Consider the following 144,179-nt stretch of genomic DNA (forward strand, 5'->3'; position numbering starts at 1 on the left):
AGTGGCCAATAAAATTGCGGTCAAAGCGCGCCAAGCTGCACCTATTGGGCGGGGGTAGAAATTTCAATAATGATAATAATATTCGCTCCATTGTTTCTCGCTCCTCCTGGACCGGGCGGGTGGATTATTGTTTTTTTTTATGGAAGAAAATGAGACGCTAGCCAAGACGCGGGGGCCACTGAGAACAAAACTGAAACAAACACACGAAAAATCTCACCGATCTTTTCCCGTATCTCGTGTGGCTAGTGTTGAGGAGCGGGCAAGATCTCAGCTTCTCCATTGTGTTTTTGGTGCGGTGGTGATTTTACATCCCTTATCCTTATCTGTGTGCCGTATTATGGTGGAAAAATGGCAAACAAATAAACCGTAGACTATTGGTTGCTCCCAAGCCCAGTGCGGGTGGAAAATTAAGGAAGCATCTTTGTGTAATCACCTTCATCATGAGTTTGGCCATTGTCTTGGCGAGAAAGGATTATCAAAGCGACGGTACAGTATGGGCTAGCTGCATCGTGAGAGGGTTTGCAAGTGGCCGCAAATGCTTGTTGGGATTTAGTAGTGCAATGTACAACTATCTCGAAACAAACATGGATTGGTTGATTAAAATGTGCTGTTAAGTCAGATTGAAGTTTCGCATCGGTTTCAATTTGTGTTATTATGATTAGTTGTGTGCCTGGTAGCAAAAATGTTTTGAATCTGATTTTGGATTATGACAATTTTATTAGAAGCTGAAATAAGTTTAGGAATCAACAAATGCATCGGTTCGCCACATACATTATTATACATCATAGCAATGCATTTTCGTATTATATTATACAGTATTATACATCATAGCAATGCATTTTCCTTAAATTATGAATAAGAGACGGACCTCAGGGAGCCGGCATGAGGTTCCTCTATTATCCAGCTCTAGAGATTTAAATCTAGAGCTACAAAATGAACTGAAATACGGTACAATATTTTTTAATTTGTTCTTTCAAGTCTAAATATCACTCAGTAATAGCAAATTTGAGGTTGATACATCATACAACACATACCATTATGAATTTTCTATTTATCTGCTTGGTTCGTTTACAGTAAATCATAAACAGTATGAAATTTTATAAAACGCCTAAAAGCAAAAACTAGAAAATTCAAATAAAGCATTGCATGTTACTTTAAAACATCAATTCCCGTATGGTGTGTATCCTGCTTGTTGAACACAAAATTTAAGGAATAGAAAAAATCGATACGAAACAGTTGGAATCTGCCGCTCACGCATAGATAGATTTAATTTCTGCTTGATCGGAAAACAATTTAAAGAAATTTCCAAACCATGAAATAAAGAACTCGTGCAACAGATGCTGTTACAGTGAACGGCACTGCCTGCCAGCCCAGTGCTTGGCTTTAGCAGTGTTCTCCTTCCCCTTTTGTGCAAAGTCCCCTTATATGACAAGAATAATGGACTGAATAGGAATTTCCTCCGCCCACCAAGCTCTTATTTTCCCACTTTTCCGGAATTAGAATGTCGAAGCGAGCGAGCGACCGTACACCCGAAGCAAGCAGTCTTGGGTTGGTTATTAATTTTCTCATTCGCATTTTCAGAAGTACACGGCCGACAGGGAAAAGACGTCCATCAAGACGACGGGTTCGTCCTAGCAAGCGAAAGCAGCAGGAGCAAGCGCTGCGCCGCATGTTTGTGTAATATGGAGTAAAGGGATAAGAAAAATGACTGAGTTGCCATTTTTATCCGATTTCCTCCTTCCTTGTCTGCCGCTTTTTCTATGCTCTCCTCGAAGAGAAAGAAATTCCCCAACATCCGTTAAGACGAGAATAAATGGGAAAAAAAGCCACCGAGCACACGCAATGGAGCAAACAAGACAAAAAAAAAAACACACACAGGAAGACATTTCCTTTCAATCCCACGGAACGTTCGCTTTCCGGGAGCAAAAGAATGAAATGCGAACAAAACGTTACATTTGGTGGATTTCGTCTTGCAGGGTATCAGAGGGAATGGGCAAGAACGGGAAAGAAGAAAAGCGCAAAATGCATTGATAAGAAAAGAAAGAGCCTTCGAGCAGGGCGAAGCAAGCAGATTTCACATTGTTTGGGAAGCGCGAGCGGTATTACGCGCTGTTCCTTTCGTTGGAGCTTCCTGCGATGACGGAGTGTAGTTATGAAGACAATCCATTGCCGGCTGGTACACTGGTGCATGTAGACTGGAGCGAAGCATAAAGTTGTTGCCGGTGGTGGTGGAGTAATAACAACAAGCATCGCTCGCTCTCTCTCTCAAAGCTTCCGATACGATCGCTATCGCTTCTTCAAGATCGGACGCGTTGCTGCAGGGTAAGAAGAGTCCTCTCAGGATAAACTTTGAACGATGAGTTTAGCTTGCCCGAAACACGAAAAAGCTCCCCCCCTCCCCTTCTCTCCGTTACAGCGAGCAACTGGTAGCCACCGCCGACAAGTACGGGTAAATGGTCACGAGGAAATAAATTTTACTCCCGCAGACCCGCAAACCGTGAAAGTACACGCCTTCGGGTTGAAGATCTCCCGCACCCGGGGTGGCCCCCGCTAGTCGAGAGCAAACGAGGTTCAGCGTTTGCTGATAAGATTGTTCGATAAACGCAGCGCTTCGTCCCTGGGAGGGTTTTGGAGCATTCCAGAAGCAGCTACACTTGTCTTTTGGTCCAGCAGCAGAATGGAAGAAGCGACGGGATGATCTTGATCCTCCCGTCGGTTGTGGTTGTTTGGAGTGGCCGGAGGGCTTTCTCCAGATTGGATGTATGAAAATTTATTGAGAGATTTACCGAACCGTTGCCGTTGAAGGTTGTAATTTCACGTTGACCACAGCACGGGTACACTCGTTGAAGGATGGAATGTACGCCAGAAATTGTTGATGCCTCAGATAGATCGAAACTTTTGTTAAACTTTTACCCTTCCAGGTAGCTGCCGAAGGATTTGAGTTCTCCCAAAACATCTTTACAATGCTTTTACTTAAGTTCTCTTGACATTTTCAACTGTTAAACAATTTCTTTCCACTTATTGGACAGGCTAATTGAAAAATTCTCCCCGCCTGTAAGCAAATCTCTGCTACATGATTGACGGACTTCCGGAAGCACTTGCTCGTTAAAAGTTCGGTCCGCTCTAAAGAATTACAACTTCTTTACCCAAAAAAAACAGCTCCTTCAATCAAGTGTTGCAAGTTCATCACTCATGTCATCATGCTCTCCATCCTGGATCGAAGAAGCAAAGAACACCTGCCAATATGCGGGCGCATCGACTGTTCATTCCGAACGTTCATTTCCATCTCCAGCCGGTGTAATGAACTGTAAATGAGCGGCAGTTTTAATTAAACTCAACGTCAGAAAGTTAGCTCCTTTCGCAGTGTGGCTCCATCCCAACCAGTGTGTCGAAAAGTAAGAAACTGATGCCAAGCTGCCCAGGTCCGTCAATGTCACTATAGTGTTGCCGACCACCCACTCACGGTGCGGAGTTAATCATGCGAAAACTGATCCTCTGCCTTCTCGGGTGGTCGGTGCTTTGGGCGGGTGAAAATGTTGCCAAGGTAGTTTTCATTCTAGATTTCCCTTGTTCTTCTGACCAGCTGCAAAATAGGTCACCTTGCTTGGGAAGTAGCTCGTACCTGAGATGCAATAACTTTATCATTTTTTTCCACAAGAAGAATCCATAGAAGAAGTAGTAACAAAAAAAACCCCTCCATCAGCTATTTCGATAGGCAAAGCAAGAAGCACCCACCTGTCAGGGTGCAAACTTTGAAATGCCGACAGTTTGAAAGTGATTGAACTTTTACGCTTCCAAACATCCAAACGTCCCATCGCTCGAAACAGGCGGGCGGTTGTGTGTTGTGTTTGCTCTCGATAATAACCAAACAGGGATGTAGCAATAGCATAGAAGCAAAAACACAACACAACAATCTCTTCCTCATTCAATCGAAAATAAACAAATCTCGATGCGGAGGCAAACTTCCTTCCCAAACAAGCAGGAAGGTTTTTCCTTTCCAACTCGCTCTGTGTGTGTTTCGATAGAAAATGGCAGAAAACTAGTACGAAGTGTGCCCGAAGGCACCCTTTTCAACCAACGTATCGTATCCAATCCGTGCACGCCTTTGTGTGCAGGATGAAATCAAACTAAAGCCATCCTTTCTTTCTTACTTTTTTTCAGTAACCCTGTTTCTGGTTGATATGTTCGAAATACACCTAGAACTGTGATGTAAAAGCATTGCCAGATAATGGGACAACAACGTAGGGAAGAAAATGTATCACCAGCACAAAATCCCCCGTATGAAGTTTTCCAGTTTGGGAGGTGTTTTTACTTCCTCGCTTCTTTGCAATTCGTAGAACATCAGAAGTGTTTGTGTGTGTGTGTGTGTGTGTGTGTTGGAGTTGGATGAAAAATTACTTTCCTATTTGTTTCCTACCTGTTTCCTACCGCCCGGTGACGTTTTGGTTTGATAAATATCTTTGGGTTTGCTTTGCTTACGGGAAAGGTAGGGCAAAGTGCTCTGCTGGATTGAACAAGTACATTAACGTGTAAATAATAGGAAAAGTTCAATTAAATCTTTTTCATACAGCTTCACAAAATGCCTAAAAGTATGCCTCATAGCTCTTGACAATGAGTTAAAATAGGCGCAACAATTAATTCTGAACGTTACCATTTCATACCATTTTTGGTAAGGTACGCCTTATAGTGACAGGCGTAAAAAGAATAACTTCAGGCGTTTACAGTTCCCTACTTGTTACATTTTTTTTTGATGTTCCAAAATATGAACATTTTAAACTGTGGGGCATATAAAATATTTTATATAAGATCGGATGGCGTGGCAGTCAATTCTCCATTTTATGTCTTGAAAATGTCTCCAAAAATGACCAAATTGTTATAACATAAAACTTATTAACTTCAATGGACTAATCACAAAAAACTAATGGACATAAATAAGCAAAATTGACTAGTATTGTTCGCCGTTCCATAAGATTTATAGAATCCTAAGAAAATAATCAAATGAGTATTGGGAAAACACACGTTAAAGATTATGGCTGATCATTCCTGAAATTCCTCGATGCATTCCTCTGCTGACCATTTTGCTCCACATTCCCTTACGGGGGTTTGTATTCGAAAACGGAAAAATAAAATAAAACAAGTCAAAAGACTTTTGTTTTTATCAACATCACCATTCTGCACCAAGAGAGATGTACCGATTCGTCGAACACATCGCCAATTCCGGCAAATCATTGGGGCAAAATCAAAATTGAGACTTTTCTATTACACTGAGCCACCATAGAGCCGAGGAAAAAAAGAAAACTCCCAACCCAATCACCCCCCCCCCCCCCTCCTCTCATAATGTGTGGCCAAAAATAGAAAACACATTACTACCTTGTTTGCTGAATGTTTAGTTCTTGGAAGCTGTTCGAACTTCACACCCCGTCCGGAACACGACCACGAGGGCGAAAAGAAAACGATACATCGTTCAAGTCTCCGGTCCTTCGAGCCGGATTGTGTAATGGAAGTTTGTTGGGGGAAGGAAAAATCAATAGTTGATTACTTCATACACCAGGATGGGCTCATTTGGAAGCCCAAATTTTATGCCATTATGAAGTGATACGTACTCACCCGGCCATCAACATGTGCACTGCAAGGGTGGGTGGGTAATGGGATGGGAGTTATGATAACATTGAAAGTCACTCATGTCTCTGTAGTGAAAACGGCGCCTGGAGCCGCCTGCAGATGAAACAATGAAGCTCCTTGGGTTAAGGGTTGTTTGAACGAATCAGGCAAACAAAAGTACACACACCGTAAACTGCATCAACCAAACCGACCCGTACATGCAAAGTAAGTCATGTTTATCCCAAGCAACTGCTCCCTTTGGACGCTCCGTACAAGCGTGTGCATGTGTGAGGGGGAATAGGAGAGCTAAGGAAAATATCGGTCCGAAGTAACCTTCGGCCCCAAACGGTATGGGAATGGTTTTGATAAATTTCTTTCGATTGAAAGGAGCCCAACAAAAGCATGTCATATTTCGGAAACTGGAAAATGTGTTCTCCTCGTCGTAGTTTCAATACCAGTTTTTTTATTGTGTGTGTGTGTGTGTGTGTGTGTGTGTGTGTGTGTGTGTGTGTGTGTGTGTGTGTGTGTGTGTGTGTGTGTGTGTGTGTGTGCAGTCAGCACTGCTGGTATTTGTCTTCGGGGGGTTTTCTCGCTTAGGAAAAGCTTTCCATCCCTCCTGCCCAATAGAATCCAGCTTTGGCTATTCAAAAACCTTGCCACCGAACAATGACCGGAAAACAAATTTTCGCAACCAAGCAGAAGCGTCCAGATAAGGTGCGCCCTTTCTGTTATATTCCCGGGGTTTTGCATTTCTGTTCCTTTCGAGGAGGTTTTTGTTTGCGCCGTTTTTCTATCCATTTCCGGGCTTCCTAGTACCGGGCTTTGTTTTGTTTGTGCAGAGTGGGTCCGAAAACTCCCATTTATGGTCACGTGTGCGAGAGTTCAAGCATTCGGCGATTCGTCATGCCTGGTAGGTGGCAAAAAGTGAAAGAAAATAGCACGCTATTGTTGCGAAGACGTAAGTCCCTGGCAAGCAAGCAAGAAAGTTACCTTCGTTCCAATTAATCCCATAAATTGTACTCCAGCCAGCCAGTGGATGGAAATGCACGATAACACCTTCACACACAATGTGGATTTGATTGAACCACCAGAGGGAGCTTTTGTTTCTCATCAGCGGATGAAACAAAGGTAGAAGATGTACCAATGAAACCCATACTTGATATGCTGTATTGAAATAGTCAAATGGAAAGATGGAATTACACTTCTTCATTCTTATTTTTATTTTTTATTTTTTCAATTTCCAACCCCGGAAATGTATCCTGTAAAATCTCATCTCGTTATTTTTTCTTTCTGCAGAAAAGAGTTTTTCTCCTTTTTTACAGATCCAACGTTTCTCGCTCTGAATTTTTTTCTTTCTATCTGATGATGTGGAGACGTTTTAATCCAATTTAGCGGGATTTAGTGGGACGCTCCAAAAAAAAAAAGGGGAAGTCTACCGCACGGGCGGGAAAGATCGAAAAGCCTAAACATAATCCTCTCATTTTTGTGCGATGTTGTAATCCAGCATGTCAATACAACTTTACCGCAGGGCTTCAAAATGTATGCGAATGTGTGCGTGTGTGGGTGAGAATAGAACCATGCTCCAATCCTCCTGCTAGGATACAATCAATTTGACAAGATAATACTTACCTTGCATGAAGTTGTCGGGTGGGAGAAATAGAATAAAATGATAAAAGGATCCACCGATGGGTAGGATTTTTCACTTACATGCTAACGCTTGCAGATAGCGCTTTGCTGCGCTGGCACAAAGGTGCACAGGCGAGCAAAGAGGCGCGTTTGACAACAGTTCAAGATGTATCGTTACTAGGATTAATCAGATCTGCTTGGTCGCGGCCGTAGACAATCTTAAGCTCATTAGGTGAAATGGTGAACCTTCGGACGTCAGGTTTATTTTTTAGCTTTGGACATTCGGCAATGGTCTAGATAAGATTACGGCTGGATTTTTTTTTGTTTTGGTATGAAATTTCAACCAACTCTTTATCAAGTAAGCGATTATGCTAGGCGAAGGAAACTGATTGACTAAGCTTGAGCTATCGTATGATTCCGGTGCAAAATGTCAATGAATTTCGTAACCAAAAGTTTCGTGTAGATAACGTTGCAATTTTAATGCAGCTACCATTCATTACGATTCTGGCAGTAGATCCTGTCGGAATCTTATCATCTAAGGCTTTAGCATTGGAGTGAATGAACAAACACGTTATCTTTGCCTTAGATTGCAAGATATTTATCATAAAAAACGATGTATAAAATGCAAATCTTTCTTCACATTATCGTACTATTCCTTCTTTCAGTGCAGGCTTAAATTGATTTGGATATTTAGACAAGAATGATGTTAGGTTACTTACAAAAAATTAGAAGAAAATATAATGTAGAAAAAGAACGTCGTAGTTAATACAGACAGGTAGTTGATTGATACAGGCAGGCTTTGGCCGACAGCCGTTAAGCCAAAAGAAGAAGAAGAAGATGAAGTCACGTGTTGTTAAAATTAAATTATAAGAACCACTCTTTGCTACCCAATGGTTTAAATAAGCAATATGTCCTCGTTAAGATCTATTCATCAAACCAATAGAAGCTCTAACAAGCATCTATAGCTACATCAAACTACAAACCACACAATTGCAACATCGCTAATGAAGTTATAGTACTGCAACGGTAGTCCAATAACTATGCTTCATGTACAACATTTCAAGGACACATACACACACGTGACACGCACGCTACAGTATGCACCCCAAAAAATAGGAGGAACCCTCCCGTCGTCCTTTCGTTCCTACCATCCTCACAAAAAGATCATCATGCTCTGGAAATAACTTCCCGTCGACGTGTAACATCTGTCCTACCGCGAGCTTGCAGTCCACCGATTCTGTACATCCTGGCTGGAAACCCGACCTGACGAGCGTGAGCTGCAACAGTCAGCTCACCCGGCTGCGGTTGAACGAGTGCTGCTGCTGCTGCTGCTGCCACTAAAGAGCAATTAATTATCTCGCTCACGGCGTTCAGCTCCTCGGGGAAAAGGATTTCCACTCCCGAGCAGCCCGAGGTCATATACCATCTTGAAGCGTTTAGAGCCTGCCACAGTGTGGCTGGCTGGTATATAAATTATGAACTCCGAAATGTGGAATGTATCGCGCTTGGGAAAGAGTTGACAAAATACTCCCGAACAGAGTGTGGTGTAGGTTTAAAAATTTCATTTTCTTTTGGCATTTTTTGTCCATTGTATCTGCCTCATTGCTTCTCTTTGCTCGTCCTTTTTTTCAACTAGCGAAAAACTGCACCACACCGCAACAAAACCCGGTACAACAACAGTTGCTGCGACATGGGCCATAAACAACCTAACGGGTCATGAAGCAGGAACCTTTGCAAAGGGACGTTCGACCCGGGGCAGGCAGGAAAGTGGAATGCAGGCCACAGGGGGTAGCAGCATGACATTTAGGATGTTATTATTTCAACGCCCACAATTAATTATGCGTAACGACGAGACGAGCTACGACGACTGCTGACATGACATGGTACTAATGTTTTTCTTTTTTAATGTGTGTGTGTGAGTGGCTAGCTTTCATTTTTCGGCTTCTTTTCCCTTTTCGAAAAGATCCTTTTCTCTTTCCGGATTGCGGTCCTCCAATCCATTCCGTCCGCTTCAATGCGCTACTTGCTGATAAGGACTTTCACTTGAACAGGGACTCCCTGTACCTTCGAACATCTGCATACACTGACGCGAACCCCGGTAGGAGCAGCAATGGACGTTTCTCGTTCGGAAGATTAATCGTTACCAAATGACTTTAATGAGATGCAGAAATTCACGCGAATCAGGTTCGTATTTCTTGAGAGTTTTGGAAGGATAACACTTTCTCTGACTTTTATCTGAAGTCATCACGAAGACGTAATGACAGAGCAAGAAAGAAACACTCACTTGTAAGTAATGATGTACAAAAATAAGCAGAAACAATATTTATTACATTCTAAACAGGTAGCTAAGAGTCTTTCATTCCGCTCCACTCTATTGCATCTCCAGCTCTGCTTCCCGTCCCAGAATCGGACGGCAGCGATTCACATCACCGATCATGCACATGGAGAACCGCTCACTGAACACCTTGAACCGGTCACAGTCGCGCTCCGCCGGGATCCACAGCGTGCAGGTGACGTACTTGGTGCAGAACTGCGGATGCGGCAGCACACCGAACGCCACACTGTTCCGGCGGCAGATATCGCTCGGCAGCGGGCGAATGTCTTCCGGCGCGATGGTGGACGTCGTCGGCAGCAGCGTCACCGTGCAGGAGTTCAGATCGCCCGGCAGACACACGAACAGCCGCTCGGAGAACACGAACCCGGGCCGGCAGGAACGTTCGCGGGCCTGTCCGAGCAGACAGCTGACGTACTTGTTGCAGTCCTCCGGGTGGACCATCGTTCCCAGCACTATGCCCCGGCACATGTCGGTAGGGAGCGGGTAAGGGTCACCCTCCTTCCGACAGGTGCGCTGATTTCCCGGCACGCAGGTAATCTCGTCCAGATCGAAGATCGTATCGGGCGGGCAGGTTTCCTCGGTGGCCACCTCCTTGTAGCAGCTGATGTACTTGTAGCAACTGCTCGGATGCTCCAAAATACCGATCAGCAAGCCTTTGCAGGGGTTTACGTAGGCATCTTCCTTGGAGTCGCTGCTGTCGTCTTCACTCGAGTTTCCACTGTCCGGCGTAGGGGCTACTGGTGGAGGTGGACGACTGCCTCCGCCACTACTTCCACCGCCACCACCGCCCGGTCGGTTTCCGCCACTACCACCACCACCGCCGCCTCCACCACCAGGACGACTGAGAGGTTCCTCAATGTTCACATGCTCACTGACTGCCATCACGGCACTGGCCAGCACTGCTACGGTTACAATTACGGCAAATGTCTTCATCGTTGCAGTTGGAAGTTTGTACACTGTTTGTCGAATAAAAACCAAACTCAGTTGAAGGTGTCTAAGATGGGTATGATCCACGGTAAGCAAAGGCCACTGCTTTTATACAATATTCTCGAGACATCGATGATCCGCACGATTTAACGAAAATCATCCACAATACAATAAGCCCCGCGTAGATTACAGATTACAGTGGTTTGTTTTGAGCCAGGGCTGATAAGATCGCCCTACATCACCTCCCCCCAAAACGTGTGAATATCCGGAATTGCCCAGCTTAGGTGGACTTTGTGATTTTTATGACCCAGTCTAAAATCCGCTCTTCCTGCCGCCAATCGAAGGTTAAAAATAACTCTTTACAACACGCACCTGCTTGCGCGGAAAGAAATGGTGCCAAATCACGGTTTAGTCGGTGGAGAAAATTCGATTGTTTACTAGATTGTGGAGTTATCAGTGACAGACAGTTTGTTGTACAAATCATAACAATTGCGATTGTGGTGCGGTTCATCTGGTCCAAAGGTTGTGGGAAGCGAACAGTCAATACAGTGAGGTAAGCGCAAATGTAGCTTTTGCTGTGCTGAGCAATGCAGAACAATTGCTTTTATCAGTCATCGTTACGCCGTTAATCGATTTCAGTGTCCCGAAGTGACACATCCGCGGATGGATTTGTCAAGCTGAGCGGAGAGTTAAGCTGAAACGGCTTAGGTTAAGCCTGCGTGAACGTTTTTGAAATATTTCACACGCAAGCGCTCAGCGCCTGACAGTATGCAATTGGGGTGCGTGCGGTGCACAGTGGGAAAATGTTGTGGCATTTTGAGTTGTATGCACTTTTTTCAATAGGATCGTCGGAAGATAATGTTGGATAATACTTCAAGTTTTTACATTACTTACAAAATTTAGCTAATTGCTCTTTTTAAATCACTATAAAAATTATACTAAAATTCCTATATTATTTGCTACGCTAATTTCTAAGCTGCATGTGTACTGCCGTCTATGGTTTGGCGACTAGCAAAAGCAGTTACTCGAACGAAACGGGAACTATACGGTTCTAGTACCGGACCGAATTCGGAACAGGTACAGGTACAGATCCAGGAACAGAATAAAATCGGGAGTTATTTCAGAATGGTTCAATAGCGGTTCAAGAATCGGTATGGGTTTATGATCATCACATCCAGGACCGTTATGAGTTCATGAGCGGTTCCAGGACCAGTATGGGTTCATGATTGGTTCCTGGACCGGTAGGAGTTCATGGTCCCGAATGAAGTCATTATCATTTCCAGGACTGAAAAGGGTTCAAGAGCAATTCCAGGGCTAGGGTTAGGTGTATGATCAGTTCCATGATCCGTATGGATTCAGTAACAGTTCTTGGACTAACAGTAACAGTTCTTTTTGTATAGTTACAATATCAGCTCTAGAATATGTATGGGATCGTGATCGGGTCTTAGAATAATATGGGTTCACTATTGGTTCCAGAACCGGCATATGTTCTGCATCAGGTCCAGGACCAGCATAAAATGAAGATCATTTCTGAACCAGTACAGGCACTGCATTAGTTTCCGGACAAGTGTGGGTTTGTTGTTCTTTTAGTGCGTCGTCATAAGTTCCCTGCTTGAATTGTGTTTCGAAGCCAATAATTTCGGCGTAAACCTCAGAACTACTGCTGTAGCAAAGAAACGTTTCGATGCATCGCGGTGTATTTTATCGGGTATGATGGTTTAGTTATACATGTGAAGCTTACAATTGTTTGAAAGCATACATAAAACAACACGAGATGCAGTTGAGTTTGAAATGACTATTTAGATGTTTCCAAAGCTTACTGAAATAGATTCTGAAATAGACACTCCTTGCAAATATCTTAACTTTCTAAATTCTTACAAGCTATAACTAATATCATCTGCAATCTCCCAGCCCATCTATAAATAACACAATCTCAACAGATCTAATCAAGAACGGTACCCAACAACAACAGGCCCAGTGCGTCTCTATCTACTTTTATCACCCTGAAAGCCCTTTACTAAGCATTCCTGCGAAGCTAAGTGTAGATCGTTTCCCGGAAAACGTACACCAGACTAACACTGTATCCAATGTACCTATCTTAGATCGCTTATCACATCTGATGTCAGTTTAAAAGCAACTATCCTACTGCCTTATCTCCACACTAGTAGTTTACGTGTCGATACGATCGTGCAGCGAAAACCTGCTCTTCCCGCAATGACTCTTCAACAAGTCCTGGTCACTGCATTGCTGGTCGCCGCTACTCTTTGGAGTGTACCTGCCGAAGGAGTGGATTTTAACAAACTGTGTCAGGGTGTCCGGTTTGGCACCTTTGCACATCCCAACGATTGCCGACAGTACGTAATGTGCGTTCTCTGGAACCCGGTTGTGCTATCCTGTCCCGGCGGGTACGTCTTCCAACCGGAGGTACAGTTTTGTGTTCAAGAATCGCAGTACCAGTGCAATACTGAGGTAACATCCGGTCCAGAGGAGACAACTACTACCTCCACTACACCGGAACCAACCACTTCCGTGCCCGAGTGTGTGCACCGTCCATCGTGGGAATCATTCTTCTGTGACAATGCACGTCGTGCGCTCGTGGCAAACCCGATGAACTGTACCCAGTACATCCGCTGTCAGCTGCAGGTCCCGGCGAATCAACATTGCCCTGCCGGAACTGTTTTCAACGACCTCTATCAGGACTGTTTTCCTAGAGAGCACGAGACGTGCACGTTGGCCAGCGTTCGGGAGGATTTCTGTGTCAGCCGTGCCGACGGTAGCTATGCCCATCCGTTCCTGTGCAATCGCTTCGTCACGTGCGTCCAGCAGCAGCTACGGCTCGAATCGTGCCCACCGTTCTTCGTGTTCAGCCCAACGGTAGCGCACTGTGTGAAGGGAAGTGCCGTCGACTGCTCGAGTCTGTTGAATTAGTGATAAGTAAGCGTATTTAAAATAAAGTGCACGCGTTCAATGGCATGTGCTGTCGCAGAGAATGGAGGATGTATTATTTTTTATCATGAATTCAAATCCACTCACGTAGAAAGGCATTGTACGCTTAAAAAGGTGGTCACTATTGAAGGTTCTAATCAGTAATCAATTAGCCTTCGAGATGATTGCTTTCTACAGTCTTCTGCTGTTCGCGGCTTGTTCTTCTGTTGCTTCAAGCAGTCCGTTCGAGTCTTGCGTGGTAGAGAATGAACTCACCTCGAATCCCTCGACCTGCAATCAGTACTACCGCTGTCTGAGTGGAGAACGGATCCTGTTCAGCTGTACAGAGGGCAAAGTGTTCAATCCCTCCACCAAACGGTGCGTTACATCCGACCTCTACCCGTGCGATGAGACACAACCGGAGATCACAACAGCGGAACCATCGGTGCTCTGTCTTCACAACCCAAATGGGATCGTTCCACACCCGTCCGATTGTGATAAGTACATCGTTTGCAGTGGAGGTTTGCAAACAGTGCAGTCCTGTGGATATCGGGAGAATTTTTCATGGAAGAAGTTAGGTTGTGGCGAAGACGTCACTTGCAGTGAATACTTTAACGGTTACGCCAGAACGTTCGAATCAGTCGCGTGCAACCGACAATCACTCCCGCTGGCGGAACATCCTTACGAAGTTGGTACGTACATTGACTGTGGCGCTCAGGAGTCTGTCAGCTGTGCCGAAGGTACAATCTTTCGCTGGAACTATCAGCGCTGTCTTCCGGGGCTGGTGGCAACGAACGAGTTGCAGAGTGCCGCACCTAATTGTGGCGCCTTTGGCAAAAGCGCACATCCTTATCTCTGTGAGAAGTACTTCAAGTGCGTCTTCTGGATCTCTTCACTAGAAAATTGCCCCGCGGATATGATCTACAGCGCAGAGGGCAATGAGTGTGTTCCGGGTAACTTCCAAACGTGCACCGTCAATCAGTAGAGTTAACCTAACCAATAAAAGAAAGATGTGCATACACAACTAAGCTAACGTCATCGCAAGGGCGGGTTTGTTTATCGCATTCGTTACTACTGTTCCGATAAGATAACATCTTCCGAAACTGCAGCTGTACCTTATCGTGGCGTGGTTTCTAGTGCATATCACAAATACTATGAAAGTAGTTGTATTGTTATCAGAGAGTGTAGCAGAGTATGACCATTAGCAGAACTTTCAATGCCAGTGTCATATAGGGTGTAGTGGTCATAGTGCCAGTATAGGCTAAGACTTCAGAGGTACGGTTGTCACATTTGCTTGTCTCTTCACTGCTAGAAAAGGAAATTCACGAAGTTCAAAATGCTAGTTTGTTAAGCTTTTCTTACTTAATTACATTAATTTCATACTTCGATGACTCTATATTGATCGATCTTCGAAATCCAAACAGCTGCAACACGGCACCACGACGACCTTCTGGCACATTTAACCGTTCGATGTAGCTTTCTCCCAGTACTTTAAGCTGGAACAGACACAGCGAAACAGCAACGACGGTCAACCACGGTGACAGCTTCATTTCGCTTGACTTACTGAAGTATTTATTCAACCGGACGATCAAGCCGCGAATTCTCTCCGAACCGGCGTAAACGGATAAGCGGTTTATCAGTTTGTCGCAGTAACGATAAGAAGTGGAGGGACGCAACAAATGAGATAAGAATGCGTTTATTGATTTATGTTGCTTCAACCCCTTTACAGTGATGTGTATATTTTCTCACCACATGGTGCGGCGAATAATACCAAAATAATACACGGTGCGGCGAATAATTGTTTTGCTTGCGATTTGAAAGATTTTATTCTTGTATTTCCAAACTTCAGAATTAAGTTATTTCCGAAAATACAGCCCAAGCTGTAGTTATGTTGTTTTGAAATAAAAATCTCGTTCTTCTTTCCCTATTTACAGCGGAATGCACGATTCCTGATTGCCCGGCGCACAGCCTCGAATAGCACCGACAAAGATCTGATCCTTTGGACAGGAACGAATCTCTGTGGCTCCGTTTGTACAATGAATGAACAAATAGCACAGCAGTGGATGCGTGTAGTTTCCATCGGGACGACCCTCACAAACGGAAATGATCGATGGCTCAGTAGTGACCGGTGCCAACGAACAGTCATCAGCATTACCTGCCGCACAGACCAGGAACTCCGGATGCAAGATCTCACCCTCCGGACAGCGGAAAGCAGCCGTAAAGCCCGATGTGCACAGCAGGAACAGCGCACAACCCTCCGGATGAGGTATCACTCCATCGGGACGTCCTGCACACGAATAATCAAGGAACGTGCACGTATCACCATTGCCAGCGACGCAGGATTGTGTCGTTGCGCGGAAGATGGTTCCAGGACGACAAGTCTCGAGCATTGGTTGCGAATTTTGACAGCGCAAGTACTGTGTACAATTGTTTGGATGTGGATATACGCGTCCATCTGGCCGTCCCATACACATTTTCTCTACTGGATCAAACACACAAGAGGTAGGATTCCCCGGCACACATAACTGAGCTTCAGGGCGTAGAATCTCTCCACCAGGACACGAGTGAACTGATGCTACACCTTGCTGGCATTGAATGAAATGACCACAGAGACTTTGATGCTCGATCACCCATCCATCGGGGCGACCTTGACACACTCCGTCAAGAAACTGGCAGGTTGCTGTATTGCCCGGTCGACAAGTTCTAGATGAACCGTGTAGAATCTCCCCTGGAGGACAATCTTTTACGATACCCTGCCCATCGCTGCACTGCACAAACCGTGAGCAATCGTTCGGATGAGGATAAATTGCGTTGTTGAGCTTATTGTGGCACATCGTTTCAACGGGATTGAACTGGCAGGAGGTTACATTTCCCGGGGCACAGATCTGCGCCTGTTCGTTCAAAATTTCGCCTGGAGGGCAACGAAGAGGAGCTGCCTGCTGGGACACACATAAGATGTAAAGATCACACTCGTTGGGATGTGTAAGAATCGATCCATCGGACTGCCCAACACACATTCCATCATTCCGTGTGCATGTTTCTGTATTACCAACAACGCAACCTCCAAGGCTGGGCTCGAAAACGGTCCCTGGAGAACACTGCTGGTAGACTGCCAAGTTGGAGGAGCAATGGATGTAAGCTGTACAGGTATTCGGATGAGCAATCATGCTTTCCGGTCGTCCAACGCAAATATTTTCAAACCTCTCACAAGTGGCCTCATTGCCGGGCGTACAGGAGCGTGCTTTAGCACTGTACACACTGCCAGTTGGGCAACTCTGGACGACACCGTTCTGTCCCTGGCATGCTACGAACGACGAACATTCCGTTGGATGCGGGAAGCGAATGTGATCAGCCTGTCCCAAGCACATACGATCGATGGGTGCGTATTCACAAGTTGTTAGATTGCCAGGAACACAGAACTGTACATCCGGACGAAGAATTTCCCCAACGGGGCAAGGATTTATGGTTATAGCACCACTCTGACACCACACGAAATGTCCACAGAGACTTGGATGCTGCAGGATTACGCCATCGGTTTGATTTTGACACACGTTTTCCATCACCTCACAGGTGTTGGTGTCTCCCAGGCGACAGGACATACTTGAATGGTGCAGAACATGCCCAGCGGGACACACTTGGACGTTCGGCTGCTCGCCAGCACAGCGAACAAACTGTGTACAATCACTCGGATGAGGATAAACCGCTCCGTACGGCCGGTTTCTGCACATTGTTTCTACGGGATGTACCTGGCAGGTGTTCAGATCTCCCGGTATGCAAAGCAATGTAGTAGAGTTAAATATTTCCCCCGCTGGACAAGACCTCAAGGTTGGTTGTTGCATCATACACACCACGATAAGATTGCATTCGCTTGGATGACCCACAAGGGTATGATCCGCGTGATCGGTACAGATAGTTTTCGCCTCGGTGCAAGTTTCTGTGTTGCCCACCACACAACCACTGATCCCCTGCTTGAAGATCGTACCCGGGCCGCACTGCTCGAACACGGCCTGCCCGGACGTACAGTAAACGAACGCGTTACACGTTGTTGGGTGCGGTATGATACCATCGAGGCGCCCGGAACAGATGCTATCAAATCGCTCGCAAGTGTCATCGTTTCCCGGAACACAGGAACGTGTTGAAGCGTGATACACACTTCCTTTCGGACAGGTTTGCACAAGAGTTTCGCCTCTAAAACACGCTACAAACTGTGCACACTCGGTTGGATGCGGGAAGCTTACGGAATCAATCTGTCCCACACACATCCGATCGATGGGATCAAACTCACAGGTATGTTGATTGCCTGGAACACAGAACTGTGCATCGGGGCGCAGGATCTCTCCATTAGGACACGGTTGAACGGTTACGGTTTCACCTTGACACCAAATAAATAGTGAGCAAATACTCGGATGTTCCAGCACTGAGAAATCGGCTTGGCCTTCACACACGTCAACGATCAATTCGCAAGTATTGGTATTGCCCACTCGGCAAGATCCACTCGGTGCGTGAAAAATTTGCCCCGCCGGGCAGAAAGTCGTTACTCCTAGACTGGTGATGCAGCTTACAAACTGCGTACAGCTATTCGGATGAGGATAGATCGCACCTATGCTCGCGTTCTGGCACATCGTCTCGACTGGATGAAACTGGCAGGTGTCTGCATTGCCCGGGACACAGAACTGGGCCTGTACGTTTAATATTTCTCCCGATGGGCAAGAATTTGCCACTTCCTGTCCTCCTTGACAGAGCATGAAAAGATCACACTCATTTGGATGAGCCAATACCGTACCATCGGCCCTATCTCTACAGACGTTGTCAGCGCGAACGCAAGTTTCCGTATTGCCTGCAACACACCTTTCCAGCGTCTGGTCAAACACTTCTCCCCTTGAACACTCACTAATCGTTGTCTGGCCATTGTTACACTCTAAAAAGCTTGTACAGTCGGTTGGATGAGGCAACACTCCATCTGAACGGTTTTGACAGGATATCTCCAACTCCAACAGCTCACAAGTGTCCCAATTCCCGGGTAGGCAAGCCCCTTCTCTCTGTGACCATATCTCACCCATCGGGCACGAGTAGCGATTGGCATTGCCTAGCGAACAGAACACAAACTCCCAGCATACCGCTGGATGGGCGTAGAACGCGTACGAAACACCCGAACAGAACTGATCCCAATCGGGCTCGGTACGCTCCGGACACTGATCGCGATCGCCAGGAATGCAGCGAAGCATGGCACGATCAAACACAAACCCTTCCGCACACTGGTAAGCAGTCGATTGTTCGAATGTGCACGTAATGAAAACGTAGCACAGAGCAGGATCCGGATGCGGATGGATACCGGCATTCACACCAACACAAACCGATTCGATCGAATGATCATTTTTAGCGACGGAATAGGCTAGCTTTTCGTCCGGTTTTACTGGTAGTACGAACGCAAGCAGCACTAGAGCCACAACTTCAAAACTAGACTTTGTTCTCATTGCAACCGAGTGATGTCTTCACGCTACTGAAGCTTTTCAGTATGTGCAGTGGCAATTTAATGTAAATTGAGTTGCCATCTCATTGCGTTATCTGTCGCGCACTACCGGAATTGAATGCAGTGCATATCGGAACCATCGATCGTAGATCTCGTTGGTATGATTGAGATCGAACAGCGATGTAAAGTGATGATAGTACAGGTGGATAACAATCGGTACCATTGTAGTGCAGAGTAGTCTTGTAGCGTAGATAGGAAGCAATCAGGTGACTAATATTTTTATTTAAAATGTGAGGGACATTGTGGAACAAGGTAGTCGTGAAGCGTTTGAAAAGAAAATGGCATTTTTTCAATGCAATATTGCAATACAAAGTATTGACTTGGTGCTGAGGGTGTACGATAATAAAATTGATGAACTGGAGGTACAGATTATTATCAGGTATTATCAGGTATCAGGTTTTAGTGTCTCGTGATGCGGCCTTGTTAAAAAAATGTGTCGGTTCATCGGCCATTTGATCTTCTCAATGTAAAATGTACCGACTGTCTTCAGGCTATAGGACTCCCTTCCGCGTACGACCATACTTCTCAGTAGGTTATTGCAATACTTAGAGTACATTATTAACCTGAACATTTTCGATGCGACTCGTAGGTTATAGATAACCAAGTGATACTACGATGTTGATATTACAGTGCCTACTAGATTATAACCTTAAGATATATTGATAACGATGTATTGCTGTTTGCTGGGCATGGACGTTTGAAATGAGCCCAATAATCGCGATAGCAGATCTGGAATGAATTTTGTTTGAAGGTCTCCGATTGATGAATGTATCGCAAACAACAAGGGCTATCAAAGAGTTGATAACAAATATATTCTGTGAAATAGACGTAAGTAGACTTTATTGTAGGACTAATCTGGTTGATTTGTAAGCTGAACGTTAACGAATCTGTTAAAGATGTTTATTGTCTCTTAATCTATTTCGGCTTTACTTTCTCGATAAGAACCTGAAAAAATATGTTTCTCTTTTTTGTCATCCCTTCGCTAAATCCAGTTTATCAGCTATTCGCAATAATGATAACAAATTATTGCCAAAACTCGTCAACAATTAGCAGTCGTTTATGTTTTTATTTATGTATTTTAACAACATATGCCCTTGAACCCTCTAATTTACAGTGGAATGCACGTTTCCTGATTGCCCGGCGCACAGTCTCGAATAGCGCCGACAAAGATCTGGTTTGGTGGACAGGAAAGAATCTCCGTATCACCATTTGTGCAACGGATGAACAAATAGCACAGCAGTGGATGCGTGTAGTTTCCATCCGGACGACCCTCACATACTGAAATGATCGGTGGCTCAGTAGTGACCGGTGCCAACGAACAGTCATCCGCATTGCCTGCCGCACAGACCAGGAACTCCGGATGTAAGATCTCACCCTCCGGACAGCGGAAAGCGGCCGTAGTGCCCGATGTGCACAGCAGGAACAGCGCACAACCCTCGGGATGAGGTATCACTCCGTCGGGACGGCCAACGCATGTACCGTCAAGGAACGTGCACGTATCACCATTGCCAGCGACGCAGGATTGTGTCGTTGCGCGGAAGATGGTTCCAGGTCGGCAGGACGTTACAACTGCTTGCGAGTTTTGACAGCTAATGTACAACTGGCAGTTGGTCGGATGGGGATAGATGATGCCATCCGGTCGCCCAAGGCACATACGCTCCACGGGCTCGAAGCCGCAGGTTGACGGATCTCCCGGCACGCAGAACTGAGCATCGGGACGCAATATTTCACCAGGTGGGCAAGGATTAACCGACACCGTGCCTCCCTGACATATTATGAAATGACCGCAAAGGTTCGGATGCTCGATCACCCAGCCATCGGGACGGTTCGAGCACACTCCATCAAGAAACTCGCAGGTGGCTGTATTGCCCGGACGGCACGATTGGGTCGGTGCGTGAAGAATCTGCCCGGCCGGACAGTCTGCCACCGTTGCCTGCCCACCGTTGCACACGACAAAGCGGGAACACTCACTCGGATGTGGATAGATCGCACCGTCTGCCATGTTTTGGCACATTGTCTCGACGGGGTCGAACTGGCAGGTGTTTGCATTGCCCGGAGCACAGAACTGCGCCTGTACGTTCAAGATCTCGCCGGGTGGACAGCGAAGAGGAGCAGCCTGTTGCGATACGCATAAGATGTAAAGATCACATTCGTTGGGATGTGCAAGAATCGCTCCGTCCGGTTGTCCCACACAGAGACCGTCTACTCGAGTGCAAGTTTGCGTATTACCAACAACGCAACCACCGAGCTGTTCGATGAAGATGGTTCCGGGTCCACACTGTTCGAACGTTGGCTGACCTCCAACACAATTGATGTACGCCGTACAAATCGTTGGATGAGAGTACGTGCCATCAGGTCGACCAACACAGATATCGTTGAACCGCTCGCAGGTGTCCTGATTTCCTGGCACGCACGAGCGCGACGGAGCATTGTAGATGGTTCCAGCAGGGCACCTATTAACGACCGCGTTCTGTCCCTGGCATGCAATGAACAGTGCACACTGCGTTGGATGCGGGAAGCGAGTGCTGTCACCCTGACCAATGCACATCAGATCGATCGGCACAAACTCGCACGTGTCCGCACTTCCCGGCACACAAAACTGTACGTCTGGGCGAAGAATCTCTCCCACCGGGCACTGATTCACGGTTGGTCGTCCTTCAATACACCAGATAAAGAAGTCACAGCGATCGGGAAGGGGCAGTACCTGCCCATCTGGCTGATTGGCACACACCCCAGTGAGTGGTGTGCAGGTATTTGCATTTCCAGGGATGCAAGACTGTGCCGGTGCGCTGAAGATGTTGCCCGGCTCACACCCGTAATCGTTTGCCACGCCTGCCTGACACCAGATGAACCGCGCACAGTCGGTCGGGTGCGGTAAAAACAGACCTCCGTCACGTCCTTCACACATCGTTTCGATGGGGAAGCGTTCGCAGGTGTTCGGGTTGCCCGGCACGCAGAACTGTGCATCGACACGCAGGATCTCCCCCGGTGGGCATGGGTTTACCTCTGCATTGCCTCCCCGACAGATGATGAACATTCCACAGCGCAGCGGATGCTCCAGAATAGTGCCATCGGGTTGCAACGTACACAGGCCCTCAGTTACGAGACACGTGTCACGATCGCCCACACTGCAGACACCGGTTTGTGGATTGAAGATCGTACCCGCCGGACACGACATTACAGTGGATACGCCGTTCAGGCAGGAAAGGAACAGCTCGCAAGACGTTGGATGTGGCACAACACCGGGCGGTCGTCCAACGCAAGCCGTCTCGACCGGGCTGAACTCGCACGTATCACGATTACCCGGCACACAGAATCGAATGTCCGGGCGGAAGATCTCGTTCGGTGGGCAGATCAGTACCGACGCTTCGCCGAGTGAGCAAAACACGAACAGATGGCACTCGTTTGGATGCGGTCGAAGATCGTTTGCAACGCCACGGCACATGTCTCCTCTCGATTCACAAGTTTCGGTATTGCCTACAATACAGCGACCAACCGTCTGGTCGAATACTTCACCACGCAGACACTCCAGCATTGTCGTAACGCCACCCGTACACTGCAAGAACCGCGTACAGTCCGTCGGGTGAGGCACCAAACCATCGGGACGACCTTGGCAGACGTTCCCAATGTCATACACTTCACAGGTATCTCTATTACCGGATAGACACGCTCCGTCCTCCTGCGACCAGATCTCACCGGCCGGGCACGTGTAGCGATTGACCGTTCCGAGCGAACAGAACACAAACTCCCAGCACACGTTCGGATCAGCAAAGAATGCGTACGAATAGGCAGCACACTGCTCGTACCAGTTGGGATCATTCCGTTCCGCGCACTGCTCCCGGTCACCTGGAACGCAATGAAGCGAGGACGGATCAAACACCAGTCCAGCGGCACACTGGTACACTATCGGCTGCTCGAACGTGCACGAGACGTAAACGTGGCAAAGGGTCGGATCGGGATGCGGGAAGATCCCGGCGTTCACACCTGTACAAACCGATTCGACGGAGGCCGGGCTAGCAGGAAACTGGATGAGCTGACCGGCACTGCGACCAGGTAGTTGTACCAGTAGTAACAGGAGGAAGCCCACCCCGGCAAGGCCTCCCTTGAACGGTAATGTTTCTTTCATTGCAACAAACCACGATGCAGGTGTGTTGTCTTAGCGACACTGAAGTCGTGGTCTGCTGCGAGGTGGTCATTTATTTCTCTACCTGTGGTCTAGACGTCCAGTCTGACGCTCTGGCTATCTGCCGCCAATTGGTAATAATACGCCCTCCCCTCGTCCTCTTTAATGTCGTTGATAATGCTTACGTTTTACGAGCTTATCAATTCAACGCCGGAACTGAGATAAACACTGGGGGAGGAGGGATGGTTTTTAAAAGAAAAACAATCGTTTTTTGGCAGTTAGGTGAGAATGGGGTAATAAGGACAGTATAAATAAGGACAGTTGACTGGTTTTATAAATTAATTGAACGGTTCAGAAATATTTATCAAAAAAGTTTTAATGAAACGATTTATTGATAAGTATCCATAATACATCAAAAGCACTTCTGCAATATTTAAATGAGTTGATATTCTAAAAGCATTTAACACCATTACACTAAAACCCATACATTAAGAAGGATAGATATTGCTGCTGGAACAGAATGATTTGAAAATTTGAAGAGTTCCTCGAATATGTCAGCTATTCTGGCCTCTATTCTCGATGTTCTCCTCGCTATCCTCTCGAAAAATAACATGTGTTATAAGAAGTTGACTTGTTTCAATGATACATCAATGTCAATGTGTTTCCTTGTATACAATAGTGTCTTGTCGCAACTATATACATCACACTGCGAATAACTCTAATCTGATAATATTAAACATAATAACGTTTGCATTAAACAATGGACTTTTTTCGGTGGGCTGTAAAGCAAAAACACATTAAGCGAGATAATGAATATCCTTTCCATGATCATCCTTTGAAATAGAATTATTTTAGTTTACTTGCAAAATTTTATGTACGACTTTACGAGCTACCATTCGTTATCTGGAGTTATCCGGAATTTTCGCCATAGCGGATCTAGCTTGATATGAAATTATTCCTCCTCAGTTTTCACGATAAAACTTTTGAGGTAGAGCTTTTGCATCTTTTTGGTCCATACAATTCGGATAGGACGCAGCTGATGGATGTAGAGCCGGTTCGCGTACTTAGGTGTCATGCGCATGAAATGATCGGTTTGAGTTTGGCATCATAGCTTGCCGCTGCGAAGCCAGTGGATGCGATTTCTGCTTCCTGATATGTTTGTTCATGTTCCCCGGGTACGATTTCACTGTTTAGCCGGATGTTACGACCTCCCGGCCAAGCTAACGCATCGATGTAACGATTTTTCTCTCAGTCTTCATTTTCAACATTATTACGAGCTAGCTGGCGCTCAGGGACGTCGGCCATTAGGAACTGATTGTTATCTAATAGTTTCAAGATATTCTAGATGTCGGACCAGGTTAATAAAACGCCCACAAACTGTCATACATTGTCGGTTTTAGAAGCCACGGGTTGCAGTTGTTTGAACGCGCTCACTTCTAATCGAAGTAGCTTTACGTTTTTGGCCATCATGGTTATAGTTTGACTGATAGGGGTATCAAATCTTTTCTACTGAATTATGAGATACTATAATTGAATGGAATATAAAGTTAGTCATCAAAGTAAATAGCTATACCTACAAGAAAATTCTTTGCATTCTGAAGACATATCAGATTGGTAGAAAAGGTCTGATAACGAGAATAAATCACACGAATTGCCATGCATATAGGCAAAAGCAAACTCTCAAACCCAATCCTCCTACATCTGCTGCAACATCCAAGCACATATTACAACGCAACAACACGCTGAAGCACATTTTTGCACAGCCAGCGAAAAACCAAGAGAGGGGATAAGTCCTTTGCCATAAAGCTCAGGACGTGGTAAGCATTTTCCCTCGGCCGGACGACCATTTATAGCACGCAGTGTGTTCATTTTCCTGTCCTCATTTTTCTCGGCATGAACCCACGGCCAAATTCTCTCTCTCCCAACACGGCCAATCTGGGGTGGGATTCTGGAGTGCGAATCGTTCTCCCAAGGGGATGCTCGCTCGAGAGAGAGCACGCTCCGAGCGCAATGGGAAGCCGACGACACGTCCGAAATCTCCGAACCGGCCGACAACCGAACCGACCGAATGGCCAAAAATTTCGGTCTCAACAGCCACCGACCGGGAAAAACAGCCGGAACCCTCCACGTTCACGTCCGTGTGTATATATGTGTGTATGTGTGTTTATAGGGTTCGGCCAGAGAAAGAAAAAAAGCAGAGCATCCGCACTCGAACGTCTGCCGGAGAGGATTTAGTACGGTCGTGACGTTCGCTCGTGACGCGCTGTGTAAGTGCGCGAGTGCGTTACAACGGAGGAAAAGAAAAAGGGAAAAATTCGCGCCGCGATCTGGGTTGCATGAGTGCGTGTGTGTGTGTGCGAGTTTGGCTGTGTATGTGAGTGTATGTAAACTAAGGTACAGCCAAGGGGTGCGAGAGGATAGTTTTAGTAGGGATGATGTGTGGCACGTGAAATTATAAGGGTGATTTTAGAAAAGTGTTGATAGAACGAAAAATTGTGACTGCTGGCCAGTGTTTCGTGCGAACAAGAGTTTCTGGCACGAATTCTTGAATTAGGAAACGAGAATTTCCCAGCAGATTCTGAAGTATTTCGTCATTATTTAGACACCGTTTTCCGTGACATCCCAACCAACGCGAAAGGATAATCGGTAACTATTCGTGCTAGTGTGAGCGAGACAAAAGCCCAGTAACACACGTGAGAGGAATCAGAAATAAACATACACACCAACAAGAATCGCACAGCAGGGATTGCGTGCGCGGGAAGAAAATCGATAAATTTCACTCAAGGTTATTCACACTGGGCCGGGTGGATTGTTCGCTGTGTGTGTCGCGTCCGTGCCAGTGTGGTAATTCCGGGCACAACAATCGAAGCTCTAGGACGCTGAGCACTCCCAGTGACAGCGAAAGGGTGGCTCGCGCAGATTCTCGCCAGTTGTCTGTCCACCGTCCAAGGGAGGGTCGCTTCCGTGGCCTGGGGCTGCTCGCGGAAACAAAACCGGGACAATCCGGAATAAATTGAGCGTTCCGTTGCCGAATTGCATGCTCGTTTTGGGCTGTGTCTGCAACGGAAGAGACTTTGCGTGGCTGAGTGTGTATGTGGTTGTGTCTCCTTTTTGAAGCAGTATTTACGTAAAGTAAACAAAAGAAACAGACGAAAAGCTAGCTGAACGTTAAAGTGGAAAAAAGCCAACTCGGCAGAGACGCAAAAGCCGGAAAAGTAGCGGCCAAAAGCGACGAGACAAATGGTCAAACCCTTAGCGCACGGCCTTGGCTACCGCATCGTTGGACGTTGACAACACGACGCGCGAGTCGAAGGCGAGTCATGAAAAATGTAAATTTCATTTCGAACCATCCATGAAACGGACCGTTTCCGGTGCGACCAAAGGAGACAGCGAAGCAGAGCATTGGGATTGTGACAAACTGTGTCGGTCTGCGTGTGTGTGTGTGTGTTTGTGTGCTCTACCAGAAGAAAACCAGAAATCAGCAACCAAACCCAGCAGGCCATGAATCGGTGTGCCTCATTTGTTCGACGATGGTTTTCCAGCAGCGCTGGTGCAAGTAAGTTTTTTCCTCTTTTTGCTGTGAGTGTGTATGTGTACTATTATTCTCCTGTTCCCGTTTTTCTTTTGCATTTTGCGCGCCTCCAAGCGACGAAAAGGCGGAAGTTATTATTTTTCAGCTTTTGGGGAGGGAAATCATTGCTGACAGCTGAACTGTCAGGATTGCGGGGGTTTTTGGTTTTGGGCTGAAATGTGCTGCCATTGGGGAATGGCGCATGGAACGGTTAAATTTACGCCTCCTGGGAGCGTTGAGGGCTGACGTTACTTGAGGAATGTTTGCCTTCGTAACTTCGAGTGTTCGGTTGGTGTCCTATTTCAGTGGATTTTGAACCTGTGCCGTAGACACTTTTCGTCTGCAATCATTAAAGGGGAAAAGCTGTCACTTTTAAATAGGTCAGCATGGTAAAGGTTGGCAACTCTACCACAAAACATATTTGTCCTGCTAGTTGAGTTGAGGTGCTAGACATTTGTTATGGAAGTTGGGTGGCTCCAAAGTTGAAGTTCCTGGAATAGACATTTAGCTGAGGAGCTTTTTAAAGGAACAATGTCTGAATAGTTGCTGGACAATCAATTCCAGTTTGGAATTTATAATGTCAATTCTTTTGGACTTCTTAGAGCCTGTCGATAGATGTCACAGTGTCATCATATTGGAGGAAGTTTAGGGCATTCAAAGATCCCGTGGCCTTTGAGAATGAACTCATTGGGTGGAAAATTGATATACAATGGAAAGCTATGTATGATTTCACATTCAACAACTTGATATAAAATCAAGTCCAAGAACGAAAAAAAATCCAAAAATGTCCCCCAAGATATTTAATTATACAATGCTTTTGAATTGTGCTCCTAACCAAAGGAAAAAAGCGTGTAAAAGCAAGAATTATATGGTAACAAATCAGCAGAACTGCCACCTAGCAGCGGTTGTTCCACCATGAACCCCATAACACCCCGGGTGCTTTTGGCGCTTGGATCATTTTTCGTAAAATATGCAGACATCATTAAACATCAGCCAACGAAGAAGCGAAAGGACAGTGCGGCTACCATGGTAAGAGGGAGGGTTGTGGGGAGTGGGAGTGGGTATCTGCTCACCCACCTGGAACCAAAGTGTGACCTTTTGCTTGCAATGGCACAATATTGTCATCATGTGAAGCCTGCTCTTCACCCGCCCGCACATTCCGTGGCTGGTCGAGTTGGAAGGGAAATCCAGGTCGACAGCTTGATGACGCCTACCGGAAGGTTGGTAAAATGCCGACCGTCTCTCGCTCGCTCTTGCTCTCTCTCTCTCTCTCTCCCTCTCTCTCTCGATGGAGGCAGGTCCTTTACCGGGGTGTAAAGCTCGGATCGGATCCTCGTTATCTTCGTTATCTTTGCACCCCCTGTGTCAGTGTGTGTGTGTGCGTCTGGCTACGGTAAAGAGTGGAAGTGTTGGGAAGCTGCAGAAGGCGGCTCCAGTTTTTTTTACGGTTCGTTATGTAACCCGGCCACACCGAACCGTGACAATCAAGACAACCTTTGGCAAACTTACTGCTGCCGGAGTTGCTGCTGCCGCTGCTGCTAGGAAAATCGATAATCGATGAGCGGGTGAAGCGGCTTTTACAGAATGGCCCCTCCCATCCCCCGGAGGGAAGGTTGCCCTGATCGATGTCATCAGCGGAGTAGCAGCGGCGACGTGTCGATGGAAGTTGGAATTTTCCGGCCGACAAAACTTTGTCCTGTGTTTGAGTTTCGCCGGTGCCGTGACGTCGTTCCGTAACGAGGGAATCATTATTGAGGTCAGTACTGTTCCGTTGTTTTCGCGAGGTTTTTTTGTTTGTGTGTTTCTGTTCCCCTATTGCTTTCCTTTTGCGCGCGGAACAGACGGCGGGTTTTGACCCGCTCGTCATCAACCATTGCCAGGTTGGACCTGGTATTGGTTTCAATTATTCACCAGTCCATCAAAAACCTTGATTAAACTTTTCCTCCTCCTCCTCGCCACTTTCTGCTGCACGATTGCAGAACGGGTTTCGTCGAAAAGTACTGACACCGTCGCTTTTGCCCGGCAACAAACTTCCCGCAAGAGATCCCCCAAGAAAGGCATTAAAAGCTCCACCGGGGCAGTGCAGCGGGATGGACCGAGGGAGCTACGGGAGTTTTGGTTTGGTTCCCCGAGAGTTGTCTTTTTTATTTGCAGTCCCCACCCGCGGTCTGGAACCTGGTCACCTGCAATGATGTCCTGCGAGCGGGGCGCTTGTCCAGCCCGGTGTTTTTAGACGGTCGTATGTTGCTGCGGTCGTTCTAAATTTCCGTCGATTTAAAATTCATGAAAACAATGAACTATTCATTTGAGGGCTGAGCTACGGAATGTTTCGAACCCCCTGTGTGTGTGTGACGTTTTATTGCCTTTTTGGAACGCGAACGGGAGGGAGAAAGGGCAGCAGTGAAATTGATTTTTCGAGTGAAGAAAAGGTCAACCGACGGTCGCTTCCCAAAAAAACGAGAACACGAATAGGGCGGACCCGGGGCTTTGTTTTAGGGGGTAATAATTTTGGAACCTTCCCTGTAGGAACTCGTTCCCAGTGGCTGAAGTTTTTGGAGTTGGCAATAGTGCGCCCTCTGGTGGGTAACGCGCTAATGAATCGTGCGTATACGCTTGGAGCTGTACGCGGCCATACGTTTGACATTTGCTGCAACAACCGTGTTTGATTTTTGGTGATCCATTACGTGAACTCCAAAACGCCTGCCCTCCCCCCCACTCCCTTCCCACCCTTTCTTTTACACGACTCCTTCTTCGGTTCTGCTTTTAAAGGATCTTTATGGGTGTTTTTGAATGTGTTTGCAATGGGTAAACTTCTAACGTTGTCGTTGTTTGTCTTTCGGATCCTTCCGGCCGAATGGACGACCGAACACGCGCACATTCGGGGTTGCTTTATTTTTGCCCTCAGCTTCTAAGGGATGTGGAGGAGGAGTTGCAAAGCCCTCGCCGCACAGCAGCACGAAAAAGCACAACCAGCAGCAGCCGGATCGTTTCGCTGAATGCCGCCGTACCGTGGCGCTTTGGTCGTGGATGGGAAATCGATGTAAAATCAGTAGCCGAGACGTTGTTTTTCCTGCCCACCCCCCCCCCCCCTCCGTGGGCTCTCATACCGATGGGATGGGTTGCAAACACACACACACACAAAAGGGATAAAGCAGCAAAACTTCGGTTCGTCATCTGTGTTTGGCGAGCGATTTACAAGCGTGTGCGTCTTGTAAGCGATCAATCGAATTGAATTTGAAGGCAAACACATGCCGGCGAAGAAATGGATAACGATGTAGGCTTCGTTGCTTTTATGAGGCCTTTTCTTGTGTCATCCAGCCGGGTCGGCTTAAAGCTGTAATAAAGAGCTTAAAGTTTAGTTTAAAATGCTGTTACAGCTTGCAAATGGGTGTGATACGGTGAGAGAAGCAGATTTCTCTTGTAATGACAATGTATGTGTTATATTATTAATGTCAAACAGTGGGAGGTTTTGCTATCATTTTCACATATCATATCAATTATGGGGTTTGGTGAAAAGTATAGGTATTGATTTTGATAACAACTCCAAACCATGTTATGAGTGGCATATAATTATTGGGTTTTGAAGACTCAATTGATATCGATGCTCATTCAACAATCCATAAATGCTATGACAGTTCTTGTGTCAAATAAGCACAATTTTCTCTAAGAATTGTTTAATGAAAAAAAGCTTTTTTTAAGCACATTAAATATCCAGTGCACATAATTATCCAAATTCTATGCACAAACTATTTTACTAACGAATCAGTGTAAAAAAATGCCAAATTTCATCAAAAATGGCCAATCAAAATTTATATTTTAGCTGAAATATGCGAAATTTGAATAATGCAGATGTCTCAGAAACGTACGCGTAGCTCGTGAGCAGACTGTAACTTACTTTAATGCATCCTCTATTGGGTAAAAAAGACACCAAATCATACAAACTAATGTTGCAGGGCTTTATTACAGCCCAGTTGTTGAATTTGACCTATAAATATCTAAATCTGTATCATTAGTAACACAAATAACTTTACAATTAATTGATGAGCAGTTGGCAAATGTATACACTTAAAAAAAGAAAGGTAAGAATGGGTTTACGAATTCACCTACTTACAGCATTGTTTGGCGCTCAAAGATGAAGGTACAGTTGGAATTGTTAGTTATTCTTCATAAATTCGATACAAATTCAATAATATACTAGTAATAAATGAATCGAATAAACAGATTCGAACTTGGTTGCTTGTTTCATACCACTCTGTAAGCACATTTTGTGCCACATATTAATAAAATCAAACAACCAATCTCTCACCACCATACCTCAACATGGTACGCTATAAAAAAGCACACGCATTCCTTTGACACACATCACAATCAACGATTAAAGTGCTGCAAAATCTGCATGGTCTACACACCTGCAGTGCACTGCACCAGTTGCTGTATCGCGGATTTATAGCCGCCAACCGCTGTAACGATGAACCGCCGTCCTCGCTCAGATACGGCGGGCGAATGTTTGATTTTAATTTCCATGTGCAGCCGCATAATGCGCATTAAAATGATAATCACTGTATGGGCGCACAAACATATGCCCCGGGGGATCTCCTCCATCCCGGTGACCCGGTGACCCCCAGCAGCGCAGCTTTAAGCGACCGGCCTGGGGGCCGGGCACGGACGAAGGTTCAATCCATTACGTGACTTCATCTGCAATTCAGGTCAGGAGATTTATTGAGTGATTCGATCTTTCGAGTCCCGTTTCAGCCCTGTCACTGGGTTGCTGGTGCTGTTGGACAAAGGGAATCTCTGGGGGAGGAGGAATTGGGATGACCACAATCTTGGTACGTTGGATCAATAATGTACTGTACTCCCATCCTCAACTACACAGCCCAGCAATGTCCGGATGTTGTTGGCCGTTGACTTGTGCCATCTTGACGTGACTGCCCGAACACACACTCCTACACACACGGCCGAGCTCATGACTTGAAATCCTTTAATTGATGTTAATCGCAACGCACAATATGGTGAAGCGAGGGACGGCATAAGAATGGAACTGTGAACTGTGGAAAGCGATCGAAACATTAGCAAATCAATCAACACGCACATCATTACGGAGTGATTATTGGAGGTTGGCGCGAGTGTTATTGTAGACGCAAGCACGCCATCGTGCCGCCTGGACGTGAAGCTACATAATTAGCCCGTTCGAGTATTGGCAGAAATCAGGGCTCCCTTAGGGCGACTACTACAACAAGTCATCGTATTATCATAAATAAATTAATTAAATCGCCTTTCCGCCCAAGCGACAGCGACTTTCCTGCTTGTCCAGCGGTGTGTGGCAGTCGCGGCGATTTGCAATCCGTTTTCCGACAGCGACCTCAATATCCTTCGCATCCTCGTCGCAGCTGCAAATAATTGTTTGGACACACACACTCACCTACACGAGCACACGTAGCAGCGTGCTTGGGATGCCACCGTGGACAACGGCAATCCTGTGGAGTGAATTTTAAATTAATTATTTTGACAGAACACGCGTCAGATTGCCGTTTATTGTGATTCTGCTTGTGTGTGTGTGTGTTTTTTTTTTTTTGTTGAACATTTTCAATAATATTTATGTCACCAATGTGTGGGGAGAGCGTGCCGGTCAGAGAGCATCAGATTGGAGCGACAACATTCACTACCGTCCCCGTCCCCCCACGGGTCGTCTTCTCATATGAACGGAAGCACAGGAACACAAGTGGCCGTGTTTCGTGTCGTTGGATGAACCCAACACACCGGGAAACACACTCGATCTACCGATGTACGGGATGGCGCAGTGTTGAGAGGGCATGTTCACGTGCCGAACCGTACAAAACCACCATGTTGGGATGAGTTCAGAGTGTGCCGTGTGCCGTACCGCTTGCAACATCGATGACCTACATCCTACATCCCGGGCTAGTCAGCGGGTGTTGATGCGGCAGTGGTAGCGTCAATGGGCGGTGATGGCGGTGCTTGCAAATTGAAAATAAGAACATTAAAGCAATGTTTACCTGCTGCTGCCCGGTGCAGCCGATGATGAGACAGGATGATGCAGCCTGATTCTCTGTGATGTCGTCAAGCACTTTCGCTTTGATGGTTTCGCCGGGATATCCCCATCCAGGTTTCTCTCCCTCAGTGAAGAAAGGGCACGCTCACTCACTGCCGATTGAAGATAAGATGCGGTACCTATTGCCCTTGCAGGATGGTTTGCTACTAGAAATTGCATGGAAATGAGCGACTACTTTACCACTCGCTTCATGCTATATTCACATGCACAGGGCACAGGATATGTTTGTTTCTGGAAGGCTGGAGAGAGAAAAAGGAAAGCAGCTCCCGATGGCGTGTCTGATGTAGCACGCTGAGGTTACTCTTATCGAGCGGCAGTAATCTGTAACATGTTGAGAGTCTATTAAAATGGTTATAAGGTTTTTATCCCCTATTCCTAAGCATTTTAAATGCTTTTTCCCTCCCCGCAGGATGTTGCCAACATTCTTACAAGGAGTCTGCGGACCGCCACTAATCCATTAGATCATCTCTATTAAAATGCATCCGTTTTAATGTTTGTAGCAACCGATGCACAAGTTAAGCACCGTCGAAGACACATCTCGCGTCTTCAAACTCCCCTGTGGCTAATCCCCGGGCTAATGCACAACGACTGTGCACTGTGCATAATGCATATTCCTCCGCAAGTAGCCTTGAGCAGAGCGAAAGCTTTGCAAAGGACATCGCTTCGAGACTGTTCAACGCAGACGCAGGCGCTGAAAATGTTTTAATTTATGTTGGGAAGAGATTTAAATTAGAATATTATCGACCGTACAGCAAGCGCGCGCCCGGCGATGGATTGAGCTGCCTGACGACGACGACCGTGTGCAAGTATACAATGCAAATATCGCACAGTTAGATCATCTCCCTGTCTACGCTTGTACTTAGTTTTCTTCTGCACCATCAACACGTCATCACCGGGTCCGTGTTTGCTACACTAAACAAACACACACACATAACCATACGATGTGTTTTGTTTGATAATTTATGCTAAATCTGCACTTGAATATTCTACCCCGAGTTTCTAGCGCTGGGATGAGCGGAATTCTTCGCATTGCGCTTGTGAGATGTGCTGTTCGGGTACACCGATACACTTCCACGTGGGTGTGTGTTTTATTTTCCAAGGCACACGACTCTTCCCCTTATCTTAGATCGATTACCGGGCGTCTCGACGTCGAAGGCAATCCATAATTTCGACCGGCTTAGTGCGCACGGCGGGAGTATTAGGGAATTTTATTTAATTACAAGCCTTGCCACGTGGCCCGCCGCACCGGATGGCCCGGATCGATGGCCATTCGCGCGGAGCGGTAGTGGTGTAGAATTACCCTCACTATTGGGAAATGGGTGAACCGGTGAAGTGAAAGCGAATTCGACAGGCAGGGCACGTTCCCCGTACAAACAAGCCGGATCGAAGCGGAATCGAACCGCCCGGTCCCACTGCACTGGACAGATGTCTAATTAGACGTCTTGTGAGCGCTTAGCAAACAACCAAACCGGAGCTGCTCTCTTTTGTGATGCGTAGGTTCTGGGTGAAATGATTAAACATTCCTTAAAGGTGTGTGTATACAGCGCGTACGTGGCAGGAAAGGCAATCAGATATTTCATACAAAACTAGGGATCCGATTACATATGTGTAATGGATGTTTGAGACGTTTTCGTTCGATGAATTTAATAACAGCGCGTCCGGGAAGGATGGATCTCCAATTCCAATTTATTGATTCTTGAGCAATATATAGCTCTGGAGTCAACGCCACAGAACCTTGACGATCACTAAACGAAGCTAATGGCAGCCGTGTCCGGGTGGAATAGAACTTTCCAAATTACTTCCGGTTAGCTAAGCATTTAGTTTCGACAGGTTCTAAAAAACAAACGGCGAGCCACTTTCGTTTGCTGTTGAAACTGTCACAACTTTTCTCCTCACCGGCCTGAGTTGCCTGAGCAGGAGAGTAAAATTTCCCAGAAGATCCCAGCGGGGACCATTGCTTCACCTTGCCTGTACAAAGTCCACACATACGAAATGAACCATTTAAAGAGTTAGTTTCAGAGTTTTCGTTTCGGAGGGAATTTTTTGCCAGCACACAACTCACCACAACCACCAACCGCTCGGTAGACTGAAAAGGTTAATCACCTGGGATTACATTTTATTTCTGTTGACATTTGGACCAGTGGCAAGAGACATGCACACAAAGAGACAGAGATAAAGAGAGAGCGAGAGACAGAAAGCATCGGTTTCCGGTTCGTTGGACAGCGGGCAACAGCACCTCGGATGGGTATAATGCCCTCGGGTCCACATATCGGGATGATTTGTTTTTCCTGTTTCCGGGTCTCCGGGTGGAAAAAATAAAAAGCCCGGAAGCATCCCTGAAAGGACCACAGCAAATAATAACGAGTCGGTCGGCAGCACGGCACAGAACATAAAGTATCGGTATTTTAAATCGTTGCCAATGGATTTTTGCGCTATTTGTGCGGTCGCCAGCATCAGAAGGCTGGAAGGAAATGGGACAAAGAAGTACCAACCCTGGATGGTGATTGGATCGATCAGCAGGCCGGAATGTCCGCAGTCAATCAATGCCGGTTCCGGAGCGAGGATTTACTTCGATTGCATGTATCGGTTCATTGACCCATTTTTCCTACCTCAGTTTTCAATTCACCCTTCACGTTGAAATTGTTGGAAAATTAATCAAAGAATGAAGTTTCTGAAGTGCTGCCCGGTAAAGGTTGGGTGTGGGCTCGCTCCGACTATTTACAAACTTGATATCCCTTTCGCGTGAGGGAATTGATTTTTTATTTTCCCGAAACGGTGGGCGAATACTCACCGGATGGATTTAAAAGGAATCGTGTTGTTTAACGTGAGCCTCAAGAACTTCTACCCACACCCCGTACAGCAGTAAAACCACCCGAAAACATGGCTCCACCGCTTTTGGGGTGAGCACCGTAGCAAGTGGATAACATTTGATTTTATCACTAACCTGAGGGTAATTTTGAAGAGCAATAATTCGAACGATTATTGCTGTTAGGATTATTGTTGGACCTAAACGATGTTGCAAGCGTTGCTGTTGTTTGGTTCTTTAGTAGTAGCGAACAACCAAAAAAAAAAACTATGAAGGGAGGAAATCGATAAAAAACATCTTCCCAATACTGGGAAAACCGATACCTTCGATGTCTTCGGGGCATTTGGAAGCTGCTGACTACGGCCAACGCACACACACACTGCATGGGGAAGGGTACACGAACACGAGACAAATGGCTCTCAATCTAATAAAGCGCTCCGGAATGACCAGAATGTACGATGTCCCGAGTGTTTTTTTTTTTTTTCTTATTTGGAGAGTTCACTGGCTGGAGCTTTGGGTTGCTGGAAAATGGACGGAAATATTTTGTTGCCGAAAAAAAGCGACCGACAGAACGGAAAAATCAATTCGGAACGGATGGCTCCAGGGTAGAAGAGTGTGTGAAGGTTGGTTGAAGTAAAGTGGTCAGAAAAATGTCGAAGGATTCACGAACAGCTCTCAGCGTTGGAACTCCTTAACCAGAATTTGCTGGAAAGGCTTTAAAGTAGGGAGAGAAATGTTGGCATCTAATAACCCGAACAGATACCGATGGCATTGAAATGTTGAAGAGCTCATCTTGAGGAATTCTCAATATTATTGATGGGTGAACAGTCGGCAGAGTGAGAGCTCGTTACGGTGGGGGAGATATTCAACACTGTAACTGGGACACCCGTTTGCTGGAGAAGACATCCTGCGTAATCCTTTAAGATAGCTGATAATAGGCCCGACCCGCTTCCAAAATCAACTAAAAACCTAACACAACACAACAGAGCCAACTACGTCATGAGTTTTGATGTCTGCCTTGGGGATGGGTGCCTTCCGAGAAGGTACCGTAGGAAAGGTAGTCGTTGCCCGCCTTCCCCCCCAAAAAGACGCTAACTACTGGTGTGGAATTACCCGGCAAAGCCGAACTCAATCCATGATAATCCACCTGATTATCAAATCTCACCATAAACAACGTCCCGGGCGGCTAGGAACCTCTCTCTCTCTCTCTCTCTTTCTGTTTATTGCGTTCTGTGTCTCTCTTTCACCAATCCGATGCAATGAAGCTGTTCAAACAAAAGACTACGGGTAGGAAAGGACCCTGGCAGGGAAGACATTCCGAAAACAACTAAATTCGACCTAATTTCGTGTCGGATATTGCATCCGGCAAATTCGTCTGAGGTGTGTTGCGGCACGGCAAAAGTTTCCTCAGTTTTTGGGGCATTTTCGGGTAGGAAATAGCCGGTGCGCTGCTCACATAGACACACAAGCAGACACCTGTGTGTGTGTATGTGTGAAAGTTTCGGCTGGGAAATGGTCTCATTTATCCGCTTTAGTACGAAATTAAGAGCCACACATTCCATTGGCCAGGCCTCGCCGGTGTTGGAGCCATTAGAGCGTGCGAAAAGGCCTTGAACCTTCGGGGCCAGTTCCTTGGCTCGTTCGGTCGTTTGTGCAGAAATTCGCACACAAAAAAGCCACGCCAAGAGGCAATAGAGGAAAAAAAAACCCTGACGCCTTTGACCAAGGCGACGGGATAAACTCATTTGAACAAATAGAAATTAATTAAAAGCTATTTTTCTCACTTTACCACCTACAACGACCCACTACCAATACACGTTATCACGTACACCTTTAGGCAAGCTCACCAACCGCTTTTCCATAGGACACTGCCATCTGACTGTTAGCTTTCTGGTTTTCCGCTGGACCATTTCTTTGGCTTTGTGCTTGCTGTCGCTTCTTGAAGCTGCCTCAAACAGGAAGAAAACCGGCTGTACCAAGAAGAGACATCGAGAAGCAGCAGCACCAGCAGCAGCAGCTTCAGCGGATTAGGTTCGCTCTGTGTACAGAGATAAGCGGAGCCGGGTCTGCGAGCGGAGCGGATATTTAATTCAACTGCAGACATTGCGGACATTTTGCTGCGATGTTTGCCTGTGTGCCAGAAACGGGCCCGTGTCTTCCGTATCGGGCTTTGGCTGTGGAGTACGTAGGTAGGTCAAGTAGCGTTTGGACCGGTTTGTCGCAGTGTAGAGGGCGCTCGTGGTCAGCAGTTTGCCGGCATTTGGAGGAAAAGGCCAAGGTGCGCGTACCTGCAGAAAAGAAAACATCGTGCAGCGAGCAGCTCGAAGTCAATTTATCGATAAAATAGGCCATCTCTATTTAAAGAGGGCCCTCTCCCTGCTATCCTCTTTGCCTCTACCTCTCTTCCATTTTTTGAGACCAGCGCGTCCTTGGTTCTGCATGCGAAATGAGCGTATCCGGCTCGAAGGACCAAAAATGGCCATTTTTTCGATTCCAAATTTGTTTCGATGCCATACCTTTTGCCTGTACAAAAAACGGGTCCGTCACGTAACGGGTTCACCGGAACACCCCTATTCAACTTCAACACACATACACACACATACACACATACCGGTACACTTACATACTCCGATTCGGGCTATTGATTTCTGCAGCCATAAACTTAACTAGCTTCCTGTGTCCTTTCCTGTGTCCTTCCTCCCGCCCGTTTTCAAGTTTAGTAATATTTTATAAATCGATTTATTGTCGAACGCTGTAGCGCAAACAAGGGCAGGTTGTGGGCAGAGTTGCTTCCTCCGCATCAATTCACCCTCTGCAACCACTGCGACCGCTTGTCGACGAGAGGCTTCCCGTTTCCCGTGTTGGGCCTGGGCGATCGACATCGAACGCTGGGAGGACAGCAAAAAAAGGGGTTTATAATTCCGGTTCCGTTTTTTCCGAGACCTTTCCCCCGCAGGGGTCGGGTACGCTTAGGTGTACGTTGAGCGTGCTTCCTTCCAACAAAGTGGGAAGCTAGTTTTATGGGTTTTCTTTTCTGGCTGGGCACCTCGGTTGCAGCACGTTAGCGCCGTTTCCCCTTCTTCGGTTGTTCCGTCCCGTTCATCAGTGAAAATCGAGAGCACTGGAAAGGCACTCAGGCTATTCAAATTCGTACCGAGGGAGGGGGTTTAGAAGCGGAGTTGGAAACTCATTTAAATTCCGATACGATAAATTTTGGCGCAAAAGCTTGCTTCACTTGCCGTGCGCTGCAAGGGATGAGGTGAAGTATCAAAAAAAAACCTGAATCACATGCTAGGAACGGAAACAACATTGAAGGTTGTGTTTTTATCGGGATTCGTGGAGGGAGGTTTTACCCACCCTTCCCAAAACTCATGCAATTGCAGATTCTTCTGTAAGCGCGTATAATCGGGAACTAGCAAGTGCAACCGCTCCCGGGTACAAATGGGACCATCGGGCCTGAGATGGGTGTTTTTTTCGTTTTCGTTGACTACCTGCACTCGGCACACTACTGGCCACGTGTATATGTGTGCAATTTACAGTACGATGAACCGTAAACGGGTGTGCTTTGAACAGGGAACGGGATGACGAGCGAAAACAGGGAGAACAAATTTTTCAATCGCACGTGCATTGGGATGGACCTGGAGCGGGGGCCGTTAAGTTGCAACCCGACCGAGTTCGTTTGTAGTTCCGACTGATTTCGAAACGATCCTACCGAGCACTTTTTCTACGCTCGGACGGGTGGAGAAAGACACAAAAAAACACACACACACGAGAGTGAAGCCCGACATCCGGCAAAGTATTTACTCTAAACTCTCCACAAACGTTCCACCAGGAATAAGAGGTTTAAATATTCTCTGGCCCGAATGTAGAGTGGAACCGAGTGAGGAGGAGGTACCAATGCTCAATGCACATTGCTTCGGTCGGTAAACGTACGGTTCATGTATGAGTTTTTCGCTTGCTCAACAAACCAGTAGTGTACCGTTGTTGGAGCATCGAAATTTTTGAGGAAAAAAGGGAAAAAAGCACGATTGAGGGGTTTTTTTTTAATGTGTGTGTGTGCTAAAGGTTATACTTTTCGGCAGCTATTTCTCTAGGTGAGCCCGGTTCGAAACACACGCGCGAGTGCCCGCTTTTTTTTCTATTTCGCCCCTAAAGAAACCACAGTGGGTACCAATATTTTTCAACATTTAGATCAATAAATTGTTCCCGTGCTGACTGGCACAATTTTTTCTCTCTTTCTCTCTTGCATGGAAGAAACGGGCAAGGCTGGAAAGGTTAAACATTTTAATGATGCACCTGAGAAGCTCGCAGCTCGACCTCGCCGGCGAACGAAACCGAAAACTGCCTCCCCGTAGTACCTTCGCTTTCCCGGTGGAGTTTGGTTTGGGGAGATACGGGGTAAGATACGGAGATTCGTGTTTCGAAATTTATTTCGGGGCAGTATGGGGTTTCCCTCTTGGGAAACGTATAAAAAGGGTCGTGAGTGAAGGGCCCTCCCACTTCCCGCCAGCTAGAGTTGAGTGATTTTTTATTTGACCTAATAAATAAAATATAGTCTGTACGGGGGAAAGCTGTATAGATTATTATTTTCATAGATGGCAAAATTTTGCTGCTAACAAGAAAAAAAACAAATGCAGAATTGTGCTCAAAATACATACATTTAATTAAAAATAATATGTTGGTGCCATGACCAGGATTTTTTTTTAAATTGGCATTATGTTTTTAACTTGGAAGTATTTATATTTCTTTTCGCTTGTGCTGTGGTACTTGTATCATTCTTTTTTTTAATATAATAGTTCAGCATGTCACTTCATGCAGCAGACGTAGAGTTTTTACGCATTTGAAGTATTTCACAAGAGAAACCGATTAGGCGCTGTAATGAAAGTGTTGGCTTAGACTTCCATAATAGTTATAGAAAATATTTTTAACTCTCGTGTTTTTCAATGCTACTAAAGCTCGATACAAAAAGCTGTTTGAAATGCACTCTCTCTAAAAGTAACTATAAATCGATAACCTTTTTACAACAACCGCATGTACCTGTAGTCGCTCGTGAAGTACCAGGTAGCTCCATCAGATACATAAAATGTTATTGACTGCTTTTTTATATTTAATTCAGTACTACATTTTTCTCAACTTACTGGTATAACTAAAATCAATTTTTTCCCAGAATTGAGGAGTACAGAAAACAGTTTGAACAGAAACGTATTTTTTGGAAATTAATTTAGTTTCCCAATGGAAGAAACCGTCTGGTATGTGTTCTCGTCTAACAACAATACTAAACAAATCCATCGAGAAAAGATGAAAGTTTAGTTCTGTTTCAAATTAAAGTTCTCGGCTAAATATCACACAGCGCTTTCTTTCGGCAAAGCTTCAGCGCTTTAATCCACGGCACGGCGTTCCCGAAGTTTTGCCTATTGTAAATCAACGCCCCACCCCGTATCAACCCTTTTTCTTTGCTACATCCGCCCGTCGTCGCGCTGTTACTGCTGCACAATCGTGCCCCACAAATCTGTAAGCAATCATGTTTCACTTAATTAACATATTCGCAAAAGTCATAATCCCGTCCCCGCTTCGTGTCGGCCTCCGTTCGCCTTGGCAGCAGTCGGAACGGCTTCGCACGCGCAGCCAAAAATCGAAAGTCGCACAACATCGGAGGCTTCATTTGCTTGAGCATCTCATGTGTAAATAAACTTTTGTGCCACGTCGAGTTGAGTGTGGGTGGGTGTGTGTGTGTGTTGAAAATGTGCCTCCTCTTGGAAACACGCAGCAAGCAACAACTGACAGAGCGTTTCGCGTTGTTGTGGGCATATTAGCTGTTTCTAAGTAGCTTTTTGAAAAGAAAAAAAAAACGAGGACTTCAAGAAGGAGCAGCACAGGCGTCTTGGTTTGGGCTGGAATTCTGCAAAGCAGCAGACACGCAAACACACACATACTCAGGATGAAGAAGCAAAGCACATCGTTCGTTGCCTCCCATACGCGGGGAGTGGAGAAGTAGCAAAAGACGCTGCACAAAACTTAACGAATTTTCAACGAGCTGCTAAAAATGTGTCTAAAAGTGAGTGAGTGAAATTGATTTACAATGGCGAAGACCTACTTGCTGGTGGACGAGGGGGGGCGATGGAGTGAGATTTTGGTTTGGATCAAGTGTACTTTTAAGATTTCAGCCACCCAAAAACTTCTCCATGCTTCAGGGAAAGCTAGAGCGGAGGGCTGGCGCGTTGAGGGAGTCTAAGGCCCCGGTGTTGACGGTGTTGGAAAGGATCCTTAAAATATGCAAACAAACGATACGCACCGGGCAGGATTTTGGATTTTTCAATGGTAAAAGCAAGCAAAGAGAATGGTTCTGCGTTTTTTTTTGTTTTCGGCCCGATCTTTCGATTCATTTCATACGCCCGCTTTGTACATATTCATCCGACTGACCGATAAGAACACCGCGACGAAGAAAAATCGTCCGAAACACCAATATCTCTAGTGTTTTTGTGTTTGATAAATGGACGCGCTGTTCTAAGGGGCGCGCACTGTAAGCCAAATCATCGGTGAAGAAGCTCGGTGCGCTCAAGGACACTGGGAGCACAGAGCGATGCTCTTATACGCTTGGGGCGCATTATGATGCTGATGATGATAACGGCTGCTCGTTGCTGTGCGCGGTAAATGTCCTTCGGCTTGTTATTGCTTGACTGGAAGAACCCACCACGACCACGTCTACTACAAGTGTCAGCAATTTTGGAGCGAGGTGAAGAAACGCTGCCGTACTTGCGTCGTGGTCGGACAAACGACGCGTGGATCGCTCCCGTTCCCGCCTTGCACGGGGAGCGGAATAATGCGTTTTGCACGATTTTCATCAAACGACATTATGAATAACAATGGACGCAGACAATGGCGTTTCGAAGGCACATTGTTGTGCCCGCTAGCAGTGGAGCTATTGCCTGCTGGTGTGCCTGATTGGAAGAGCGGGAAAGCCGCGTTGAGCTGCCGCTGTGGTGGTTTTGCTCATTGAATCCGAAAGCAACATACTTTCGATGTCCTCCCACATAGTGCTCTTCTAACATAGTCTGTTGGCAGGAGAAAAAACCTTTTTTTTTGCTGGAATCACAACACATGTTAACGCACGGGCTAAAATGGTGGCTTCCACCAGTTGGGGTGGCCATGAAACACGTGTTGATGGGAAGGACGTGTTGTGTAGTACGTCGAGGGACGAAGCTGTAAGACCAGCATCTCAATGCATTGGTGCCACAGCAGCCTCCGAAGAGCTCAATCACATCACACGGACATGGGAAGATGAATTCCGACAACGGAATGCTTGTTATCCGAGGCGGCATGTTATCATTTATTGTGCGATACAGCGAGATGTTGCTACCCACTCAGCATTCCCACGCAGCCCAACAAGTCCGGTTGGGTGGGAGGTGGCCCTAACCCAATGCCTCATTTCCGCTTTTCGCCAACAGTTTTTGACATAAAGACGCTTTTTCTTTCATCAAGTGTTTCAAATGCGAGGCAGGGGATGAAGAAGAAAAAAATACAATCGACGAAAAGTAAGCAGGTAACCTCTTCAACGGCTCTCTTGAGCCCCTAACCTGTACTTCATGACGGTTTTGTCAGCTTTTCATGCAAATTGTGAAGCTTTTTTTGTGAAGCTGACTGCTGTGCACGTTATTGTGTGTGTGTTTGTGTGTTTGTATTCTTTTCTTTTGCGGTTATTCATCCCCCATCGACTTCATTGAAGATGAGGAGCACACGCGAGTGTGTAACCCCGAACGGTATTCAGGTCTTCTTTTTTTTTTTTTGGTTGGCTTAGAGCTGCCAAGCACCACTTGTGTGACAAGTTTCAAGATCCTCCTGCTCCGCACTGCGACAGGAAACGATGTAAAGCACTGGGAGCGGCAGGAAGACAGACACACACACACACATATACAGTTCGCTGGACCACTCGGGCGGACATTATTTGAATTTGAATGGTGGCCTGTTGGGTGGAAAGATTTTTTCTTTATCACCGGTGAACCATGAGACGCCTCCCGCAGGCTCTGTGAGACGGTCCCGCGCAACGTGCTTTGTTTTGCGTGCAACAAAAAAAAAAGCAAAGCGGAAACGCTTTTTGACTCGTAATTGTCGAAAAATTGTGCGCACCAACCTTTTTCTTCACCCACAGACACACACACACACAATTCACAGCAGATCGCACGCTCTGTACGTGTGTGTGTGTGTGGGGAGGATCTGCCTATGACGCGGAACTGATGAAAAGGTTTTCTCAAAAACCCCAGCGGAACCGGGTGGGTTTTCTTTGTTCTCGCGGGAAAGCTTTCGGAATGAAGTGATGCTTTGTGTGTATGCGTGTGTGATGTGTAGGTTACATTGAGATTTGAACGCTGAATAGGATGTAAGACTCGCACAAAAAGTATCCATACAATGCAAATAATCCACCTCTTGTAAATAACTAACAAGGCATACAATCACAACATATTTGTTCACTATGTGGGAGAGATGGGGAAAGAATTCAAACAAGATGTCTTAAAACATGACTGATCATATAGTTAAATAAATGTAAATATACGGCAACACAACTAAAGTTTTATATGACTCATAACATCAGTACAGATCGTAAGGTAAACAAAATTGTAGTAACTTGATGGAAAATATTGCCAAAATTCGCTTGAAATGATTTAATTGACGTTTGCTTGCCGCTACGAAGCCAGTGGACGCGATTTCTGGTACGTGATATGGCTGTTCACGTTTTGCAGGTACTAATTCATTGTTTGGCCGGTTTCATAGACATCCCGGTCAAGCTAACGAAGTAATGTAAGGGACATGTAGGTCCCTCGGTCTTCATTTTTAGCTTCCTTTGGAACCTCAACTCGCTCAGTGTCGTCGGCCCTTCGGAACTTGGCTTTTTTATGCTCTGATTTTTATCTAATAGGACCAAGATGTTTTAGATGCCAGAACAGACATACACGACGACACCAAACTGCCTCAAGATGACCGTTTCGTTTGTGGCGTGGTGCTTTTCTTCGATCCTGTACGCTCACGGCTAGATTTCGACTGAAAGAGGTGTCAAATTTTGTCTGCTGACTCATGGAATACTATTATTGAAAGCGCAATAAACGTTTCCGTACCCGTTAATAAACGGGTTAAGATAATCCCATAAAAAATCAAAATCCTACATTCCAAAATAGTCCATTTTATAAATGCAATCGATAGTATTTAAAACTAAATTCAATTAAATAAAAAAAAACTAAATTAAATTAAAATTACCTTGAGCAATACTAAAAAAAAATTAAAAACAATATTTCAGAAATTTTACATACTTCCTCAACTTATCATGATAGGAAAACCTAATAGCACAACTGAATAGCTTTAAAGGAGCGATCAATTCATTTTCTAAATAACTTGGCTGCAATCCTTATTTAATACTTTGTAGACTCGATAGTAGGGATGCTGAACATACGTTGGAAAATGTAAAATAAAAATAAACTCTCACTCATTTGAATTTCTGGTATGAAGATTCTCTCATCTTAATTAATATATTATTGCTTCAACCTATTGCTGTAAGTAATGCTGCATTAATGTATATGTTTTTGGTACTGATGGTACATCATAAAAAAGGAAACAGTCGTCATTTTATGACCATTTATCAAGGTCTGATCAAAACAGTTCCGTAAAAATAAATATTGCGACTTTTGCCGTTCTTCCGCAATAAAGAAACGAACGTCCTCAGCGTAACTTTATTTTATATACGTTATTCATTTAAAACAAGGTGCAAGGGTTGCCTCACCGTGTATGTTTAAATCGATATATTTCATGATGAAACCCAAAAATATTTTGGACTGTTTGCCTTATTACATTTCTTTTAATTAATTTAAACTTAAAGCAAAACTTTCCACCAGCTTTTTCCAGCCAGTCATGCGAAGTAAAAACCTACATCTAAAACCTCAGCAAAGAGGCAAAAACGAATAACCACTTGACCTGCTCCTCATTTGTCAGCGCTGCTATCGCTTCGCGTGGCACACTTCTCTCACTGCCCGTGTGCACGAGTTTTATTGTGGAAAATAAATTAATTTCTTAATTTCTCACCGTGAACGGGCGGGAACGCAAGCGGGGCAAAGGGGACAATTTCACTTCACTGTTCTTATCACGGGGCGACAGTTAATTTTATGTGTCAGCGTGTCCGTCTTATCGGCCCCGATGCTCCCGACGTGCAATAAAGAAAGTGTGGTGTGCTGCACAGCAGGGAAACAGATTCTAAGCTCCCTGGCTGCCGGAGAAGAAAGTATGCTCGCAGCGAGACAACAAGGTCGCACGGGGTTCGCCAAGAACATAGAGAGTGCAGCACCGCGCCCGATCGGTGCATTCCTTTACCCCGCTGTACACAGTATGGCTGTGTGCAGTCGCGGTTACGATTGTTACTTGCATTGCACTAAATATCGTACCATCAGACACACGCACAACTACCAGTTGTTTGTGAATGTGTGTGTGTGTTGCGTGTGTCTGTATGTAGCCACATTAAATTAAGACTAATTTATAACAAGTGACACTTTCCAACGGCACTGCAAACGCTCCACAGTGCATCCAGTGGCCCGTTCCTAACCGCCGCTCACTGTGGCCGTCTCCCGCAAACGCCCCGACCCGACAACACAAACGCATCATAGAACATAGTTGCAATAGAGCCGCGGGAATGGGAGAGACGACGAACATACCCGTTCCCTCCTAACACTCTGCGTGTATCATAATTAATGATGTAGATAAAATGAAGCTAGCCGCGAGCGATGCAGCTGGGCAGTGTGGTGTTGCCGCCCAGCCCGGGAGGTGGCTGCAGTTGTTGTGTGTATAAAAACTGATCACTCTTCTTGCATTCCGTTTCAGATGGTGATGTCTTGCGGTTGACTTCAGGTAGCAGCAGCAGCAGTGCGAAGGATCTTCCCCGGTGCGTGGCACTAAAACTCAACTAGAATTGCCAAGTGGAAGTTTGCCATTTCCATTTGCAGAACGCTGCTAACAGTGTATGTGTGTGTGTGTGAGTGAGAGTGGTTGGGAGTGTGCTTGGGAGTAAGAGTGAGTGTATAGTGAACACACGTGCATCACCAGGTGTGCAGCATCTCAACAAAATGGTGATCGGTGGCAGAATGTGGGCGATAGTGGGGCTGCTCCTGGTGACGGTGTGTGGTTTCGGCGCGAGTTCCGGTGGGAGCCCGTCGCTCCAGTGGGAGCATCTGGTGGACTTTGATCCCAACTATCGGCTGCTGTGGAGTGTCGGCAGTGCGGAGGTGACGTTCGAGATTCAGGCCCGCACCCTCGGGTACGTCGGCGTTGGGTTTTCGCGCGACGGCACACTGATTGGGGCGGACCTTGCCGTCGGTTGGATCGACCAGGGACACGTCTATCTGCAGGTGAGTGTGCGAAGATGAATAATAGAGCATGGGACGCAATGGAGAGAAGCAAATGCGCTTGCCGCCTAAAGCAAAAACGATACATCGATCACAAGTCACACGAGGTGTGCAAAGTCATTCATTTGGAACTTGCGTTGAAAAATGAGGCCGTCCTAAACCAAACCGCGAACAAGCAAACTACAAGGGGCACAGCAAAAAACCACTCCCTCCTTCCCAATAAACCATCCTCCAACTCCAATCGAGTGCAAACATCACCGTGCGCTTCCGGCGATGGCAAAACTCGTGCCTGGGTAGATTTTACACATCATAACCTCGAGCGGAAAAGTTTTGCATTTACAATTGAAATTGAGCATGAACTCACACTGTGGTGAGCGCAATAACAAACACCAAACGAAGGTAGCGGCGATACACACAAAAAAAAAAGCCTTCCTGCAAGCGTGGCCTGTGTATTGCGGCTGCCTTCATTGAAAGATTGCGTCACTGTGAAGCAGAACACACACACAGAGCATGAAGCGTACGCCAACTTCCTGTGATGCAGCCAGGCCAACCACGCCGCACCGTCGTACCATGCCGGCGTGACCTCCAATTAATTTCTGCCTCGATTTCTGCCCGCGCGGCAGTTGTTATTTTGAACTTCGTTTTTTTTTCGGCAGTGAGGAAAAGGACGAAACACAACAGCGCAAACGGCGAACAATAAAGCTGCGTACCTTTGGTAGTGCCTCGGGCTGGTGATGGCGACTCCTTACGTCGTCAGTCGTCACTGTTTTTTGTTGTGCCGTTTGGTTGAAGTCAAAATGAGATTGATTTTTCCGTCGTTTACTGCACACAAACACAACCACATGTTCTTCTTGGTGCATTGTGGTTTAAAGTAACGCTTGTGTACGCGGTCGTTAAATGTAAAAAAGGATAAAAGTCTGAAAGTTTGTATTTTATTGACAAAAAAATCTAACTTTTGTGAAGTTTTATGTTTTACGTCATAGTTTTACCTGGAATCTGGCATTTAGAACCTGAAATAGTCGCAAAATGACACAAATATGCACATGCTAAACTAGTCTCAGATAATAAGTCAACAGGTTTCTATGAGAATTTAAACATAAACGTAAAGTAAATGATGAAATATTCCACTCGATCTTACAACACATCTTCATAGTAGTAACAGCATTTGACTTGGCTGTTTGGATGATGTAAGTCCTATCGTCGGACAGATCAGAAGGAAAAGAATGCTCTGCTGCCACTCGGCGACTTTAATCAGCCAATGATGCTCTGATGCTCTGGTCGATATGCACTATGAACCTGTGACCTTTGTGGCGGAACAGAATTGATTTTTGGGTTCAATCAATTGCCAACGTCTGTGAGGCCAGTCAAACAAGTGGCATCGTAAAGAATCGAGGAAACCAATCATATGTTGTGGGCCATTTCTGGTGGTGGTACTGTTCTGTGGGCATTACTCAGTCACCGCCTTTATTGAGCTCATTGTTGCAGTTGATCCTCATCACCCACCCTTAGCAGTCTTCCGCCACGGTTTCCGCCCATGATTCGTTGTTGCCGGTGGTGTAACCTTGACATACGCTACATTTACATTATATTGAGAATTTTAAAGGCTTTAATGGAGTTCAGTGTTAACTAAACTGGCCTCACACGATATGGGTATGGATACAGCTTTTGAATTTTAGCTGGCTAACTGGCTTTCACTCATTTGAACAGTTTGTTTCAGTTTTGTTTGTGAGCAGAAATTCAAATAGCTTTAAATATTTAAGACACTAAGCAAAACAACATCACTCGGCAGCCCTTGGCTTAACCACTTTAAATCATCGATGATTGCTTTCAATGAGTCTCTTTTGATGATTTTACAACTATCATGAACGATGTTGACAGCTGTCTGTGAGGCCATATATCTCCCATTAATTTGATATCAGACGATCCTCACTTTACGATCCTCGGTCGAACTGTTCTCCCTTCTTTTCTGTACTATTTCTCATCAACTCTCGACAGAACTAATAGCAGATAAAAAGAGAGAGGGAGAGAACCGGCATTGTTTCAAAGAATCAGAAGGGAGTAAACGATCGCATGTCAATGTAACACTATCACAGCTCTCATTTTTTGTACATCTCAAACACTTTGTAAACTCCAAAGTGTTTAATGACGTATTGCTCGTTCGATCCCTTTATCCAGAATTAGCTGTCTTGCTTTAAAGTTACCAATAAGTGACAGCCTTTTTTGTGGCTAATGAGTTGCTTTAGTTTGTCTGTTCAGGCATATTTTAATGCAGCGAAAAGTGATGGCAGAATTTGGTAAAAATGGAGTTGGCTCCGATACGACTCTGATAATTTCGGAACCGACCTCGAAAAGATAGGTAAACTCAGCATTATCTGGAATCATTCGAAAGTGTCTGGAATCGTCTCGAGTCGTCCGGAGTCGATCGGAATCGTCAGGAATCTACTGGAATCATTGGGAGACGGACTCATCCGTAATCGTCCGGAGTCTTCCGCAATCGGTTGAAGTTGGGGTCGTCCGAAGTCGGCCGGAGTCAGCATTTGCCTGTACATAGACAAAGGCATGTATGCGAATTGCACGCGCAAAGTGAAAGGAAAAAACACAACGAAATGATATTCCTGATTCCAAGCACATTGTACCGGAGGGCGCCTGTAGACCCCGACCGATTCCGGTCGACTCCGATTGACTTTGGACGACGCCTAATGACTCCAAATCCGGTCAACTCCGGTCGACTCTGGACGACTCCGACTCCGAACGACTCCAGGCGATTCCAAACGACTTCAGTCGAATTCGGACGTCTCCATACGATTCCAATCGATTCTGGGCGACTCAAGAGGACTTCAACTATGGACAGAATTAGTGGTTCTTAGTTTCCTGAAGTGGAGGTCGGACTAACAATAGTCGAAGTCAGATCGGAGTCTTGGGTGCGCTCCAAATAGCACATCACTAGCAGGCAACTTCAATTTTTCATTTTCTTCACACTTCAAGAATCACAATCAGGCTAAATTTGAATCCATCAAGGATTTTAAGTTTGTTTTACAAAAATACACGTATATACTTTTTTCAACCAACCAGAAGTTTATTTCGCTCACCATTGATCTCCATTAGCATGCGTATAATAATTCTACTCCCGTCGTGTTTTCCAACCATCGTAAAATATGATTTTGGGTTGGTTTCCTACAACTTTTCAACCCTCATTTGCCTAGAAGATATTTTAACAATCACCTCCAAAACACAGACCGGTTTGAATTTATCATGACCGAGAGCGCGCGTGAGCAGAAGATGCAAGGGTCACCTCCTACCCATCCCAGGCTTTGTAAAACAAAACGCCCGGGCTACAAACCCTACCGCTGCAAGTGAAATTTTCCAACCAATGTGACGGGGTTTTTCAGCTTGGAAGAACATTTTACAGACCCCTCACACGAACCCGAAGTAATCCGTTGATCGGATCATTTAACGGAGAGGGCCCGGCCGTATGTGTGTGTGTGTGTGTGTGTGTGTGTGTGTGTGTGTGTGTGTGAGTCTGTGCAGTCGTCCGGTTCGCAGCACACATATGTATCGCGAGGTAATCTGATTATGATTTGAGCTAGCTTGCCCTGTTACACGCTGCTAAGCTGGCGAGGGGAGTACCTATGGAGCCGAAATTTGAAGTTGGTTGGAATCCTGTCAGAATCGGTGAGGCGCATACGGAGATTCGGGTACATCCGTTTTTCTTCTTCGTCTGCAGTTCCGGGGGTTTAGCGTTTTACGGCAGGAAGAGAGCACGGGAAAGTTCGTCCAACCTAACCTTGCCCCGTGCGCTCGGCGGGATGTCTGCTCTGCACACATCACCCAATTCCGGTAATCCGATGTCTGGGGTATCTTCATCATCATCTGGTCTTCCCCGCACAGTCTGGAATCAAAAGCAAGCGGGTGGGATGTATCCCACCCTGCGAAAGAAGTTTTCTCCACATTCTCAAACGTTCTGCACACGAATTCAACCCACGGGGTAGTTTTTGCAGCGGAACACAAACACGCGGGAGAGCAACCGGTATGCACACAGCATACGTGCAAATGATTGTTGTTATGATTGTATCATAAATATTACACAAATAAACAAATTAATTCCTCCCTGACGTCAAAGTCTCGAACCGTGCTCGAGCCGTGCCCGGCGGCATCAAAACGTCACGCGCGCTACCGAACGTACGTTCATCGGGCAAGGGTTTTCGGGAAAGATGGAAAGTTTTAGCCCTTTTCCTGGAAAACTGTCAGAGCAAAGCCGGTACCGTCGAGCACCGTCGATGAGCTGTACAGGAAGCTGGCTGGCCTCGTGATTGGCAAAGGGTAAAGTTTTGTTGCCGGGCCGGGAAGTTTCACGTACACCGGTATATGCCGCTGCGGTGATGAATGAGTTTCCCAATTTCACCGAAACTCGAGCCTGTACCTTGGGAATTTAGCAGAGATGTAAAACAATTTGACCATTTAGTGTGAACCAGCTAGCCAGCGAACCGGCCTACTCCCAGCACAGGAATGTAGAGAAAAGAACGGTTTTTCTGCCGAAATCCAAATCGTTTCTCGATCGGTTCCTCTACCCGGCAATGTAAACAATCCGAGCGTACCCGGTACCCTGTGCTGGATTAGTCACCTGCCCGGCCTTGGTGTATTAATTAGCTACCTCAGTGAAGCGGTGAACCGTGGGCAGGTGAGCAGGAAGTTCGGGGAAATTAATTGCACCTACTCGAATTTCCATTGCCCACATCCGGAAGACCGGCGCTCGAGCAGCACCGTGCGCTTTGTTGCTCTGTGACGCGATTTGTCAAGTGCCGGGCGTATCAAAACAACATTATCATTGTGCTGCGGGCTGCGTTCGATCATCGGTATCGTTAAGGAAGCTAGTTTATTCCCCCCCATTCACTGGCGGTTATGGGGGTGTTTGGTCAAACCGGGCAAAGGTGGCCATAAATCACGCCGGAATGGGTGAGCAAACTTTGCTTTTCTTTCGCAGCCAGTTGTTTACTGCAGTTTGCATGCCATTCGCGATGGAAAACTCAGCCAAACGGGGTGAGCGAGAGAGAGATTGGAATAGTGTGATGAGGGCTATAAAAGGTAGGTGCGTCATGTCGAAATTCTACGGAATAAACAAAACTCTACGCATACGCCAACAGCGCGGTACAGTGGTGCTTGGGGTGGGGAGTGAAACAAATGACCACCGATTTTACCTGCGTGTTTTTCTTTTACTGTTCCGTTTCTGGGGAGCGGGATGATGATCATTTACGAGTGTGTGTGAACGTGTGTGTGTGCGAGAGAGGGAAAATGTGCTGATGATGGTTCAACTTGCACGAGCAGCTACATTTCCGACTACGGTGTAGAGGGGTAGAATAAACGATTGAAGGCTTACGATATTTGCCATTTACTGAGCGCGAACGGTACGATCCGAGCTGGTCATTAATAATGTTAAGACTCCATAACCTCCTGCTGATTTTTTTTGCTTTCTTTATGTATTTTTTGGATACAGTGTGGCAAGGAGAAATCGCTATTTTAGGAGTGTGTATAGTAAATGAAATCTATAATATTATTTTATTATACATAAAATAATGCTTTAGAAAGATAAGAAAGATAAAAAATAAACAATTTTACAAGGAAATTTAAGAAGAAAAAAACGTAACATTGGCTATGCATTCAATTGTTTGGTTTTTACTGATAATTTTCTTTTGCTTGACCACATTCTGTCCAAATTTTTTTTAAGCACGTGATCATTCGTTGCATGCTTTCTGTATCTTAGCTTGTTGGGTTTGAATAAGCATTTAGGATTTTTTTTTAATTTTCTTACGACTGTCTTAGTTATCTTTTTCATGTTTACAGTCGTTGCCGCCACATTTTGGCTCCAAGGTACCCATTTTTGACAGAGGATTCATCACATTTTGTCTCTAAGGAATGAATTTTGACAAAGCGCATCAATTATTGACTTCAACTCTTCTTTTTCGGTGACTAAGTCATCACATTTTTACTTTTGAAGGAATCATGATGATTTTAGAAGGTATTTGAGCAGATTTTTGACAGTTGCAGTTTTAAATCATACAAAGTATACCACAACCGTGTAATGCGATTATTTAATGGATTTGGAAAAAATGAAAATATATGACATCAAATATATCACTCCAATAAAACTTCCTAAATTGGCATAAAAATTGTTATATTTGAAATTGTATCAACGAAATTATTCACTAAATTTCATCAACGAAATAATTCACGCTTAATTTCAATAATTTCAGAATAATTTTAGAAATGACGTTAAATTTTGTTAATATTTCGATTGACTCACAGTCAAAAATTGATGCCTAAGAGACAAAAATGGTGACATGCTGTCAAAAATTGGTGCCTTAAAGACAAAATTAGGTGAGTTAGGTTTGACAGTTACCTCTTTCAGTTTTAAAAGCACGCACGCAAGCTCACAATGAATGGTAAGTTAAGTTGACGATTATTTTTTACATTTTTTGGAGTGCTGTTCGAGTGTCTTAATACAATTGTGCCAACAATATGTGCAACCAAGTTCTCCCAGTGGCAATTCGCCCAAAAACAGGGTATTGCTCTTAATGAAATGTTTCTTTGATACACATTCGACAGGATTTTATATGTTTTTTGGTGTCTGGTGATAATATTCATAACTTAATGCCAATACATTTTGTTTCGATGAATATTTGTCCAGTTCATGCTACAGAAAGGTCAACAGAAACAACAAGATCAATATTCAATACACTTTTATTCAGGAGAATCTATATCTTTGCCCATATTGCTTACCATACAACAATTTAAGATGATATTTAGTTTATATAATTCTTGTTTTTCGAAGTTCCGATGGTTGTCTTAGCAAAGGTTGTTATTTGTTAAAAAAAAAACAAACATCCTACAGATAACTACTAGAAAATACATCACCAATTAAGAAAATCACTCCGCCGTTGCGTCGTACCACACTGTAAATCGGCTAACCGAAGTTAATGTGTCCTTCCGCAACACCGTTTGTTCATTTCCCTCCTTAAGCTCTAAGCACAAAATAGCGTATCGATGGCAAAGTTAAAATAGCACCATCAAGTACGCCCTCGAGGTGTGGCAAAACGTGGCAGTAAAGAGTACTACCTTCCAGCCCCCTCTGCCGAGCCCGTCCCAAGTAGTGGCCACCGTTCTGTACACCCCAGAACAAAGCAACAATTACCGGCTCAAGTATCCGGCGTGTGTGTCTGTGTGCGTCGACCAGCAGCCCGGGAGACAGATTGGCATGTTTTGGCGCGACCGGTCGGGCCTAGATTCCTTACCGCCGATAAGAGAAATTCGTGGAAAAAGTTTCACGGAAAGTAATAGCCCCCGCACCGGCGCCCGGCAAAGATAGGTGAATCGACGTACCGACGGGTGATGGTGATGGTGGCTCTTCCTCTTATCTAACTCGCACCCACCCACCTTACGTACCAAAGCGAAGCGGGAAAGAAAACGACAAAACTTAGAAACCTTTTACACACGAGAAAGCGTGTGGTTGAAATTGCGTGAAATTTGTTATCGCCAGCCCGCAAACGCCACATGCCGGCGGGGGTACCACTTAGGGCGAACTGCGACGCGCTGCAAAGCTTGCCTTGGGTTTGTTTTGTCGTGTTTTGTATTGCGCCCATTGCGTGAAATCGGCCAGCCAAGAACGGCTCCAAAAACAAAATCCAGCTTTTCTTATCATTTAAAGGGAGAAAAACTTTTTGCCACGGAAAAGCCTTGCAAGCAACAGGGTAAGAAGTTAGGGGAGGGTTAGAACGATTGCACGGTGGAGGTGAGATGTCCTTCAAAAAAAAAAAAAAAAATAAAAAAAAAAACCCGGGCCAAAAACAGTGAGAAGGAATTTTCCCCACACGAATGTGTGCCACCCTGGGTGAAGTTTCATTTTTTATGGGGCAAAGTTTTCGCCTTTTGCCCACTTGCTTTCCCCAGTCTGCCGTACCCCGTAAACTAAAATGGTTGATAAAAATATGCTCTCCCAATGGCATGCTAATCCCTGCGGTTACTCGCTTTCGGGGGCTCTTTCTTCTTCCTTCCCCACCTGAGCGCCCTCCTGAGCGTTGTGGTCAGGGTCGCTTTTTTGCACCCTGCCGTCTTTATTTCGATATTTATTTAAAAAAGAAGAAAAAAGAAAACAGAGCTTTTCCGCAACGATGATGACAGTTTTTCCTCATTCCCGTTGTTTTGCGTAAGAACTGTTCCACCGGTCGGTGGGGAATTTATTGCCTAAGGTCAGTCGGTAAAGGTGTGCTCGAAGCGTCAGCATTATTAGAAAATTTCACTGCAGAGGGTTCGGCAAAAAAAGCCGTGTGTCTCATCGACGGGACATGGAATTAGCGCTTAAATAGGGGCGTTGGTTTTTTTGTACGTGACACGGTCACTTTCCAGTTAAAGTTGAGCTTCCGGGTGAGTTTCCCTTTCCATCTGTATTGCTGCTGTATCTTTTTCCGCAAAAAAAAGTTACTCACGCAGCTATACTTGAATTGCAATTAAAAAGTTGAAACGTTTGCGGAAAACGGAAACCCAGGTTTGCTTTTTTTGTTCGTTTCGTTTGCCTATTGCTCGCCGCGTTTTGTTTCCTTCTCACCGGTCTAAAATTGGCTTTGTGGTGAGATAGAATGCTAATAAAATGTTGGCTTATCGATGCAGTGAGAACGCTATTTTCCTTTTCTCCAGAGGTGCTTCGTGGTGAACGGCTTGTTATGTGGTTCTAGCCAAGACAATCGATAACGTGCTTATTAAAAGATATAACATTTACACACAAGAGTTGATGAATGATAACTTGATAATTGTTAAAGGATTTCGTCACGTCAAGTTAATACCAAGAAATATAGAGTATTCTCGTCAATGCGGTAGCTGTTGGCTGAAAATTGTAACAACAAAAATTAATCATTTGAATGAGCTATTTATTAAAACAAATATTTCTACAACCTTTTTATCGCTCTATTTCTGTGATATGTAAAACTATGCGCTATGTCTGCGCTTTTTCTTCGTGTAGAGAATACAAAGAGGGAACAAAAAATATAAATATCACTCCAGAGCATCTTGTCGGCACAAAACGTCACATCATCATGACTTGGGTAACAGGAGCAAAAAAAAAAAAGAATCTCTAGAACGCACCAGAACCCAAACCGTGGAGGAAGAATTTAGCTGACGCTTTTCAAAATTACATTATTAAAAATGCTAACGTTGGTCCCGGGAAGGGAAAAAATACTGTGAAAGCAAAACATAACGAACGAAAAGTAAATGCGCGCACCTGACCGATTATGGAGGAAGTGGCTGGGCTCACTAACGGTTGCTGACTGAACGCTGCTCTCCTTGGCTGCCGGAGAAGAGCCGTCCCGTGATAATCAGCGCGAAAAATTCGCTACCCTTTGCACAATTTGTCCGAGCGCGTGTGGGCAGGAGTGGGCGATTACCCGAAAGTGGGTGAATTTTGGGTGTAAAGATTGTTCCTACATACAAAAAAAAACTTCTCTCGCAAGCACCACCGTTGACGGAAAGCAGACGGCTTGTGTGTAAGGGTGCTTCGCGCGAATAACTTTTTACATGATAATTAGTTAATTTTTAACCCTCTACACAAACACACACAGGTGAACCAAGGTTGCGGGGATCAGGAAATGTATACAGGAAGCAAAATGGGGTCGTTTTTGCCTATTACGTTTACCTTTCATTTCTGCGATCTCGCGCTGTGCAGGGGTCGTGCTGCTGCATGAAAACCCTTCTGCTTTCTTTTTTTTTTGGAAGCCAACCAGAGCTGGCCTGTGTTTAATCTAGCAAAATGGATGAGCTTTTAATTGTGGCGCACAATTGAATAACACAGCCGTCGTTGGTTTTAATTAGTGTACTCGTGTAGCGGGCGCAATTGCGCTTCACAAACATAATTTTGTTTGCCAGTGGCAAGGCATTGGAGGGAGCGTAAGAACGAGAGAATGGGTTCCAGAATTTGAAGGAACACTTCAACCACACCTGTCCATAAACGCTGCATCCATAATTCATCCTTTATTGGAAAGCATTCAGTTGTCCATAAAAACGATTTTCTTCAATATACTAGCGAACGTTTCCCACTTCTGGAGCGTTCCGAGTGATTCGGAAGGTTCCAGGGAAACTTCCAGCCCTGCTTGGGCGCTATAAAATGGAGCAATCCATCGATCAAAATCTTCTCCAAAGAGCTGATCACGTAGGTCATGCGAATATTCTTCCTGGTCCATTTTCTTCATCTCCAAAAGCATCGTTCCAAAGACCCAATCTCCAGCTCCCTCCAAAAAAAAAAAAAGCGTCCACATAAAGCGAGCGGTAAGCAATAACAATCTATGGGAATAAATGAAAAATTGTTACCATATTACTGTGCCATTGCGTGTGCCGCTTGTGATTACGTTTATGGAGCGACCGTTTCCCGGTTTTATTGCGGGGCATATTTTAAAGGCAGCACCGGAACGTCAGTATTCCTGGTCTATCTTTCCGGTCGTAAAGGACCTTGCAGACGTTGCGATATCACCGGGAAGAACGGGGGGGAACACACACACACACACACACAAGCAGCAATGCCATAGAAATGTCCCGATGAAGAGGTATGTTTGTGGGAGCTCTTTTCAGTTTTTTTTTTCTGTTGCCTTCATTCTGCTGACATGGATGCCTTGTACGGATTCCATATCAAGCCGTACGAACCGATAAGGATGAATGAATGGGCACTTCATCATTTCTATTGCGTGTGGGATTTTGCTTCCCCGTTTTCTCTGGGTGGGTGCAAGAAATCTGATACAGCATAGGTGTATATAATGAATTGTATGGAAAGGAATTTCGTACACTTTTCTATAGTTGGCCCAACATTTTCTCAGAATTCTTGGAAAACTTGTGAAAACATTTTACTGTGTGCTGTCAACTCCACCCGACAAAAAGGCAAATATCAATTAAAGTCGGACGTTAAACGACAACAAGGCGCCCGTCACCGAGCAAACCTGCCCGCTGGCAACCTTTAATTACCCCCATCCCCTCCACGGGCCAAACCTCATCGCGCGCTGTACATTAGCATTAGAGCTGCAAAAGCTGAAGGAGGGTCCTCAACCCACCGAACGATTCGAAAACAGCTCCCCAAGAAAGGATGTTCGAAGTTGCTGGTGCATTAAAATGTAAAACATATACACAAGCACACACACCTACATACACTCAACGTACAACCTTCAAGCGTCGAGCGCCTGCAGCGTAAAAGGAGGTTTGCGTGAGCACACTACTCAAGAAGGCGGCGACGGCCCTGTGGTCCGTCCTTCGTCAGAGGCTTTCGTGGCAGGAAAAACGCCATTGCCTCATGGGGGCGCCTGTTTCGTGCCTGTATGCAAGCCGAATGAAGTTGTGAACAGGAAACAGAAGCCTAATGAAACTAAACAGTTATTTGTGTACTACGCGGGTGCCAAGCGCCGGGGGGAAGGGCGCAGTGATACAAGGACCGGGGACCGTTCCTTTTTTGTCTGGCGCAAACGGTGTAGACCTCTGGAACCTGCACCGCACTGGCACCAAGATGGCACACACAGACCCATACCCAAACACGCACACATACACACATACCTTCTGGAAGGTGTCAGAATGCGCACCTGGCCACAACATGCACAGCGTCGCAGCGTTTTGGAAGCCTAACCTGCGCCATTTTCGCATTTCGACCGTTGTCAGCAGTGGCAAATCGCATTACCGTCACCTACATGGAAGACGGTGGTTCGTCGTAGTTCGGCGCATGTAATGTTTGTGTCATTGGGCTTGGTTGCTTGCGTGTGTTTTTTTGTTTGTTAGTTTCTTACCACGTTCGACCATGCAGCAGTGCTTTGAATAGACGTGTGAGTGAACGATAAATGTTGTTTGCTTGTCCGATGTTCACACACCGTATCGTAGGCTGCATGTTCGTGTAAAATTCTTACGACCCCAAGCAAAGCAAAAGGTTTCACCGCTAGTGAAAGCAAAGTCATAGCAAAGCTAGCTGTTTTCCCTTTTTTGTGGTGTAATTCCACAAGCAGGGGTCGGCAAAGTACGACCTGCGAGGGTATTTTGCAAATTTGCATGTTACGTGGATCCACAGCAGTAGCACTTGAAGAGGATATTTATATTAATTTTTATTGGCTTTGACCTCAACAAAAGGGCAAAACACAATATTAATGAAGAAAAAATTACAGCGTGTAGCATCTCCAACCAAGTTTCCTTGTTTTAAAAGCAGTTTACTCAACACGATTTTGGAATAAGAGAAGTATGGAGAAGTTAAACCCTCCAGCATTCCATGTAATGTCAACAAGAATCCATATAATTTTCCAAAATTGCTGCAAGAGATATAAAGGAATAACTTTTGAAATGCCTAAAGCTTTGGTGCGGTTTTGCTAAACGTATTTGCTTCCTTTATTATTTGCAAGGATACACTTCGATGACATCCTTCTCGTAAATGCCTTGGGGCGGGTCTTGTAGTGAAGATTAGCGTGTCGTGTATAGTACAACATATATACCAGTAGTACTACTATTATTAAAGAAAAAGGAATAAGTAAAAAATAGGTAAAATTTAAATTTTTATCATCATCAAAATTTATATCGTTACACTTAATTACCCATCAAACTTACTATGAGACAAACACTGTCATTCTGCGATAATTGGAACTTAAACGGGAATTTCGAGAAGCTTACAAAACCATAAACAATGCCAAAATAGTTGAAGTTTTCGCACTTCTCTAAAAGAAATTGCGTACCCCTGTTCAAAAAGAATCTGATTTGTTTTTCTTCTTGTGCCGCGCAATATTCGCCGTCCCGTTGTAGAAGATTATTCACACATTGCAGTTTAGGACAGATGACGATGCGCACCATACTTTTCCTACAGCTGCACTGCAACATCAGCTCAGCGTTGTATGGAAAAATAATAGAAGGCAGAGTTCGTTCCCTGATTTGCAATCTTGCAAGCGCCCGTTAATAGAAAATAGAGCTATTGGAACAATTTTACGACACATGTTTGCGTATGTGTGTATGTGATTGTGTTGAGGAAGTGTCCCATCGGGCACTCGACCAACAAAAACATGGACGCTTCTCCTGTCCATGTACGGTAGCAGTAGCGATGGCTATCAGAATCGTTCCGGTTCGGTGCGGATTGTGTGCAAAATTCTCTCAGCATCTCGGTGTGAGTTAGAGGTTAGAAAGAGACGATGTGCGCTGTATGTTTAAGTAAATGTATTTACCGAAAGCAGTACAGAACAAGCAAGCAGTACAGCTAAGTGAGTAGTACTCCGGACTGTTCCGGGGGGGTGAAAGCAGCGACTCGGTCGAATCACATGATGTCGCTGTAATATAGTTGCTAAGTACACTCGTAATAGCTTTTATGTCGGAAAGTCGAGATCCTCTTTAGAAAGACAGCGTGCGCAGTACACAGGGTAGCCTGCTGGTAGAGTTACTGCACCAGGCAGTGCCTGGCGAGAGGAGGACAAGTTTTACTACACACACACATACACACACTCTCGTGGCCTTCCGCACCGTGGTTGCCTTCCGGGCTGGGTGGGGACCTCCATATCGCCTCTAACAGTCAGCACGAAACACATTCTGACGCCAACAAGCAGCAGTCTGTCTGTGCCCTTTCTCCTCGAGCCGTGAGTCCCGTGGATGCCGTGAAGCTGCCGCAAGGTTGCGATGATGATTTTTAGCCATCCGACGAAAGTTAAATTAATGCAAACATGTTGTTTGATATGAAATTTTAACTTCTTCTAAACCGTTTGCATTTGCTCGTGTCACCGTGACGGAGGTTAGTTACTGGTGACTTGCTGCAGTGGTAGTGCGGGAGTAAGAGGGTTTCATCGAGTTATCAGACCAGAACCCGAGGGGTAGGTACCGGCTCGTCCATTAGGAGCGTGCACAGGATGTACCTCGTAGCAGGAACTTCCGCGGTGTAGGATTATCGCCCGAATCCGACACACGAGTCAAAATCTCGGCAACCCAAGCGCCGGGTGAGTCTAAATTGATGGGAAAATAAATGTCATGATTTATGTAAACGGTAAGAGCCAGCGAATGAGAATGTTCGTGAGGGTGTTTGTACGACGAGTTGTCAAACAGGAATGACACAACCTGCCCCCCCCCCCCCATGCGCAGAAGTAGAGCACTGGAGCAAATCAAACATCAGCCCCGGTTGGGCACGGGAAATGGAGGTGTACATTTCACTTGAGCCTTCAATGAGTGTTCCCCGTAGAATGGCGATGGCGACATTCTGGCAGGCGCTCCAGTAGATTATTGCTAATTGTTTGCAGTTGCGTACGGGAAATGCGAGAAATTATTGGCTGTATTTGCATTACTAATTGAAGTTTGTGATGTGCAAAGCCGGCGGCACAAGTGTGGTAGCGGTTGCCGTTACTGGCACACCGATTAAGTGTCTGTAATAAGTTTGCAAAGCATGATGCTGCAGGAAACTGCTTCCAAAGCTGGGTTCCAGTGTTTGTTAATTATGCTTTGAGAGTCGCTAAAATCTGCCCTCAATGGGTCGGTTATAATCGCTTGAGACAAATCTCTTGTAGCTTGGATTTATCGCACAGGAAGGAGTGAAGGGTGATTCAATGAGATATCTAGTTTGATATGAAGGTAAATATTGAGTTTTCAATCTATTCTCAATGGGTTAAAATCTCTAGAACAAGTGATTAGAAACTATTTCGCTACATCTACATTAATTTAAATCTTTTAACAGCTCAAGAAGAGAAAAATGATGTTCAAGATGATTTAATGTTATCATATCATTTTGTTTTTTTTTAAAGTAATTTACAATGAGACACCAGGCGCCTCCGTTGCCTTGTGTAAATGTTCAGTTAATTAATTCTAACTCCAATAAAGAACCCAAAAATTATGCATTCTGAAAGATTTTGATTTCAAAAAACATAATGAAACCATCTCAATACTACGTCAGATTAGAGTTTTCATGAAAAAAACAAACGAACAAACGAAAATGGTTAAGGCTGGATACATTCTGAGAATAGACACGTGTTGTCAATTCCGATGTTATAAAAGTTGTCTACAGCATTTCGTAAAGCACGGGTTACTGGGGTCTAAAGAAAGCCAGCATTGCTCAGACATGAAGTGTCTTGGTAGCCACGTACTGTTGAATTCACGACATCAGCACAAGACAAGGATCATTGTTTTCTTTACAAAGCTCGGTGAAAAACGTCAAACATTGCATGTTTTTGGGAATGTTGACGACCAGCCCTAGCAGACCCTAGGATCTTACAACAAAGTGGTCAAGATGTTCCTCAAGAGAGAGAGGGAGAGATGGTCTAACATGAAGATCTTTGACACAGTAGTTTCGAAAAATAGTGAAGAAAACTATAAGCTTAACCTTTTTTGTTTTGATGATCAATTAAAAGACTTGAATAGGGTCATGCTTAACTCTCATATCATTCTTTGACAGTTCCTGGATTGGGAAAGGAATTGTCTTAGTTTATGGATCATTTCATAGCTCTGGATGAGTATTAACACCAGAATAAGTTTGAGATTCATTTCATTACTTAGATTTAACATCCAGCATTAGGTAAGGCTCCAAAGAAGTCCTAAGATTTGCAATATTTGGATTAATTTTTATGACTGGAGGGTGTTTTTAAGCATCATCGTGATCAGTCCCTTAGAGTCAGTTTTATAAATGTTACATGTTCTCATTAGTTCAATGGCATCATTATGTTCTTGAAAAGATATGATTAGTTGTAAAGCTAAGAGAAGTTCAAGATTTGTTTTTAAACCATCAGGTTCTTGACACCACAGACATCATTTTTCATTCCGAAGTTTGTTTCGCTGATAGTCTTATTAGGGGATTAAAATCATATGAGAAGGCCTAGTTAGCTTCTTTAAATAAATTTGTCTCTGGAAATCTTTGAAACATTCCGCAATAAACTGCCAATCCTTTTTAAGAAAGACTGTAGATCCTAAAATATGATTGTTTATTTTTATTTAGCTGATGTATTTAAGTTCACTTCCAAAGAAAATATCGGAAACAGTTGTTGCATATAACCATGGGAAAAAAAAACATTCAAGAATAGACATTATGAGTTAATAACAGTTGCGCAAATTGCAACTTGCTTTACACAATTTTCATTCACAAAAATGGTTGTACATCAAAATCCACTGCTTAAGAGTCTTTCCCACAACACTACTGTGAAGTCAATTTCCAAATATTAACCTATATAATGCTGTCCGATTCACCTTTCGTTCAACTGCCCGATTGAACGTGAAGGCACACAATAATTGCCAGTCGATTAAGGAACGCTCAAAGCCTTCCCAAAATCGATCTTAAACGCTATCACCCATCACATCTAATCACCCCTCGGTGGAAGTCTTCACCCAGCCAAACGGCACCGCAACCCACAGTCCAAGCACAACACCTATTAAATCTCATCCACGGCTTGCACATAAATTACTGTCCATCATTCGCTGCTAGGTACGGTTTGTGCTCCACCGGCGAAGCCAACGCCCGAACGCCCTTTTCCCCCACAGGATGATTGGTGTCCCTTGGGACGCCACACCGATTGGGTACCACAGGGAATTTGGTTTCCTGTCCGTGGGTTTCATGGCGACTGTATATGTATGTGTTTTGGTGTCGTGAGTGCTATAAAATAAAATGGCGATGACAAATTGTAGCAATTATTTCCACCATAAATCATGCGTGAATAAACTATGAACAAACCTTTCCACGGTGCGTACCGCTCAGGACGACGATGATTGTTGCGATTGGTGGAAAAATTCTGCACCCATGCTTTAGAGCGTTGGTCGTCACGGGTGAATAAGATCCCCTATTTTTTCGGCCGATACACTCGCCTGCTTGAAGGCTTACAACGCGCTGCCCACTACCACGTCGAGCACAACGGAAGTGGTTTTGCCTTGTGAGTGCGTGTAAAGAGTCCGTGCCCTGCGCACGGAAGGAGGCCGGAAAATTAGTTGCCAATCGGCAATGCTTTCACCGCCCCCGCACCGCCGAAGAAAGCAAACGTACGCAATATTTGTACCGAAACAAGCGCGTCAACGGTGGCATTTTCGACAATTTGTGTGAACAATTACCTCGCCACTGGGTTATGCTCCGACTGAACACACCGCCCAAGTGCCGGTAATGAGGTACCGGGCCCGAGCCCTCGGTTGGCTGGCCGCGCACCGTGTCGTCCGCTGGCAGCTGTCAGCGGAAGCCTGATGTTTATGACGAGCAATTTCCGGAGGTGACCCCGATTGCCCGCAAAACAAAGCGTCAAAAATCTGCAACAGTAGCAAACGGCGGCGTTCCAACGCTGACCGGCTGTTGCGCGGCGTTGGGCTCGGCTTCCGTAATTAGGACCATAGGTGAATCTTTCCCGCAAGCGTGTGTCTCTATGTGTGTGTGTGTGTGTGTGTTGGCACTTTCTGTAACGGAAATTATTGTTCCGTGAGATTTGCGCTAATTGTCGTGCGACCATTGCTGATGATGGATTCGACAAGGGACAACCCGAAACGAAAACACCCGCGCACAAGGATAATTGTACGAAAGGACGGTGGATGCTCGGTGGTGGCGGTGGAGAAGCAGCAGTGCGACAAGGGAACGTCCATTTCCGGCATGTGACGGATTATCGAATGAATGATGCAAGCAGTGCTTCCGGGTGCTGCTGATGAGTTGAGGCAAAACTACTCGAAGCTCGACACAAAACAATGTTGGACCCGTGCCAACGCGGTGTGCTGGGCACGCGAGTCGGCTTTTTGTGTTGGCAGTGGACATGAATTACCATATAATTGACTGACGAGGCATTTGCTTAGCTCAAATGCCAAGCGCTCGGCAGGTTTTGGTGCTGCTGGTGAGCTGGTGACGGTTATCCGATGCAATAATGTTTGTGCCGAGATTTAGGGAGTTTATTTGACGTTTTGACAATGTAGTTTGCTGTGCTATTGATGGAGTTGGAGCATCGAGTTCTGTAGGGAGCGAGATAGTGAAACGTTGTGATGCCCTAGTTTTTTGAATTAAGCTGTTTAAGCTAATTTTGCAGAAAGTATTTTTAGAATTTATCAGATCTACTTGCATAGGTTTCATATGATCATTACTCTAAGAAACATCAGATAAATTGAACACGAAAAACAAAATCTGTTTTTGTTGTAATTTAGATGAATACTTTGCGACCAAGGATATAAAATTAAACTAACTTAAATCAAACAAATTTTTTTAACGTCACAAGGAACTTCATATAAAAATCAAAATCCAATAAAGTTATATTAAATATTCAATAATAGTACAAATAATCGTTGTAACAGACATTACACCTTATAATTAAACGAGCCTTTGAAACAATAAGTCTACGTTTATTCATACCAGCTTAAAGACAAAGATTAAAACATCATGTGAATCAGAAATTATCAAAAATTTGGCATGAAAATCTAACTCAACTTTTGCCCTTTCAACCTCAGGGCTTCTCTAATAAGAAAATGTTTATATTCTGTTGTAACATCAGAATGTATTTTGAAATTAAATGATCTCACATTGGGTAATAGGAAAGAAGCAATCCAACTAGAAACTTTATTAAATGCAAATTAGAATCGATATAATATTAAATTGCAGTATGTTTAATAGTACTATAGCTTTGAAATTTATTGAACAGCACTATAACAACTAACTATACAATATTTTAACATATTTATGCAACACTATTGGCTAAGATCCTTCATGCTGTTTTTGCTTTAAATAAGTGCAACGGTTGGGTTTTTTATTTCCACTTAACTTTACACACGCAGTTCAATGAATGTCAACTGTCAATCATTGTCACCTATAGACTTTCGATTCCAATGAACTTATCCTCATGCTCATGGTGCGGTTTTTTTGTTTCTTTTCTCGCTGTTTTTCTCCCCTAGGATCGTCACATTCGCCCGGACAGTGACGGTGAACCAATCTACGATGCCTCGCAGGACTACACGCTGCTGCTCGGCTACGAGAACACTACCCACACCGTAATTAGATTTAAGCGCAATCTGGATACCTGTGATATGAAGGATGACTTCCCGATAACGGTAAGTGGCAATGTTGCAAGTGTGTGTATGTGTGTGTGTGCCCTCCAATAGTTCAATCCAGTCACGTACAATGTGCTCGAGTGGCAGCAGGGACAACTGCCACTCGACGCACACACACACACACACACGTGGCAAGCATCTACTTAGCGCACAAAGTTACAAGGAGCCAATTTGGTAACGTTCTCCTTTGACAGCGTCAAGCGACAGCGCGACAGCGCAAAGAGCGACTTCACGCGGTCCACCACCACTTGTAAGATCTGTATCCTATTGTTTCAATCGTGTCCGTCCGACTGCAAAAAGGGCAGTAGAGTGGGGGGGGGGGGGGCGGTTTGGAATGGCCGGAAACCAGGTTCCAGTTCGTTGATTCCGAGATTTGACCAAGACAACCGGCAAACCAATGCCAATGCGAAATTCAAATTTAATCGTTTGCAAACTGTTGCCATAAATCACCGACGGACGTTGTGCTGGTGGTGATGGTGGTGGTGGTGGTGACGATGCGGTTGGTCGTGTTGGTGGCAGTTTCCTCCCAGCTTCCGGAGCTCTAGAGGGAGGAAAAGAGAAGCGTCTAGCCCACTTTTGAAGCTTAAAGAGACAACGGAAGCTGCCGGCCCATTCCCAATTCCCCAGCTGAGTTGAGGTTAGCTGTGCTGAGGTTCGTTTGGGATTGTGTCTGTGTGTTTCGGAAGAAGAGTCAAACCGAGATAACGATCAAACGATAAAACGCCTTGCACCACGGCCACTGTTCATTGGCACCGCCAGCTCGCACCCAGCAGCAAGCGTTGGAAGGCAAATGGAGCTACTCAGCATCGAGCCCGTCCATCAGCGGTCCATCGACGGACCGATTTCACCGATCAGGTTTCGAGGTTGCCCATGTCGCTTTCTCTCTCTTTCTTTTCTCTTCCTGGAGTGGTCGATTCGTACCGGACGACCGGTCCAGGATGCATGCCCGCTGTCTGCCGGGACTGGCGAGAATCATCCCCGGGAGGAAAATCGATTTGCATACCGTTCGGTGTATCACCTTGCGCTAGTGGCAGTCAGCAGGTCGATAGATTCATCGGTTTGCAACACAATCCTCCGGTGCGCACAGAGAAAGGCAAGAAATTACGACGCTTGCGAAAAGGGGCACAAAACTCACCACTCGCCACAGGGAAACAAGGTGGGGGGGGGGGGGGGAGGACAACCGAGCTCGAAAACCCGTCGATCGGTTGACTATCGTTCGTTCCCGGAAAACGATTTATCAAGCCTGCAATCGTGAAAAAGGCTGAAGGTGAGGGGAAACGGTCCCGGAACTTTGCAGCAAAATCGGAAGCGACCCAAGAGCATTCCAACCACTCGGGCGGGTGTCTCGTTGCGTTACGACGCTGCTGGGTGAGAAAACTTTTGCCATTCTGCCTTCGCGTAATCTTCCCTTCGGATTTGCAGCAGCAGCGGGAGGCTGTAGCGTTCCAATGATGGCTTTTCCCTTCCAATCAGTACTGCTTTTACGCTTACCAACCCCTTTTCTGTTTGCTGTTGCTGATGGTCCGTTTGCAAGCTGCAATTTCTGTTCTTCCCGGCTCTGGTGGGGTTTCCAACAAACTCTCTTCTGAGAATGGGGAGGACCTGATTTGCTTTATCGAGGCGGAGCTGACGGCGGGCTGAAAGATGAATCCAATTTTCTTGCATTTTACTATCCGAAAAACGCAAAACCAACAAACCTCATCTTGGTTGTGCTTGCGATTATCCTCATAGTGAGTGGAGGACCTGCCGCCATTTGTAGAATGTCTTGCCTCACCGAAGCGTGCGCCCGTTAATAAACAGGACCGGGAGGCATTACAGGAACTTTTCCACTTAGTTTGGAATTACGATGACAGTTGAAAAGCCTCGATTTGGAACGGGAGGGTGTCGTATACTTGAGCAAAACCGAGCTCGCCTTAAAATGTCGCATCCGGCGGAAGGTGCACAAGCGGGGCGGAAAGGAGTTTCGGGGGCCTTAAACTCAGATGATGCTTTATTTATTGTGTAATTAATTTGTACCACTTTTCGGGTTCGGCTGTTGGCGGGGGCTGCTGAAGTGGCTGGTGTCAGGTGAGCATTTGCTGACAGCTTGCAAGTGGTTGGGGGTTTTAGTGCTGCTTGAGAGGAGACGACATTTGGCAGTTTGAAGTCGTGATGTCGTGAATCGTAAATCAGATGTGATGGGACTTTCTTTTTCGTTGTTTGTCCTGTCAGCGTGTGTTACGTGCTTCTTTTTATTGGATTGAGTTTAAGTCAATGACTATTCTCTGAGGATAGAGACACTCTCTTTCTGTCTCTCTCTCTCTCGTACGCCATCATCCCACTCTTCCAGCAAGGCAGCAAAGACAGCGGCAAACTTGCAACAAATCGGATAAGATAATCTATCAACCATCTTCTAGCTATTAGGGCCTTTAATGAAGAAATTCGATCTCCCCCGAAAAAGGAGCGCCCAAAACTTCCAATACCAAGGCATGTGTCTAAATCTTGTTAAACTGGAACGCTCTCCAAAACTGTTCCACGGCCTTTCCCGCCAGGGTGCGCTGCTGGTCGGTGCCGGTCGGTTGTGGGAGCCAATCCAATAAGATCGGCGACCCATTAGCCAACTCAAACCACAAACTCAATTACGGCCACAAACTCAATCATAATCCCGCACACTGGACCAAGCCGCCGCACTGGAATTATGAACCCGAGCGATTTCCCATACAACGATAGTGTACCCCCCTTCCCCCCCCCCCCCCCCGACCTATGGTTCTGTTCTCCGATCCTTGGACCATAAAGTCCACCTAAAAACCCCCGACGCACTAATAATTTCTCCCACTCCAGTGATGTGCGTTGCTAGATGAGTGGGTAGACAGTCGGCTGGGTTGTTTTTTCGCTCCATTCACTATCCCATCGCCCGGGCTTGGTTCGATTTTCCCAAAACCTTTTGCCCCCAAAAACCCCCGGTAAAAAGGTAGAGGCATCGCTTTTCTCGAGCGATAAATTCCATTAACTTTCTCTGCTGCGCGCCGGGCCGCTGAAAGTTTTGTACCCCCAGACACTAGATGCTGAAACCGGTGTTCCAGTGCTGGAACGGGCCCGACAAAGCGAAGGCAAGCGAATCGCAAATTTCACTCTCCGAATTTAATTGAGATAAAAACCTCCGGGGTAGATTAAGGTGTCGGAATAGTCAAAATCCTGTTTTCTAATTGGAAATTGAATTATGAAAATAAGGAAACACAATACTCCTTCTCCCCCGACCACGACGGGAATGGCGAGCGAGATTTGTCCGATTACGGTGCCTGAGTGGTCTCGAACGGTACCGGCTGGGGCAATACAACACAAAAAACCCTTATCGGAATACTCCCTTTCTTAGCGATGGCCAGTGAGGAGGAGAAATATAGGAGGTGGGAGGCGAAGAAATAATATTTGAATATAAATTGAAATTAACATGTGCAGTGATACAGACGCAAAAAAGGAGGGTGAGCAATCAACGAGCGGAAAACATTCGGTGTAGCCAGCTGTACAATCTGTTTTGTTGGTTTTAAAGTATTTTTTGAAATCTTAACAACGCCACTTTTTTAGACGTTTTATATTTGAAGATGTTTGATTTACAGTCTCAATTAATTTCTATAAAAGATTGTTCATTTTGTACTGTTTTTTATACTTTTAATTTAATTGGAATTAATTCTTTTAATAATTATTTGCTGTATTTCGTTGTTTAATTTAATGTGGTGTTTAGATGAAATTGAGAATTGTACTAAAAACTAAAAAAAGACTAAAATTGCCGTCAATTTAAAAAAATCATTTCCATTTTCAATCTTTGGAATGAAAAATACTAAAAAAAATTAAAAAAAACTAAATAAACATAAAATTACTTTTTATTTTTACATGATAAATACTCTAATGAGTACTTGTTTCATAACGATAATTCATTTTTTACATTATAATACCTTTAATCTAAAACATTCTCTTAAAAGCAATTAGATATATAACTATTTTATTTGCTTATTTTATCATTTAATCATTCTTGAAACAATTGAAAAACATAAATTGAAAAACATAAACCATCTTGCTATATAAAGCAAAGTGTAAGCTCCTGAGCGCAACATACCACGGCCAACGAGGGAAAGTGCGGTGAAGGTAATTCATTGAAAAAGCAGCGCAATCCTCCTCCGCGTGCACGCTTTATTTTAATCAAATATGTTTGCCACTTATTTCATAAATTCATGCGCCTCATCACCGACGCATTTACCCATCGGCCCCGGTTCAGAGTCGGTGGCATGGTCGAGGGCGCACTGAAAAATCCAAGAAAGACGATGCACAACTCAAACATTTCACCAACTTTCTTTCGCCCCTGCACGGCAGCATTCCGACGACGGTGAGCGTGGCATGATAATAAATTCCACTGGCCGGCACAGTGGTTGCCCGTTCCACTGTGCGCAGTAGATCTACGCCCGGTGCCTGCCCAGTGCGTGGGCATTCATTTGTAGCCGAGCCACTCAAGCCCCGGCCCAGCTCGGGGAAACAAACACTTATCTAGTCGGATTTTATTTACCCTTAAAAAACCTCCCACCCGAACCCAAAAGCTCCACCTCCAATTATAATTCGAGTGTGCCGAGATGATGAAGATGGGTGCGGAAAGCGAGAGAAAGGGGCGCAAAAATTTTGGTCCTTCGAACCGGATCACGTTACAGCTACCCGGCACGGGGTTTGTTGGTCGGTGCGTGTGCAATGCAAAGGATTTACATATGGAATTGAAATTTAATTACATTTTTCTCCCTGCGCATTAATTTATTCCAATTGTAATGCAAACATTTTCGCAACAATTTCCACCCCGTGGTTTGTTGAGCTAGAAATCCTATTGGTGAAAGAGGTGCTGGAGTGGGTTTGGTGAGTGTGTTGTTGTTGGGTGTGTCTGACATGCCGCTGCTTTTAAGGATGATGGATCATTTGAAACTTTTACCGTGCTTGAAATGGTAACGGGCTTAACTCTTTCCCGACACACGCGCCCCCCGCAAAAGGATGAGGCTATTTATTTGGAACTAATTTACAACTGTAGCCTACATTTAGGCGCACAGCTCCAGCGAAGTGGACGCATGGTTGCGCATGAAACTGTATTCCCATTTGTTTGCTATTCAACACCGATCCAATAGAGCGATAGAGAGAAATAGATAGCATCTCGATAGCATTGTGTTTTTGGCTTTAAAGTGTTCCGTCATAGCAAGTGGTTTAACCAATCCAGAATTGAGCAGGCCCGAAAATTGCTCCTTTCATCGAGGTTCCATCCCGTCCTTCAATCGCAGAACCAATGCTGATGCACGCCAAACTCTTTCTCCTCGCTGTGTGTGTGTGTGCCATTTGATAAAGCGTGCCACGAAACGAAACAGATAAAATTTCATGCTTCGTAATTCCATTATTGCGCAACGCATATAGGGAAGGCAGTACAAATCCATTCGCCCGTCCCCATACGGTACGGTGAGTTTTGAGGCGCAGCTGCAAAACCGACGGTAGACACTGGGACGGTTGTGGTATGCGGCGGGGATGAGTATTATTACGCCTGAATGCTTACCAATTTCAAATCAATGCTACACCATTCCCCCACCCAGAGCTGTGAAATGCTACCACCACCACCATCAGAAAAACAGAATAAAAACTGCCCTTCAAACACAACTCCCATGCGCACCAGAGACACTGGCACAGTGGTTGTGAGGGTGGAAAATATTGCACTTCTCGGTGCGCTGCATGCCTCCTGCCCCACCTACCCAGGCTCGGTTAGGAATTGGTCAGGGCCGGGTATTGAAAATGTTGCATTTGCGCTTCGGAATTGGGTTTTGGCGATTTCCGATGAATTTTCCACCCCAGAAAATGCCAATCCCCTCTTTATTTTTGAGTGGCTCGCCTGTGTGGCTGTGTTTGGGTGTGTGTGTGTGAGGGGCTGCTGGATCAGCATTACTAGCTCAATTGCACCGAAATTGTTTGCCCAATATTTCCGACCCGGAGTGTGGCTGATCTGTTTTTTTTTTCTGTTTTTCATTGGAAACAGTTTTGCTAACCACTCTTCCATCTCACGTCAGATGTGAGAAGGATGTGCAATTTAAATCGATTAGCCTGCCGCTGCTCCTGCCAATGGCAATCCAATGATCGAAACGGCAATTAAATGCTGTCCTGCGGGTGGGAATGGGCAAGCATAATGCCTTTTCCCCCACAATGAGTGCAATCGACAACACAGTCACTGCAATTATTGCACTCTAAGCGATGTTCCATGGGAACGCGAAAGGATAAAAAGCATGTTAGATTTTGAATCAGTCATAATGCATGATCGTCGAAAGTTTGTGGTGTGTATTGAAGAAATATGAGAAATATGTATTAATGTGTCTTTAAATGTAAGTTCGTATAAATTTGCTGAGAATTGTGCACCTTAATCGTAGGTCTGTTTGCAACTGTTTGTTCGTTTGTCCCATAGTTCATTACATAATCAATTACAAAGTTCATTCGTGTAGTTCAAGCAGTTCATTTCATGCAGTCCAAATTAGTCTAATAGTTCAATCTATATGCTGTAGCTTATAATTCATGAGTGTATTCTCTTTTGAATTCATATTCGAATAATCAATTATAAGCCCAAATTCCAACAGAGATCCTTCCCGAGATCTCAGATGTGCGATTCTCGTTTATTTTTTGTGTTATTCAAACACTTTAAGCGAATAATTTATTAAAACATAAATTTTGTTTTGGCTTATTTTTTATAGAATGTTGTCATTTTTATTCTTGATTCTAACAGATTTCATGTTTTTTGCGCCATTTTCTTCTAATCAAATTTCTGGTTAGCTGTTTAAGATTCTAACATTGTTCTTATTGAATTCTTCATTGGATTGATGGATAAAGGATGAACGAATCATACACGATTCAATTTCCATTTTTTATTTATCGAATGCTTTTTTTTATTCAAATGCGACGATAACTGTAACAAAATTGACGTTTGATCTCAAAGTTTAAAAACAATCTATTAAAAGCAATAATAAAATTTCATGAAAGTTTCACTACCATCACAGATTAAATTTTAATAATTGTTTCTTATGATGTACCTTCTTTTCAGAACGACACGATGCGCGTCCTCTTCCTGTACTCGAAGGAAAAGCCCCGCTCGGGCCCGAACGCTCCCCTGCCCCAGCCGCTCGTGGCCTTCAAGGGGTCGCGCTCGATCTTCCTGACGCAGCGCTCGGCCCAGGACGAGCTGTCGAACGCACCGAGCGTCAGCATACTCGAGCTGCGCAACGAAGACGTCGAGCTGCCGGATAGCGACGAAAGTCTGTACTGGTGCAAAATCTTCAAGCTGGACGACTTTGCCCAAAAGCATCACCTCGTGCGGGTAAGTAGAGAGGGGAGAGGGAAAAGTAAAGCAGCGTTTGGTACATAGTAGCTTCGAAGCATTAGTGTACTCAATCGTTGGGAGGGTAAAACTCCATACCATCAATAGAATGTGGCGTTGGTTTAGAATTTCTGAAAGCAATTTTCCACCCATCTTTGGTGGTTTTGGTTGAAAGTACAAAGCAGCAACAACAAAAAATAATAGGAAAAGCCACACTTGCCACCAGAGCATTAACACCAGCTGCAGCAGCAGCTGGACTCGCTCCAGGCAACAAAACAAATGGCACCCAGCGTCACCGCCACTGTCAACTGGAGCGAAAAATGGTCAACTATTTCCGGTGCCAGTAAGAGTGTGTGTGCGGGAGAAAAGGCACCCACGTTCAATTTCCGGAACCGAATTTCATTCAATTTAGCGCGTCGGTCAACCGCGGCCGTTCCCGGTCGGCGGTGGGAACAGCGAGGAGCGTTTGCCGGTGCAACAAAATCGGGATTTCGGGCTATTCTTTTTGACGTTCTCGAAGCCCGAGCAGAGAGCGAGCGCCCACTGTTGGGTCGGAATGGCAGCATCAATAAGCATTCTCTCGCCTCGGCTGAAAGGAAATTCCATCAAATGTGAGGAGAGGGAAACCCCGGCCGCTTTGGCACGCCATAGCAAACCGTCACGAAATAATATTAATGGTGGAAGATTTTTAAAGAACCTCTAACCCGTTGAGGAGGCGTGAAAGCGTGGCGGAAACACATTGAACATGCTTTCAATTTTTTTTTTTTGCCCTAAACCCCTTGGTTTTGGTCTGGATCGGAACGAGTTGCAGAGTGTGTGCATGCCTGGAATTATCGTCAGATCATCGTGGTTTACCGCGCCGGAATGGATGCTAATACATCTTCATCGATCTGAGCGTCGGTGTAAGGATGTGTGCATTCAGCATTCCTGCTCGATTCCTGCTCCTATCACCCGTTCTTTTCTCGGTGGCGTGATAAATATTACACATTTCCCGCGCTGCCGGGAGCGTACCCATCCATTTGGGGAAGAATTTCTTTCGGATTATTTTACCACCTTCTGCTGGAAAACAGCGTTTGTGTTAGGAGCAACCCCTCCAACCACGATGATTACTACTATAAAGTGATTTCAAGTGGTGTAATATGTCCCCACCGTCTCTACCTTCCATCGTTTTGTTGCTTTTTGCGAGCCAACCTTCCGGGGCGATAAAAGCTGCCGCTTGCCAAAAAGAGGAATGGAAAATTTATTTATAATGTGTATAAATTGGAACTGTGTGCCCGGCACCACCGACACGTGATGGGTGTACACTTCCAATTTCCGTTATCATTATGGTGATATATTGATGACGTGGAAGCGTGGAACACACGTAACACATTTCCCCGGGTTCGAGACTTGGATGGAGAAATCTTCCATTCCGTTTGCAGGGTTTCTTTTTTCCTCCTCCACTCCCGAGAAGAAGAAGTAAAAACCGTCAAACGATTCGAACTGAAAGTGTTGGACATTTTTTATGTGTCTTTGTGCCGCGGACGACTCCTTCCTGTCCAGACGACGACGACAACGTCGTTCGTGAGGCTGCGGGCATGAGAAATGGTTTCGTCAGCAGAATACTTCCAGTTGGAAGTTGAAATCCAGTTGGGCAGGGCGGCAGGGCAGGTTTGAAAGATAAGAAAGTTGTAAAAAAATCATTTCCTCACGTTTACGTTTTCGGGTGCGGGTGACGTTTTTTTGCAAGACAGAACACGAAAACGAAACTGTGGAACGTGTGTGCTTGAAGTTCGTTTCCTTCACAAATCCAACGCCCGAGTTCGGGTGCGATGAGGTGAAGTGTGGTGAAGCAACATATGCATCCGGATGTTTTGAAGTGTGTACAACGGGGTGTAAGGACAACTGCAAGGCAATGTAGCACCAGTAGGAGGTTGGGTTGGCGGTGGGTGGGAAATTGATTGGAAAATATTTCCCCCGTAACTCGGGGGGGCAAGCAGCATTTGCGATTTGCGACCGTGATAGACTGTCGAGTCGTTCGGGATCGTTCTGCTGACATGATGTCTGTTGATTTGGGACTTTGGGCGGGAGTGGGGGTAAAACTGAAACAAAAAGGAATTTTGAAAGAGATTTCTTTTTTGGAGACGGAGGAGATATCCTTGCCTCAGAATACATCGCTTCATTCCTGAGGCAGTTTATTCCAAGGATATTCTCGTCAAGCCGAATCGTTGATATCCTGTGCTAGCTCTTCTTGCTTTTTTGCGTTTTGCTCTGTCTACTCCAATACAAAGCCACGCCAAAGATGGAAAGGCTACACCGGAGGCGGATGACGTTTATGCAGCCGGAAAGTGCAAACTTTCATTACAACTCCCAACCGGAACCAATACGTCTCGCCCTCGTTTGGGGTGTCGGGGTAGCAAATTCTTTATCCCTTTTTCATCGCACGCCAGCGCTGGTAGAAGACCTAGCACTCACCAGAACCCTAATTTTAATCGCATCACAATGACACTTGCTTCCAGCGACGGCAGGCTCCAAGCGCAATTTTTCTGCTGTGAAACGTGGAACTAAAACGTGGAGAAATATTTTCGTAAAACTCACCTCACCGAATAGCGTTTTGTTGGTGAAAGCAAATATTTTATTTTGAACAACAGCAATCTTCGTACCCTGAAGCTTCTTTGTGCGCGTACAAACAGGGTCACCCTATTGGAAAGGAATCGTTCCCTCGGGATTCCTTCGAGCTAGGAATGGTGTATCATCGAGAAAGAGGAATAAACGCACCCAACTAGGGCCTTTATTGTTTCGTCTGGGCAAATATTTGGTCGTCCGGGGGTACGTTGTAATAATCTTTCCAAAAATCAACGACGAATTAAACGTCGCAAGAGGTCGTTCGAGAAAGGGGAATAAAGTCTTGAAAAAATAATAAAAATAAATCTGGTGAAAAGCGAAAGCCATTGTGTTGGTGGCGATTGGGTTTGATTGAAAGCGGGGCGGGTCCGGGACGAGATACGTGCCAGGATCATGGCTGTAGCTCGCGCACTGTAAGATGATCTGGGCATGCACGCAATACGAAAGCAAATCCCCTTTCGAAGGAATCTGCATCCACCAAGTACGGTCGTATCGCGCTCTCATTTCTTTCAGATAGCGCAGCAGGAAGCGACGTCCCCGGTGGGAATTAATGCCACGAACCCGCGGTGTACAAAATGAATTATTTGAAACCACTCGAGGGAGCCGCAAGTGAGCACGGGTTTGAAAAGGAAGAGGGCGGCACCGCGTGCTGTAAATGTGTGCCAAAGTTTGGTTTTTTCCTCTGAGGCAACGAAAGAATGAGTTCAAGTTGTCGAGCAATGGGGAAGATGCAAAATAGGGACGACAGGACAGTGGGATTTCGTAATTTGATCTGCTCGATTGTCAACTTCCACCCTTTTTTGAGGCCGTTCTTTCCTGTTGTAGCTTCCCCTGCGAACGTTAATTAGAAATTAAGCGCAAAACGTGTGGACATTAAAAATCGCTGTTCGTTTGCTTAATGCTTGCATAATAGAATGTTGGCTTTTGGAAGGGATTTTTGTGTGCACGATGAACGCACAATCTCGGTGCGAGAGGGTGATGTATCCATTTATATATATTTTTGTGTGCAACCGTCTTGAGAAGCTGAGACGTCCTTTTTCTGTTGGCAGGCACTCTTTACTTTTCTCCCCCGTAACGAGCACGAACACAAACAGCAGTGTTTATTTCGCCCTGTTAAACAACTCTTCATCAGCACAATCAGTTGCTAGCGCCGTGAAGAAGGCGAGGACCCAACCATGCTGAAGGCATTCACAGGAATCGATAGTTGATCGATCAAATCACTCTTCGCAAAATGTCACCCCAGTCTTGAGAGATGCCATTGCCTGTCTTTGTATTTCTATGTGTGTGTGTGTGTGTATGTGTTGGCATTTGTGCTTTGACAAGCTCTTTTCCGACGGCTTCTGACACTCGCTGCAACTCGGTCGCTGGTGCTGTATGCGACGAGAATATTCATCAATCTCAATCGCAGCCGCACACAGGCGAAAGGAAAGCGGCGCAGGAATGGCAAGTTTGAGGTGGTTTGACGCCACATTCCAATGCCCGCTGCGCTACCCGGCTCCGTATTCAGATCATTCACTCAATCGCGCCTGTTTGAGATTTTCTTCCGGCCGTGCTGCCCGCACCCGCCCGCAAAGATTGGCCGGGAAGTTGATGCCTTGTGTTCGCTCTACCGCACGCTGTGCCCGGCAATGATCTGTGTTAAGCCATTTGCCGTCAGTTCGTTTGCCACCTTTTTCCCTCCCCTCCTACCCTTTTCTCTCCTACTGGCACACGCATGAACGTCTTCTTTCTCTACTTTATGCAAATGAGGTGACACCATTATCCGGCCCGGTTGCTCGACGCACTCGGGCCTCGGTGGTGATGCGCACGGATAACTTCATTCTGGTGAAGGGGGGTGGTTTTTTGTCGAACGGCAAAAGGCGTAATTCTCGCATCTACCGGTAGCTTATCTCCATTTATCAAGTTGCTGCAAGAGTTTGATAGTACTTGCACACACACACACACACTCCTTCTCCGGGACTGGCTTTCGCTCGATTGACGTACTGATAGTTGACGGTTGCATGTCTCTTTGGGTTGTATGGAGTCGAAAACGGATTCTAGAAGAGCGGAGTGGGAACAATGATCTGTCTATCTGTCTAGCCGAAGTAGATTTAAAGCAGTAATGATTATAAGACTGTTTCGTTTTTGTGCTTCGGTTTGATGCAAGATCTATCAATTGAGATTGGGCTCAGTGTAAAATGGGTACATTAATGTTTCATTTGTGTGTATGAATGAGGCAAATGTAGCAAGTTAGTGTGAAATGTTTCCTTGTGAATACGGAATAGAAAGGGTGCTTAGTGGGTTTGAGCTTATAATTAGTTTTAATACCATAGCGCGATATTACCAGGGTTTATCATCTTCGATAGCACAACTGTCAGATTCGGCACAGATTCTGCTGTTTGGCAAAATTTTGCAAAAACAAAACGGATTCAAACACATTTCTATGCAACAAGATGTAAATCTTCTTCTATTTGGCGTATCGTCCTACGCGTACATGCCGGCCTATACAGGCTTTCGAGACTTAATTCATTACCACGCAGCCGGATAGTCAATCCTTGCTACGGGGGGACGGTCCATTCTAGGCTTGAACCCATGACGGGCATGTTGTTATTGAGTCGTTCGAGTTGACGACTGGAGCATGGGACCGAACCTGATAAAAATGTAAATAAAATGTTATTAATATTGTGTATTATGCAGCTTGAACCGGTCTCGTAGTACAGTCGTCAACTCGTACGACTTAACAACATGCCCATCATGGGTTCAATCCCCAAATAGACCGTGCCGCCATACGTAGGACTGACTATCCTGCTATGGGGGGAAATCGATTAGTCACTGAAAGCCAAGCCCACAAGTGGTACAGGCAGGCCTTGACCAACAACGGTTGTTGAGCCAAAGAAGAAGAAGAAGAAGATTATGCAGCCAATTGGTTTTGTAAATACTGCAACAACAAACTGTAAAGAATCCGAGTTGTGCAATGGAAGAAGACAATTGTGTTATTAAATTGAACAGTGTAGCTTACACCTTTCCAGCAAGTTAGCAAGTAACAGGAGCCTTTTCATAAACTTGCTGCATTTTTGGGAAGATTTTCGTCTCTCGATAGGAGAACAATAAAATTTTGTGTGAAAGCTGGAACCTTAACAAGAAATTAAAAGATTCTTTAAAGAATGATTTGAGATTTGATCTTTCAAATATTATTTAAAAATAATCCTTCTGCAAACAAACAAATTTAGCTGCAACTGAATTAGTTCCTAAAATTTCTTAGTATCAAAATTACAAACAATATCACCGAAGGAAGAGAATACAATTTTTCAAAAAATAAAATAAAATAATCTCGTCTTACGGTTGACATGTGTCGAACATGTAGGCTACTGATGTTGTCGAATGATCTTATTGCACGGCATTTATTACTATCTTGATCAAGAATTGATTCTTAGGTAGGTTAATATCAAGAAAACAAAGAAAGCAAAATGTTATTAAAATGAAAAATAAAATGATAGACTTGAATCTCTACTAAACAAATCGATAAATAATTATATCTAAATCCCATTTATGCCAGAACATCGAAGAAAACGCATGTTTTAAGTCATGCCTAATGGTCAAAAATTGAGTCGATCAAAAATATCGATTGAAGATAAGTTTATACAAGCTTTAACTAAAACTAGGTTTATTAAGGGTCTGTATGGAAAAAAAAACAAAAAATAAATTTGATTGAAGTAAAAATATTGTTTGTTAATTAACTCAAAGCCACATCATAATTTGAACTCAAAGACTTTTTGCTTGAAAAATTACTACTTAATTGTTAAAAAAAATTACTTTGATTTCTGCAGTAAAAGAACCTTAATTGTTTGCATTTCCACAAATGCAATTCCATTACATAAACCAATTACCGTTTCCGCTTTGATTGCTTTGTTTTGGACCGCGGGTTTGATCTATCATTTTTTCCCCTTTTTTGCTTCCAGTACGAACCAGTGTTCGATTCCAGCACCAGCGTCCTCTACCTGAACCACCTCATCCTGTACGAGTGCCAGGGGCTGTCGCCGGACCTGGAGCAACTGTCCCGCGAGCGCGGCCAGCCCTGCTTCCGGCTGCAACCGATGCACTGCAACACCGTCGTAGCTAATTGGGCCCGCGGATCTGACGTAAGTAACGGGCAGGAAGGGGGGGGGGGGAAGAAAGCTGGTTGGATTTCAAGAAGTCACTGGGTTGGCCTCGCAACAACAGAGCCGACCGGTTGTTCAGAGCTTTTTATTAAACCACCACAGATTTTTTGCTTCTGATTTGCTTCCACTGAGCATTTCCAACCGAGAAAGTCTGCATAACAGTTCGCTGTCGGAGCAGGAAAAGAACAAAACGCAAAAAAAGCGAAGCGGAAATGAAAATGTACATTAAACGTAGTAAGAAATGAGGAAAGAAAGAAGCCCGTTGCCGGAGCGTGTTTGTGTAGGTGACAAAAGTCACTCTCATTTTCCGCCCGCTAATTAACTAACGGTTACGGCTTTCTTCCGTCGATGTTGGCATGGCTTTGCCCGCATTTTCATTTGTCCGGGGATCGTTTGCTGAAAAGCTATTTTGTACGCTATTTTACAGCAACTAGCACAGGACCTTAGCACTGGCTTTTTCTGTGCGAGTGTATGTGTGCGTGCTTTTTTTGCTCCCATGGGTGTTAACATTCGAAACGACGGTTTGAAGCTTGAAGAGAGGAAAAAAAGGGCGCACAGAAAAAAGCACCTTCTCAGTACGGAGAAATGTTCTTTCATTTCACTCCCAGCAGCGAAAATGAAACATAAAAAGGCAACCCAGTTTAGAATGATTTTTTTTCCACCGTCGGTGTGTGTGTGTGTTTTAGTTGTGTCCTGGTGTCACGGATGAAAGCAGAACGCAAAGGTAAACGGCTCACCGACAGCGAGATATACCAAAAAAAGAGAAGGAAACGCTCAAACCCGCCAGCAACTGATGCAGCAAAACATGAAAGCGAACATTTACGCACTGCTGGATCAGTGATTTTACGCCTCCCGTTTCCCCCGGCCGTGCGTCCGACCGCCGTGCTCTTCCCGGCTTTGAAGCTGCGCTGTGCGCGATTGCTTTTTGGCGCGCCATGGTGTGCACGATTCTTTCACGGATCGTGCGCTGAAACGTGCTCCCGGTTGCTAATATATTGCTGCCAGCGGGACTGGGGGGTTAAAATTAGGTCACAAAGCGATGGCGCCCCCTCCCAAAGGCATGCAAGTTAGTTGTGTGTGTGATGTTTTAGTGTGCTTTCTTTTTATTCAAACGTGCCAAATGTGTTCTGTTCTTGTTGTGCTACGGAGGGAAATAGAAAATAAACAAATAGAGGATGCCGCTGTGTGAGGATGGGAGGATGGTGGAAAACGCAGCATAGCAGGTGGATGACAATGGCGTGTAACAAGGATTGTTAATGAAACTGCCAAACAAAAACCATCCCAGCACCAACCTCCAGCAACAAAAAGCTTGCGCCCGTTGTTGTCAGATAAGCTGGCATTCCGGGTCAGCCAGCAAAATTTTACCGAAAAATGGTTTAACAACGCGCAAACAATACACGTAGGGGGGATGAGTTAGCTAGCACTGAATGTAATAGTTTACCAGCAACCAGTCGAGCTCGTTGTGTGGATGTAAAATGTGTTATGTTTATGCTAAAAACCATTACCGAGAAACATATTACATTTTGCACTGTGTCAACATTTTTCCTCTTCATTTGTTTGTTGTCTTTTCCCCCAGCTGTGGTGGTATGTTTGCTTGTCGTTTTTTTTAGTACTGCAATGTACAGCAATTCAACTGCCCAACGCAGCTGGCATTGATGGGAGCTTGCTGTGTGCGGCGTGGGTGAGGGAAAAAAATGCACACCACCGTTCACATGAACATGTCGCAGTTGGAAATGAGTTCCAGCGTACTGCAATCGGGCTGCAAACCCGGGTTGTAAGCGGAAATGCATTTGTGTTGGTGTCATGTTTTTGTTTCATGTAAAAGGCGCAACACTTATTAGCATAAAGAAAACAAAATATTATTCTATTCCGCGGGTAAATGACAACATTCACTCCCATGTTCTGGGCATCATAGATCAACAAAATAACCCGGTATGTCGTTTTGTAATGAACTAGCTCCAATGGTGAAAAGTTCAGGAATATTTGGTCATCAGATATGATTGCTGAAAGTTGATGTTTTTTCCCCCAAAATAATGCTTAAATGCAGTGTTTTATCACTATAAAAAGCTTTGAATATTTTTATTAGATGTATAATTTATTCCATGGATATGGAAATTCAAGACATTTTTTAGAAGCTACTGAAATTGTTCGCATGGAAATGATCAATGGAGACGCACAATTCGTTCAGTAATTGAGCTGAGTTGAATCACGGCATACTTTTAGGCGCTTAAGGAGGACTTATGTTTGGAAGAGAGTAGTGATGTGCTGTATGGAGCGCACCCACGACTCCGATCCGACTCCGACTATTGTTAGTCCGATTCCGACTCTGGCAAAATGGAACCACTAGATCCGCCCGGAGTTGGATTCGTCCGGAGTCGTGCGGAGTCGTTCGGAGTCGTGCGGAGTCGTTTGAAGTCGTCCGGAGTCGCCCGGAGTCGGAGTCGTCCGGAGTTGTCTGGAGTCGCCCGGAGTCGTTCGGAGTCGCCCGGAGTCGTTCGGAGTCGTCCGGAGTCGTTCGGAGTCGTTTGGAATCGGAGTTGGTCGGAGTCAATAGAAGCCGTGTGGTTTAATGTGCTTGTGATCAGACATGTCCTTTCGTTGTGTTTTTTGTCTTTCATTTTGCGCGTGCACTTCCTATACAAACCGACCTCGGCCGACTCCAGATGACTCCGGAAGACTCCGTCTGCAGCCAATTCTGGAAAGCTCCAGACAACTCCGGATGACTCTGAACGACTACGGACGAATCCGAACGACTCTGGGCGACTTCGAACGACTCCGGACGACTCCGGACGATTCCGAACGACTCCGGATATTGCAGCGCGGATCTAGCTTCCGGAGCCGATTCCGAATTTATCAGATTCGGATCGAAGTCGACTCCAGTTTTTTGCCAACTTTACCCATCACTAGAAGAGAGTATTGGAGATGTGATGTTTGTAATTATCATACGCATTAACTTAATTTTGTATTTAAATTTTAGGTGAAACAGTCGTGTAGTTTGATTGTTTATATTGTAAAAAAAAATCAACAAACTAATGAAGTTTCACATATTTTTCTGATCTGTTATCTTCTTCTTCTTCTTCTTTGGCACAACAGCCGCTGTCGGTCAAGGCCTGCCTTTACCCACTAGTGAAGTAAGCTTGGCTTTCAGTGACTTATTGTTACCATAGAAGGATAGTCAGTCCTATGTATGGGGACACGGTCTATTTGGGGCTTGAACCCATGACGGGCGTGTTGTTAAAGTCGTACGAGTTGATGACTGTACCACCAGACCGGCCCCATTAACTACTTAAACTAAATTCCATTATTTCTGAACACACAGTTTTAGACATAAGGTTAAATTTTATAAACAAAACAATAGACCTAGAGTCAAAAAATGATGCCTTAGAGTGTGCCTGAGAGAGAAAAATAGATGAGTAAGAGCCAATATTAAACGGGCACAACTGTTGGATTTGAATATTCAAGTTAATGTTTGAATAATGTTCTCAAAACATCCATGTACTCTCAGTAATGCTTCGCGTGTTATTATATTATTTTGAACAATTGTTCATGATCAATAACATTTCATGCTGTGTACCTAGGTATAGATTAATTTGCTATTTTTCCATACAAAAGGAAGGCTAACTGACAAGATATTCATTTTACTTAAAGTATTCTCCCTCAAACAAACGCAAGCTTTAATAAATGCCGAATAAATCTACTGATTGAAAGCAAACAGTACCGCAGAACAGAACACAGAACAAATCAAAATGAGCATAACTGCTTCGGAGAGGAAAAAAAATCCCCCGCCATCAGCACCCATCTCAAGCCAAAGCCAACACCAGAAACGCGCGGTACAGGGAACAAAAGGGCGAGAAAACAAATCGACAAATGGCTGATTGAATTTGTGCCGCTTATTGCCAAAGAAAAGGGAAGGCATTGAAAGCAAAGACATTGAGCAAAAAAAAAAGTGTGAGCCTCACTGGAAGACTACACAAAAAGTAGAACAAAACTTCAGCCAAAGCACACAAACACACGCAAAAGCGTTCCGACCTGCCACATCCAGGCAAGCTTAAGCTTTAGCGCCGTTGGGTGCTCCACTCTTTCTTTACTCGCTGCTGGTGTCGCCTGGTGCTTCCTACTGGCACAACGAAAGGCGTCGATTGGGAGGGGCAGGAACGGGGAGGACACCGAACCGAGAACTGCGAACAAGAAGCGAATAAATTAAATTACACGATAGAATAAATTTGCCAATTGCCAATTCAATTTGAATGTGATGGAATGTAATGAATTTCGCGTTCGGACGGGACGCGCTCGCCGTGCTTTGCTGTGTCATCGCGAGCGGGCGTGAACTGATTTTCCGTCGTCAGGTTCTTCGCACCGCAGAGAAGAGAGGGAAAAAAGCGAGTCAAGCTTAGAGCCGAGCACCCACATTTGCAGCAGGTGAGCTGTCTAGGTGCGAAGACTTCGCTTCGTCACGTTCAGCAGTAGTAGCTGGGGGTTGGATTTTCTGTAAAAGAGGTGTAATTTATCGCATTATTCGCGCACTACACACTACGAATAGTGGTTATGGGTCGTCGCGCAAAAGGTCCATTTATGATGTGTGCAGGCGGTGTACACGAACCCAGGGACAGGTCGGTGTGGAGCTAGTGTCTCGCATCGGATTCGCATCTAGGAGGGAGTGGCATTCTACAAGAAAACAGTAGCAGCAAATCGAGCTGTACGGTGTGACTTTTACGACGATGACGACGTAAGAACCGCGTCATGCACGGTGCACGCTTACCGAGGCGTTATTACCGAGCCATTGTTCCGCGCCGAGTTTATAGGTCTGGAATTGGCACTAGGAATAGTGAAAACGGTGGGATGATGCGCGCCACTGTCATAAAACTCTCGCTCCTGAGCAGCTATAAACCCCATCCGTGGCCGTTTGCACCAACCAGCCAAACCAGCCAGGGCTGGGTAAAGATTTATGTAGCAGCTTATGCGTCTTGGATGCTCTAAAAATGAGGCACAGACAAACCTTGTTACTGACGAAGCGCTGTGTGTCATTACGCCACTTGCAACAAGCGGTGGATGTGTGGATAGCTCGCTTTCAAAATATGCTCCCCATGCAACCCTCTAATTTCCCCTCCTTCTCCTTCTCTCTTCGCGCAGGGTTTCACCTTCCCACCCGAAGCGGGCTACCCGCTCGAATCGCACCAGGCCACGTACTACATGCTCGAGACGCACTACAACTATCCCGACTACACGTACGACTTCTCGCCGTTCTATCGGAAGAATCTCAGCAAGCAGCAGCGCAACATGGGCATTAAATCGCGCGAACCACAGCCAGCGGAAGACAGCGACCCGCTGGCAGTGTCGGCCAGCACCGAGCACGGCGAGGACGGTGAGCAGGACGACGGGGACGACAGTATCGCGATGGAGCAACAGATGGTGGACAACTCGGGCCTGAAGCTGTACTACACGCGCAAGCTACGCCAGCATGATGCCGGCGTACTGTCCGTTGGGTTGGATCCGAACTGGCGCCACATTATACCCCCGCGACAGGAGAAGGTCGTCTCGCAGGGCCACTGCATTGGGGCCTGCACGCAGCACGCGTTTCCGCGCGACGGCATCAACATCTTTGCGGTGATGAGCCGCACGCATCTCATTGGACGACAGGTCACGCTGCGCCAGGTAGGAGTTAGCTGGTTTTTTTTTCTCTCTCCCAATTTCTTGAACATTCACACAATCTGAACTGGCTTTCCAAACAGATGCGAGGAAACGCCGAGCTGCCACCGATCATGCGTGACACAAACATCGATCCAAGCTACCAGGACTACCGGCGGCTAACCGTACCGACGCGGGTACTGCCAGGTGACAGTCTCGTTGCGGAATGTATCTATGACAGCTCGTCCCGCAAATCCATCACGCTCGGTAAGTGAACCCGCCCGGTGTGGCTGTCACACTTTACTGGCGTTGGCGGCGTTTGTCCCGGTTCGTTTTGTGTTGTCTGCTTGTGGGCTGGCTTGTGGGCCACCGCAAAACCGGACAGCCACCAACCGACCGACATTGTCTTGTGACGGGGCAGCTTTGCTGAAATGATGTACGCTTCTTTCCACGGTGACTTACAGGTGGCATGACGACCCGGGAGGAAATCTGTCTCATCCTGACACTGTACTACCCTCGTCAGCGCGAGCTGACATCGTGCCATTCGCTGCCAAGTCTGCCGACCGTGCTGCACTCGCTGGGCATCGAGGAGCTCGCCTCGTAAGTATCCTCTGTGCCGACGTGTTAAGACGCTTCTGTGTGTGTATGTGTGTGGGTTGTAGAATCGTTAAAAGAAGAGCTGCAAGAAACGAGCGACTGACGTTAAGTCCGCCTTCGCCGGATGCTGTGTGGGTAGTCGTCGAGCTTTAAAGGACCAGCGGTGGGAGTTACTGCCTGCTTGTTCATTTCATAGCGTCTCAATGGAGTACAGTGTTTTAATGGTTTCTTGCTGATTGCTCTTATTTACTGATGCAGTTGTTACTTACGATGGGTTGGTAACGGTTTTGGGTCGTTGCCGTTTGATGTCAGTGTCAGTGGGGTTGCATTTGACATTTCGATTGCATGACGACGCTAAACTTGATCGAATTCGAATCACATCGAGCTATAGATATTACAAATGCTATTGAATAGCTGTTTGTCTGTGTCAAGAACATGCTTTTTAAGTGCAATAAACAAAATGTGGTCCATTTGGGTTCAGACAAATACGTCATCGGTGATCTTACCAGACAGCTCTGTGTACTCTATGCCTAACTGTTTTTCAAAAGTCATGTACATGTGAAATATCTTGATATGCCTTACCAAAATTTTTGGTTTTGCGATCCCAGAATTATTTCGTGAGGTCTTACCATAGAGAGGATGAGCTCGTCAAACGCAGAACTTTGTATTCTGCTATTGGTTATTCTACAAATTCAAAATAAACTACAATTTCAAGGCTTTCCAATAAGGGCCTCAGTACATCTAGTCCTGTTAACTGTAGTCTTAAACTCTGGTATGTAAATCATACTGATATGAAAGGTTTGACAGCTGTAAAAAGAGCAGTGTATTTACCGTTGATGAATTCATAGCCACTGTTGGGATATTTGCGTTTGTTTTTGTTTTTGAAGAATCTCACACCTTATGAAATCAAAGTAATGCGATCTATGCAAGACTCAATTATTTGGTACTGAATTATGTTATAACAATTACAATTGCAATAGAATTCTAATAGAAAATGATTTCAACAAATTTTGAACAATAAGAATCGACAGACAGAATCATACAAATTGGAAACTTCAATAGTTTCTTGTTATCACTCTTTAAATTCTAACAACACTTAGATGTTAGTGATTGCTACTCAACCGGTATTGTATCTTTCTAAATATACCTCAATATTGTTTGAAAGATTACGCCGAACTGTTTTCCACAGTAATGACGGAAAGACTGGAATTCGATCCACAATATTATCTTTCAAAATTCCGCCCAAGACTCAACCATTCATTTGAATCTTTGTCCAATCCATTTCCTGCAAAACGAGATGGCACACCTTCCGTTAAGGTGAAACATTCGCTTCCCGAACTCATGCTACGCATAATAAAACATCCCTTTTCCTTACCGAATATCCCGGCGCTTAAAGGGTTGTCAGAGGATGACGTTTAATTTGTACCACCATTGTTCCACTTAAGTCCCGACATTAAATGAATGTTGGACAAAGTCCCGTTCCTTCTGCTATTCGTAAAAAGGCGATACACCGACTACGAGCCATTCTTAAAATTCAAGCCTTTTGTCAGCGGCGTGCTTGAAAAGGAAACCCCTCTCAAGGGAGAGGAAAGACGACCCACCTCCGTCCGCATGGTTAATGATAATTTCTTGCCAATCGGTCATTTTCTTGCAAAAGGTTGAAATGATAAAAGCGGAGAAAACGTGAGCAGAATTATTTTTTTCTCAAAATTGATACACACACAAACTGGCCCGATTTCCTTCGCGGAAATCGATCGAACTGGAAGCAGGCCGCACTATATCGATTATCGAACCCTTTACTGCTCAACTGTGTAACGAAGTAGCCTAATGAGGTGTATTATCAGAGAAAAGGACAACCCTCAAGAACAGCTGCTGTTAGAAACTTTAAAAGTCTTCTTGGCCCTGCCTTCACGATCGGCAAAAGTGGAAATGGAAAATGGAAGGATACAGCGGCAAAACATAAAAACAGGACAAGAACCTTTTTTTGTATTTTCTGGTTCAGATTGTTTCTGGCTTCCCCAATTTCCGGTCACCACAAAACAATCGACCGCAACCGAAAAAAATACTACAGATAGAGACCGAAGTGTTTGAAAAGTATGAAAATTGTGTGACGATAAAGGAATGCCTTTATCGCTCCCGATGCGGGCGACTCCCTGTGGGGGATGACTTTTCCATTTTCTCTCATTTTTTCGTTTCTTTCAGCTTGCCTCACTCGTTTCGATCCTTTCATCGCAGGAATGCGTGTGAGTGTCGTGGGCTTGGAATTTGTGAAGTAATTTCTATACCACCCCTTGCCAAGCCTCATCGCTTCGAATGCTTTTCTATCGCATTTTAAAATTCCACCACAGTAAACGGCCCTGTTTACGGTGTATAAATGAATTGCTCGTACTATTGTTCTGTTTTTTATCTTGCACATGGTTCCGTTTCCGTGTCGTATTCCAGTTTCCTTATATACTCTCGAGCACCTTGGAGAGAGTTCAGCTTCACACTCTGACCACATTCTTTGCTAGTGTTTAATTTCTTTAAAAAGCTTTGCGGTCCACCTGAGACGATCTTTCCTATCAACTAGTCCAAGAACTGAAAAAAAACATGGGGTTTTTCGTTACCTCTAGAGGCGCCTCCTTATTCTACGTCACTATTCAGTTCAGTCTCATACTTCACCGGCTGCTGAAGCCTGATGCACCTTCATTCTTAGTTCTTTCTAAATAATGAACGTAAAATGTGGCCACATAAACTGTTCCACGCGGAATTGCTTTCCCCGAAGTGGCAAAAACGAACGAAAATATAAAAACGTTGGAAAATAAAAGCCTCTTCCACCTGGCCCCAAAACTGGCGAACCACGAAATCTTTGTTTCAATCTATCTACTTTGTCTGGTTCCTGCTTCCTTTTTTTTGCCTTCTTATTACATCTTCGTTTGGCACTACGTTTCCACGGCGAACCGTCAGCAAACGAAGGTGATGGATCGTTCATTGAATGTAAAAAGAAAAGAACAGAAAAAAGGGAAATGGAAAAATCTCATTAAATTTTAATGATAGCTCTCGTTTTTTGGCTGCTCAGTGCACGTTTCACTGTTTTGTTGCTTCGTTGTGTGTATCGCTTCAAGGTGATGATTGTAGTGTCCGTTTTAATACATTACCAAATAAAAACGCACATCAGCGTAAATGATTTTCATCCTCATTGCATTGCTCCGGTTTTCCGCCGAAATGCACCTTTGCCGTGTCGCTGATGCGCTGATGAGATATTACATTTTACTTCCTGGCTACCGGTGACGCTTTGGAGTTCCCTTCATCAATGGTACGATATTGCTCTTGCCATTTTTGCACAAAGTTGCTCAGGTGATACCAAATGAAACAAAATGGAGAGCAGTGAACAAACGTTGAGCCATCTTTTCATCTGACCGCCCGGTCGCAAAAGCAAACACAAATAAAAACATTATTTCCGCGTTGAATCCATCACGGCACTTTAAAAAAAAAAAACGAACACAAAACCTTTGTTATGGGCGCGTCAATTTTTGTTTTGCCAAACCCACTCCATCTCCTTCTCGGGGGTTGCATTCTCCGCATACAGAAAAGAGTCATTTTGACACAGCATCCCAACCGAGCGAGAATAAATACAAAAAAGGCCAAACGGGAGGAAACTTATCTTGTTTATAGTTTTGTGGCCACTGTCAACCGCACTGGGATGATGGCAATGTTTGATGCAAAACACAGTCACTCACAATGCATCGGGATACTTCAACGTCCTGTTTTGTGTTCCCCCCCCCCCCCCCCCCCCCCCCTTGGTGCCATGCAATAATGCTGTCGTTATCTTCATCACGCTTCGATGCGAACGCTGCAAACACTCCGAATGAACAGTGGTCGTGAAATGAAGGATGCAAAATGGAATGAAACCAAATGAGGTTTGCTAGTTCGTTCTTTTTTTTTTTCGCCCCACCAAGCGTCGCGAGAATTAAAGTGAAAATTATGAAAATTTTATAAGGAAAAAAATGACGTAAATGAGTAGCAGCAAAATGGAAAAAATCGTATTCCCATTATGCCTGTTATTCGATCGTGTAATGAAAATTTCATTTTTTTAACTTGACTGTCTGCGTTGCCCTTACTCGATGGAGGATGCGTTTTAGACTTGGTAATGTAACTATGGAGCCGTATTTTAAGATTATAAATGATTCAACAATAGTTTTGGATTGCAGCTTTATGGTGAAGAAGTGCAATAAGCAGTAGTGAGGTGTAAGAAACGTAATAAATATAATGAAGCATATTTATTCACGAGCATAATTTTGGAACGTGTTTTAAAGTGATGTACGAAGAGATCATTTGTTCTTAACGATTTTTTTTTACGGTGAATGATGGTTTGCTAAATATAAAGCAATATAGTTTCAATTCTGGTTGAAAACAAAGATAAAGTTACTCTCTTACAACAGCTCATTTGTGTTGAGCATTGCATAACTTTAGGCTGATATGTCAAATGTTTCAAATTGTTCGATAGAGCTTTGAAAAAAAGATAGCAAAGGCATTTTTGCAGTTTGACCGATTTCCTTGAAATGATTTTTCAAAAAGTTGGTGGAAGGAACGCAAACAGAAATAATTGAAAAAAAAGTAAAAACATGTTATAAAACTATAGAAAAACGATATTTAGCCTTAAAGCAACAGCTCACTGTAGCAGTGCATTTTAACATATCTAACGTTGTTTTTCCTGCACATTGGAAACTCTATGATAAAACAAACATGAGAAAATCGTTTCCACTGTTTTTCCTCATCCATTTTTCATCCGTTTCCTACAATCATTGCCATGCCACACAAGCAGCACTCACCACGAAGTGGTGCTGTTTGTTTAAGGAAGTATGCAACACTAATAAAAACATTAAACACTGTGCTCTCCCCTTGCTATCGTTGGCGGCACGGCAGAAACTTATTAGGAGAAAAAGCAACAACGAAAACGATACGAGGGAATGTATGCCGTGGGAAAGGCATGAAATAATTTGCACCTGAGAACTTTTGCCTGTGTACGGTTTTCGCACTATTTATCATTCCCCTTCATTGCTTCGTGCTTCGCCCTAAACAATACACACCCGTCAGGCGATACAGTTTGCAACACGTTTGCAGTGCACACATAATATATCGGAGGGAAGCAGAGCGAGTCGTAACATTAGCTCGAGAGGGGAGAACTGTGCCAGCTTGCACCTGATGCTAACCGGCAAACCCGTACCGGCCGTTCAGGATGTGTCTGAAATGGAGGAGGCAAAAAGGATTTGCAACTGAAAATCCCACAGAAATCCCGGTGGGAGTCTTACGTCTTCTCGATCAACCATTTCCTTCCCGCTCGCTTTACTCGACCCTCGTCCTGCCGGATTAGCACCGGTTTGTCGCACCATCAATAACGACAATGTTCCCGGAAATGTCTCGCCATTGCTGCTGCAGCTGATTGGGGGTTTTCTCGAAGGGGATATAATCATCAACCACACACACAAACCTACACATACACTCCCCTGTTTCTACGGTGTTGTCACCCCGTGTTTTAATGCATCTTTCGTGTTACAAGACGCTGCGCGTGTTGTCGGCGAAATTGAATAAGACAAGACAAACCCGCTGAATGACAGGGCCAAGGACAGTAGCTTACTCCGCCCCGGCTTCCCATTTTAATGTGTCCCCGTTGTGCTCCGTTAATGGCATTTCGAACGAATAATACACACACACACACACACACACACCCCACACTGAGCGAAACGGCTCCCGGTGGAGTGATTTTAATTAAAACATCGAAAACTCAACGGTTAGCCGCCAAACCGTAAGCAAAAGTTTGATCACGCTCTGAGCGATGGCATTTTGCTTCGGTGCCAAAGTTTAATCCTTTTTTTCCGCGGGGCGAAAAGTGCTTCTATGAGGGTGCGATGGTTATTGTTTTAAGAGGATTCGCAGTAGATGGTTAAGCGAGCTATTCACACTTGCAAAGCATGTTGGTGTGTTTGTATGTGGGTGTGTGTGTGATGTTTTAAAACACTAATGGACCTCGAGTTCACCTGGATCGTTAGCAGTTGGTTCGGTGGAGTGGTTACACTTTCACCTACAGCAGGTGATTGGAATCGTTGGCAGATAGAGCAGGGAAACTTTTACAGCTGTTTGAAGTCCAGAGTTACGAAAATGCTTTTATGTAGTAACAGTTTTGCTCTGCAATAGTAGAAAAATGATGCAAAAGATGGCATAAATGGTTCATTTATTTTGCCTAAAAAAGCTTAAATTGAAGTGAAATGTTTTAATCCCAATAGATAAATATTGGTTTAAATTCTTTCTACAAAATATCATATACATTTGTTTCTGAATGAATCGAAAAGTAATATTTTTTACTTTTGCAAAAGTTTGACAAACAGAACTGAAATCGCTTTTCACTTAGTTAGTTTCTCTACCTCTAAGCCGTCGTCCGTCGAGGATTGTTCCATTGGTGTGTCATTTTGCAAATGCTATTGACACTACCAATATACTTAATCCCTGTCTGCGCCTAGAGGTGTGCAATGTAAAATACTTAGCGCCCAAAGGTATGCAATGTCAAAGTAGCTGTATCCGCTTTTAAACTGATACGATAGAATAAAACTGCTTCAAACGATAATCGATCGTGCAGCGGTTCCCTTGCAATGGTTTCCAACACTACGATATCCTTGTATCGGATCATTCCACTGCTACTAACTGTATCGTGCAGCAGCTCCCACTCGGCACCAGGAAATTGGTGAAAACATTCCCGCACCCTTAGCGTAAATCTCATTCCGAAAAGTGCGCGAAAGTGGGTAATGAATTACTTTCACTACCGCACAGCACTCCTCTGCCACCAGCACACGCTCGCTAATCTACGACAACGAGGTGGAACAAACATGGTGGAATTTTTCCCGCCAGCAAACCCGAAAAACATACAAACACTCACCGGCACCGGAGTCCCCCTGTTGTGGACAGGCTGAAAGAAATGGGTTTTTTTTTGCTTCTTCCTAGTTCACACTCTCCCTCGCTGCTTGCCTTTTTTTCTCTGTCTACACCAACCCACGCTATATGTTTGATCTTGCGCAACGAATGTAATAAATTACTTTCGAAATAATATATATAAATACATTCTGCCGCCATCACCGAACATAGTTTAATGGGGGGGAGTGCGCACTCGCCCGCGAAGGCTTGCACGGTGAGACGATAGAATTTAGTCGTTTTCCTTCACTCACACCAGTGTTTCCCTGCTGCGAACGCAATATGGCGCACCGCAATCCATCGCGCCAACTGTGGCGAAGGCGTTCGCGGAAGGCACACGCGCTCTAAAATCTAAAGCCCACGTTATCGGATGGTGGGCAAACATCGGCAGACGAAAAAAAAAGCACGAGCAGCTTGACTCAACCGGCCGGCAGTAAACTTTTCCACAAGAATGTTGCACATCCCGCTGAAAACCGATGGCTCCATCATTTGACCAAAACATTCTAGCGTTCCTTTGCTGCTTTGGCTGCCACATGAAGCGAGTGGCGCTACACACACAACAACAACAACAGCTGCAAAAAAGCACAACCGTAGCGAAAAGGTTCAAAACCATTAACCACTTAAATTTATTGCTGAAAAACATAATTCTTCGGAACGATTACGGGCTGGGAAATAAATTAAGTAACGATGCCTGGACTCGTCGCCATCGTCGTCGTCGTCAGCCACGGCAGCCACAGCACAGCCTTCCCGATGTTCATCCCCATGCACGTGATGGGTGGGGAGGCTCGAAGAGGTGGGGGGACAAAGGGAAAAAAACCCATTCGTAAAATAATTTCTCTTACCCGCACCCCGTCCGTCCTTCGGCAGCAACAAAGCAACAACATTTCTTCAAACGCTTGCCAAAAAGCGCTCAAACGAAATTAACACCGTTGTGGAAAGTAAATTTTCGGTGAATTCTTGTTGTTGCTGTTGCCGTTTAAGGTTCTGCACCGAAGCCCTGGATTGTGCCGGTTGCTTAGGAGAAGCGGACCTTACCCAACTGCCTCCCAAAACTTACCCCTCCGCGATACGTTCCGATGCCAGCACCACTGACGGGTTGGCTATTAATCTCGGTGGATGGAAAAATGGATTTCTCTGCTCAGCTCTGGCAATGGATTCGGTGGAGCGGCCACTGTGCAGGGGTTAATTGAAGCCTCATCGGCAAAACGATGCAGGGAAGCTGTGATGAATCCACACCACAAACACATACGAAATTGCTCTGGGGCCATAAATCTTGCAGTTTGTGGTGGTTGATATGGTTTTGAAAAATTGACGCACCTAATTGAGCATATGTCAGCGTTTCTTTGGTGTGAAGGTGCAATAATTTTATTCTTTATTAGACAGTAGCATGCTTAATGGACAATCTTGATTGAAAAATGGTTCTTACTAGGTTAATTTAAATTAACAGGGTTTTAAAAGCATTATTTTAATGTAAAATTTGCATAAATCTAGGCGATTAAAGTCATTGAAATGCCATGATTAAATATATCATTTCTTTCAAACGACTTGAAAAGTATTATATAATTCAGAATAAAATAAGCAATCAAGAAACTTTAAAATTGAACTAATCCAGATTCAATAATTGCTCAAAAGCGTAATAAATAAGAAACATATAATATAGCATACCTTCAGGCGCCTATTGAAGCCGTTTAGTACGTCATAATGTAAATTGTTTTTATTGATTGATCGCCAAAAACAGTTTATTTTGTAGATTTGTTCGATGGTGAATAATTGAAAATAAACCGTCACGACAAGAAGTCGTTACACAGCTAAAACGCTTTTTTGCTCAACATGATCACTCATTACGTGCATAACTTTAGGCGTTTCATCGCACAGCTAGCATACTAAAAACAAAAACGCAACAATTTATTGCAATCGTTCAATAACTTCGAGGTAAGGAGCGCTTCCTGCCATAAAACTGCGTTTCTGATAGTTCACATGAGCAGGCAGCGAGTGCAACCACAAAATTATTGTGTAATAAAAGCACTATTTATTTACCAGTCATTTCCCACTAAATGGGTTCCATTTCACTGTCAATTGATTCTTTACTGCGATCAACCAAACCCTATCCTAGGATCAGATTATGACGTCATCTAGTTGATTCTCTCCCGAGGGCTAACCACATCCGGCGTGTGTAGCGTCGGATGGGAACGGGGAAGGAAGAGTTCGTTTCTGCTTGCCTCGAAACCGCTGCAAACTAACCGATGGTGCCGTGCAACAATTTGTTACAACATCCACCAACCGAAACCGGAACGGTTGTCCACTCGGGATTGCAAAAACAACAGCAACATTGCAAAAAAACAACACACACACATGTAAACTACGCTGTCCATTAGTACACCTTTTATCCGCCAACCTTAACTAGTGGGATGAAGTTTTTCAGAGCGTTTAGCAGCAAATTTTTGGCCTCATCCAGCAGCTTACGGGGCGAGTTTGGGAGCGAGTTTTGCGGAAGAAAGAGCGAGCAAACCCCATCGCAAACCACAAATTGTCCGGTCCACTAATATTCTCCACCGAAGACCCTGTCGACCGGTAATGGGTTTCGGTTTGGGTTTCCTGTATTATCTTTTTTTTTTTTTGCTTTCCGACGCTTTGTGGTGTAGCAGAATTTTTGGCACAATTTTGACCACTTTTTTTGGTTCAATCGACCCATTCCTCTCCCAATCGATCGCAATCGATTAACGCAACGTTACACTGCAGCGTGTGGCGATGTAGCGACAAAGTTGTAGGCCTTCGATCGAAGCTGTATGTACTTTGTTTTTGTGTATGTAAATTTATTCAACCTGCAGGCGAGCTATTTTGACTTTAAACGATCAACCTACGCGGCACCCGGAAAAAAACAAAAACCACACCGTAAAGTGTGCTCATACTACAACACCATACTTCTTCTCTTTTTTCCCCTGCTCTACCACAGTGGCACCAATCCCGTCGTGATAGCTTCACCGGCCGAGCTGGCAGGCATGACGCTGGAAAGACGTCTCACGTCCTACGACTGGGAGAATCAGTTCGAGAGCTTCCAGGACGCCACGCGGCAGGGTTCGTTCAAGCCGCTCTGCTGGACACCGACCAACACGATGCTACCGGTAGGTGAAACGCCCCACGCAAATGCTCCCGACATTTTCCCACCAAACTGGACCTGTATTTGTGAACTGGCATGTGTTTTAAAAAGGGGTTTAATGCAAAAAAAATAGCGCCAACACAAAGTATTGCTAAAGGTATTGGTTTGAACTCGAAAAACAAAGCAAGGTTTCTGCAGACATGGGTTCGCTCGGTGAGTTTTCAATTGACAGCTATTTTGGGAGAAGGATCTAATGCAAAGGTCCAGTGCTTTGCCTTACCTGTGTTCTATAATCTACCCGAAGGACAGAAACTTTGGCTGTCCTTTACCCATTACACACATACTGCACATGACAGCTTATGACAGGGGCATACGGAACGAGTGGGTGTGGAGGGAACACGTGTGTGGGATTTTCGTCCCACAGTAGTGACACGTAAGCCCAGTATTCCCTTCCCAAACCAACAAGCCCCTAACAGTAGGTCCCTTATAGAGAAACATACCTAACGATGGAAAAGGAAATAAAACTTTTAAATAAGCCTTTCCAAAAATGATAATGATAACATATAATTCCCCACCGGAGCCATTTCTAGTAGCCTTTTTCCGAAGGGTTTGGGTTCCCTCATTTGCCCTTTCCGTACGTTTTTTTTCTGTGTGGTTACAGTACGTGCGTACTTTAACACACAACCAGCGGTGGAAAAGGAAGTAAAACTAGGAAGCAATTACATGAGCCCACACACAACACGTGTTGTGTGGAGGAAGATTTCGATGAACTTCCCGCATGGTTTTAGCCGCCCTAATATGACGCTCACGCACGAAACGCTTTTCTTTCTCTGCTTGATGCTGTTTGCGTGTTTTCATCCACACTTTAATCCATTGCAAAAAAAAAAACTCCTCTCCCTTGGTAAAACTACCCGAAGCATTGCGCATTAGTTTCGTTTTACAAATGAAGGCAAATCCTTACGAGTCCCGTGGGGTATGGTACCCCTTCGGTGTTGGACAGGTCCGTGGTCTTAACGTACGGATTTCAAGTGAAATAAATGAGCTTATCATGGTAAAGCGTAGAAACAACAAAGCTAAGGCTTGTTTATGGTCGGGACGAACGAAAACACAAAACAAAAAAACACGCAAATGGGTAGTGTCTTGTTAGTGCACAAGCACATTCACATCTTGTGTGAATGCTAACCAAAAAAATAGAAAGACCTGAAATAAGCGTTAAAAACCGAGGCGCCTTCCGAGTGGCAATTGGCAAGGCGCAAACAGGCGATGCACATGAGCTGCACAAAGATAGTAAGTTTGGAAAGAGCTCATCACAAGATGCACAAGCACGCACACACAAACACATCTTTTCAGACAGCAAGCACAAACTCGCGTGTAATGAAGAACTGTTGTAAAAGAAACGCATCCCAGCATGAGCACAGCCTCTCCAGACCAACATCAAAGCGAAACGCAACGTCGCACTACAATCTGTACACGAAAGAGGGATCTAGATAAGAACGAAAAGTACATACACACACATGGGTGTGTACTCACTTACCAGAGATAAGTGATTTTTGTAGCTTTTCTTTAAACACACATTTTTCATCCAGCAGCACTGTAGATGCTGTTGGACTAAAGGTGAAATTCATCATTCATGTTTGGATTTGTTTTTAAATTTAACATTTTAATATTTTAAGTATCTTCTACAAAATAGATGTGTCGTTTTAGATGTTTCATTACCTGTAACGACTATTTTGTAGTAAATTCAATCCTATGATGGCATATTATGGAAAGGCCTCGTTGAACGCCTAAATATATGCAACTTCATAATTTGCTACATTTTTAAGAATAATTTTTTTCTTTTTCAAAAATAACGATCAAATCACATTCAAGTACATGATTAAAGTACAAAAAAATGTCAAAAAAATGGTCTTAAGAAAACAACAAGAAAGTATTTGCTCAACAAAATATTATTATTAACTCGAACGGAAAATATTACTTTTGGACCTCTTTTTCCATGCTAGTGCTCATGGTGCCCGTGGAGAAAAGGAACAAGGGTACGAGGGCTTCACTGGTCCCTCCCCCTACGACAGCCGAGCGTTAAGCGCTAATGAGAGGCAAACCGTGCCCGACGAGGTCGCATTGTTTCGTACACGCTCACCAGGAATGCTTGCCCAAGAATGACAAGAACGACTTCTTGTACACACATTGAGCGTCAACATCAAAGAACATTACGTACATGGTTGCGCCCGCCCGTGTCTCTACGGAAGTGTGCGTGAGAGAGACTTGTGTTTTTTTATTTGTATGAGTGTGTGTGTGTGGTGCATTCTTTATCTCTGAAACATCGCCAGTGGATCAGCATTTCAGTTGCACCAAGCAGATGCACCAACTCCGGGCATGTGACAATGTACCTGCCTGCTTGTTGTTTTTTTTTCTCTAAAAGTTAAGTTTTTAGTATCATGTTAGACTCTGAAAAAATGACGAGAGATTTACATTGTTTTCTGCTGTTGTGCTCTTTTTTATGCATTGCAACAGTGAGCTGATACTTGGATGCTTTTCGGGGACCCGCGCCAGCAACCCCAACCCAAATGTCAAGCATGATAACCGAAACATCAAAGGCTTTTCGGTTCTGTGTTTTTTAGCCGGTTGCAAGTGAGTGAATTGAAAAATTGCCTTCTGCATGACACGGTCTGAGTAATGTCAATGTCTTCCTATGGTCCTATGGCTAGCATACCAACATTTTGCTTGTCATCTGTTGTTTGAGAAACGCGCTTTCAATAGGGTGTACTTAATCACGTTCTGGTTGTTTTACATTTTTCCACCATCCAGATTGCTTTAATCAAAAATGTGTTTAATTAGCGCCTAAATGTATGCTTCATGCTGTACTAGCAACGGCGGCTCCATCTGGTACCAATTTGAGAAAGTATGCAATCGATAGTCGGCAGCACATGAAGACCAATTCCCAAATGTAAATTCTACTCTTTGCAAAACAGTTTCTGAGAGATCTTTATTCTTTACTGTCTTTTCTCAACGGAAAACTCGTTCGCCTTCCCGTTCAGTAAAATCAAGCGACATGCTTCATCGGCCCCGTACATTTCTGGTCACGGCATCAACTAAGCTACTTGAGAGTGAGAAAAAAAAAACGGAGCGAAAAAACCCCGTACCCACCACTCCAAACTGTGTAGCCCGAAGAGCCCCCGAGAGCGGCCCGCTATTATGCTCGATATGTTGTAATGTCGGCGCATCCCTTTGATGTTTGTTTCAAAAGCACTCGCCCAGCTCCTCACTACTCCTTTTGTTATTTATCCTTTGGCAGTGGACGCAGGAGGAGGTGTAGGAAGAGGTTGCTTTTCTTTTCAAACCAAACGCGCGATGAAATGGAACGGCAGTGGCAGTGGCTGTTGATGATGATGATGATGGTGATGGTGGTCGAGACATTTTTTAAGTACCCAACCTCAAACCATCGCACCACTATCCCTGCTCCCTGGGTACTTTTTGCCACCCTTCCTGCTGCTCTGAATGTGTGCATTTATATCTTGCCTCTGTGTCCAGACATCAGAGGCCGCTCTCATCCTGTTGAATGGATCAATGGGCTGCACGCGAGTGAAACGCGAAACCAGGGCGCCTGGGGAGAGGAAAACAACACGTAAGAAAAACACTTGTGCGCAAAAGGGAACTATATCATAAACTGTACTCTCCTCTTCTGGGGGGGGGGGGGGAGTGGTGTGAGTGGAACAAGTAGAAGTAGAACGACAGGTACTTGAAGTACTGCTTCCGCCTTGTTTTTCTCCTGAAAGCCGCCCCGCGGGCACGCGTGGTGCAATGGCCTTCTGGAGGCTTGGTGCGACCGCTTTCAGCCGACTGAAAGAAATAGGAACGTCATAATAAAACCATTGATGGTAATGATTAGAAGAAACTGTGCGTGATTGCTTTATGAAGAGCCAGCGCTAGCGTTCCAGTGTGTGCATTGGATGTAGAGCATTAGATCTTCTCATTTAGATGTTTCTCATCCTGTGCGCTTTCCCAAGGGTAGTCCCGCTTCTGCTGCAGTTTGAATGATTCAAAAACGAGAACATATCTACATCCACGCTCAGACAAAAAAAACGCAATTCTGTTAATAATCCCTCAGCATTCTTCACCCTCAACAAGGCCTATACCGCAAGGCCTCTAGGTTTATAAATATTACATTTTTAATTTTTTTATTTGCCGTTTCTTCAAAACATTCCTAGATGTGCCCACTCTCTTCCCTACGCCACCTTGCTAGCAAGTGGTTGCAATTCAACCATTTATTCCAGTGGTTCAACACAACTGCGGGAAAGTAGAAAAAAAGGGAGGCTTAAGCTTCAAACGGAATAATTGAGGCGCAAAAGTTTGTTTTCCCTGTGTCCACACCACTTCAGCGCGAAGGAGGTTTATGTTTTGGGGTACTTCCTTTTTTTTTAAACATTTCTTAAGCACGGCATGGTTTTAACTTCGTTGTTTTCTTCGCTCCCCTTGCGTGTGTTTGCCTGCGACCAGTCGGGATGGTCAGCAATTCTTGGAAGAAAACGGAAGGTAGCGTGGGCGGGGGGGGGAGAAGAAATTACAACGTTGCAGCTGTGTGCAACGAAGGAAGTGTGGAACAGAGAAGCTGTTTGAAGCAGCAACAAACAACAACAACGAGCAAAAAAGTCTCAGATGAAACCGAGAGCTCGTTAAGAAGTTTTTACATCTCAAGTAGTGCTGCTGCACGGATTGTAATGATTCTGTCGCTGCAGTAGGAAACTTTGCTCGGCTTTTTTTTTTTGTTGGTAAGGAGAAAGCAACCAAGCCAAACGCTCCAGTGCAGCACTCCCTCACTGTGGTCGAGAGTGCATTCTTACCCGGAGGAGGAGTGTTGTGTTGCGCGCAGGAATCTTAAAACGGCACCATCGTTTAGAGTTAATTTATTTTAAATGCCAATTATTCGCTGCATTGCTTAGGCGCAATCCACATCCGTTAGCGGATGGCCAAGACATAGTTTCGGGGTGGCGCTTTTGTGCTGAACAAGATCTATAATTAATGGAGGTAACGGTTTTAAATGAAGCTTTCTTGTTGTGCAGTGTGCCTACATTTAGGCGCGTTCGGTGCTTACCGATCAACATCTTCGTGAAGCGCCATTAAAATAGCATTCTCAGAAAAGAAAACAAAACGTACCAGCATGAAACAGCAAATATGAAACTTTTATCCCTTCCTTGAGTTACACAAGAAAACTCTCTCACACACACACAGCATGGGTTCGGTCTCGTTAAGAAATAGTTTTGCAGGTTGCTCCGAGCTCCGTGAGCGGTGGTGCAGTCGTGCAAATGGTGCCAGTGTAATTGGTATGCGGTTACAAGTATCCATCCATTCGCTCTGCGCACCCCGCAGCCATGCCTGACCGTCCCTGACTTGATGTGACGTGCTCGTCCAACGTCCATCTCCATTATTTGACGGATACCATCCTAACCGCTTCGAATAGTGTGGCCGCAAGCCATGAAAACGGTACCCCGAAACTCATACCGTGCAGGAGCGAGAGAGAGAGAGAAAGAGAGACAGGGCAAAATAAAACGCAACCTCACATTCCGGTACTGCAAATGAAAAGTGCACGATGCAACTTCCGTTCCTTCCGGACCGGCACTCTTCTCCTTTTGCTCCGGTGGTCCAATCCAAGCTTACGCGTCTCGGAGGAAACTCGTCTTGAGAGGGCTAACGAATTGGAACAAATGACCAGAACGTTTCCATGTTTTATCAGTACAATTTCTCTGCCCACATTCTGCTCGATGTGTTGCTTATGTATCCTGCTGTTTTATTTTTTTACGACATTTTGTGGCTAGATATGAGTGGTATCATTTACCAAACCACCGAGCGGAATGATTGTACAGAAAATGAAGAGAGAGAAAAAAACGGCTCCAACTATTCGAACACAGCTTCCATCCGCACCATTCAGAAGATACACTTTCAGTGTACGACCATGCGGGAAGGAGAACGAAGCACGAAGCACCAGAAACATTTAAACAGAGTAAAGTGGGTTTTGCCAACGTGCGAAACGTGATGAAATTTTCAATTCGATAAAATTTCGGTTCACTTTTTGTGGCCCGTGTTTTCATCCCTCTTCCCCCCCCCCCCCCCTCTGCTGTTGTGGATTAAACTTTTCTTTATCCGGTGTTTCAACTCTCCCCCGTTTTTCTCATCCCCCAGGGCATCGAGTCGGAATCGTACGGTAGCAACGTCACGCGCCACTGGAAACCGGTGGACAAGTGTCGAAACATTCACACCAACCTGGTCACCGATGCGGGCCCGAACATGATCGATATGCCGGCGATGGACGACCACGAGTCGACCAATATGATCGACATCGATCTGAAGGCAAAGATGTCCCGCAGCGGTCAGCAGACGCCACCGACCACCAACCATCGGCAGGTCGGTCGGAGCGCCAGTTCCACGGTGGCCGAATCGTTCGTCGCCCTCGCGGTCGCGGCACTGCTCGGGTTTGCGCTGCAGTAAGGCAGGAACGGTGCCACCGGAGTGGGGATATCAACCAAACACACGGAAAGCAATAAAATACCACAAATCGCTCTTATCGACGGAAGCTCATTAAATGCCCGCGTAAACGGAAACAATACTGTACGTGCACGGGGGAGGGTCGGTGGGCACGGTTTTGGGGGGAAGGGTTACGAAAAATGAGTTGCTCGCTTATCTGTAAATATGTCATGTATCAAACGTGCCCGGCAGCAGTAGCAGCAGCAGCAGCAGCAGCAGCAGCAGTGGTATCATATGTATAGGTGAAGCTGCATGACGGGCACAACGAGCGGGGAGCGCATGTATATAATCACACTGATCATGTAAAACCATCTAATATTAGCACCGTAAGGAGAGGAGAAAGGCGTAAAAAAGGAAGAAGAAAAAAACAACATCCGGAGCATTCGAAATGAATTCAGCTGCATCCGACAAACAGTCACCTTCATGGACATTGTAGAGCGTTGAGTAATGTTTAGTGCTTGATTTAGGAAAGTGTTGTATCTTGTTTCTCTTTTGCATATTTTGTAGTATTTCTGTTTTTTATTCTTGCTTTCGTTGAATGCTTTTCTATTTTGCTTTTCTACACACTGTATTTACCAAAGCAAATTATTGTGCTAGTTGTCAAAGACGTATCATCAGCATCATCAGTTATCATCGACACACCGTACGAAACCGGTAGTTCCTTTTGCGACACAGAATAGAAACGGGGACTAAGGTACTAAGGTGAATAGCATAAATGCAGGCGCGAATACAATTGTGTAATGTCTAAGCTAAAACAAACGGATAAAAAAACACTGCAACACTCAAACCACAAACCAAAGTGATTATGGAATAAAATGTCAAACAGATAATCAGTGGGTGTGCTTTTGATTTTGTGATATTACTACTAATACTTCAGGTCATGTACTACTACATACGTGATAAACAGGTAAGTATGATTCTTAAAGCTAAGTGCGTTGCGAAACGCCTTTATGTATGCAATATCCATTTAAGTTTAAAATAATAGTCTAAAAGTTTTAATATAGGGTAAATGTACCTATAGTGGTGGTAGTACCAATAGTGGTGCTATTGCTCTAAAATGCGGTTCATAGGGCAAGTTAAAAGTAATTAAGTTATTTACGTTAGTGTGAAATGTTCTTTAGCCTTTTACAAAGGGTTTAAAAGTTAAATGGGGCCATTCCGATACTTAGTGACCGAAATATCCATTATTTTGGGAAATGTGTCAACATTTTTCCAAAATCCTTAGGATTTCATAACGAAACTCATTTTTCTGCTAACGTTCTAAACGACCACATAACCACGCAATTACTAGTTTTTCAACATAACTGTTATGTAATGTTATTATTTTACTAAAATTATTTGCCTTTTGACCATATTTATGCATTTTTAATAGTGCCATTATAGGTACACAAAACAGGCATGTTCCTATAGTGGTTATAGTTATAAAATCAATAAAAACAGGTCGTTTTAGATTTTTTTTGAGGAAATGTTTGACATGTCGTACTGTTTTCACTAAAATAAGCAAAATAAATAAGTTTTATCTAGATAATTTACCAAAAACAGGCCAAAACTCGCTTATCTGCCTGAATGAAAAATTGACTTAAAATCAAGCACACTCTTCCGAGTGTAGGTTGACAACAGGTGTGATGCAGTACTTTAGTGAATAGTTTCATTAATCAAATTTATACATTTTGTTACGATCAAATTACGCAAGAAACCAATATTATGGCAGTAATCCTTGCTATTCATACGAAAACAGCTTCGAAACTAAGTTTCATTGATATTATACACCGTTTTTTATGCATCTTTGTTTACCACCACTATAGGAACACAATACGACGACTATAGGAACCATACCACCATTATAGGTACAACGAAGCAGTCACAAAAATATGTATTTTTTCGTAAATTTGATGTATTTCAGGGTAAAAATGGCTGTGATTGCGAAGTTAAAACATATTCCAAAACATATGTGTTAAAATATTCAGAAATTGTCCTTCCTGTCACTTTAAATCCATTAAAACACATCGGTACCACTACAAATTGCACCACTATTGGTACATTTACCCTATTTATTGCTCACTGTTACTTCTTCATTAAATTACACCTTTTCGTTAATATTGGCCCATTTTAATATCCATTTATTTGGAAAGATAGTAGATTGGTTTTGTTATTTCTGGCTTTAATATTTCTCAAAAAGATCATTTTTTCAATATGATGTTTTATTTGTTTGTGTCTAAGAAAAGCTAGTTGTTCCGCTGTTAAACAAGTGTAAATTTGTTGTGGTAATAAAATTTGCGAATGAAGAATACCACCTCAAAACTTGTGCCTCACACAATTCTACAACGCTTCTCCTGCTGGTGATAGATTCATATTAAACATTTATTAGAATCGGAACTCTTAATTGCTCATTATGCGATATATCACTCATTTAAAGGGTATTTTTTAGCCGATATGCTCGTTATGCGAAAAACTCGTTATAAGGGGATACTCGTTATGAGTGACTCCACTGCACATGTACAAGTTTGTATACTTTCAGGCGCTGGCACTTCTTTTCATAGCTCTTATATGGAAAACAATTTTTTTTTGTACCCGTTGTTTTCAAACACTTTTTACAAAGATTTGCCATTTTTTTGTTAAACATATATAACATCAAAACACATTGTTCATATTGTGTATGTCTAAGAATCCTAAGTCTAAGTTTGAAAATAAATCAACTGAATATCCTGATAGGAAATAGCAACATGCATAAAAGAAATTAAACTTAACAATTGAGAAATGAAAAGATGAGTAGACAAACGGCTATTGAGTTTTATCGATTCAAATCGGAGATTACCATAAACCATTGGTTTCATAAGAAAACTGCTAGATACACACTATTCGCATAACAATGTTACCTTCTCTGCCAACGTTCGGCCAGCCCGTCCAAGGAGAGAGGTAACTCAATCAAGTTATGAAATCAATTTCATTCCTCAATAAGCTCTACTCTACCATTCGTAAGCAACCGCCACGCATCCAAGAGCATCCTGCTCGAACGGTCCACTGTTTTAATCCTTATCGTTCGTTCAAGTACCGCCTCAGCATCGTTGCATCCTTCTGCCTATTGGTGAATAATTGCAATGGATGCGTTTTCCTCTGCGCTCGCAAGGCACCCAAACAAGGCTGCCACGCAAAAATAACACTACACACACGTTGGTTCCTTCTACTCCAGATCCACAGCAAACAACAGCGAACCAACAACAACAACAACGGTGCGTTTGGAGCTGCCCACCACCGTTCCAATGCGATATTACCCCGGCAAAACGGAGCGAATATTTCATCATCACCAGAAACGCACGATCGAATCGACTCCCGGGTGCACCCGTAAGCAAGCGTTGCCCATTGGCATTAGCAGAATCCGTTGTTTGATGCAGCACGCCTTGCAATAACGGTTCGACTGTGCCGTGCGCGGACTTGCACCGGGCCACAAACTGATAATTAATCTTCACTACCACAGCCCACCACCATCAAACCCCTTCTTTCCCAAACAGATCCGATCCGGCGCGTCAACGGTTGGTGTTGGTCGGTGCCGACCGCACACCAAATCCCTCTGGGAATGCATACGCTTCGATGTACACACCATCGGCTTCGGGCCTCGTGCGCGTAAATTATGCACCTTTTCGTCCAAGCACAAATGAGTTCGTCATGACACGCGAAGGGAGAGAGAGTAATTTCCCCCCCGGGCCGGGCGCAGGAACCGAACCTGCGGATGGATCGAAGCCAAAAACGCAATTCATCAGAGAATAGTTAATTCAGTGCGGGTACAAGTATGCTCTCCCCCTTTGCATGTCGTGGGTGGTTTGCGTGTGTATGTGTGTGTGTCTGGCTTGTGTGCGTGTGTTGGAAAAACAGATGAAGGGGATTGGATTTGTAGTTGCGGACCCCTCGGACGCTATATATATTTAATTGATCGCATCGTTACAGTCGAGCGTTTTGAAGCGAAGATCTGCAGCCGTTCCTCTCGGGCACCATTCGGGATGCACAAACGCACGCTGGCCGTGCACTTTCGGGATGTGGTCAGATCGAAGGCACGTACGAATGCAAACACCCATACCCGGGCGGACAAAATTGACGGCTATGTGGAGCAGTGTAACAATGGGCTGGCCGAGAGAAGCCGACCAGACCGACGCTAGACGGCCGCCTAATGATACCTGGCAGCCTAACGGGACGTCTAGACGTCTGACGACCACTAAATTGCTTCGCTGGGGCGTGTATGCAGCGCGACACGTTGCGTATATATGTGTATGTGTGTGCCTTAACGTGCGCGACACGTAAAAGGTCAATTTAAAGGACGGCTCTGCCCATAGTCACCCATTGCTCACGCCCCTAGCAGTATAAGTTTGACTGTAGAACCGTTTTTTTTTTCTTTTTTAGTTTTGGGAGGAAAAAATTCTTTCCAGTTTAAATGAGTTTTCTATTTCACTTTGCCTAATTTGGTGCAATTTGGGGCTCGCTCACGGAAAGGTAATTTTCTACACGCTGTTAAACTGCCGGCGCTGTCAACGGTTGCGTTGAAAAGGTCAAATCCAGTGGTCAGCAAATTAAATTCGCTCAAACCATAGTTCATTACAAATCAATGTATATTGGTTGTAAGGTTTACGGTAAGAACAGGTCGGTTGAAAGACACGTAAATTTCTCGATGGCTAGAAGTAAATCCTTTTTTATCTAAACATTCCTTTTTATCTATAAAAAAAACTTTGGTCAAAATATTAAATATTAGACTTCAAATTTGATATTCTTGAAGAAAGTTTTCATTGCAATGAATGTCATTTTCGCTAATCATTATAGTTTTTACGATTTCTTCTATTGGGTACTATCCTTTAATTACGTTACGCGAAAATATCAATGTAAGCATACCGTACACATAACCTACCAGAGTGATTGTTTAAGTTGCAACATATGACAAAAGTTTTGCTCATCCTACTCCTATTTAACAAATCGTAACGTTGGACGCCACCCGCCCGTGTGCGTCACGTAATTGATGGATGATGTCTGAAAGAAGTTTTGCTGTTTAAAAAGGCTATTGTAAAGCACCTGACCACAACGAAAACGAAGGTTTTTTCACCAAACCTGAATTTTTTTTCAATAAAAAAGCAACATGTAAAACTTACATTAAATCATCCAATGCTTTAGCCACGATTTAATATAGAGAAAGTCATTTTTCAAGCATTTCGAATGCTTCAGTTTTACCAAACACTTTGCCGTCCCCTGACTAAGAAAATAGTTCCGGAAGTGTAGCTGCCGGGAAAGGTCGTGACATTTGCGCTGGCAGCTCCCTCATACACATGTGGCGAGTTGACGGTGTGGCATTTCTTACAGTCATTCAATTTCTAATTGAATATTGCATGGCACAAAAGCGTCTCGTGCACAATTACCAAAGTCATCCGGCATAAGAATGGCAGCAGAGAAGAAAAAAAGGAACAACAAGAAGAAGTAATATTTGGGGCAACTTCGGCGGCGCTGGGGGTTTTGACTTTTGTTCACGGCTGTGGCCGGAAGCGTACAGCGTGATCGGGGGGGATTGCAGCACGTGCAGCGCCTTGTTAGCGATTGTTAACAAGCCGGCGTGGCCATTGCGTGTCTTTTTGTGTGCCGTGTACGTGTTTGAGTGAGTGTGGGTGCAGGTTGACATGTGCCTCCTTCGTGCTTCCGGAGGCACGTGTCGTCCTTAATCGTTTTATGGACTAAAACTGACGAACCGGCGGCACCCGTTTACTGTCGTCATGATTCATTTTATTTTTATTGAACGTAGCTGCTGCCGCCCTGCACCCCGGAAAGTATGCAACAGAAGCATCCCAGGCACGTTCCGCGGGAAGTGCAAAAAAAGCCACAAAACAAGTGTCCGTTGTAATAAAACCATTCAGGCGAAAAACTCGTCCAAAAACCAGATGGGTCCCGCTTCACACTTATTACAACGTTGTAATGGATGTCGTTTTAAAAAAATTGCATACCAGTCTTTGGGGGCGGTTGGAACGAAACTAAGCCACCGTGTGTGTACGTGAGGACGTTACACTCAAATACACCCGGGCTTGATAAATCAACCGCACCGAACCGCACCACTGCAATAAAACTCATCCACTGTCAATAAAGAAAATCTTCAACAAAATGACAGTAGAATGTATGTGAGCGTCTCTCTGCCTACTGTCAAGATGCTGCAGACCGAACAAGCAACCCGCTGACGAGCTTTATTATTGTGCGTTGTTAGGATATCAATCAATCATACAGCCCGCAGAAGTGATTCCGGTACGCATTCGGAGTCTGCATGCGATGGAAGAAAGTCGGTCGATCGCAATTGTCTAGTATATTATTATCATTATGATGCGAGAAAATCGAACCAAACCACCCGCAAACATGGCAATACCTTTCCGTACCGGTCATTACCGGTGTGCGTTTTGCGTGAGGAGGATTTTTGCTGACAGTCGAGGAATAAATCATAATTATTACAGGTCCCGGGCTTTGTGGTCAGGCTTTCGGAAGCAGAACAGCTAAATAGCTATGGATTTGATTGATATGTGTCTTAATAGTAATGATACCTTGACATTTCTATGTTCAATCGGTGGGCACATAAATCAATCACACAAATGCAGTAATCACGGGAGCAATTTATGTGCCGTTTAGGAATTTTAAATACTTTTTCTTCCGTACAACTTACAAAAAAATGGATTCAATGTGTTCCAAAAACTTTAATAAGAAATATGCATTTTGCCAACAATGAATAGAGTAAGTTCTTCAAAATACCTTACCAAACAACCTAGTACATCACGTTTAAAATATTGCTCAACTTCAGGAGCTTATCGAGGGCAATTAAAAAGTAAATGTGTATTTAACGGAATAGTTTCGTTTATTAAGCAAAATAATGTTCCGCGGTCCCGTGGTATAGCGGGGCGGTTCCGTGATACGTAGGACCCGCGTAGGACGTTTACGCCTAATAGAAGAAGAATATTCCGTTGTATGTGTAAAAAACATCTAATTTATCCCGTTATATTTTTCATGAGGTGACTTACAGGGTTTTTGAGGATTAAATAGACATGTTCAGCGAGTTGTTGATTTGTTCAGGAATATGATTACGTTCTTTGTGACACTGTAATTAACAGACTCGTATCTCCTATTCGACTTCAACGTCCTAGTTTCCCAATTTTGCTTTCGTCTTCGTGATTTCTCATCCCATATGTTTCCCTAGATTATGGGAGCACATTTGTAAAACCCTAAAGGCCAACAAATAAGTAAATGAATAATAATAATAATAATAATAATAATAATAATAATAATAATAATAATAATAATAATAATAATAATAATAATAATAATAATAATAATAATAATAATAATAAGAATAATAATAATAATAATAATAATAATAATAATAATAATAATAATAATAATAATAATAATAATAATAATAATAATAATAATAATAATAATAATAATAATAATAATAATAATAATAATAATAATAATAATAATAATAATAATAATAATAATAATAATAATAATAATAATAATAATAATAATAATAATAATAATAATAATAATAATAATAATAATAATAATAATAATAATAATAATAATAATAATAATAATAATAATAATAATAATAATAATAATAATAATAATAATAATAATAATAATAATAATAATAATAATAATAATAATAATAATCATAATAATAATAATAATAATATTAATAATAATAATAATAATAATAATCATAATAATAATAATAATAATAATAATAATAATAATTATAATAATAATAATAATAATAATACTAATAATAATAATAATTATAATAATAATAATAATAATAATAATAATAATGATAATAATAATACTAATAATAATAATAATAATAATAACAATAATAATAATAATAATAATAATAATAATAATAATAATAATAATAATAATAATAATAATAATAATAATAATAATAATAATAATAACAAAATAGACTCTTTCAGCGAGATCTAGAATTGTTCGGAAGTAGGCGTTGTAATGGACAATCATTATATAAAAAAATATTGTTGTGGTGAATTAACAATATCCTGGGTCTTGTGCAATGATTTGTGCAACTAGGATTCCTGGTCCAAGGTTTGCAAAAACCTGGGTCACCAAATTCTTGGTTACAAAAATTGTACATAGCTTTGGAATGCTGCAAATATATTGAGCCACTTGTTGTGATGGCAAACATTCGGTATACATTCTGTGCTAGGCATTCCGTTCAGGCGTGCAACGGGATAAAGAATGCATTGTGATGTACACGTCGTGGTACATTCTACGTCGAAGTAAAAAATGATTGTTTTTAAAGCTAATAAATGTGTTAATGGAATTCTTGTCGTCCTATAAAATCCAAAATATCTTTTTTAATATATCTATGTGTTTCCCTTTTTTCATCAAATCTGTTTATTCAGCCGAATTACATGCTGGTGATATGCAATAATTCCAGCTGAATATTAAGAACACAGTATTCCACTTACGATAATTTGATTAATTTATCAAGGAAAAATTACGTTACTAAAAGTAAGGAAATAGTGCCCTATATCTATAAAAATACTGCAAACACGCGTAACAACAGAAAATTATGTTTGAAATATAGGCTATGTGCAAGACTACGCTTTAATACATTTAAAAAAATCACCATCGTTCTGAATAATTGCTAATCAGCGACCGCAGTAATTAAAATAAAAAGTGTACAATCCATTTCATGCAATTGAAAATTACTCGTTTAATCTCCATCCGGGGTTTTTTTTTAAACCATACCAAATGGCCTTTTTCCACAACCAATTGGTAACACAAAGCATATTTAAATCGTTGTTTAATTTGTACTACAAACATAATGCCCTCGTTTTGAATAGTACCTCTTTTTTCTTGTATATTTGTGTGTGCGTGTATAGGTGGGTCCAAGTGTGTTACTTAACCACGAGAATGGGTGCAATTATAACAGCTAATTAATCATGCGTGCGTGCTTGTGCGCAGTGGGGCACATTAGCATAGATAGTGCACACTGTTATCACTTTCCCGCTGGGCGTTTGCAATTGATTAGATAAATATAATTTTATCATCACCCGTGGGCCATTTCGTTAGCGATGTTTTTATCGCTCACACACGCGGGCGCGCACTATTGACTTGTAATGTACTGCGGAGAAAAGGAGGGAGATAAACAAAAACGGAGCGTCCCACCCTGGTGGGAGAAGGCGCACGGTAAGCAATTAAATTAGTGTATGCGTGTGATTAAAAATCGATCAATGTATGGTTGGGTTTTTTACTCCCAGAATTTGCATTGTTTTTTTGCACCACAATGGTAAATAAAATTAGCTATTGTTTTAATATGCAGAAAGGACTGCTCCCCACACTGTTGATCAACATTGCGTAGAACCACCACAACAACCGCAGACGCTGTGCGCAATGGCAAACAATATTGTAGTTAAAAGGTGATGGTTAGGTTTTTTTTCAATGCAGCCTTTCCGCTGCTATGTCATTAAAATCGTCAGCACAAATCGTTATTCAAATGGTTTAGAATTGTATTTGCTGTTACAAAAAAAAAAAAACAATCCCCTCTCAAGCTCGTGCTTTCCAATTGAGTGAAGCGTAATGGTTGCGGAGGGTGGCTACCACTGTATCCGTTTGTGAGAACAGTAACAATAATTTGAAAGAAAAAAACACAATAAAAAGCCACAGCACAAAACCGGAAGCGAACACGCATTGATCGACGAGGTTGCCTCTGTCCCGTGCCCCACAGACAAACTTTGCTGCGGTGGCGGACATCGGGTGACCCCGGAAGTGCAGCTATAAATTAAAATGCGCTCAATACGCTTGCCCGGCAAACAAATAATTAGTGCCCGAATGTAAACCGGGGTAATCCTTTTGCGTTAAATAAATGAAACCCCCCCCCCCCTTACCACCAAGCTAACCGCCCTGTATGGGGAGACAGCAAAATACAAAAGAGCAAACAAAAAACAGTGGCATCGTAGCACGCAAAAAGCACGGCGAGGTAACCAATCAAATTATTTTAATGACCGCAAAAGGGATGAACCAATGGGGGAGGGTGATGGAGGGAAGATTTTTTGTATATATGTGTGTCCCTTTGCTACTGCTACTGCTTTGTGTGGGCAGGCAACGACACATTTGTCGCTTTGTCCTGAGTGATGATGGTTCAAACAATGCGAAAGTTGGTTTTTTTCATTCTTTCTCCCGCCCATGAATAAATGATCTAATGCGGCAAATATAAAATTTTAACGCATAACCCTTCGGGGACGGCCGTTGCACAGAACCGGAATGGAATTAATCGCTTAATTACATTCATCACTGTGGTTTGAGCGCTGTGCAGTGCACATTACTGCTGCTAATGTGACCCATAATGCTATTCATCACATCAACTTCGAAGGTTCGAATCAAATCCGACACCGGAGTTAGAGCAATAAACACTGTTTCCGAATGCTAATCTGCACAATAATCACTAAACTCTAATGAATGGGGGGGGGGGGGGGGGGAGGATGGCCAAAATGAGGATGACGATCGCTCGTGGGACCGTCGTAAAATCTTATGTTTATTGTGCTTTGTATCGTACATTGGACGGTGGTGGACCACCCAACCGTACGAGGCCAAGGCAAGTGCTCGATCGATTTTGTAAGCCAATTTTCTAAATTAAAAACCACCAATGTGAGCTGAGTATCTCTATGTACCTTGGGAGTGTTCGAAGGGTCGGCTCGCGCCCAACGGGTATGCAATTAAACGGAATTGAAGACATTCTGTGGTCGGTGTACCGTAATTGCAAGTGTTTCCAACCCGGGAAAGGGACTGTGATAGATCGAAGATGAAAAATGGTTTATCGTGGACGCTGGAAATTCGATTCTAGTATCACACAGAAAAGGCACTGTTGTGCTAAACAATAAGCATCTGTGCACCTCAATTATGTTGCAGCGTTTGGGGGGAAGTGCCGTGTTTGGCCGTGGTGCAAAAATAATAAAATTATTCCAAATGGCTACACACCCACGCAGCACCTTCCTGACCACAAAAACGCACAACCCACAGCAACACCCAATTGAGCATTGGTCTCGAATTCTTTTCCCCTCTTCTTTTCCCTGTTCGGGGTACAAATAATGCCATTAGAGCATGTGTTTCCTGACCCGCTTTTCCCAGTCCACTTTTGGGCAAAGGGATTATACAGCATTAATGGCTTTGCCTGCAAACGGACGAGGGGACGTTCAAAGATGAAAGAAATCGGTGCAGGAAGAAATTGGTGAGTGAAATCCGTCTTGACGCGTTCTGCTCACTGTTTCCCTGCTCTTCCGTCTCGTCGCTACCGGGGGAGACCGATTTCGTTGCCAAAGCCGAGGGGAACCCACAAATGCATTAAAAAGGACGATAATTTACCAGCTGTGCGTTTGCTGTGGCGCTCGGCTCAACTTCTTTGCATTGTGGTTTTTAGCTGCGCTAAGACATATTTGTGATTTTCGTGTTTTTTTTTTTTTTTTTGATGTTGCGCTTGGTGAGTGGGTGAGTGCTTTTGTGCTCCTGTTCGATGACGGACTGGCGTTAAATCTATAACGAACGCTAAAGCGCGACGTTTACTTCAAAGCCTAAAGTTTTGTGCTGAATAATACAAAAATCGGTTTGATTGCAAATCCTCTTTGCCGGTGCTTTTCAGCCGCTGTGTACCATTGATTGCAGTTGGAGTTCTGCTACGTTGGCACCTCTTTGTTTTTTTCATAATTTATAGAGTTAAGTTGCAGCATGTAGAGCTCTTTAAAGGTATAATTCACAAGTATTTATATTACACTTCACATTCGTTACAGAAAACACAAGGGATATGCTTTAAAAAAAGGCTTTTTGTTGCTACGAGTAGTTTTTTTTAATTTTGTTATCCAAACACAATTGGAACAATGTAAAAAGTTTTTCTTTTCGAATATTGCACTTAAAAAATGATGATTATTCTCAAATAAAATTTGCTTTATTTTGTTCCATTTTACATCAATTGTACATCAATATATTGTACTTCACATAGTAAATTAATTAAAGTATCTACTATCTAGTAACAATTGCACAAAACGCTTAAATTTTTAAGACTTACATCATATTGCTCAATGACTTTGACTTACCTCCAAAGGAAAACAATTTTGTATTTTGTTTGATTTGTTTAATTTAAATTGTTCAGCTGAAAATATGTTTTGTTTCTAGTTCAGCATTTTGCCTTATTTTTGCGCAAAGCACTGTTCACAAAGAAAGGTTGAATTGTGAAGGAAAAAGTTCTATTCCACATTATAATTTTTCGTTTTTGAAAAATTTAAATGAATTTATAATAGTAAATTTATTATAGTTTATTTCAATTAAACAATTAATTCTTCTTATAACCCCACAGGCACTAAATATAGTGAGACTAGAACCAGTAGAAATTGTACTGTAAAAGGGGCATACAAATTTGCTTGTTTGACGTTTCATAAAATGTCTGTTATCACATAATTTCATAATTCTTTGAACGCAATTATATACTTTTGAAATTTTTTTTTGTTGAATAGCTAAATAACAGCATTTACAGTGTGCAGAATAATTAAAAATACAAAAAGAATCATGCCTAACTGTTTTTATACGATTATTTTTACAACGGAAAAAGTGCTACAAGGGGATTAAATATCACGATCCAACATAAAATGTGTACGACTTTGTTGGCAGAGTACAACAAGAACTAAAGATAGCAAAAAATGTCTGTCATTCATCGGTGATGTTTACACCAATTAGAGTTTTTCAAATTTAGTTTAATGTTTCATTCCAATAACAACAGTAATTTGTAACTAAGGACAAATAAGCATCAAATCCAGGATGCTCTAATACTTGTTAGTTTTAAAGCGTATTCAGAATGTAAATCAAGCCCGTCCGGCGTTGTATGAGCATGTGAGCGCTCTATGTAAATATAATCATCATATAATCATTGTTATTATAATTATGCTTAAATTTTTACTTATTTTGTAATACACCAAAAGGTTCTAGTTCACGTTATAGTGCGAGCATTTCATTGCGTTTTTGGTTTCAATGTCACAAAGGGTCACAATACTACCGAAGCAGCAAACCGACCGGATGAAAATAATAAATCGATACAATCCGTTGAAAAATAGTGTATCCCCCTTTTTCCCTCTACCCGCCCCATGCAGCCACCGGCTCCGAACGGATCAGGAAAGCAAAACAGCAGGCTTCGTTTTAATTTGCTGATACATTTATGAGAGCACGACACGTTTCAATGATTAATAACGGCGAATTAATTTAATTGCAATCCATTAAATGCCCGGGCCGCCCGGGTCCCGTTTTCCTTGAGATAAGGTTGAAAAAAAAAAACAAACGCGCCGTTCAATTATTTTCAGCCCACAGACACCGAACCGAAGCGTAGGGCCCCCAAGGACTCATTTTATCACGCCGACAAGATCAGATCGACAGTGCCGAAACGCCGGGGCGCGAGCATACCTTTGGCGCATTTGGCGCCGCACAATAGTTCCCAGGCGTTTGGGCCGGTTCGAACCTTTCGGAAACGGATGAAGGCCACCGGGCCAAGAAAGGGGAAGAAAAAAAAAAACATACAATCTGAAACCCTCCCCCGTACCGGTGGATAATAGAACCGTTTTTCGTGTTCCAATTGTCAGACACGATTGCCAGCGACGGGGCACGCAACATAAATTTGATATTAATGATAAAAGTTTTCCACTTTAATTAAACGATTCAAAATTCACGACCACCCCTCCCGAACGGACCCGGGCATCCAACGGCTGGCGAGAACGCAAAGCCGCATGCTGGTACCGCGCGATCGCAAAACTTCAAGTGCGGGTAATTTTAACCCGCGCGCTCGATTCGCCTGGAAGTTATGCTATCCGCCTGGCGCACATCGAAAAACGATGGTGGAATGTAAATTAAGGTTAAACATAATGCGATCAAACGTTTACTCGCTCGTGCTTCTTAATGGGAAAGGGTTGGGCACTATGGGGGGAACGGGTAGCAGGCGGTAAAGGTAAGTTCCCCCCCGGTGTCAACAGTAAATTAAAGGTGTTTATTGGACGTCTTCACGTGCGCACGGGCGGGCAGGCAGGCATGGTGGGAATGTTTGGTACGTAATGCGCACAACATGTCGTCACATTCCACAGCTACCAGAGTCTCATTCCAACGCAGGCGTACGCATCACTGAAAGCGACACACAGCCACACACATACATACGCACCACATTCCAAAAACGCGGCTACCAGTTATTAGTACAAACGGAGTGCTTCAGCTCAAACGAACCGTATTCCATTCCCGAATCCCATGCTACAAAGGCCCCAGCACACACTCGAGCCGTGTTCTGCCTCAATTAAATACGGTGCGACATTCTTCCGCTAATCAGAACCTAACATCAAGGGAGCGCGTACGAGCTTCACCTCGATTGCTCGACCCTTCCGCTTGATGAAAAGACTTTGCTGTGCTTTGTGTGTATGTGTACAGACCAGGAAGCGGGTGGCCGAATGGGTACCAATGCTTGCCGAAGTACAAGGACGAAATGGAAGCATAAAAATAGAACAATCAGCACAACAAAGTAATACCGTACCACACACTAAATGCAAGTGCATGTGTTTTGTCATCAATCACCGTTGCTAATTAGCACTTCTATCGCTTCTGAGGTGACATGCAAAAATAGCTAGAAAAGGGCAAAAGAAAACCATATGGCCTTTTTCATAACAATGTATTCAGTGTGGTGATGGGAATAGTGTGCGGAAACGGTTTAAAATATTTAGTAAGTTGTTAAGAAATCAGTTGCTATATAATTATTAAAATCCGGATTTTTTAAAATATGTTATTCGCTATTTAGTCTAAAAAATTTGAACTTGTTAGTCCGTGATGTTCAACATGTTTTTTTTGTTAAATTAGTTTCTTTGACACTTTGAATTTACACCTTTCTGATGACTAGATTCTTTACAAGAGCTGTATACTCTAATTTTGTTGTCTATACAATTTTAATAGTTATACAAGTTTGTACAATACATTTAAGATACCTATTTTAAGTTATTCACTTTATTTAAGTCCAGTGTTAAATAACTGGGAATTAATGCTTTTACTAGTTACTCCTGGAAAAGTAAGCTGTAAAGAAAGGCTTAGGGAGTCGAAAGGTCCAAGCATAAACATGTTTATAGAAAAACTAATTTCTTTTCACACGGTGTACGTACGAGTTCTAAGATTATTTTAATACCTTACGAATGTCCATGCTGCTCAAGAAACTGGCCGATTCCAAAAATGTATTTTTATTTAGGCCAGCGATCGTGATTTAAAAATCGCTTCAAACCTATCCGTTGGTACTGCAACATGCCACCTTGTTTTAATTTATGTTTTATATTCCCATCTCTAATACAGTGGCATTTACCATGAAGGTATATTGTAATTGTATGTGCCATACAATGAAACCTAAAGGTGTTTCAAACAGTTATGTTGAGTCTGAACTATCAATAGCGATTTTTTTTTAAAATTAAAACAGAACTACATTTTGATAACCCATTATTAGTACAATAAACCGCAAGCAAAATGTATATAAAGGAGCTTGAAGAATTTATTAAACATATATTACGTGCTTTATGAACTGTATATTTTAATTTAAAATTTAGACTGTTCATGGACCTCAAACGAAAATTTAATTTCCTCTTTTTTATTTTTAATGTACAATATCAAAAGACTGCTGTTATACGTAAATGTTATAGATTATTTCCATCCACATTTGTTATGTTTGCCCATTGGTTTGATAATGATCCGTATACGCTAAAAACGTGTAAGCTATGGCATCGATTTTTGTAAAAGGTATATTCCAGCAAGGTCATGCAACATTCTGCACTATACAACAACGCCTACAAGGTATGCAATTTGAGGTCTGAACAAACAGAAAAAAAACCTAATGCAAATGGAGACGCACTGTACTTCACGACCGTAGGTCATAGTTTCCCGCCGGAGAACCTTTCAATAGGCCACACGTTGACACACAACTTATCCGCATTTACCTTTCGTAATGCAGTTCCTATCCCCCAACAACCAACATAAGAAGAAAAAGAAGAAGAAGAAGAAAATCCATAGCACACAAATGCTCCATACAGCACAGCCATTAAAAATTAAGTTGTAAATCAGGGTACCGCGGTGAAATGTGAAAGCAGCAGTAGCAGCAACATGGCATACAAGCACTGAACAGCTACACCCACTACACCACGGGTAGCACCTATAAAAGATGATGGATGGAGTGCAAAAATAAAGCAACAAGCAGCGAGAAAAATGCCCGTAAAATGCAAAAGCAAAAAGGTTCCTCATAAAGCACGCGGCACCGAAGCTAATCTTCACCCGCCGAGCTAATCCGTACACAAAAGCGATTGTGTTCAGATTTTTATTAGCTGCTCGTTCCTCAAGACGTTTTGCCCCTCGTCTGTGACTGTTGTAATGATGGATTGATTTAAAAATACTTCGAATGATTAAGAGAAAAAGAGAAAGGGGGAGAAAGAGCAAATGAGTACACATCGTCCCATCGGGCTGGCATTGGCGTTGCATCGTTAAAGCGACATTTATCGGACGTAAAATGGTATTCGCGGGTGGAGTGCCTACCGTTCGACTTTGACGGCTGCAACTTCTTGCCGGAAAAGTATGCTTCTTGCTATGTAGGGCCCGTGCGGAATGCACTTGGTGCTTGTTAGAATATGCTCGGGCGGGCGAAAACTATTTCCCCGTACACATTTACCGCACTCACCGGGCCGTGTTTCGCAGCGCAGTTTCGTAGCAGCATAAGTTTACATGTGGCTGTCCACCGATCGATACGAAACCACTTACAAACGGGGCAAAAAGGGGACTGGTTGTGCATGCAAAGGACTGCCGCGTAGTGTGCCGTTATGCTGCCCGTGTTGCAGGAGGCCTCTGCTTTATCGATGCACCGAACCGCACCAACAGCACCACGGTGCAGGCGATGGAGTGCGCAGCTTCAAGGCAGACGGAATTCCGACGCGCTCCTTTGGGATTTTCTAAAGAATGATAAATTACTCCCCGCTTCGTCGCTAACCCACTCTTCCAGTTGGTGCAAGGGAAACATTTTCGATACTGTTGCAGTCAAATTATGAAATTTGTATGCGTCACGCAGCGTCTTCATCGGTCGGTGATAGATCGCGATCCAGCAGGGGGAAATAGAGACGTTGCATTAATGCAGTTCAATTTGAAACGGTGCTTACGAAACGTCGTCATTTAGGTGGCTGGTCGGTTGGGTATCGAAGTGGAGGAAACAGTGACGCTTGCCATACGGTAACTAATTAAAGGGAATGAACACTTCACTCAAAACGTTTTAAATGGTGCGTTACCGTTGTTCTGTAAATGACCATTACAGCGCCTAATTTTACAGTTTTGGCGCTAAATTGTGGCTCTTATTCACCTTTTTTGTCAAAGGAGTTTTACATCGCTGCTTTTTTAACAAAATTTAACGCAATGCATGAAACGGTGTTTTCTTAAATCATTGAAATTAAGTAAAGCAGTTAAAAGTTTCATCGATATCATTTCAAATATATGAAATTTAATGTCTATTTAGGCTTTTTTAATAGAATAAAAAAAGATGGCATGTATTTGTTTAGTTAATTAATTAAATTCCATCAGTTGTTTTCCAAAAAAATAATCAAATTGTGCAAATTTTTTTTGTGTTTATGTGATGTTATATTAAAATTTTCATAAATATTCCTGAATACCTTGTAAAATTATTTTCACTCCTACAAGAGTAAAAAAAATGTTGACCTACACACAAAAATTGATTCGTTAGAGTCCAAAATTGATGCCTTACAGCAGCTGTCAGCAAAGTCCAAAATACTGAATATCTTCTTGTGTGACATTTTATATTATCATACTCTTTCCACTTTAACTAAAGTAATATGGAATGACGGGACAATCAGTATGTTCGAACTTGAGGTCAATATGCGTATCAATGTTTATATGTTTCAACGTGGTAATAAGACAATCGGATTGCAGGAAGTCGCATTCGAAATTTTGTATAGAGAAAATGAACTAATGCTTGGTTGAAGTAAGTTTTTTATTTCGTTTTGTATGCGACTTTACGGCTAAAGAGAGCATTTGACTATCGTCCACGCAATACATGTAAAACTTAATGTTCATTTTTATTCTGTTTTTGATCATGCAAGTTTTCATGAGGATTCAGTTATCAATTTTTCGGACATGGCATTACTTTTTCATAAGGCATTTTGATCTTTATTAAATTTGTGTTTGTAGCTACATTTTTTGGCCGTTAAGGCTTTTGTATCATAACCAGAAAATGTCCAACAATTCTGCCGTGTGGGAGGATGGGGTATTCATGAAGCGACATTTTGGACTGTTCACACTTTTGTCCCTCTGTTGCTGATTCTTTGATGAATAAACATTACAATAACTTTTAAAAATAGGTATTAAAAATGTTGAACCCAAGCTTGGATGATATAATTAAAGCAATATCATCAATTGCATTGCTATATGTCGGAACTGTTGAAGAAAATGTTCAAGAACAGAGTGTATGGCTCATGTCAAGCATATTAGTAATGAAATTCATTTAAAATATTGTAAAGAGTATCAGCAGGTATAGAAACAATTTTAACAAATGAAAGTGAAGTTTGTGATCTCATTTTCTTCTTTAGATCAACGTTTGCAGTAACCAACGAGTTTGTTTTTCATCTCACTTACTAATAGTTATTCAAGACACTGCTTTTCATTAGTGAATTATTAACGCCTAACAAATGATCCTTCTGACATTGGGCACCTTTCCTCGTACCCCGGGGCCAACACTCTAACATCAACAGTCGAAGCCTAAAACAACATTTCAAAAAACGGCAACCTTCATACAACCTTCTTTGCCTCACCTTTTGACAGCTCATCGTCAGCTACGGCGCAAATTCAGCAAACACAGAACAGTCCTTGCGCTCTACCCAATCGTGCACCTAATTTATCCTAACCTAATGGAAAGCGAATGACTTTTCACAATTTCACACCGAAGCGATCGAAAAAGCGGGACTCATTTCGGTTAATGAGGAACAGTGTAGTTCCGTCGCCGTTTACAGCGCTACCTCCCCGGTAGGTTGGCAGAATTGCTCAGTCAAACACAAAACTCATTAGTACTCGAGTTCGTCCTTACCTGACCGCGGTGCAGCTCCGAATAGGGTCTGCGGAATGGGAATTGCTGCGGATCTAGATAAGAAGCTCATCCCGTTGGCTATTTCCGTACCCACTGGCAGGCCCCAGTGTGTTGGACTGCACGACACAGTAACGGAGTCATACCAAAGTCAAACCAGAAGGCAGGACGCAAGGGATAACCCGTTCCCCAACTAAAACAGAGGAACGGCAAAAGAAACGGCGAGCAGCAAAGAAAGCAAAACACGAAGGGATGAATAAAATTCATTACAAATAGTCATTAATAATGTCAAAGTTGCATGACCGTAGCGTGATGCGACGAAAGCCGATCCTTTCGGAACCGGGGCCGGGATGCCCTTGCAGCAAGGGAAAGATAAATTCACCCCACCAAACCATTCGCACAGGTCCATCCACGATGAGACTGGACTGGTCATACACACCTCGCTCGCACTACACAGCCCGGAAGGTCGAACCGGATCGGGGTTTCATTCTTCTTCCCTCTCCGAATGCCGTGTCTAACAGCTGTAAATTTGATGATGATTTCACTCGCCGCCATTACCCTGCCCCTGTGATGGGATTGGTCAGTGAAAAATTGAACCCGGGTGGTTCGGGCTAATAGAAACGTTTTCCCCAAATATCCGCTTGGTCGGTGTCAATGCGGCTGTTCCGGAACCGGATTCATCGCTCGTGCTGCATCTAATATTCATACCCGACACATAAGAACCTCTAAAAAATCGTTCGAAACGCATCAATCTTGACGGGAAAGTGATTGTGTGTTTGTGTAGGAAGGAAGCGAGCGAGAGAGAAATCCTTGCCATTTAAAGGGAAAACCTCTATAAAGCAAAAGCAGAAAACCGTTGCACATTGCTCCTCATTCAGGCGTTTATTGAGTCATGACAAATAGAGCTACGTCATCAGATTTCCGATCACGTATGCGATTGTGAATACGGTTTTGTTTTGCCCTTTTGGCTCAACCCCATGTGAGTGAAGATTGAGTGCAATTTATATTCGAGCATACATTACCTCAAAAAGAATGTAATGCCAAGTGTGAGTTTTCTCCCTTATTGATATTAATCCATGCAGTTGGGGGCTTTTAGCAGAGGGCTAGTCTCATACGCTCCCGAAAACGTGTTGATATGTCCCAGCAATCGATGCCGATGTTGAAAGTGTTCCTGAAGTAGTTCCGACTGTTTGCTGCCGCAAGGGATAAGACATTACGCGCTTTCTGCCATTGAACGCGACGCACTCGAAGCCCTGAAGCGTTCGTTTTTCTTCCCTTTGAATTTGAAGGAATGCAATCCGGAGGCGGTTGTGGTGATGAAGATTGCTGCGAAAGTGCCAAAATTCAAACGGAGCTGCACCGACACTTCTGCTTATCCCGGGAACAATTTCATTTCCTCGCACGCATTGTTCCGCTTCATTTTCAAACCTTCCTTTTCTTTCGGTTTTGGGGAACCTGAAGTAAATCGTGCAATTTTGACAAGGGAAATATTAGAAACTGACTTGAAGTGTGCGCAAGAATTTGCCCCCTGATCATAAGCAACAACAAAAAAAAGACCAGGGGTGCATAAATTCGGGCGTCGTGTTCATCAATCTTTTATTAGATTTTTCAATTTCCCGTCCCGTCGTTACAGTGGCCTCCGCTTATTGAATGTATTGCCCCGAAGGGGTCGAAGTGAACACACCGCACGGCGACGCCAACCTCTCAATCGGACGAGCAAAGAGCGGCCTTAAGAGTCCTGAGAAAAGAAAGTAAATCCAAAAAGAGAGAAAAAAACGCTAAGAACCGAACCCTCCGGAAACGCACCAATCAACAACCGCGTGAGTGCGTGTAGTAAAGCAATCCTGTTAGCGGGCCGCGCTTCTTCCCTTTCTGGTGGCTTTCCTGCGCTTTCGGCGCAAGAATTTATAGCTTCCCGTGCTTCTGAATTCTACCCAACGCAACTTCCTGCAGTTTCGGCGAACGAGAAGAGCTGCACAAAAATTCAACCGAAAACCAACAACAACCTCAAAACAAGCCGGCAAGGGTCTCAAGCATCAGCATCAGCCTCATCAGCATCATCATTGGACGCTGCCATCGAATCGACGACGGCTCTTGGAAATAACAAACCCTCTGCTCTGAGGAAAGAAAAGTGTTCCGCGGCCCTTTGTCGAGGGGGGAAGGAGAAAGTGATTTTTCTTGTTGTCTTGATGGTGGCGGTGATGGTGCCGCCATGGGTTTCTTTTCCGGTGTGCGTACACCTTTATACGGTGCGAGCGAACCTTTACACTTAACAAGTGCCATCAATCTATTCGGCAAGCCGAACAATTGCTTATTGTTTCGCAGGAAGGAAGTACCATTAGAAAAGAGGGAGAGAGAGAAAAAGAAGTCTGTCGAAATCGAAATAGGAATGCGAAACAGAACCGAAGCCGTAGGAGCAGCGAGTGAGTTTGTTTGATTTTATGTTTCAGATAAATATGTTTGTCTGAGCAAAATGAATTTAGAAAGAATTTAGAATGTTGTAAACGACGCCGTCGACTGCTATTTAAATCTAATCTTAGTCTAAAAATTAATACCATTCAATTTTTCAGCCACATTTCAAGGGCACCTTATGCTGTCCGTTTAAAATTAAAAATAAATAATCATTCATTTTAACCAGGAGATACAAAGTAAAGCGAACTAGAGACTATTAATTGATTTCAGACATTTTAATAAATTTCAAATGACATCCTGGCGTTAATTAATTGGACAGCAAATGATTTTGGAAGAAGATAAGTACAACATTGCAATTTTTTGAAGTAGTAATTTGTCATATGGAAGTAATTTTCACCATTTTAGGCATTTTAGAAGTAAAGCTCACTCACGAGTAAAAGTTGATTTTTTCCACTACCATATTGTTTCTCAACACATAAGCTGCAAAATGTCATTTTTAATATTTGCACACATTTTATATGATGAATTATAGTATAAAATATTTCAAAATAAAGTCAACCCTACAGCAAGGTTATTGATTGTAAAGTAACTTTTTGTTTTTATTTATGTAATTTAATTCGTTTCATCATAGAAATTGTTAGCAGATGTAACATAGGTTTCACTTATGGACTATTATATTTAATAAAAACCTGTAAAATATGTTATACAAAACAATCAAAAATGTGTAACCCATATGTCCAGAATGGCATTACACGTTAATACATTTGAATTAATTAATTAATTATATATTTATATATTAACCTTTTATAGACAAATGTAGTTTAATACTAATATAGTAGCCCGAATAATATAACTCTTCATTATTTATGTATTGCGTGATGCTGAGACAATATACGTTATGTGTTTTTATTTATTTATTTAATCTATTGTATAGAAAAATATCTAGAACAAACAAATATAAATAATGTTTTATATAATGTTGGTTATTTTTGATAAGTTTCCAAAGAAAATAATAATATTCTGTTTACTCCAAAACCTCTGGAACACATTGACTGCGAAACAAACAATCAGTACGCACCGGGTAATGCATAAATACAGGTTCCATTTCACAGTACGCTCGCTTGTGCTACAAAATCAACCATTTACTCATGCTTAATCACAACTCATGGCAACCGAAACGACGGCAGGGGGTACGATCGCAAAGCAAACCCCGCGGTGGAGGAAAAACATCATGAAACACGCACTCATCGCCCCGGACTCGTACGCGTGACATTAAATCTCTCCGATACGGTATAAATTTCCCACCAAACGCACCAACACACAGCACGAGCAAACCTACCGAACGGGTTCAAACGCAGCATGGAATCAAACAGCCATGGCAGTGGGAAACAAATTAAAAATTATAATCCTCTCAGTGACACTCGCACACTCGCGGGGTTGCTTGGTGCCCCTGCTGCAGCTTGCAACAAATAAAACTGTTTTGTGTGAATGTAAACAGAGTTTTAAGAGCGCTCAACCTAGGGACACTTCAACGCTGACCCCTGGAGTGGCCGGGGGGACGGGCAGGCCATCGGATCGGGCAGGGCCAGTTAAAACATTAATTTCGTATAAAAATAATGATTTAAAATATGCAACAGGGTAGGACTCGCCCCGCCCATTCCACCAAACCATTAAACGCACGCATGGACGTTTCGCGGATTGGGGATTTTTCATTTATGATCATTTGCAAATTTGCGTGAATAAAAGATGATTCGGTTCGGTTTGGGGGAGGGAAAGAAACAGGAGCATTGGGTACTGCAAAATGGGAAATGCTTTTAGCAGTGCTAGCAGTAACCGTTGGGTTTTGGTGCGTTTAAATCCTGATGAATTTTCGCACGAACACACGGATCGGAAGTTGAGTTGGCAAACTTTGTTTTCCCGCCTGCAACTTTGCCGGCCCCAAAAATCTGTCCCTTTCTCGATCGGTTAACGAGCTAGGATGCTGTTTAAACGGGGTAGTTCCTGTTTCCTTTTCCCCCCGGGGAACCTTCTGAGGCATCCCCGGTATTCTAATCCCGTGGAAAGTAAACTGCTCACATTCCCGAACGATTCGCCCACAGGACTGTTACACAACTTTTAATTACTAAAGTACACATTACTCGCCCTTGCGGATGCAGTTGTCTGTCGACTGCGCCCACTAAAACCTCCCGCCGGTACCGCACGTGGGTCAGGTGTCGGGCGGTAACTTTTTTAATCCCTCCGCAGCGCGTGGCATTCTTTGGCGTTGGCCGCTATCGCTCTCGTTCGCTATCCTTTTCCTGTTGTATGTTTAACAGCAACAGCAAAAAGACTCGACAACGAATACCGTGCCTGACCCGGTGGTAAATGTCTGTAAAGTTTCTGAACCGAGGCAAACACCCGGCCCCGAAAAGGATTAGGCGTGCATTGCAAACGATGCACGTGCAAAGTGGCTCAGGTGAAACTAATTAGTTTGAACCATAAAGGGATCGAGAGTGTTGGGGTCGATTATAGGCGAAGTTTAAGACGGCTCACTTGAATCGGGATGATGGAACGAGATGTGTATCTTGCAAGACGGAGTGTTTAGTAGAGGGTTTTTAGAATATTTATCGTTTTTTAAGTAAATCTTGGACGGTAGAAAATGACTGTCAACTGAACAGAACAAAGTAATAAACGACGAGAGTCTTATGAACCAAGGTAACTTTAAGGTAGAACCAAGTACTATCTAAGATTTCAAAACGAATGGTTCTTCTAGGCAATAGTTACATCTTACGGTATTCTAAAATGTCACAAATCTTGCGTTTATGCTTTACGATATAACCATTTCTATTGCGATCGTACCGGATAAGATGCATCTTTTATAGGACTATCATATCCCTTGGTTACGCTCCATCCGGTCATCCATCCCGGTCATCACCCTCAGAACACAATTTAGTAAAATAAAGATTGTGTACTAGACCAACCGGTCGACTATTATTTATACATCTCCAGTCAATCAATCATAAAGCATTTCATTGCTTAAAATTCATTTTAAAATAACTTCAAGTGCTCAATCCAAAGTTCAGTAATAATAGTAAAAGGTCAACAGGTAAAAGGTCAACAGGTAAAAAGTCAAAAGAGCAGTAAAAGGTGTTCCAGTACCATACAAACACTTTCAAGGCTCATAAAGATTACCTCGAAAAGATGTCATTTCATTGTATGCTCTCACTAAGGGAACCCACCTATGCCATCTGAAGTATTTTTGTTTTGTTTGATTTGTATGTTTTATAGCATATGACAAGTATCAAAGAACATATTGTGATAACCAGATAATACCAAATGCTTATTTTTAGAGTGTCATAACAGTAAAAATACAGCAGTCACGGTAAGCTCATTCATAACTTTGCAAGTGATACGATTCTGTCAGTCGTTCCGATTGGCTCATTCAATGGTTCAATCATCATGCCAACTCACTGTTGTGATCACATCCAGCGTGATTCAACCAATAATTCGCAAAAAAATGACGTTTTTTGAACACTCATTTCCTCAATCTATACTTATCTGCAAACCTAGCTACTGAACCAACCAGAAACGGGAGTGGCAATTTGTCTGCAAAGGCTACTGAAATTCATTCCATGGCAAAACCTTGTCATGGTAGAAAATTCCTCACATGCAATGACTTTCCACGAACATGTGCGATTGAGTTAGTTTACGACTTTACCTAGAATGTACGTACTCCGTGTAGGTTATGGGTGCGATATCATAACCATCCTGTTCGTTGTCCATCTTCATTTATAGACCCACAATTGACAAGGCCAATCGACATAAAATGACCACTTCCGACGCATCGCCAGCATGCCATGTACGATGTGGTTATCGATTTTTGTTGACTAAAAATAAAGAAAACAAACGACTTTTTCAAGCCGCGAAATGATAACACTCGGTAATTTACCGTGGTCATGGTCAGCTGCATCGCTGGACGCTTGTGCAATTGGTCTGTTTGAGACGATCATAAACTATATACTGCTTGATAAGGATATGTATTATTAGGGGCTGAGTATAAAAGCAATCCATCTTCCGATCACACAGCAGTACAACAGACAAACAAACAAGACATGAGACTTCTAGTGGTACAAGCTGTGGCGCTGCTGGCCATTCTTGGATCAGCTAGGGCGGAAAAATCTTCTATTGATGGCAGTTGTTCCAAGCAGGAGGAAGGACTCACCTACGGTATCGCGGGTGACTGCCAAAAGTATTTACTTTGCAAGAAGGGTGTGTTACAGATTAAAGATTGCAAGAAAAAGTACTACGATACGGTGACAGGAAAGTGTGTAGAAGCAGATCGTGCTATCTGTGCTGTGGAAACTGCTCCAGAACCGGAACCTCAGCCAGAACCAGTTCCAGAGCCTGAACCAGAACAAGAGGAGAACGATGAGCAGTATGATTATCTTTGTTACAAAGTGTTGTACGGTGTACGAGTCCATCCAACGGCATGCGATCGGTATCTCGTGTGTAATAAAGAAAAGGCAACGATTGAAAGATGTGAAGACGGTTTCATATTTTTAGCTGATTTTATTAGCTGTAGCCCTGGCAGCAAAGTGACGTGTACGGCAGAGCCTGACGAACCAACAACCCAAAGCACTGTTGTGGAGCCAGAGCCAACCTTCCCAACTACTGAAGAGTCCGGATCTGAGGAGGATTCCTCGGAGAGCTCTGGAACGTACGATTATCTGTGTGCCAAGACACTCGTAGGCAGCGTGGCTCACCCTGAGACGTGCAACAAATACATCTCCTGCTACAAGTACAAGGCCAAGGAGCAGAGCTGCAAGAAGGGTTATGCATACACCTCGAAACTGCATCTATGTACCAAGCAGAAGAATGGAGCATGCCCTGACGATGTTCAAGAGGAGTCTACAACCCAAAGCACTGTTGTGGAGCCAGAGCCAACCTTCCCAACTACTGAAGAGTCCGGATCTGAGGAGGATTCCTCGGAGAGCTCTGGAACGTACGATTATCTGTGTGCCAAGACTCTCGTAGGAAGCGTAGCTCACCCTGAGACGTGCAACAAATACATCTCCTGCTACAAGTACAAGGCCAAGGAACAGAGCTGCAAGAAGGGTTATGCATACACCTCGAAACTGCATCTATGTATCAAGCAGAAGAATGGAGCATGCCCTGACGATGTTCAAGAGGAGTCTACAACCCAAAGCACTGTTGTGGAGCCAGAGCCAACCTTCCCAACTACTGAAGAGTCCGGATCTGAGGAGGATTCCTCGGAGAGCTCTGGAACGTACGATTATCTGTGTGCCAAGACACTCGTAGGCAGCGTGGCTCACCCTGAGACGTGCAACAAATACATCTCCTGCTACAAGTACAAGGCCAAGGAGCAGAGCTGCAAGAAGGGTTATGCATACACCTCGAAACTGCATCTATGTATCAAGCAGAAGAATGGAGCGTGCCCTGACGATGTTCAAGAGGAGTCTACTACCCAAAGCACTGTTGTGGAGCCAGAGCCAACCTTCCCAACTACTGAAGAGTCCGGATCTGAGGAGGATTCCTCGGAGAGCTCTGGAACGTACGATTATCTGTGTGCCAAGACTCTCGTAGGAAGCGTGGCTCACCCTGAGACGTGCAACAAATACATCTCCTGCTACAAGTACAAGGCCAAGGAACAGAGCTGCAAAAAGGGTTATGCATACACCTCGAAGCTGCATCTATGTATCAAGCAGAAAAATGGAGCGTGCCCTGATGATGTTCAAGAGGAGTCTACAACCCAAAGCACTGTTGTAGAGCCAGAGCCAACCTTCCCAACTACTGAAGAGTCCGGATCTGAGGAGGATTCCTCGGAGAGCTCTGGAACGTACGATTATCTGTGTGCCAAGACTCTTGTAGGAAGCGTGGCTCACCCTGAGACGTGCAACAAATACATCTCCTGCTACAAGTACAAGGCCAAGGAACAGAGCTGCAAGAAGGGTTATGCATACACCTCGAAACTGCATCTATGTATCAAGCAGAAAAATGGAGCGTGCCCTGACGATGTTCAAGAGGAGTCTACTACCCAAAGCACTGTTGTGGAGCCAGAGCCAACCTTCCCAACTACTGAAGAGTCCGGATCTGAGGAGGATTCCTCGGAGGGCTCTGGAACATACGATTATCTATGTGTCAATGCTATTCAAGGTAGCGTGCCCCATCCAGACTCCTGCACGAAATACATCGTCTGTTCCAATAGTAAGGCGAAAGAAGAAAGCTGCAAGAATGGATACTACTTCTCGGTCTACCTGAAGTCGTGCATCAAAGGAAACAACGAAACTTGCGCTGAAATCAATGGAAACGATGGTACCTCGACACAAGCACCGCCAGCAACCACTGAAGCCGTTCCACCAGCCGTTGGAGGTGACCCTGGAGACGGGAACGACGGCTGCATTGAGGGCTTTACCGGCTACATACCGATCGCAAATGACTGCACAAGCTACGTTTACTGCTTCCAGGGAGAACCGGGCGTTCGAAAGTGTCTGGAGGATTACATCTACTACGACCCATTCAAGGCGTGCCTTCCGGGGGATACTGTGCTTTGCAAACTGTACACAATTTAGAAGGCTCCCGTAAAAAAAACACAAACAACACTACCATAAAGTGATAGAACAAACTAGTTGTGATAACGTTTTTACTCTTATCCATGTAACCGAAAGCAACCGTGGCTTTATAGGCTCGTGTACGTTTGCTTCTATACAGAAAGGGAAAATAAATCGATGCCCGTGACGGTTACGATACGGTGTAATTGACAATCAGTTTCAGTCGGCTTTTTCGTCGGTAAAGACGTTCTCTTCGGTTTCGGTCTGATAATCGAACCGCCATCTCCTCCTTCCTTTCCTTATTGATTGGCACTGAAGCTTCACAAAACCACAACCAAAAAACTCTCGAGCTATCTGAATCCGAACCGAACACAACAGTGCTGGTGATAAAAAGTGGAAACGGTTACGGTTTGGGCAACAAGGGTACTGGCACTACTGCAACGGTACGCACGCGAACCGGAATTACAACCGGCCGGTGGCGTGCGTATGTTTCGAGCATGTGAGTTTAATTGCTTGTCCTTTTGTGTGTACTGCATACGTTCGGTGCTACGGTTCGATGAAAGGCAGTTACTTCACATTTCGAAGTCAGACATCCGTTACAACCGTTCGGCGGCGGTGGTGGGCTGATCTGTGTACACATAACGTGCTCAACGCTCACCCCAAGTTTCGATGTACTTCGATTAGCTGGAAGATAAAAAAGCGGCCGCGGGACGAGCAAATGCTTCTCGGAATGGTACGATTCGCTAGTTACGTGCTTAACACACAGCACCTGAAGAACTGAAGTCACATCTGAAGAGGTAAATTTTCGATGGAAGTAGTTATCGATTTTGTCCACTGTTCCTTTCTGCACACCGGCTACACAACATCGCTGTGCAGTCTACTAGTTTGCCCAGTGTCTGGCTTTTCCAGTGAACCATCAACATCATCATCATCTTCTTCATCCCGTCAAACGTTGTTGCTTTGTTGTGCGTGCGGTTTTTGGAACTTTACGTTTTCAATTATAGGTCCCTTCGTTTCGTTGCCGTGGTACGTGCAATTCTTCAAACAGTAGCATCGGAAAGATGGTAGGCAGCACGCGGCAACCGTTTAGCGCAATTCGGTAAATCCTTTTGCTTGAGCAATTTGAAGAAAACTGTCTGCCTCCATCTGCCTGTCTGTCTGTGCAGAAGGATGCAAGTACGAGTAGCTGTTGTATTTTTACTTTTTGGTTGCGTGGAAAACGAATTCGAAGGGTTGTAGGAAAACGCTCAAATTACGCTCCACCCTTCAAAGGAGTAGCTGAAGAGTTGCTGGTCAGTCATCGTTCAATGGATAGATACTTGATGTTGCATGACTGTAAGCGCTGGCTAGTAGCCGAGTTGCATTCGACAACTGAATAGAGCTATTGGATGGTTGAGATCATTCAAATGCGCGCAGAAAATCATATCCCAACGATCGCACGTAATTACTAAATCGTTGGTGTGGAACGTGAGCTCTTGCCGATGCAGAACTGCGACGCAAAAACTCACCACATTTGCGTTCAGAAGAATGATGTTTGCTTTGTAATTGCAATCACAGTGCCTTTTTAGTGACTGGTAGAGTGGAGGTTTTTTTTTCTCCTCCGTCATCTTCAATAACATTTTGCTACGCTATATACCTTTGATGCAATTGTGTTAAGTGTACGCCAGTGAGGCTTGACGTGCAGTGCGTATCTAGCATATTGCTGTCGACTACAATTGTTTTGATCAGTTGGAAATTATCTCAATCGACCATGAAACCGTTTGCTGTAAGCGCAGTGGACGGTAATTGACACTCATCAACAGATGTAAGAAAGGTCGTTAATTTCTTCTCACAATTTCTTAGAAAACCTATGTGTTGAGTATGTAGCCAGTAAACGGTTGGTTGATTTAAGCAAAAGCTGGCAAAAGAATAAATTAAAAAAAAATCATCTATAAACTAGCAAAATTTAGAAATCGTTCTCTCAATTTCTTCCCGTTTCCGAGGATTTTACATGTTTCGTTTCTGTTTTTTTTTTACAATTTTATCGTCTAATTTAAATTTAATCCTCTTTCCATCGTTTCTGCAGTTTTATTTATATTTTTGCAATCATAATCGTTCATTTTTGTATCTTCACAAAATTTTATCGCTATTTTGTTATTTATTAACACTTGTTTATTTATCTTTGTTTTGTGTTTTTAACTGTTTCTTCATCTACTTATCTTTTTGCTTGATTGTTTCTATGTTTTTTTTGTTTTCGTTTTTTTTTTTTGCCTGTGCCTGCCCTTTTCACCGCAATAAACATCAGTTTGAAATACAACCCACTTAGTGGGCACGCTTGATGACAAACGACGGCAATAGCAAATGTGCGTTTAAATCGTAAAAATAAAAAAATAAATACTCCACCCACAAATTTTCCCTTTCTTGAGCACTCTTTACGGTTGAAGCAACGGAAAGCAAAGTTTAACAAACGCCCGCAATAGGCCGACGGGGCTACATTATCATATTTAATTACTAGCCCGCCAGGGCAACTGCTCCCCATGCCGGGAATCGACTGCAAAAACTTTTCCCACAGACGACAACAGATCATTAGCCTAGCCAGGCAATGGGCAAACTTTTTCGCCCTTCGGCGACGATTTAAAAGATAAGAATAGGGAATCCGCTTCCGCAACATAACCGACAGCGGTCACCCGGCCCACAACCGGTCCAGTTCCGGTGGTTGGCAAACTTCAGCAATACCGCCCGCGCGCGCAGCTATTTCCACCCCTGGCGTGCTGGTTAATTTTCCAGGCGGATCATTAATTTTCCTCAGGCACTCATTCGCACAGCGGTTTTCGCACTGTTTCGCACAGTGTCAAAAGTACGTGTCCGGTTTGGGGGTTTTGTTTCACCTGGTGTTGGACAAACAGGCAGTGCAAAAAAACAGATACAAATCAAGCAGCTCCTTACAGCTATTTTTCATCTCCCCGAAGAACCACTTTTACAACATCCGAAGCGACAGCAACAACAGCAGCATCAGCAGAAACAGTACATTGTTTCTTTTAGCAACTCGATTGAAACCTAACGGATGGGGGCGCCCCTATCCTAGATGACTAAAAAGAAGTTGTTCCACTCTTAAGACATCAGCAGCAGTAGCAGCAGCAATGTTTTACCACCCGTGTGAAAGTGCAGTTGTATTGTAGTTTAATTATTTCCTCCACACTGAAACCGTTTTTGCGCGCCAGCGTTTCTTGCAGTCTCGGGTGTGTCTCGGTAGTGTGGTAAAAACCCACTCGAAATGACGATGTAGTTCGGCTTGCCCGGGGAAAGTGGCCACAAAGCGGTAGCGAACATGCGAGCTGAGGAGTGGTAAAAAAAAGAAAACTCAGTACGAAACGAAACTACATTAAGTTTGTAATTGATGATGTGAGCATATGTTTGCTTCTCACCAAAGTTGGACAGTTGCAGGCACTGGGTGTATGATAAGACGAGTTGTGCTCTTTGACAGGCAGAGCTCTTTGTACCTTTGTTCTGCAATTAACTATTCTTTCGCAAGTTATTCGATGTTTAAACACATCTTGAAACTTATGATAATGTTGTAGTTAATTCGCGACAATAGATGAACGGATGAGTTGATTGAGAATTTTGCAATTAAAATGTTAAAATGGTTTTGAATTTTACATGCAAGGACATAATAATAGGAATTTATTTCAGAATTGTTTAGAGAAAGCTGAAGTGCATTTTGAATATCGGTCAATAATTAATAAAATAGAATTCAATAGTAATGAAAGAACATCATTCACCAACTCACGTGATGCATGAAAACTGTTCCTTTTTATTTCCACAATAGCTCATTCGTCTCATATTTTAACCCAAAACTTGATACCGACTGTGCCAATGATTAAACTTCACTACAGTAAAACTATTCCCTTTTCCAAGATAGCAACCTTTTCACGCGTCATATTTCCTACCACCCCATCGGTACGATTGGTAACACAAAGCCGGTAGCGTAAAAGCCAAACGAGTTAACTGCAATGGAAAACCTTCAAGAAAAGCCCACAAACTCCCTCTGCAATAATGGGCTCCGCCGACTCGCAGCCGGGCTGCGTAAAGAGTTAAAATAAAATACCAATTTGAAATGGAAAACCGTACCAAACGATCCGCTTCCAGCGTTTTGCGGTTTTGCCGTGAAGCCATACGAAGGTGTTGGAAATTGGTTCTTAAACCGGTCCACGTTGTACGGTTTACGTAAAAAAAAAGGCCACAACCCCGATGCACACACACAGTACACAGTTTCACCTAAATTGGTGCCGTTAATTCTGTGCATCGTCACGTTGACTGCCAGAACTGGCACTGCACTGAGTTCTCGCAATTGAGTGCGGGTGTGTGACAATTTTTCCCGCGAGTTACGAAACGCAAACGTTCTCGGCGGGAAGAGGGGTAGGTAAGAAACCTGTGTTTGACTGTGACTTTTGCACTTTTGAACTGACGCGGGCCGATCCCGGTACATTGAAGGTGTTTGGCCTGCTTGTTTTGCCGGTGTCGACCGGACCATTGTCAATCCAATTGCTTCGGTCGCGTTTCCGTGTGATTCGTTGTGTAAATATTGACACGTTGCTGGCGGGTTGGCCCGTTGCGTGTAATCTCGGCGGGGTGATGGGTGTTTGGCTTTGGTAGAGGCTACAGCTAAGATTGCTTATGGGTGATGTTTGTGGAGATTTACAAAGCATCATTTATCATAAAGTATTGTTTTGGGTATTATAAGAACCGTGAGACAGTATCACTATCAACTGACCCCTTATGATGGGATTCTTTTGGAGGTTCCCGTACCGTTTGCATAAAAATAAATTAAATAAACACGGTATCTCTATTCATTATAAAAAATGGATTATTCTTATTCACTCATAGACGAACAAAACACAAAAGAACAGAAAAATAGACAATCTTTTGATAAAAAGATAGACTATATGATCAATAACATAAAAGCAAATATTATAAATATAAAAATAACTAATAAACGAAGAGTTTAACTCAAGATAAATAATTGTGGGATTATAAAGATAATAATAATAATAATAATAATAATAATAATAATAATAATAATAATAATAATAATAATAATAATAATAATAATAATAATAATAATAATAATAATAATAATAATAATAATAATAATAATAATAATAATAATAATAATAATAATAATAATAATAATAATAATAATAATAATAATAATAATAATAATAATAATAATAATAATAATAATAATAATAATAATAATAATAATAATAATAATAATAATAATAATAATAATAATAATAATAATAATAATAATAATAATAATAATAATAATAGTAATAATAATAATAATAATAATAATAATGATAATAATGATAATACAATTAAAGCTACAAACAGTTTTTTTATGGTAGGTTGCTGTAACTATTTAATCAAGTAGAATTTATAGCAGTCCTGTAAAATTAGCACGAATTGTTCAAAATCTACTCTGTTTTGAATCAATACTAATCTTTAGACAACATTTCTCTTGGCACATACTTAGTCTACATACACATACACACAATCCAACACCTATCTAGCTCCGGTTTGCGATTGCCTATCTCAAACCGCTATTGCGACCGACGATTTCTATTTTAGTGCCCGAGCCGTCAATCCCTACCAATCGCCCAACACAAATCACTCGTGCCATAAATTCATAATCAATTACGCGGGAACCGACCGGTCGGCCGGCGTCCGGGAAATGGGCGATTCGTTCCACAACAATGACATTCCATATTGCTATTGCCGACGATGATTGCTTATCCCGTTGCGACGCGCGCGCACCGATAGAAAAATAGTTGAAGGAGGGAAGGGAGAAAAAAAAACTGAACCGAAACACACACAAAAAATGCGCAAAAGAAACGCACTTTTACTAGGGACAATGCTGTGAGCGGGAGACTTTAGGACCCTCTTTTCTGCCGCGTACTGAATTATGGTTTCACGTGCGTATCGGATTTATGCTCAAGCATCCTGCTGGGAGGATGAGCAGTGTCTAGCGTACCTTCTTCCCCGCTGCTCTCACTCCCTATCTTGCTCCCGCCGCATTCAATTGGTATGCACACCAGCAATTAGGATCCCTTTTTTCCACGTTCGAGTAGTGCTGTAGTGCCTCCCGATGAGCCTCCGAAGGGGAACGACTCCGGATCGTGCGATAGCCGCTGTCGCTGTAAACGGTTGCAGAGGATAAACAACCGTAAACTATTGGAAAATATGTTATGCGATGGGATTATGACGCATCGGCGTTAGGTATGGTGGGCCCATTGCCAGGTTGAGGTAGGGCGCTAAGCTGACTCATCCCACCAATTGAATCGTCATTAGGGAGGGTTTTTTTTCGTTCGTTTGTTTGGGTTTTGGTGCATTCGTTTTGTTTGCTGCTGTGTTTGTGACGAAATATTTCTTAGTGATAAACCATTTTCAACGTGTAATTGCATCTAAGAGGGTTATGCCTTATTCTTGTATTGCATGATAAGCTTAATGTCTTTCTATTGCTATACATTCTGAAACGAATGTAAATTCTGTAAATTCAATGGAATTTAAGGATTGAATACAAGGTTTATTATTTAATCTGTAGATTGCATGTTGTTTGAATCTGTTGATTGAATTATTATAATGAATTTGGTGTAGATATCAATCAAGATATCAGTGCAGTATCAATCATCTTAAACTACGCTAGCACTTATTGTTTTGTTCCTTTTCGTCTCTTTATCTTCTTCTTCCTCCTCTTTTCTTATTTTAATTTTTACTCCATTTTTTATCGTAACAATCTTAAACAATAATGAATTAATCAAACATATTTGAGCTTCTATGAGTATCCCACAATTATAGGTTTTGTCATCATTAGCAGCAGAGCCAGCAGCGAACATAGCAGTTTGCTTCCATTTTAACATCGTTTGTTATATTTTTAAACTCATAACATCCATCCCACAGCACGGCACAATGATCTTACAGGCAAACAGTAAACGGATCTCATCCTTCGCCTGCGCACGGGATCGGCACCGTGGCAACATATTGTTTCTAGGCTCAGCGAACCATTCACATCGGCGGCACACGCCAGCACCATCATTGGCATCGTTTCGCAGAAATCGGTAACGATTGTGCTCATTAAATTTAATAAATCAAACCCCTCCGGTCGAATGCACGGGCTCGGGAGGATTCTGAATTTCCCTCCGCCTCACTGCCCTTTTGCCGACTTTCCGCGCTTGGGTGGTGCGCTTTTTTTATTTAAACTGTGCATTCTTTCGTTCGCCCCCCAAATGAGCAGAGATGACGACACCCAGGGGTAGTAGAACGCGTGAGATAATCGTACATACACACACACGCTTACCGGGGTACGAATCTGGCAAGTGTCACAGCGGGAGTTTTGGTTCTGCAGCGTGATTTCTCACGGCGTGCTGATTGGCCACCGTCAGCACTGGCACAGGAAGTCCGGGGAAGCCTAAGGGTTGGTGTTCGTGTTTGCACGTTCGCGCGACTACTTTTCGTGTGCAGTAGTCACTGTTCAAATAAGAGTAAATTTTATTACAATTTTGCCCGGCAGCGATTACTACTCTGGGAGTTCGCGGATGGCGACTGACGCCCGGGACAATTTCGAGCAGGGAGTGTGTACGCGGGAGCGTGCTGCCGCTTTGCTGGACTTACACTTAATCTTATTAGAGCATCGCCCAATCCTAGGAGGTTTCTGTGAGATACCGATCGCTCCCGGTGAATGGTTGATCCTGCAGGCACAATGGGAAAAGTTGGTATGGTTTGTTGGTCATGCAGCGAAACTTTAACATTTAATTAATTGTTAAAATTGAAATATAAAATTAAATTGAATTAATGCTACGCATAAATTTCAACTAAAATATTATACCAATCGAGGTTAACCTAACAAGAACCTAGGAGTTGACCCTTTCAGGTAAACAAACTAGCAATTATACTATTCAAGTGTATCATGGATAAACAAATTTAGGACTCTTGAAATATTTAATTGAAGTCAATTGTCTGCCGATGATTTACATTAATTATATGATATTGTAACATTATTCGTTTTATTTGTTAAAAACTGTGATAACAGAGAAGATTGAAACTGATTTGTTTAAGCATATTTTAAGCAGGATTGAATATTTTCAAGGCTATATAGTATTTGTGGCATTAAATTATTTTCTTTACTTGATCAGTTATGTCAATGTGATGCATTGTAGAACAATTATTTTTATTTTTTATTGTTTTTTTATGCTCTAGAATGAAAACTGCTTTGTTATAATGACGCGATTTTGATAAAAATAAAATAATTTGTGACAAAATTAGCTGTGCACTTCAGTGTAAGTCAAAATCATATTTCGAATAATTTTAAATAGTCAGCTGATAAGTGCTAAACGGTTGACGTTTTTAATATCAAAATAATGTTTATCTTTAATATGAAAGCATACTTTCGTCATGCACTCCAAGCATTATATTGATTTTCTTAAAATATTTTAATTACAACAGATCCGCCACTTGTCCCAGTGTGCACAGCCAGCAGCTCAAAACTTCCACCTCATCCACTATCGCAAGAGATGAATTTAGCTGTGCAATAATAACAAAAAAAAGAAGCAATTCCTGTCGATTCCGAGACTCATGCAATCTAGGCAACTTCTTCCGCCTTCAGGGCATGGTGAACACCAGCCAAATCATACCAGCAACAACAAAAAACGCTCCGTAAAACACGAAAATCTCGCACTGTAAAACCTGATTGAATCGAGAGCTAACAGTACTCCTTTTCGGATTTCAGATTGCCAAGAGCTTTCAGGAGCGGAGCTGCAAAGGGGACAGTAAACTAACAGGGAGACACACACACACACATACACGGCGTTGGTGGATTTTCAACTGCAACTTCCATCGTGGCATCGAGGCAATGATTTAGCTCTCCCAGGTGTGAAGACGACGTGTAAAAAGCGAACTTTCCTTCCCAAGTGCGCGCCGGTGGGAGAGGGCGAGCCATGGCGTAACGAACCAAACCCGCGCCATCGGCACTACCGTGTGGCCTGGGCCACAAACTTTGTGTGGCTTTCGGTGTGTGTGGGTGTTGTGCGTCAAGCAGATGGGTGTGAAAGGGCGGGATGAATGTCTGAGAAAACCACTTTCCCGAACGGTGCACCTGAGCACCGGCTTGCAGGCGCACTATACAATGCGCCCACCAAATGAGGTTGTGGAAATTCGTTACTTCCGTCCGATGTGTGTGCTTCCGGTATGTGTGTGTGTGTGTGTGTGGTCGCTGTATCTACAACACATTGCTCCTCATCGCCCAAAAAGGATCCTACCGTTCAGTTGCAGCAAACGGAAGGTACAACTTCGTGTATAGTTGCACTCTCTCTCGCTGTGTGTGTGTGTGTACAGTGCGCTCAAGATAATTGAATCGCGGTATGTGTACGTCTGGACGCGCCGGGATTGAGTACGCCCGTGCGCCCGTTCGTCGCCCGTTCGGTCGGTAAGCCTCGAAGGTGAAATAAATTTGATGAAAATTGAACTTCCCCAGGGTACTGTACTGGTAAAGAAGCGCGAGAGGCAAGGTGTGAGCTCAGTACAGGAGACGACCGAGCGGGAAGTATTGGCTTTAGGGATGGAAGCTTTTACGTTACAGCTTCCGTGATGGAGCGTGTGCTGCAGGATTGTGAAGCTGCACTTTGACAGGAAGCGGAGTACGGCTAATTATTACAGGTATTACAGGGTTTCAATCGATCCTTTTCTTTTCTTCTGCTAAAGGTGGCTTTCATTATGCTACGCTCAATGGTATGAAAACGTTCGATCATTGGCAGCCGTTCTATTGTACGTCGCCGTGGTACCCTATTATCAAGTAACAATAAATGTTTGGTTTAGCATCCTAAAAGGCAGTACATAACATTTAATTTTAGAGGACATGTTTTATAAAAGCACCAATGAAAGAAAAAAAGCAATTAATTGAAAAACAATGTTACGAGTTACTTATTTAAGATAATAAAGATAAGTCTTTATTTTGTCCTGCAATTGACTCAATACTTTTAACCAAATGCAATGCTTCAAATACTTCAAAGAAACAAACAACTCTACCAAAGAAAAGAGGATATCCTACCAAGGATTGGCTATAATTTCTTCATTATTATTTCATTTTTTTGAACAGCTAGGTCCAAAAACTTTTGAGATAGAAAACGTCTGGCCAGCATCTGCCAAAAGTACCATTTGATAGATAGAATGGTTTTGTAACTTAATAATATAATATAATAAAATATAATATAATATAATATAATATAATATAATATAATATAATATAATAAAATATAATATAAAAATCTGAAGAGTGCTACAACGTGCTTGATTTCCGTGATTTTAATTAATAATACCATTACGGCATCGACTTCGGATTCGGCTCCGAATTCAGCTGCGGATTTGGCTTCGGAATCAAAATCTGCTCGTGAATCGAAAAAAAAACTCCGAAATCGATTTCGGAATCGGTTCCAGAATCGGCTCCGGAATCATAATTGTCCTCTCCTATCCTGTCTACCGATCCCGTCTTCGCTCCTTTTCCGTACCATAAACTCCTTCCTACTCCTTCGTGAATAATTGTATACTATAGTCAGTAAGCACTATTGCTGTAACCCAACGTGGTCGAGCAATTAATAAAATAAAAAAAATAAAAATAAAAAAAAATCAGTTCCGGAATCTAAATCGGGCCTGGATTCGAAATTGGATCAGAAATCAGAATTGGCTTCTAAATCATAATCGGTTTCGGCTCCATAAGAATAGACGTTTGGAACCATTGATACTTCTTATAGATAGCCGCAAAAATTCTGGATTCAGCTCCGCAATCGTTTCCGGAATTGATTCCGAACGCAGATCGTGTCGCAGATCGGAGTCGTGTAGATCCGAATCCGAGCGCCCACCACTAATTTCGAGGTACACTCACGCAGTAGCTGTTTCATACAACTCTCACGCTTTCTTAGTTGTATTTCGTTGGTAAGTTGCAGATGTAGAAAACCAATTATAAATAATTCGTTTATTTATTCAACATTTTTATTAATTCTTCACCATGTTTTTAGATGTCCCGAATAGTCTGAAACTATGGAATGATATGTAGTGAATATCCAGGTTGTTGAAATAACTTTGAGTATATATCCATATAGTTAGAATTGGTACATACTACAGAAGTACGTTAACATGAAACAAATCGATTAATGGGGCCCTTCACGATTCTAGTCAGTTTTTTGTATGGAGTTTGACAGTTGGAGGCTAAAATCATGTAAACACTCCATACAAAACCACACAAAAAACTAGCCTGCAATTTTCAGTATAGATTATTCTAGCCTCAAAGCTAGAATTAGATTCGAGTACCTGCTCGAAAACACGGCGTTGCTTACATTTAGCCCCAAGGTGCATTAAAGAGATCACGTGATCACGATAAAAATCAGTCTTCTAAATTCATACACCTTGGGATAAGCCCACCTGTATATTATACTCACTTAGATAGCTGCTCGAAAACTGCTATTCAATGCAAACAGCTGACATGCTGAAATTTCAGCCTACGAACTTACAACGGAAAGGGCCCCAATGCTTAGTTTGGAAATATAAACTAAAAAGTGCAAGTTTATTTCATTATAAATGATCATTCATTGAATAATAAAATTAAACTACAAACCAACTATGTTTCACTACAAAGCGTCTTCTTTTATCTGTGATACACTAATTATTTTTAATCTCCTCATTATTAACTATCGAGTTCTTTGGTCTTTATTCACGTTTCAGATTACTGCTAATACACATGTTTCCTTTTAATTTCATTCACCTCAATTACGATCGCATCACGTCGCTTCTAGTGCAAAACGGCACACCCTAATTTGATTTACGACCATCACCCCCCAGAATGATAGCAGACATTCCGTCGATATCGACAAACCCCCAAATCGGTGTACCGCACCGACAAGCACCGACGCACATAATTTATAGCACTGATCTAATTCATCCGATTTCCGCTCTCCGCTCTTTTATGGCGCGATAATCGAGTGATAAGCAGGGTAACCTCACGAATAAACCCCCAAATTACATTTGTTCGGTGCCACATCCCGGAACAAAATGACGCAGCCCGTTTTGTTCTGGACGATTCAAGCTACCAAAACGGTGCAAGTTCCGTACACAGCGATGTCTTATCTTTTCGACGCGATGAAGATTGCTTGTAGCGGCGGTGGAAGCTCCCTTCTAACCAGTCTGGTACAGCGTGCACTGTTCTACCACTCCCGGAAGACACATCAGAAAGGGAAGGTAGAAAACGTACCCATCGGGACAGTCGTGCAGTGAGGCCACTTCCTGCACGCATAGGATGTACTTGGTGCAGTCGGGTGCATACGGTAGTCGTCCGTTGCGTACCGTTCCGCACGATGCCGGTGGTTCCTCGGTCGACGGTACGTCACCGGGTGTAGGATCCCTCGGCGGACACTCGCTGCCGGTGTAGGGTGCGCACTCGTCGGTCTGGCTGTTGTACACGAACTCTGCCGGACATAGCATCATGTCCCAGACGCCACCACCCAAACAGTTGTACGCACCGTTACAGCACGCGGGAAACGTGTACCATTGGCCATCGCGCGCCGTCTCACACTGGCTGTTGTCGGGGAAGTCATCCGCATAGAACAGCTCGCACCAGATTACATCCGAGCTGCGGGCGGTTCGGTACTGGAGAGCCATCCGGGCCCGGGAGTCTACTTTGATTTCTCCAAAACAGCTCCCAACAAACAGGAAGCTTAAAAGCGCAAGATGTAACATTCTATTGATCGTTTCTTTTACACGGTGCACGGTTGAGCTTCAACTACAAAATGACCCGTGAAGATGGTACGTATTGTGCTTTTATAAATGTCATGCGGTGGGACACCTTCTTATCTCGGACAGACACCTGCGATTTTAGGACACAAGCCGGTGTAATAAAACCTTGGTGTATTGACCATCGTCGTATTGGAAGTGTAACAGTCGTATAAGCAAGCTAACTTATTTCCAGATGTTACAATTGCTCAACAGCAATGCCCTGTAGAACTAAGGCTAATCAGTGTCTTGTGATGATTTAATATTTATTGTCCACATCACGCATTACGACAAATCAAAATCAAAACATTATCTTTATGGAACCTACAGCATTTCAAACACTTTTTCTTCTATAGCTATATCTTCAATCCTTGAGAAATCTGCTGTTTGCATCGTTCAATTGATAGTAGCTCGATATTCATCCATCGTGCTGCAACTAATTTCTATCCGTCTAATTTGTTCCATTCCATTACCAAGCCGATCTTTCTTTGAGTGATGTTCTGGCCTTTCTGTAATCCTTGCCCCTG

The 144,179-nt window shown here is 43.7% G+C and overlaps 7 protein-coding genes and 1 long non-coding RNA gene across 11 annotated transcripts; 5 read left to right on the forward strand and 3 right to left on the reverse strand.

The window, feature by feature from the left end:
- Window positions 1-9,518: 9,518 nt before the first annotated feature.
- Window positions 9,519-10,580, reverse strand: LOC5668000 (uncharacterized). Its single transcript, XM_001689248.2, has one exon. It carries the CDS (start codon window positions 10,493-10,495, stop codon window positions 9,599-9,601), a length of 897 nt encoding a protein of 298 aa, XP_001689300.2. The 5' UTR covers window positions 10,496-10,580; the 3' UTR covers window positions 9,519-9,598.
- A 1,721-nt stretch (window positions 10,581-12,301) lies between these two features.
- On the forward strand, window positions 12,302-14,442 carry LOC5667990 (chondroitin proteoglycan 2). Its single transcript, XM_001689247.2, has one exon. It carries the CDS (start codon window positions 12,704-12,706, stop codon window positions 13,415-13,417), a length of 714 nt encoding a protein of 237 aa, XP_001689299.2. The 5' UTR covers window positions 12,302-12,703; the 3' UTR covers window positions 13,418-14,442.
- Window positions 13,596-14,399, forward strand: LOC1281017 (uncharacterized). Its single transcript, XM_320892.5, has one exon. The coding sequence runs from the start codon at window positions 13,596-13,598 to the stop codon at window positions 14,397-14,399; it is 804 nt and encodes a 267-aa protein (XP_320892.5).
- An 87-nt stretch (window positions 14,443-14,529) lies between the features above and the next one.
- On the forward strand, window positions 14,530-15,335 carry LOC133393218 (uncharacterized). The gene is made up of 2 exons (XR_009766021.1): window positions 14,530-14,756; window positions 14,839-15,335. It is a non-coding gene; the product is annotated as an uncharacterized LOC133393218 (long non-coding RNA).
- Window positions 15,336-15,342: 7 nt separating this feature from the next.
- LOC1281018 (multiple epidermal growth factor-like domains protein 6) lies at window positions 15,343-19,881 on the reverse strand. Its single transcript, XM_320893.5, has one exon. It carries the CDS (start codon window positions 18,886-18,888, stop codon window positions 15,343-15,345), a length of 3,546 nt encoding a protein of 1,181 aa, XP_320893.5. The 5' UTR covers window positions 18,889-19,881.
- Window positions 19,882-19,990: 109 nt separating this feature from the next.
- LOC133393217 (multiple epidermal growth factor-like domains protein 6) lies at window positions 19,991-23,292 on the reverse strand. The gene has a single exon (XM_061657018.1). It carries the CDS (start codon window positions 23,068-23,070, stop codon window positions 20,053-20,055), a length of 3,018 nt encoding a protein of 1,005 aa, XP_061513002.1. The 5' UTR covers window positions 23,071-23,292; the 3' UTR covers window positions 19,991-20,052.
- A 1,989-nt stretch (window positions 23,293-25,281) lies between these two features.
- Window positions 25,282-103,586, forward strand: LOC3291381 (MOXD1 homolog 2). Of its 4 annotated transcripts, none has more exons than XM_061658252.1 (11): window positions 25,282-25,461; window positions 26,185-26,623; window positions 46,369-46,892; window positions 65,736-65,891; window positions 72,964-73,236; window positions 79,779-79,958; window positions 85,110-85,631; window positions 85,709-85,871; window positions 86,069-86,204; window positions 96,097-96,265; window positions 102,415-103,586. In XM_061658252.1, exons 3-11 carry the CDS (start codon window positions 46,611-46,613, stop codon window positions 102,718-102,720), a joined length of 2,187 nt encoding a protein of 728 aa, XP_061514236.1. In that variant the 5' UTR covers window positions 25,282-25,461; window positions 26,185-26,623; window positions 46,369-46,610; the 3' UTR covers window positions 102,721-103,586. The 4 variants fall into 4 exon arrangements, with proteins under 4 accessions (XP_061514236.1, XP_061514235.1, XP_061514234.1 ...); XM_061658251.1 differs by having other exon boundaries at window positions 26,188-26,623; XM_061658253.1 differs by having other exon boundaries at window positions 25,308-25,407; window positions 26,188-26,623.
- Window positions 103,587-128,382: 24,796 nt separating this feature from the next.
- Window positions 128,383-131,073, forward strand: LOC4577643 (uncharacterized). The gene has a single exon (XM_061659838.1). It carries the CDS (start codon window positions 128,404-128,406, stop codon window positions 130,879-130,881), a length of 2,478 nt encoding a protein of 825 aa, XP_061515822.1. The 5' UTR covers window positions 128,383-128,403; the 3' UTR covers window positions 130,882-131,073.
- The last annotated feature ends 13,106 nt before the right edge of the window (window positions 131,074-144,179 follow it).

This window comes from Anopheles gambiae, chromosome 3 (genome assembly GCF_943734735.2).
Source record: "Anopheles gambiae chromosome 3, idAnoGambNW_F1_1, whole genome shotgun sequence".
Lineage (NCBI taxonomy): Eukaryota > Metazoa > Arthropoda > Insecta > Diptera > Culicidae > Anopheles > Anopheles gambiae.

What these genes read in the sequence shown, in the direction of transcription:
- LOC5668000 (XM_001689248.2), bottom strand. Translation starts at nt 10,495, where the DNA reads ATGAAGACATTTGCCGTAATTGTAACCGTAGCAGTGCTGGCCAGTGCC.
- LOC5667990 (XM_001689247.2), top strand. Translation starts at nt 12,704, where the DNA reads ATGACTCTTCAACAAGTCCTGGTCACTGCATTGCTGGTCGCCGCTACT.
- LOC1281017 (XM_320892.5), top strand. Translation starts at nt 13,596, where the DNA reads ATGATTGCTTTCTACAGTCTTCTGCTGTTCGCGGCTTGTTCTTCTGTT.
- LOC1281018 (XM_320893.5), bottom strand. Translation starts at nt 18,888, where the DNA reads ATGAGAACAAAGTCTAGTTTTGAAGTTGTGGCTCTAGTGCTGCTTGCG.
- LOC133393217 (XM_061657018.1), bottom strand. Translation starts at nt 23,070, where the DNA reads ATGAAAGAAACATTACCGTTCAAGGGAGGCCTTGCCGGGGTGGGCTTC.
- LOC3291381 (XM_061658250.1), top strand. Translation starts at nt 46,611, where the DNA reads ATGGTGATCGGTGGCAGAATGTGGGCGATAGTGGGGCTGCTCCTGGTG. An exon ending in ATTGGGCCCGCGGATCTGAC is followed by an intron (nt 79,959 to 85,109) that starts GTAAGTAACGGG and finishes CTCTTCGCGCAG; the next exon opens with GGTTTCACCTTCCCACCCGA. An exon ending in CGACCAACACGATGCTACCG is followed by an intron (nt 96,266 to 102,414) that starts GTAGGTGAAACG and finishes CTCATCCCCCAG; the next exon opens with GGCATCGAGTCGGAATCGTA.
- LOC4577643 (XM_061659838.1), top strand. Translation starts at nt 128,404, where the DNA reads ATGAGACTTCTAGTGGTACAAGCTGTGGCGCTGCTGGCCATTCTTGGA.